The sequence below is a fragment of the Hyperolius riggenbachi genome, chromosome 4 (genome assembly GCF_040937935.1).
Source record: "Hyperolius riggenbachi isolate aHypRig1 chromosome 4, aHypRig1.pri, whole genome shotgun sequence".
NCBI classification, from domain to species: Eukaryota; Metazoa; Chordata; class Amphibia; order Anura; family Hyperoliidae; genus Hyperolius; species Hyperolius riggenbachi.
The window spans coordinates 113,519,503-113,644,276 of record NC_090649.1 but is presented as its reverse complement, the minus strand read 5'-3'; the positions used below and the strand labels follow the sequence as shown (position 1 = coordinate 113,644,276).

General features: G+C 46.9%; 1 pseudogene; it reads left to right on the top strand.

The window, feature by feature from the left end:
- The first annotated feature begins 41,489 nt into the window (after nt 1–41,489).
- On the top strand, nt 41,490–122,668 carry LOC137571055 (alpha-1,4-N-acetylglucosaminyltransferase-like; annotated as a pseudogene).
- Nucleotides 122,669–124,774: the final 2,106 nt, after the last annotated feature.

Genomic DNA, 124,774 nt, shown 5'->3' with positions numbered 1-124,774 from the left:
ACAATCAGCGGCAACGTCCATTCATAAATCAGAAAACAGTGTAGTAAAATGTAGAAAAAAAAGTGAACACTTCCTATAACGGGAGAGTGTTAAATAAAATTACACATACATGCACATACATTGATAAACAATACTAATAAAATTATTAACTTACATTGCCAAAGCCCCCCCCCCCCCAAAAAAAACACTTGTAAAAAAAAAAAAAAAAAAGTCACGTTAAAAAAATACATAAATAGTTGCCTTAGGGACTCAGCTTTTTTTATCTGTATTGTGTGAGGGGAAATTACTTTTACTTTACTACATAGGGACTTGTAATTATGGACCGGACAAAAAAAAAAAAAAAAAAAAAAAAAATAACACCTATATTTCAAAATAATATATTGTTGCCATACATTGTGATAGGGACATAATTTAAACTATTTAATAATCGGGACAACTGGGGAAATAAAATGTGTCAGTTTTATCCACAGGAGAATGTTTAATTTATTTAAAAAAACTATAATGGATGAAAACTGAGAAATTATGACTTTTTTTTCATTATTTTCTTATTTTTCCCATTAAAACGCATTTAGAATAATAATAATAAAAAAAATCTTAGCAAAATGTACTTCCCACAGAAAGTCTAATTGGTGGCAAAAAAATGAGGTATAGATCATTTTCTTGAGATAAGTAGTAATAAAGGTATTAGGGAATAAAAGGGAGGAGCACTGACAGGTGAAAATTGCTCTGGTCCGTTAGGGTAAAAACCCTCAGGGGTAAACTGGCTAAAGAGTACCCGTGGAGTTTCTTTAAATCTAAAAAAGGGACACAGAGGCATGTTCCCCTATGCAGGACATGCCTCTGTGTGCCCAGCCCGCTGCACCTTCATGCCTCCTACTCCCCATTAGCCAGCCCCCCCCCCCCCCCCCGGTTATTTACCTACATTCAGATGTCAACAAACTAATGAGGAAGGGGCATCCCACTGAAGGATAGGACCGCCTGCATAATACCCCTTCCCCGCCTATCATAGCCTTCTAACAGGCTCTCTGTTGCCTACTCCCCACCTCCTCCACATCAATCAGCCCTGTGCTCCCAGAGGAGAGCACAGGCGCTGCTTCTCCAGCATAGTGACCCCAAAGGTCACAACACTGAAAGTGATTGATTGCAGCACCTAGAAGCGGTGGGAAGAAGAGGTAATGAGGGCTACCTGATCCAGCAGTTTTTGTCAAATATACTTCTGAGGTTGGATCCACACTATAAATGCTTTTCTGAGCACTTGCTGAACGCGTGTGATTGCTGAGCGCTTGCTGAGCGCTTGTTAAAAATGACTCCCATTCACTTTTATTAAAACCACAGTAAAAATCACAGACAAATCACTGCATATATATCTTTACATGATTTTTACTGTGATTTTATTGAAAGTGAATGGGAGTGATTTTTAAAAAGCGCTCAGAAAGCGCTCAGCAATCACAAGCGCTCAGCAAGTGCTTAGAAAATCGCTTATAGTATGGATCCAGCCTGAATGAATATACTGTGTGTTAACTTTTTCTTCTCCCTTTAAGACATAGTTGCATGCTTGCATGAGAATCAGATCTTGGAATAAATCTCTAAGAAGAACAACGGATTTATATTTTTTAACAAATTAGAAAATCTTCTAGGTCCACCTATATTAGAGAGACACCAGTTAAGCTGTTTTTAAATGGTATAATACACCAACTGCTGCCTTTTGCCACATACCAAAAACACATGCCGAAACGAATGCAAAGATCATTCTCAGGAAGCATCAGCAACTCTGCAAAGCTTTAAAACATACAGCCTGCACTGTTTTCCTTTACAACACGTGTTTTCTCAATAAAATCATGGGCAGCATGGTGGCGTAGTGGTTTGCACTCTTGCTTTACAGTGTTGGGTCTCTGGTTTGAATCCCAGCCAGGACACTATCTGCTTGGAGTTTGTATGTTCTACTCATGTCTTTGAGGGTTTCCTCTGGACGCTCAGTTTTCCCCCCACATCCCAAAAACATACAGATAAGTCAATTGGCTCCCCCTAAATTGGCCGTAGACTACAATACATACACTACATGACATATGACTGTGGTAGGGATTAGATTGTGAGCCACTCTGAGGGACAGTTAAGTGACAAGACAATGTGCTGTGGAAGATTTTGTGTCTCTATAAATACTCCTGCACCTCTGCATATAAAATAAATGCACTCTTTAATAAAATTGGTCATAAAGTAGGGAAAACTGCATGTAGCAGTGCTGGTCGTAATGGAAAAAGCTACGCTTACGGATCATTACGCGTAATTTTACGCTATTACGCATTACGAAATTACGCTTACGGCATAGACAATTAATTTCGGTACATGTCTGTAATTACGCATTGCCCTTACGCAATTACGCGTAAGAATACCGTAATTCAGGTTGTTACGTTATAGGCTTACGCGTAAATTCCTACTAGCAATTAATGCGTAAGGTCATGCTGCCAAGCGGAAAAGTTGACGCATGGATCAATGTTAGGTAGCCGCCGACTTTAAGGGTTAATAGCAAAGCCCCCTTAAGTGCTAAGAGCCTCAAATTTGGAGAATATATTAAGGAGATCAGAAGGAATAAGAGGAAAAAAATGTTTTTCAAAAAGACCTTATAGTTTTTGAGAAAATCGATTTTTAAGTTTCAAGGGCAAAAATGTCTTTTAAATTCGAAAAATGTCAGGTTTTTTTGCACAGGTAACAATAGTGTTTTATTTTCATAGATTCCCCCAAGTGGGAAGAGTTTTACTTACTTCGTTCTGAGTGTGGGAAATATTGAAAAAAAAAACGACGTGGGGTCCCCCCTCCCAGACCTCTTTAACCCCTTGTCCCCCATGCAGACTGGGATAGCCAGAATGCGGAGCACCGGCCGTGTGGGGCTCCGCACCCTGACTATACCAGCCCGCATGGTCCATGGATTGGGGGGTCTCGGAAGGGGAGGGGCAGCCAAGCTTTCCCCTCCCCCTCCGAGCCCTTGTCCAATCCAAGGACAAGGGGCTCTTCTCCACCTCCGATGGGCGGTGGAGGTGGAGGCCGCGATTTCCTGGGGGCGGGGTTCATGGTGGCATCTGGGAGTCCCCTTTAAAAAGGGGTCCCCCAGATGCCCACCCCCCCTCCCAGGAGAAATGAGTATAGAGGTACTTGTACCCCTTACCCATTTCCTTTAAGAGTTAAGCGGAGCCGGCGGGGACTTAGCGTCCCTTCACCCGACAGAGCTCTGAGCTATAGCTCAGAGCTCTCGAAAGCATCTTTGTATTTGGGCTCCTTAGCAGACCAATGGGGTTCCTTCTGATTTGAAGGAACCCCATTGGTCTGCTAAGGACCAATGGGGCTCCTTGGAGCCCAAATACAAAGATGCTTTCGAGAGCTCTGAGCTATAGCTCAGAGCTCTGTCGGGTGAAGGGACGCTAAGTCCCCGCCGGCTCCGCTGCCCTCCCCGCCTCTCCCACATGTCACCTATATACATGCTGGCACCCATGGGTGCCAGCATGTATATGGGTGACAGGTGTGGGCGGAGTGGACGGCGGGAGCCGGCAGGGACTAGCGTGTATGCGGCGCCGGCGGGTGAGCGGCGAGTGACGTCGGGTGCGGTGGTGTTACAAAGTAACAAAGTTGTTACATTGTAATAACTTTGTTACATTGTAACTGATTAGTATATTTCCGAGGATATTGCATGGGAACTGGCTTTTAAAGGGACAGGTAAGTATTAATGGTTAATTAAGAATATTAAAGGACTTTTTTCGTGGTTATGTTTTTTGTTTAATTAAAATACTTTTTCTATGTGTTTGTGTGTTTATTTACTTTTAACTCTTAAAGGAAATGGGTAAGGGGTACAAGTACCTCTATACTCATTTCTCGTGGGAGGGGGGGTGGGCATCTGGGGGACCCCTTTTTAAAGGGGACTCCCAGATGCCACCATGAACCCCGCCCCCAGGAAATCGCGGCCTCCACCTCCACCGCCCATCGGAGGTGGAGAAGAGCCTCTTGTCCTTGGATTGGACAAGGGCTCGGAGGGGGAGGGGAAAGCTTGGCTGCCCCTCCCCTTCCGAGACCCCCCAATCCATGGACCATGCGGGCTGGTATAGTCAGGGTGCGGAGCCCCACACGGCCGGTGCTCCGCATTCTGGCTATCCCAGTCTGCATGGGGGACAAGGGGTTAAAGAGGTCTGGGAGGGGGGACCCCACGTCGTTTTTTTTTCAATATTTCCCACACTCAGAACGAAGTAAGTAAAACTCTTCCCACTTGGGGGAATCTATGAAAATAAAACACTATTGTTACCTGTGCAAAAAAAACTGACATTTTCCGCATTTAAAAGACATTTTTGCCCTTGAAACTTAAAAATCGATTTTCTCAAAAACTATAAGGTCTTTTTGAAAAAAAAAATTTCCTCTTATTCCCACTGATCCCCTTAATATACCCTGTGAATTTGGTGTTTCTAAATTTTAAGCAGGCTTTGCTATTAACCGTTAAAATCGGCGGGTTTTTAAATGTATATATTTTTCCTTTGAAACTTTAACATCGATTTTCTCAAAAACTATAAGGTCTTTTTGAAAAAAAATGTTTTCCTCTTATTCCTTCTGATCTCCCTAATATATTCTCCAAATTTGAGGCTCTTAGCACTTAAGGGGGCTTTGCTATTAACCCTTAAAGTCGGCGGCTTTTTTATATTATACGGGAGCGTAATATTACGCGATTACGGCAGACTGTGTAATTTCAATGGGAGTTTACTGTCTTACGCGTAATTTGTTACGCGTAAAAACGTAACCCACGGTCTACGCGTAATTAATTACACGTAATACCGTAACCTTACACGTAACGCTTACGGTGCATTTGTAGTGAATTACGATGCGTAATTACGCTAATGCGTAATTTCGGCCCAGCACTGGCATGTAGAGATATAATACCAGCCTCGTTCTAAGCTACACACCTGATCATATCCACAAATCCCAGGAATAGCTACTGGTACATTTCTGCTCCATTAGTAAGATTATGGAGGACATTGGAAAGAAATTTAGTATTAGTACCGACCTATGGAAATACTGGGAAGACAGATTACAGAGGATTGAAACCTTTTTTCAGGATGAAAGCAAAATTAAGATGGATTTCAGGGAGGAGGAATTTATTACATTCAATAGTCGGAGGTTGGAAAAACTCCTGGTCCAAGAGACCAAAAACATGTGGGAGCTATTCCTGGGATTTGTGGATATGATCAGGTGTGTAGCTTAGAACGAGGCTGGTATTATATCTCTACATGCAGTTTTACCTACTTTATGACCAATTTTATTAAAGAGTGCATTTATTTTATACTAGCTGGTCACCCGGCGTTGCCCGGGTATGTAATGGCTAGTGTTACCTCTGCCCACTTTTTATAATCCTAACACACAATTACTCAAGGATGACCTAGTTTGTGAGCTTTGCGGTCTTTGGCATCAATAATTGGCATTGAAATGAAATAAATCTAATTGGCTGTGGCTCCACTCCTTTGAAAATCAATAGGTGAATTTTGATTAGCTTTTGTAGGCTCCACCCACTTTTCTGAATATTAATCCCAGTCACCCAGTGACCAACTGTGCAAAGTTTAAGAAGCCTGCCATTGACAGAGTAAGAAAAACAAAAGTTTGCTTTCTTAAAACAGAAAGAATTTGCGATAATTCAGGTTGGAGTGAGCTTAAAATGTCTCCCAGTGCATCACTGTTGAATATATACTAATTAACCATTGTTACCCTTAAAAGCTAAACACATCTCCAGAACTGCTGGAATGCAAGGATGTGTCAGCTTGTTAATTTGTACAGAGCCATAATAATCCAACATGCATACAGACTGTTCTGGATTGTTTGATCCTCATCAGTGCATGGCATGGATTCACTTGGCTCTATGCAGTAGGGCTTGTAACACCGAGAGGTACAGACTAACCAGCTAGCTCATGGTGACCCAGAACTCATTGGAGTGTGTAATGGACTACAATGGTCCTAAAAGCCCCCTTACTGAAATGTTAAGAAAAACAAAAGTTTGCTTCCTTAAAACAGAAAGAATTTGTGATAATTCAGGTTGGAGTGAGCTTGAGATGTCTCCCAGTGCATCACTGCTGAATATATGCAAATTAACCATTATGCACTTAGAAGCTAAACACACCTCCAGTGTAACAGTGTAAGAATGGCTGCAGTTTACATTTTCCAGTGCAATTTGTATTTGTCTCTGCCCCCTATTTGGTTATGGGAATAAAAAGTATCCTATACTTTATTCCAGGTAATGTACTATGTGTGTGCCAAATTTCAGTTTACATTCTAGCAGTGAAATTTGTATTTTTCTCCACCCACTGATGTCCTAATGTTTCCCAGGTATATATTTGGCTGCTGTTGGCTGTGGCCACTTTTTCTAACCCTAACACACAATTGTCAATAGTCAATGACCAAGTTTGTGAGATTTGTGGTCTTTGGCATGAATAATTTTCATTGAAATGAAACACATCTGATTCGCTGTTTGTGGCCCCACCCCTTTTCTAAATATTTAACCCCAGTCACCCAATGATCAACTGTACCAGGTTTGAGGCTTGTGCCATTAACAGTGCAAAAATGGCAGCAATTAAATATTTGCCTTGAAAATCAATAGGTGAATTGTGATTGTTTTTTGTAGGCTCCACCCACTTTCCTGAATATTAATCCCAGTCACCCAGTGACCAACTGTGCAAAGTTTTAGAACCCTATAATTAATAGTGTAAGAATGGCTGCAGTTTCATTTTCCCAGTGAAATTTGTGTTTTTCTCCGCCCACTGATGACTTGGCATTGCCCAGGTATGTATTTGGCTGGTGTTGGCTCCGCCCACTTTTTCTAACCCTAACACAAAATTACTTAATGACCAAGATTGTGAGCTTTGCGGTCGTTGGCATCAATAATTTGCATTAAAATAAAATAAATCTGATTGGCTGTAGCTCCACCCCTTTTCTGAATTTGAACCCCAATCACCCAACGGCCAACTGTACCAGGTACAGGTGATTAACAGTGCAAGAGGCTTGTGCCATTAACAGTGCAAGAATGGCATCAATTAAATATTCCCCTTAAAGATTAATAGGTGGATTTTGATTGGCTTTTGTAGGCTCCACCCACTTTTATGAATATTAATCTCAGTCACCCAGTGACCAACTGTGCAAAGTTTGAGAACCCTACCATTAATAGTGTAAGAATGGCTGCAGTTTACATTTTCCCAGTGAAATTTGTGTTTTTCTCCGCCCACTGATGACTTGGCATTGCCCAGGTATGTATTTGGCTGGTGTTGGCTCCGCCCACTTTTTCTAACCCTAACACAAAATTACTTAATGACCAAGATTGTGAGCTTTGCGGTCGTTGGCATCAATAATTTGCATTAAAATAAAATAAATCTGATTGGCTGTAGCTCCACCCCTTTTCTGAATTTGAACCCCAATAACCCAACGGCCAACTGTACCAGGTACAGGTGATTAACAGTGCAAGAGGCTTGTGCCATTAACAGTGCAAGAATGGCATCAATTAAATATTCCCCTTAAAGATTAATAGGTGGATTTTGATTGGCTTTTGTAGGCTCCACCCACTTTTATGAATATTAATCTCAGTCACCCAGTGACCAACTGTGCAAAGTTTGAGAACCCTACCATTAATAGTGTAAGAATTGCTGCAGTTTACATTTTCTCAGTGAAATTTGTATTTGTCTCCGCCTACTGATGTGTAGGCATTGCCTGATATGTATTTGGCTGGTTTTGGCTGCGCCCACTTTTCCTAACCCTAACACACAATTACTCAATGACCAAGTTTGTGAGCTTTGCGGTCTTTGGCATCAATAACCTGCATTAAAATGAAACAAATCAGATTGGTTGTTTGGGGCTCCACCCCCTTATATAAATTTAAACCCCAGTCACGCAATGATCAACTGTGCCAGGTTTGAGGCTTGTGCCATTAACAGTGCAAGAATGGCAGCAATGAAATATTCCCCTGAAAAATCAATAGGTAATTTTTGATTGTTTTTTGTAGGCTCCACCCACTTTTTTGAATATTAATCCCAGTCACCCAGTAACCAACTGTGCAAAGTTTGAGAACCCTACCATTACCAGTGTAAGAATGGCTGCTGTTTACATTTTCCCAGTAAAATTTGTATTTGTCTCCGCCCACTTATGACCCTGCGTTGCCCGCTTATGTATTTGGCTGGTGTTGGCTGTGCCCACTTTCCTAACCCTAACACACAATTAATCAATTACTCAATTACCAAGTTTGTGAGCTTTGCAGTGTTTGGCAACAATAATTTGCATTGGAATGAAACAAATCTGATTGGCTATTTGTGGCTCCACCCCCTTTCTGAAATTGAACCCCAGTCACCCAATGATCACCTATACCAGGTTTGAGGCTTGTGCCTTTAACGGTGCAAGAATGGCAGGTTTGAGGCTTGTGCCATTAACAGTGCAAGAATGGCAGAAATATTCCCCTTGAAAATCGACCAACTGTGCAAAGTTTTGAGAATCCTACCACTAACAGTGTAAGAAAAACAAAATCTTGCTTTCTTAAAACAGAAAGAATTTGTGATAATTCAGGTTGGAGTGAGCTTAAAATGTCTCCCAGTACATCACTGTTGAATATATGCAAATTAACCATTGTTACTCTTAAAAGCTAAACACACCTCCAGAACTGCTGGAATGAAATGATGTGTCAGCTTGTTAATTTCTACAGAGCCATACTAATCCAACATGCATACAGTCTGTTTTGGATTTTTTTTTTTTTTTTTTTTTTTTTTTTTACCTCAGATTAGTCTTAATCTCTCCATAGAGACATAAATGCCCCCTAAAAGAGGAATCAGTCCAATCATCATATGGCGTTTTATTTTTGTAATCTTTTTCTTAGGTCATAAAAAATCAATATTCTCCAGAAATTAATTTTCCCCACAGTCTTTCCAGTTTAGACACATAATAACCCATTATCCTCACGGTCATATCATCCTGACGATAATCTGACAAATTATAATGATACACCTGCATCCTTCTTACAAGCCACAATGGGAAACCATACCTCCTCGCTGTTATAGCAGTATCTTCTCCAAGCATCTCTCTCACTACCATCATTATGCGTAAAGCAACATTATCCAACATACTATTCCACAACTTATTCGTCTCTTCCACCACCTTCACAATCTCTTTAGCACAACTTCTAGTCTGTATCACACAGTCCCTCTCAAGTGGCTCATAATACTGCCTATCCAGCCGCACACTGGGTATACTATGTTCCAATAACACAGTCTGATCACCTCCTTCTCTCCCAGATACAGCAACACATCGCCTGGGCTGCGGATCAGGGCTATCCGGCTGCCCAGCATCTTCCACCTGAACTTCCATCTCATCATCCGAATCTTCCAGTACAACATACGGATTAGGCGACAGGGGCACCTCTGGAGCACTCCCTACCCCCAACTTCAGCTTCTTACCCCCTCCTACTCTGCTTTCCTCCTCCTCCTTCCTCAACCTCCCCCTCCCTCCATGCCTCATCCTTGACTTCTGTTCCTCCCACCCCATCTTATCCTGCTCCTCCTTTTTATCCATCTCTGCCCCCCAATCTATGGGCTTCTGCGCCTTGGCCACACCCCCCACTCCTGAGGAACTACTACTCCCAGCCCGGCTACTCTGCACCTTCCCGCTGCCCATCCCACTGCTCACCTTACCTTTGCATACTGACTCCTCCCTCCTCTCTGGCTGACCCGCCTCCTCCCGCCGTCTCCCCCGCTCCTGGGTGACCCCCTGCCCCTCACTCACCCCCGCAATCACCTCCGCAGTCTTCCCAACACCGGACCCACTCTGCACAGCCGCTTTCTGTGCCCGGGACTCCTCCTCCTCCTCCCGCAGCACGGCTTGCACACAGGTAGCGTCACCCACCGGCTCCTCCTCCCCAGACACGTCACCTTCTGCCGGTGCAGCTCCGCTCACTCTCCCTCCACGAGTCTCCTCCTCCATTCGCTCCACAGCCCGGACACAAGAATCATCACCCACAGACTCCTCAGCCGTCACATTCCCATCTTCCGCAAACAGATCCGCCTGGCTACACGGACTCTCACCAACCACTCCCACAATCACCCCAGCCACTCCCACACCAGTCACCTCCGCAATCACAGCAGCTGTCACCTCCGCCGCACGCTCGTCACTCACCCCAGTCTCCCGGCGGCCATCCTCCTTACTGGACACATTCAACAGCCCAACATCCGCCTCCTCACCACCCAGCGTCACATCCACCACAGCCGCATCATCCAGCAACTCCTCCAGCTCCTCAATCACCCCAGCAACAGTATCCAAGGACGCCGAGAGCGGGACCACCTCACTGACGTCACCACTCTCAGCATTCACTCCAGTCACCTCCCCACACTCCACAGACACCTCCCCTTTCGCTGCAGCCCCGCTCTCCTGACCACGCCCACCACTCTCTTCAGCAGTCACGTGAGACGCCAAGCCGGCCACAGAACCTCCGCCCTCCTCTGCCACCGGCCCGGACGCCTCCATCCGCTCCTCAGCAACATTAGTAGCAACATTATCAGATACAGTATTGTCAATAACACAAACAGAGAACGGAGTCTTTTCCGCCCACCCAGCAAACAATCCTCCCACCTCCCCCTTCACAACCCCAGCATATGAGAACAGTCTGCGTCCCTTGTTCTTAGTACAGTTCCGGGCCATGTGACCCCCCACCCCGCACAGATCACACACTCGGGGTGCAGGGCACGCAGACGCCTGGTGGCCCCTCTCCTTACATATCCGGCAACACATCTTATTGGGACACTCTGATCTTATGTGCCCGTACTCAAAACACCCCCTACAGTACTTAGGCTGGCCCTGATAGTAAATGGTGCATCTCTCCCCAGCCACATGGAAGGAAGCTGGGGGGTGCACCGTGCCGCCATAGCCATCTGCATCTGGAAGCAATTTAACTTTGTATTTCAGCTTGCTCCTGTAGCAACCAAATGGGTTGTACAGCCTCTGAGCCTCGCTGACTTCAGAACAAAATCTCAAAAGAAAAGTCCTCACCACATACTCCTCCATGTAGGGGTTGTAGCAGTGTACAGTAAGTTCCTTCACTCCAGGATCAAAGCAAAGTTCCACCGACATCTTCCTCAGGATGGCATAGTCCGCTGAGAAAGCTTTAAATTTCCAGTTCTCATACACAGCAATGCAGGTTTCCTCGGAATGAAAGTAGATCCGTTACCTGGACATTGAATATCTTGAACATCACATCCGACACCACATCTCTCAGGCTGACACTCCCGATCTGGTCTCTAGCAACCTCCACCTTTATGGAGCTGCGCAAATTCCACCAGTGCGCCATGGCTTCCTCCTTCGCCTCTCTGTTTTTCCTAGGACCCCCAAAAGGAGGTCCTCTCGCTAAGCCCTTCCGACCACAACCAAGGTTTTACCCCTGATCGCAGCCAAAAGGCCGAGCGGCGATGCACAGCCTGATTCGGATTGTTTGATCCTCATCAGTGCATGGCATGGATTAATTTGGCTCTATGCAGTAGGGCTTGTAACACCGAGAGGTACAGACAAACCAGCTAGCTCATGGTGACCCAGAACTCATTGGAGTGTGTAAGGGACTACAATGGTCATAAAAGCCCCCTTACTAAGATGTTAAGAAAAACAAAAGTTTGCTTTCTTAAAACAGAAAGAATTTGCGATAATTCAGGTTGGAGTGAGCTTGAGATGTCTCCCAGTGCATCACTGCTGAATATATGCAAATTAACCATTCTACCCTTAGAAGCTAAACACACCTCCAGTGTAACAGTGTAAGAATGGCTGCAGTTTACATTTTCCAGTGCAATTTGTATTTGTCTCTTTTTGGTTATGAGAATAAAAAGTATCCTATACTTTATTCCAGGTAATGTACTATGTGTGTGCCAAATTTCATTCAAATCCGTTCAGCCGTTTTTGCGTGATCGAGTAACAAACATCCAAGCATCCAAACATCCAAACATCCGAACTTTCCCATTTATTATATTAGTAGGATGCAGAGGCGCAGGAGTTTCTTTGTATATGTTTTTGATGTATAGTTTACGGATTCTATATTAACTTGTTGCTGCCATTTCTAACCTTTATGCACTAGCGCTACAATTGTATCTAGCAATCTCTATAAATACTAAATAATAATATTAAATCAATGGCTACTGTAAATAAAAAAAAATTAAAATGCACCCCAAAACACATGATTGTGCATCAAAATATTTTTGGGGAATCGTCTGCGATTCCTGCAGATACAAGTGTGATCTCTCTCTCTGGGCTCTACAAGTTCTAACCTTCCATTTCCCCATAACTGCTTTTCCTGTTTGTGTTGCCTGTGGTAACTTGTTTTTGCTTTGTAAAGGAATTCCAGCATTTTGAAAGGCTGTCTGGGACACATTTCAATTGTAACAAATCAAGGTATCTGGTCCCCTATTCATGAAATATTGACTGCCAGGCATAAAATCAAAAATCAATTATTTATTTTTATCTGGTAAACAAGTAATAAGGATGCTAACCAGGCAACACAAAAGTAAAAAATTACTCTTACTTTTGTTGTCCATAAAAGATCATTCTCCAGTTTCCCTGGCTCTTATTTGATACATCTGCCCCACAAAGGAAGTTGCAGGGCATGCTGGGTTTTCTTTTTTTCTTCTTTACATTCCCCTCAAACCTAACTAATGTAGCCTGATTGGCAGAAGCCTTTTTTCCCCTACCACACCTCTGTTCCTCTCTGATTGGCCAATATTTCTCATGCTGAGAAGCTGCAGAGTCACACAATGACAATGCACTTTCTATTGCAGAGCTGAGTGGGAGTGTCTGAAGACTGGGAGGAGGGCGGCCAATGTAAACACAGACGGAGTAAGGGAGGAAATGATGTCAGAATTGGCATCAAGATAGACAGAGTCAAGATGGAAAATCCTAAGAGGGATTTTCTCTTTTTTTACTGTAGAATAAGTCTTTAAAGAGTAACTGTCAGGCTGCAAAAGCTAATTTAAACCTCTATTCTCCTGTGTTAAACAATTTAGAAGGAAGTCAAAAAGGCAATACTGCAGTTAAAAATCTCTCTTACTGTGATGTGTGCTGACAGCAAGGCTCTGTATTCCCAAGCCCATAAAAAGGATGAGAGGATGCATACCATACAGCAAAGCATTCTGGGGCCCTCCCCTCGGCTGCTAGTGAGAAGTAGGCTCAAGTTACAACAGCATGTCCAGCTAACAGCACTGATAAATCTCCAGGCAGAGTACACTGCAGGAGTCCGCTATTGTTCCTAGCCACATGGCTAATTAATATTCACTGCACAGTACTGTTATTCAGTACGAGCTTTTCTGTGAGTGGAATCATCAGGAAGCAGGCAGGACATGAAGACACATTTGGCTTCATAGGAGACAGACAAACATGGAACCTGCCATGAGCTGTCAGGAGCATCATTCTCTGCAAATACTATATAAAAATTATGTGAAGTACAAACGTGGACAGTGAAATGCATATGTAATGTAAGTACAGCCAATATTTAGCTACTGATATATGTGTTTATTTTCTCTGAGACCCTATACCTAACAGCTCCTCTTTAAAATCAAAATGTGAACAGTGCAATACATATGTTATGTAAGTAGAGCAATTATTTATCTACTTATATATGTGTTTTTTCTGAGATAGTATGGCTGACAGCTCCTCTTTAATTCTTTTAAAATGCAAAAAAATTGCACATTATATAATGTAATATTGATTCAACGAAGGCAGTGTTTCTCAAACCTGTACAACTGTGCATGTTTTGCAGGCAACCTCACTGATGCACAGGTGGGGTTAGGTATTTAGTGTCTCAGCTAGGTGGATTCCATGTAGCTGAGACACTAATTACCCCATCTGTGCATAGCTGAGGCTGTCTGCAAAATATGCACCGTTGGGGAGTCACAAGGACAGGTTTGAGAAACGCTGAACTAAGGGAAACTTACTTGGGGGTCCACTTTATCCTGCACGTTTGTCATCTTATCAACACCACTTGGCTAAGCTGACCCTCAGCCCAGACTTGTCTAAATTACGTCACTCTTGCACCAGACTATGGCCCTTATGCAGTTAAAATTTTCTCCTATATTTTCTCCTATTTTTATATTTTTCCACCTTATCAATAAAATACCTTTTAAGCCACCATCAAGTAAGACAACACTCAGAATACTTTTCACAGTATCTTTTACCCACTTTTTGGAACATTTTCTCCTGAGTTTTCTCCTCTGTGATATTTTCTCAACTTGTCAATAAAATGCCTTTTCAACCACCAGCAAACAAGAAAATACCCAAAATAATTTCCATAGTACTTTTTCATCTACTTTTTAGTACCCTTTAAATTGCATATTGCTGTAAAGTTATTTTAAAGAAAAGATGAAAAATGATCTCCTTGGAGAATGTAAAAAATGTAATTTATTGTTGCTATGGGTTACCACTTTAGTCACCACCTTCGTTCGGCACCATGTCACAGGAACTGCGATAATGTAACGATTGCGGAATTATTTCAGTGGTCAGCGCACAGGACGCGCGCTGACACTGCGGAAATCCTCCACAAGCGTGTAATTTGATAGAACCCAGCTTGGGTGCAATGCACCTGTAGAGGGCAATTCCCACCGGCAGATGGAGCTGTGGAGTGCAGATGAACACAACCTCTGCACGGCCAGATAGAGATGTCGCGAACCTCCGATTTTCGGTTCGCGAACCGGGTTCGCAAACTTCCGCGGAAGGTTCGGTTCGCGGAAAAGTTCGCGAACCACAATAGACTTCAATGGGGAGGCGAACTTTGAAAAATAGAAAAAATTATGCTGGCCACAAAAGTGATGGAAAAGATGTTTCAAGGGGTCTAACACCTGGAGGGGGGCATGGCAGAGTGGGATACATGCCAAAAGTCCCGGGGAAAAATCTGGATGTGGCACAAAGCAGCGTTTTAAGGGCAGGAATCACACTGAATGCTAAATTGCAGGCCTAACATGCTTTCAAACATCTTGCATGTGTATACATCAATCAGGGAGTGTAATTAGAGTACTCCTTCACACTGACACACCAAACTCACTGTGTAACGCACCGCAAACAGCTGTTTGTGTAGTGATGGCCATACTGGACTACTGCGCAACATGACGAGATTGCTCTTCCTCACTCAGTGATGTCAGGTAATGTGTGACTTCCTTCTCAACTTTCCATGGCATTGTTAAAAAGCTTGCGTTTTGTTTTTAAATTACATTTTCTACTTGCTGTGTACTTGTTCAGTACCGAGAATCCTGTGGAGGCGGGCAAGTCTGCCATTGTGACCCCGGCTAATGGCCGGGGAATGAGGGGTTTGAATCCGGTGTGGAGCTTGAGCAACGGCTACCACTACACATCCAAGGAGGGCAGCGGGCAGGCATGCACGCCCGCCCGCCCCGAGGTAGTGACCAAAAATAACAATACAGGAGGAGGACTTTCGAGGCCCTGCTGTGTATTTGAAATGAATGTACTTTAAATCCTTTAACGAGAACCAGTTATGGCGGGCAAAGATGACACCAAATTCCTTTCACGAGAATCATATGGAGGCAGGGGAGGACTGGGACCTTTTGGCCTGGGGGGACAACACAAACTAGAGGCCCATTTCACGGCATCCCCAGCCCAAAGCCATATCTTTCATGTGTGCAAATCTTCAAATTGTGATGACTAACAGCCCCAGACACACACACACACACACACACACACACACACACACACACACACACACACACACACACTATGTACCTGATGCCTAACCCCATTTCTCCGCACAATCTACCTGTCTGTGTCTGATGCCTAACCTTAAAGGAGTTATCAGGCTTTTTTTTTTTTTTATGAAAATAAGTGCTACTTACCCAGGGCTCGTCCAGCCCCAAACTCCCAGCATGTCCCTTGCCGCAGCTCTGCAGTCAGCTGTTCGCTGCCGCTGCCTCCCAGCCCCCAGCGATAATGTCAGGCCGACTGCGCCTGTGCGAGCGGCGCTGTCAATCACCGCCACATGGACCAGAGCGTACTGTGCAGACGCAGAACTACTGCGCCTGCGCAGTACACTCTGGTCCACGTGGCGGTGATTGACAGTGCTGCTCGCACAGGCGCAGTACAGGCCGACATCCAGGTCGGACTGGTGCCATCGCCGGGGACTGGGAGGCAGCGGCAGCGAATGGCTGACTGCAGAGCTGCGGCGAGGGACATGCTGGGAGCATGGGGCTGGAGGAAGCCCCGGGTAAGTAGCACTTATTTCATTAAAAATGCCTGATAACTCCTTTAAACAACCCCCCCCCCCCCCACACACACACACACACACACACACACACACACACACACACACAAACCTACCTACCTGGTGATGCCTAACCCCACTCCTGCCCACCCACCATACAAACTACTTGTCTGACACCTACCCCCCCCCCCCCCCCTTTTCAACTACCTGTTTGACAGTGCCTAACTGCCTGCCTCCCCCCTCCTCTGCCACCAATCACACCACAAGAAGAAAAAACTTTCCCCCTCAGGCCAGGGTCAGAATGGAGATGATTATCACACAAAAAACAACTCAGAGGGCACTGGCCTGGGCAGAGAATTGAATTTGACAGCAGTAGCAGGCAGGCAGCAAAGTGTGAGTAACTCAGTGACAAGAAGGGAGAAGAAGTACAGAAACAAAATTTATAAAAACCACCTTCTCCTCTGGCGACCTGGACCCGACCTCCTCTATCCTCCTGTCTCCTCAGTCCTACACCTCCTCCTCCACAGCAGCAAGCAGCTATAGGTGGCATCTCCGACTCCCAGCCCCCAGAGTGTCCGACTCCTCCAGCCAGGACAGCCAGCCAGCCACACGTAGCTGCAGCTCCAGGCCCCCAGCCCCCCCAGCACAGAAAGCTGAAGAGTGAGACAGCTCACTCCGACGACACCTCAGGCACAGCAGCACAGGGGAGGACTGTGTCCGACTCCTCCGGCCAGTCACTCGTAGCCACACCTCCAGGCCCCCAGCCCCCCCAGCACAGAAAGCTGAAGAGTGAGACAGCTCACTCCGATGACACTGCAGGCACAGCAGCACGTTGTGGGCGGCAAGGACTCCAGGCGTGGGGCGGAGTCAAGCAGGGTCAACCCACCGGGCCAGAGAGGACCTAAGCTATTTGTGTCCTTGTGCCGCTCACATCCACCGCAGGCGCAGCCACGCACAAGGGCACACGCCGGCCGCCTCAGCCCCTTCCCTGATTGGATACTTCAACTTGCCGGGAAATATCGTGCGAGGTTGTGATCCCCACTGCGAACCTGTCACCTGTGGTATGTCTGTGGCCGCTGCGTATAGCAGCGGCTGGCCCTAATTACTTAAGATTCGGGCGGCCCGGGGGGCAATTGCCCCCCGTCCCCCTGGGCCAGTCCTCCCCTGTATGGAGGTGGGCAAGTCTGCCATTTGTGACCCCGGGTAATGGCTGGGGAATGAGGGATGGAATCTGGTGTGGAGCCTGAGAAACGGCTACCACTACACATCCAAGGATGGCAGCAGGCAGGCATGCACGCCCGCCCCGAGGCAGTGACAAAAAATAACAATACAGGACTCAGGAGAACCTTTTGCGGCCCTAATTGAAATAAATTAACTTTAAATCCTTTAACGGGAATCCATTATGGAGGGCAAGTCTGCCATTGTCACCGCGGGGAATGAAGGTTGGATTCCGGCCCGAAGTGGAAGCCTGCTGAGACCCATGCTGTAGCTGCCCTGACCGTGCTTTGCAGACCAGGCATCTGTGGTCAGATGGACCCTTGAGCCAGCGGAAGACAAACCAAGTCGAAAGCATTTGCCAAGAACGTTTTACGGAGGGCAAGTTTTTTTGCCCTTTTTTTACATTTTTTGAAAATGATAGATGGTTGTATTTTTAAATTGTTTGAAAGTTTACATGGTTGTATTTTTAAATTGTTTGAAAGTTTAGATAATTGTATTTTTAAATTGTTTAAAAGTGTATCCATTCTTCCTCCCCCAGCCACGAACAATACCATGGGAACGTGGAGCAGCAGAAGCCCCCTGTGACGGCTGCCGCGGTTGTTCTCCGCGCCTTGTCTTTTGAGGGGTGCTGCTTTTCCTTAGGTGTTCTTGCCAATCATAGCTGTTTGGGCCTTCTCTCCAGGTGCCTTCGTAAAGCAGATGGCTTTGCTCCGATCTGAGACACACACGTTAAAAAATTTCCAAACTGCTGAGCCCCCCTGGGTTGATGGCGCTACGGTGGCATCAGCAGCTGAGGTTGAAGGGCATGTTGGCTGTCTGTCCATAGCGGGCGATACATGGCGCCGGACACTGCCCCCAGCTGTTTCTGAGGATGAGCTCCCTTTTGTATTGCGTTCCGGAGTTGGAGCCTGATCACGTTTACCACCACACATCCAGGCAAGGAGGGAGGCAGGCAGGCATGCACGCCCGCCCCGAGGTAGTGACCAAAAATAACAATACAGGACTCAGGAGGACCTTTTGCGGCCCTAATTGAAATGAATTAACTTTAAATCCTTTAACGGGAATCCGTTATGGAGGGCAAGTCTGCCATTGTCGCCGCGGGGAATGAAGGTTGGATTCCGGCCCGAAGTGGGAGCCTGCTGAGACCCATGCTGTAGCTGCCCTGACCATGCTTTGCAGACCAGGCATCTGTGGTCAGATGGACCCTTGAGCCAGCGGAAGTTTACATGGTTGTATTTTTAAATTGTTTACAAGTGTATCCATTCAAGTGCAAGTTATGCATTGACTGCCAGGTATAATGTGCAGTCACAGATGCAGTGAAAGGTATGCAGTGACTGCAAACAGCCATTTGTGTAGTGACGGCCGTGCTGGACTGGTGCGCACCGTGACGAGAGTGCAGGTGATGGTGGCTTTTCAGCCCATATGCTCGCCCGGCTGATGTAGCTGAATGACAGAACAGTGACTGTCCAGCTGTTCAAATTTGGTCTGACCACAATGAAGCAACGACCATATTATCTTTTGTGTGCCACCCCCACCCGAGACACTCAAATAGCCGGCGGTCATTGCTTCATTGTGATGCGCAAGCCCCTTCACCGTGGCAAGGTAATGATCACGAAGGGGGATGGGCACATGTACACGCACCAGAAAAATTAGTGTAGCGGCCGCTGCTAGCAGTGGCCTTAAAAATTCAGGAATCCGCCTAGAGTCCTGGACCCTGTTGGTAGTGGCGGAGAAGGCAGTCAAGCGGCCTGCAGGTAGAGATGCTGTGTGTGGGGACTGACTTTGTCTTCGGTCGTGCAGTAGCCCTCCGTAATCCATTCCTCATTCATTTTGATAAAGGTCAGGTACTGAACACTGTCGTGACTTAGGCGACTTCTCTTCTCAGTAACTATGCCTCCAGCTGCACTGAAGGTCCTTTCTGACAGGACGCTTGCGGCAGGGCAAGAGAGAAGTTGTATGGCAAATTGGGACAGCTCTGGCCACAGGTCAAGCCTGCGCAACCAGTAGTCCAAGGGTTCATCGTCGCTTTTCGCAGAGTCTACATCCACACTCAAGGCCAGGTAGTCGGCTACCGGTCCAGGCGTTGGTGGAGGGTGGATCCGGAAGGACTATGGCAAGGAGTTGGACTAAAGAACGTCCACATGTCCGACATCACCCTGAGATCGCTGGAGCGTCCTGTTCTTGCCTGCATGGACTTGGGAGGAGGAGGGTTACTGTCAGTGGTACCTTGATTGCGTTGTGCAGCCACATCACCCTTAAATGCATTGTAAAGCATCATCGACAGCTTGTTCTGCAAGTGCTGCATCCTTTCTGCCTTTTGTTGAGTTGCTAAGAGGTCCGCCACTTTGCGCCTGTACTGAGGGTCTAGTAGCGTGGCCACCCAGTACAGGTCATTCGTCTTGAGTTTTTTGATACGGGGGTCCCTCAACAGGCTGGACAACATGAAAGAGGACATCTGCACAAAGCTGGATGCAGACGTACTCTCCATCTCCTCTATCTCTTCCTCAGTGATGGGACGCAACTCCTCTTCCTCCCCCCAGCCACGAACAATACCACGGGAACGTGGAGCAGCAGAAGCCCCCTGTGATGGCTGCTGCGGTTGTTCTCCTTCCGCCACCTCTTCCTGCTCCACAGAAACACCTTCCTCATCATCACCATCATCAGAGTCTGACTCCTCTCCTTCCCCACACGACTCCTCTTCTTCCTCTTCCTCCCCCCTCTGTGCTGCCGCCGGTGTTGTGGAAACATCGGGTTCGTGTGTAAATGGCTCCCACGACTCCTGCTGCCCTAACTCTTCTTGTTCACGCTCCTCCACAGCTGTATCCACCACTCTACGCACGGCACGCTCCAGGAAGTAGGCGTAGGGGATCAAGTCGCTGATGGTGCCCTCATCACGACTCACCAGTTTGTTCACCTCATCAAATGGCTCCATGACCCTGCATGCATTTCGCATCAGTGTCCAGTTGTTGGGCCACATCATCCCCATCCTCCCAGATTGTGTCCTTGTACTGTAATGTTCCAGGTACTGGGTGACGGCTTTCTCCTGGTCTAGCAGGCGAGAGAACATCAGCAGGGTGGAATTCCAGCGAGTCGGGCTATCGCAAATCAGGCGTCTCACAGGCAAGTTTTTTCTATGCTGAATGTCCGCAAAGCATGCCATGGCCTTGTAAGAGCGCCTGAAATGCCCACACAACTTCCTGGCCTGCTTCAGGACGTCCTCTAAGCCAGGGTACTTGGACACAAATCTTTGCACGACCAGATTAAGCACATGTGCCATGCAGGGTATGTGTGTCAGCTTTCCCAAATTCAACGCAGCAATGAGATTGCTGCCATTGTCACACACCACGTTGCCGATCTCAAGCTTGTGCGAGGTCAGCCATTGCTCCACCTGTTTGTTAAGAGCAGCCAAGAGAGCTGCTCCAGTGTGACTCTCCGCTTTCAGGCAAGACATGTCTAACACTGCATGACACCGTCGCACCTGGCATGCAGCATAGGCCCTGGGGTGCTGGGGCTGTGGTGCTGGAGAGGAGATGGCGGCACCAGCCAAAGAGGAGGAGGAGGAGGAGGATGACGACAGCGAAGCGGTGATAGCAGGTGGAGAGGAGGTGGCTGGAGGCCTGCCTGCAAGCCGTGGAGATGTGACAAGTCGGTCCTCTGCGCAGCCATATACTCCCTGCTTGCTGCCATCGGTCACCAGGTTGGCCCAATGGGCTGTGTATGTAATGTAGTGGCCCTATTAATATTAGAGGTGACTAGACCTCTGGGATCTGTATGCCCATGCAGGCTACAGCGTTATTAGTTTATAAGAAATGACTTTATTAACCTATTATACGCTTTTTCGGTTAGCGCTGCATTGAAATACACAACCAGTCATTTGTACTTTAAATTCAAAATAATTTGGTATCCAGTGTATATATATATATATGTATCAAATTTATTTATTCAATAGTGATTAGGCAATTAAAATCAGGATAACAAAAACAGGGAAGGGATAGAGGGTAAATAAAATCAATTAGGGATATGGCAGAACTACAGAAACCTCATTGCTGGCCAGCTTACAATATCATCCAACAAACATACGCTCCACACATACTCATGCATAGCATTATTCAGAGATGTAGGTCTGCTGCGACTAGTATATTTGCCTTTAGCTCCTCCTTGGTAAGGCACTCTTCCTTATAGTGGTACTCTATAAGATGTCAAATAGCATATTTACATGCAGTCAGACAGTCCAAGGAAGCTAAGCATATTAGCATATAGTCAGTTAGTGCGTTTAGCTCATGCAGATAATATCTTCTCGTGCTAGCACATTGATGGACAATATAGTTAGTAGTTAGAAGCAGTTCACATCTCATACATTACTGTATTGCAGAGTTGCGCAGGTATCTCACCACTTCGTCTATTGTCGTGGTACCTCTCTCATACCGGTCGCTTGATCGATGCTTCAGCATAAACGTGAAGTGTTGCGGCTAAGTAGCGGTTTAGCGGACCCTCGGCAGGCTGACGTCCCAGTGTGTTTAAGCCATGGGTCTCCGCTATTGCCTCACGCTCATGTGTCTCTCACGTCTCCGGCATGTAATGGTCCAGCGTGGTGCGTAGTGGTAGGCAGGTCTGGCCAGACGTGGAGTAGTTCCGCCCACCGACGCGTTTCACGCCCCTTTGGGCGTTTCTTCAGGGTGTGACCTCACACCTTACTTTGCTCCACTTAAGTTTCACTCCGTCTCCTCCCAGCTTACTTCTGATTGGCTCTTTTTTGGATCTCACTTGCTCCAAGCCAGGGTGCATTTTTTAAGTCGTCCGCAAGATGCCAGTAGATTGTTTAGACCTTTCTGCACTAAGTCCATGCAGTTTTTACAGGAAAGATAGTTTTCATTATGTTCCAAATATCGTGTTGTGATACATTTTTCAAATTTCTCGCAGGATACAGGTAAACTCTTTATATTTTTCTTAATATTAAGGAGAAAAGATATATGCTAGGGGAATAATCCCCATTATTTTAAAAGTATGGTAATCCTGATATATTCAAGCTCTATTTTGGCAGTCAAATATCCTTCTTTATTCTCTTTATTTCTTTCTTTCATTCATATCAGATCACACATTCCTTTCATTCAAGGGATATTTTTCTTTTTAGCTTTCAACAAGGACAGTATTAGTCCATGTCTATCTATATGCTTCTAGGCGTAGGAAGGATTTTAGGTCAAGCTCTCTGTTGAGGCCATGTGGATGCAGCGTGTTCAGCTTATATATCCACATGGCCTCTTTACAATAGAGTAGATCGTCATAGTCGCCCCTCCTAGCTGAAACATTCAGCTTGTACAACCCTTTAACTTGAGTGCCCTCAAGGCTGCTCTGATGGAATTCTGCATAGTGTGTTGCCAAATAGCTTTTTTCTTCATCTTTCTCCTCAATTAAGTGCAGATGCTCCAGGACCCTCTCTTTGAACAATCTTTTCGTTTTGCCTATATATTTGAGTTTGCAAGGGCATTCTATCATATATATTACTCTCTTTGTTTGACAGTTTATATGGGATCTTATTTCAAATGTTTTGGTTCCAGTACTTGGTTCCAGTACTAGTAAACGTTTTATTGTCTTGTCTATTTAAAAATGGGCACATTTTGCACCTGCCACATCTATAGGTCCCATTGGGAACCATCCTATTTAACCAAGTGGAGTTATCTCTTGTGTATTCACTATGTACAAGTTTATCTCTCAAATTTTGGGCACGTTGTGCTGTTAATTAAGGTCTAGGGCCTATAATTTGTGCTATTTCAGGGGATGAGGTCAAGATCCCCCAATTTTTTGTCAAGATTTGTCTAAAGTCTTCCCAATGGGACCCATATCTAGACACCATCCTCACGAATTGATCAACATTTTGCTCTTCTTTTTTCTTTGAGGAGAGCTGGATTAATGAGGTTCTATTCATATTCCAAGCTCTTTTTAGTGCTCGTCTGAGTATACGATGTGAATAGCCTCTCTCTCGGAATCTTTTGTACATTTCTCGTGCCTCACCTCGAAAAAGTTCGTCTGTAGAGCAGTTGCGTCTGAGGCGCACAAACTGCCCATAAGGTATGCCTCTAATTAAAGACGATGGATGGTGGCTAGAAGCGTGTAGCAAGCTATTTCCGGCCGTTGGTTTTCAATAAGTTGAAGTTATTAACCCATCTTCCTGCACTTCCAATTTTAAGTCTAAAAAAGTCAAGGATTGGTCACTAACCGTGTAAGTCAATCTGATATTTCTATCGTTTTGGTTAAGTCTCTCCAGGAACCTATCCAGTTCTTCTCTGGTGCCTGTCCAGACCAGGAGCACGTCGTCAATGTAACGAAGCCATAGGGCGGCGTGTGCTCGGTACCCTTCATCTCTGTAGACCTCCTGGTGCTCCCATAGCCCCAAGTGGAGACAGGCATAGGCCGGAGCACACGCCGCCCCCATAGACGTGCCCCTGGTCTGCTTATAGTATGCACCATCGAAGGAGAAGCAGTTATAGCCTAATATCAACTCCAGGGCATCCATTATAAACTGGTTAGTTCAGGGTGCCTCAGAATAGAAGGCTTCTAGAAAAAAGGCAACTGCTCTGAGTCCATCTCTGTGGGGGATTGACATATATAGAGATTCCACGTCGATCCCCACCAAGAAGGACCCAGGGGGAGGGACAAAGCTATTTAGTTCACCCAACAAGCTTTTTGTGTCCAGGACATATGAGGGAAGTTTAGTCACAAGTGGCTTTAATCTTTCATCTACATATTTTCCCAATCTTTCAGTTGGACTTCCTATTCCCGCCACTATGGGTCTCCCTGGCGGCTTTAGAGGATTTTTATGAATTTTGGGAATAGTGTAGAAAGTTGGGATGTTATAAGACTCAACCTTCATGTATTCTCGCTCAGCTTCTGTAATAACCTGGTTGTGCCATGCATCATCCACCAGATCATTAATTTTCTGAACGATACATACAAATGGGTTTCCGTCTAATTTAGCATAGGTCATTCTGTCATTTAGCTGTCTTTTGACTTCGGCCACATAGTCCTCCTCATTGAGGAGGACTATGTTTCCCCCCTTGTCTCCTGTCTTGATTACTAGGTTTTTCGCCTGTTGCAATTCTGCCAGAGCCTGTCTTTCATTTTTAGTCAGATTTTGTTTGCTCGCTTTTTTTGTCCAGTCACATCTATCTAGATCTTGTTTTATCGTCTCCAGAAATACAGAGATATGTTTATTACTGGACATGGGTGGTATCTTTACTGATTTTTTACGTAATTTCGTTGGAAGGAGAGGGTAATCAGAGTCGGGATCGAGAAAAGAACTGTCATTGTCAGCAAAATCATAATGGCTTCTATTATTTTCAAGGGATGTTTCATTTTCTTCACATGATTCAGTGAGATCCAATTGAGAACCTGACCTACCCTCAGTGCTTGGCTCTTCTTCCATATTTCCCTTTTCCTGGTGCCACAGCCTCAGCAGCACGTTTCGCAGGAACAAATTTATATCTTTGTAGATTTCAAAGGAATCACCTCCTATTTTGGGGGAAAACGATAGTCCTTTATTTAAAACCGACAAATGACTATCATTTAGTTCAAAACTTGAGAGGTTAATGACTATATTAGTATTGATTATTAATGTGTTTTCTGGCTGTCTCTCTGTCAAAGTACTGAACCTTTTTCAAGGTAATGAACACTTTGCTTCCTTTAATGAACAACTAAAAAATCAAATTCAAAAAATACAAAGCAAAATTAAAAAAGACAAACAGGCTAAATTTGCTAAAGATTTGGCAAACTGGGATAGTGACGAGTCCTTGGATCCCTCCATAAGACTCTCCAAGAAAAGACAGAGAAATCAAAGATATAGAAATAGAAGATCCTCAGGAGAGGGCTCAGAGGGAGAGACAGATACCTCCATAGGTTCAGGAGCCAGTTCCAAAAGAAGTGTAACTTTTTTTAGGAGAAGACCACCCAGAAAGGCGACGGAAGGGAAGGGGGAGAGGTACCAACCGCAGAGGGAGAGGTGGCAGATACAGGAGGGGGAGAGGGATGAGAGAAGATTTCAGATACGAAGACGAGGAGAACGATCAGGAAAGAGAAAACAGACGAGAAGAGGGAGGCATGACCACACGGAGCAGAGACAGCCAGAAAACAAATTAATAATCAATACTAATATGGTCATTAACCTCTCAAGTTTTGAACTAAATGATAGTCATTTGTCGGTTTTAAATAAAGGACTATCGTTTTCCCCCAAAATAGGAGGTGATTCCTTTGAAATCTACAAAGATATAAATTTGTTCCTGCGAAAAGTGCTGCTGAGGCTGTGGCACCAGGAAAAGGGAAATATGGAAGAAGAGCCAAGCACTGAGGGTAGGTCAGGTTCTCAATTGGATGCAGATGATCAGACCTGTACCTTTGATCTCACTGAATCATGTGAGGAAAACGAAACATCCCTTGAAAATAATAGAAGCCATTATGATTTTGCTGACAATGACAGTTCTTTTCTCGATCCTGACTCTGATTCCCCTCTCCTTCCAACGAAATTATGTAAAAAATCAGTAAAGATGCCACCCATGTCCAGTAATAAACATATCTCTGTATTTCTGGAGATGATAAAACAAGATCTAGATAGATATGACTGGACAAAAAAAGCGAGCAAACAAAATCTGACTAAAAATGAAAGAAAGGCTCTGGCAGAATTGCAACAGGCGAAAAACCTAGTAATCAAGCCAGGAGACAAGGGGGGAAACATAGTCCTCCTCAATGAGGAGGACTATGTGGCCGAAGTCTAAAGACAGCTAAATGACAGAATGACCTATGCTAAATTAGACGGAAACCCATTTGTATGTATCGTTCAGAAAATTAATGATCTGGTGGATGATGCATGGCACAACCAGGTTATTACAGAAGCTGAGCGAGAATACATGAAGGTTGAATCTTATAACATCCCAACTTTCTACACTATTCCCAAAATTCATAAAAATCCTCTAAAGCCGCCAGGGAGACCCATAGTGGCGGGAATAGGAAGTCCAACTGAAAGATTGGGAAAATATGTAGATGAAAGATTAAAGCCACTTGTGACTAGTGTTGGGCGAACACCTAGATGTTCGGGTCCGCGAACGTTCGCCGAACATCGCCGCGATGTTCGGGTGTTCGCGCCGAACTCCGAACATAATGGAAGTCAATGGGGACCCGAACTTTCGTGCTTTGTAAAGCTTCCTTACATGCTACATACCCCAAATTAGCAGGGTATGTGCACCTTGGGAGTGGGTACAAGAGGAAAAGAAATATTTGAAAAAGAGCTTATAGTTTTTGAGAAAATTGATTGTAAAGTTTCAAAGGAAAAACTGTCTTTTAAATGTGGAAAATGTCATGTTTCTTTGCACAGGTAACATGCTTTTTGTCGCCATGCAGTCATAAATGTAATACAGAGAAGAGGTTCCAGGAAAAGGGACCGGTAATGCTAACCCAGCAGCAGGGCCGGATTTACAACTCTGGAGCCTGTAGGCACAGGTGTTCTGGCGCCCTTAACTCCGCCCCTCTAATCAGGCCACACCCCCATGTCACTGTCCTTAGAATCTTGCACTCTAATCACTGTCTTATGTCATCCTTAGTGACATGATACAAGGATTAGAGTGTAGGCTCCTGAGGTCAGTGATAAGATGCAGGAATTAAACTGTAAATGACTGAAAGCAGTTGCTGGCATTAGGCAGGGAGCCCCCTCTATATCCCTGTCTGTCTAGTGATTCCCCAGGCTTCCCTCCCTCCACACTTAGAGTTGTGTCTCAGTGCTGAGCTACCCTCCCTACCCAATAGGCTTTCAATACAGATGTATGATAAAAGGCAGTGGCACTCAACTCACTCAGTCCCACTGGCAGTCCTCAAGTGAGGAACCTAGGGTCTGTTTCCACTGTCATACATACAAACTTGAATGCAGGCACACATACACATACACGCACTCACTTAAACACAGGCACGCACGCACGCACACACACATACACGCACACACTTGAACACAGGCACACACACATACACACACACACACACACACACACACACACACACACACACACACACACACACACACACACACACACACACACTTGTGAAAAAAAACACATGAATGCACACTAGCTAAGGCACAATCTCCCACTCTCTGTCTGACCTTTGTACAGAAGGAGTACATGTCCAGCCACTACAGAGGAGAAACTTCAGATCTACTGCTCTCCCTTTTATTAGTCATGTATGTGTTTTGCTTCCCTCCCTGGTATCAGATGTCCCCAAAACTGCAGCTTCACTGTCTACCCCTTGGTCAGTTGTCAACAAACACCCCCCTCTGCACACAGGTTCAGCAACTGCAAAAGATAATGTGGGAGATTAGCTGTCAAGCATTAACTAGTATTACTGTTTTTGGAGCATGATGTGCATAATTGCAGCCCCTTGTAATCAGCAGGGAAAACCATGTAAATTGCACATGACCATTATCTTCAGAGTTGCTGCAACTTGAAAAACACCTGTAAAGTGGTGACATCTTAATTCCCTCTTTTCATCATAATCTATGAGGCAGATAAATGCACAGCACATGCATAGACATAACTTTGGAACTCTACAATAGTGTCTCCTTAGAAGAGACTACGTCTTCCGGTTACCTGACTTCAGTTTTGTAAATACAATGACGTGCATTCCTCAGATCAATGGTCTGTGACCTGCAGACCACAGAGAGGCACGGACATTCCAACATCTCAGAGTACAGAACTCACTTCTGCTGCATCCCCTGAGGGTGCACCCGACCTCCTCCTGGAACGCTCTGCTCATCCCCATCCAGTTGAAGCTGGAGCCGCTCTCCTGTTCCTATCCTAAAGCTCATTTACTCTGCACTCTTTACAGGAAGACTAGGAGCCAGTGCCACTGCAGAACCCGGCTTCCTGTGCTTCCTGTTTTCTATCAGCCGCACAGCACACACTTTCCTGCACGTGTCATCTCTTTGATGACAGCGCTGAACAAATCAAACCAGCCAGGAGCGCAGACGGGGAGAGGAGGCAGATGATCGGCAAGCAGCTGGGTATGTAGAGGTAGAAAGGCGCTGCTCCTGGCCATACAGATTAGAATGTTTTGGTTTTAATAAGGGGAACAACACAGCAGGTATTGTGAGCGGGACATTCAGGGACAGGACCCGCCTCTCATACTTAGCTCCGCCTGTAGGCACGTGCCTACAGTGCCTTATGGGAAATCCGGCCCTGCCCAGCAGTAGCAGCACACGTGATGGAACAGGAGCAGGCGCAGGAGGAGAAGGCCATGCTTTTTGAGACACAACAACCCAGGCCTTGCATGAGGACAAGAAGCGTGCGGATAGCATGCTTTTTACCGCCATGCAGTCATAAATGTAATAAAGATAAGAGGTTCAATAAACAGGGACCGGGCGTCAACGCTAACCCAGCAGCAGCAGACGTGATGGAACAGGAGGAGGCGCAGGAGGAGAAGGCCACACTTTCAGGTGCAACTCAGGCCTTGCATGAGGACAAAAAAATGTGTGCGCAAAGCAATGCAATGAGTAGTTTTCAGGACACAATGGGCTATTCGGAGGAGCTATTCCCACCCCCACAATCTTCTACCTGTGAAAGGTCAATGGAACAGCCACAAATGTTGTGCCCGGATTCACAACCTTTTTCTGTGGAAAATGCACCTCGCACTGAAATGCAAGGCGAGGCCGAGGATGAACATGACGTCAACAACTCAACATGACGCAAAATGGGGGCGGAACAGAAAGCTGCTTTCAATGTTTTGAAGGCCTTAATTGCCTCCGGTGGCCAGTTAGATGCATCATTCATCACACCCAAATCCCAGAGCAATGTGTGCAGGAATTTGAATCTCAGGAGGTGTACCGAGATCATCTGGACAAGTGACCAAGTGACAAGTGACAAAGTGACAAAGTGACAAAATGACAAAGTGACAAGTGACAAAGTGACAAGTGACAAAATGACAAAGTGACAAGTGACAAAGTGAGAAGTGACAAGTGACAAAGTGACAAGTGACAAAATGACAAAGTGACAAGTGACAAAGTGAGAAGTGACAAGTGACAAAGTGACAAGTGACAAAATGACAAAGTGACAAGTGACAAAGTGACCAGTGACAAAGTGACAACTGACAAAGTGACAAAATGACAAAGTGACAAAGTGACCAGTGACAAAGTGACAACTGAGAGGTTGTTCTGGGGAGCTCCACTGCACTCAGTCGCATATGAGGAGAGGTCTCGTCGGGACTGCTGATCCTCCTCAGCTTGCTCAAAGCCTTGAGGGTTCCTGAAGATCCTCTGCTTGGAGTTCGCCGGGGTTCAGCTTGGTGTCGGGGTCGGCGGCGTCCTCCTCACTCCAACGTGGCAGATCTTCTGTAGAAGGAAAAAAAAACAAACATTGTTAAAAGTCCAGTACCGCTTCTGAAGGACTCACCAAGAGATGCAGGAGCGCTTCAATCTAGCGCACCATCGCTCGCTGGGTGATGTCCCTGCCTACGCGCTGGAATTCTACGCTGCACATGTTAGCACGCTTTTGCGCAGTGCCGAGGCGCATTCCAGCAGCTAGTAGCTACCAAGCTTCTGTGGATCTGATTGGGCCACCATGTTGGATCTCTGCCAAGTCCTCCAAAATTTTGAGCAATCCACGTTGCGTGACTGAGCAGTGACAACTCTACAGTCAGCATTACAATACCACTGCTGTGTTTACTGAAGAAATCAATGTTGAAGATGGAAACCGCTGGCATGATGCAAGTGGGGGATTCTGAAGATGAAAACGATCAGCGTGATGATACCAACATCAGGCAACCTGCCTCAGGAAACGCTGGTCCCAGCTATGACAAAGAACAGGACGAGGAACAGCTGGAGTTGGAGCAGGAATTGGATGCCCCCACTGCCGAGGGACAGAGCGGTGCACGTTGGACTTCCACAATTTAGCGGGAAAGGACAGCAGAAGAGGAAGAAAGTGATGCTGGTGACGAATATGGTGCATCACAACAATCACAACGCTTACAAGAACATGAAGACAGAGGAGTCTGGCAGGACTCTCTGGCACACATGGCTCAATTCATGCTAGACTGCATTGAACGCGGCCCGCGCATTATTCACTATTCATTATTATTCATTATTCTGGAATCTGGACAACACCAATTACTGGGTTTATACCCAGTTTATACAAACACAATGTTAAAAAACTGATTGAAGAAAGTGTCAGACAGGTCAAAAATGGAACAATTCCAGCAGGCCCTTGAGGATGGAGACTTTAGAGAGGAGATTGACATCCTCCTCCTTCTCTAGCCAGTTGTACGCCGACAGACTGACTTCAGCAAACCCAGGAGGACCAGGAGGGCAGCAAAGAACACAAGCTGCTGCTAGTGCCGAAAAGGGAATGGTATTGGCAGTGTCCTTGGAGTGGGAACATTTTCTGACACCCATGCAGCAGCCCACAGAACAGCAATCGGGCAGTTCCACGTCCTCCAACACCAATCGCCTGGAGAAGATGGTCAAGGTCCAGGACTACATGTCAGATGGCGTAGCTGTGTTGAACAATCCATCTGCAGACAGGCGGTGAGTGTGACAGGCAGCACAGAAGGACCATGGCAACTCACTCATAGTACCACAGTTTGATAGTGCTGCCCAAAAAATTATATGGATCCGTGGACCCGGGCACTGCGGGCAGTACTGGGAAGTGGGAACGCAGATTTTAGTACCTAAACACACGATACAACATGTTTTCCGGGGTCGGACTCTGAGGCACATACAGATGGTCCCGATCATCATCCTCATCATACAACTCTTCTCCTGAGTCTGACCCACCCACCACCTCTGCCACCCCAACATCCCCAGACACAGACCCCTCATCGTCCTCAACATTAACTTGGGATGCTGGCCTGAGCCAGACCTCCTCCTCCACATCAGGCCCCATCATCTCCTCAATGGCAGCCCTCATTAATCGTTCTGGCGACGGACCGATGGACACAACATTCTCCTCCGGAGAGGGCTGCTGCTGACCACTGGCTGCTGGGGTGGATGTTATAGCTTGCGTGGGGCGTTGGCTGTTGCTGTTGTTGGGAGTGCTGCTCACAGCGGAGGTCTCTGAGGAACTCATGGTGAGCTCATATAGTGGTTGGCGGTGAGTGGAGTATTACTGATCCCAGCAATATACACACTGACTGGCAGAGTACGCAATGCTATATAGTCTGGCTGAGCGGTGTACACAGAGTGGCAGTACACACAATGCTATATAGTCTGGCTGAGCCGTGTACACAGAGTGGCAGTACACACAATGCTATATAGTCTGGCTGAGCGGTGTACACAGAGTGGCAGTACACAAAATGCTATATAGTCTGGCTGAGCCGTGTACACAGAGTGGCAGTACACACAATGCTATATAGTCTGGCTGAGCCATGTACACAGAGTGTCAGTAAACAATGCTATATATAGCGTGGCTGAGCGAGGTACACAGTGGCAGTACACACAATGCTATATAGTCTGGCTGAGCGGTGTACACAGAGTGTCAGTAAACAATGGTATATAGTCTGGCTGAGCGGTGTACACAGAGTGGCAGTAAACACAATGCTATATATAGCGTGGCTGAGCGAGGTGCACAGTGGCAGTACACACAATGCTATATAGTCAGGCTAAGCCGTGTACACAGAGTGTCAGAAAACACAATGCTATATATAGCGTGGCTGAGCGAGGTGCACAGTGGCAGTACACACAATGCTATATAGTCTGGCTGAGCCGTGTACACAGAGTGGCAGTAAACACAATGCTATATATAGCGTGGCTGAGCGAGGTACACAGTGGCAGTACACACAATGCTATATAGTCAGGCTAAGCCGTGTACACAGAGTGTCAGAAAACACAATGCTATATATAGCGTGGCTGAGCGAGGTGCACAGTGGCAGTACACACAATGCTATATAGCCAGGCTAAGCCGTGTACACAGAGTGTCAGAAAACACAATGCTATATATAGCGTGGCTGAGCGAGGTACACAGTGGCAGTAAACAATGCTATATATAGTGTGGCTGAGCGAGCGGTGTACTACTGTTCCCAGCAGCGACACACAATGACTGGGGGGGACCCTGGCTAGCGTGGCTGGAGAGCGAACTACCCTGCCTGCCTACCCAAAGCTAAACCCACAGACAAATGGCGGAGATATGACGTGGTTCGGGTATTTATTTACCCGAACCACGTGACCGTTCGGCCAATCAGAGCGCGTTCGGGCCCGAACCACGTGACCCGTTCGGCCAATCACAGCGCTAGCCGAACGTTCGGGGAACGTTCGGCCATGCGCTCTTAGTTCAGCCATGTGGCCGAACGGTTTGGCCGAGCACCGTCAGGTGTTCGGCCGAACTCGAACATCACCCGAACAGGGTGATGTTCTGCAGAACCCGAACAGTGGCGAACACTGTTCGCCCAACACTACTTGTGACTAAACTTCCCTCATATGTCCTGGACACAAAAAGCTAAATAGCTTTGTCCCTCCCCCTGGGTCCTTCTTGGTGGGGATCGACGTGGAATCTCTATATACGTCGATCCCCCACAGAGATGGACTCAGAGCAGTTGCCTTTTTTCTAGAAGCCTTCTATTGTGAGGCACCCTTAACTAACCAGTTTATAATGGATGCCCTGGAGTTGATATTAGGCTATAACTGCTTCTCCTTCGATGGTGCATACTATAGGCAGACCAGGGGCACGTCTATGGGGCGGCGTGTGCTCTGGCCTATGCCTGCCTCCACTTGGGGCTATAGGAACCCCAGGAGGTCTACAGAGATGAAGGGTACCGAGCACACGCCGCCCTATGGCTTCGTTACATTGACGACGTGCTCCTGGTCTGGACAGGCACCAGAGAAGAACTGGATAGGTTCCTGGAGAGACTTAACCAAAACGATAGAAATATCAGATTGACTTACAAGGTTAGTGACCAATCCTTGACTTTTTTAGACTTAAAATTGGAAGTGCAGGAAGATGGGTTAATAACTTCAACTTATTGAAAACCAACGGCCGGAAATAGCTTGCTACACGCTTCTAGCCACCATCCATCGTCTTTAATTAGAGGCATACCTTATGGGCAGTTTGTGCACCTCAGACGCAACTGCTCTACAGACGAACTTTTTCGAGGTGAGGCACGAGAAATGTACAAAAGATTCCGAGAGAGAGGCTATTCACATCGTATACTCAGACGAGCACTAAAAAGAGCTTGGAATATGAATAGAACCTCATTAATCCAGCTCTCCTCAAAGAAAAAAGAAGAGCAAAATGTTGATCAATTCGTGAGGATGGTGTCTAGATATGGGTCCTATTGGGAAGACTTTAGACAAATCTTGACAAAAAATTGGGGGATTCTTGACCTCATCCCTTGAAATAGCACAAATTATAGGCCCTAGACCTTTATTAACAGCACGACGTGCCCAAAATTTGAGAGATAAACTTGTACATAGTGAATACACAAGCGATAACTCCACTTGGTTAAATAGGATGGTTCCCAATGGGACCTATAGATGTGGCAGGTGCAAAATGTGCCCATTTTTAAATAGACAAGACAATAAAACGTTTACAAATAGTACTGGAACCAAAACATTTGAAATAAGATCCCATATAAACTGTCAAACAAAGAGAGTAATATATATGATAGAATGCCCTTGCAAACTCAAATATATAGGCAAAACGAAAAGATTGTTCAAAGAGAGGGTCCTGGAGCATCTGCACTTAATTGAGGAGAAAGATGAAGAAAAAAGCTATTTGGCAACACACTATGCAGAATTCCATCAGAGCAGCCTTGAGGGCACTCAAGTTAAAGGGTTGTACAAGCTGAATGTTTCAGCTAGGAGGGGCGACTATGACGATCTACTCTATTGTAAAGAGGCCATGTGGATATATAAGCTGAACACGCTGCATCCACATGGCCTCAACAGAGAGCTTGACCTAAAATCCTTCCTACGCCTAGAAGCATATAGATAGACATGGACTAATACTGTCCTTGTTGAAAGCTAAAAAGAAAAATATCCCTTGAATGAAAGGAATGTGTGATCTGATATGAATGAAAGAAAGAGATAAAGAGAATAAAGAAGGATATTTGACTGCCAAAATAGAGCTTGAATATATCAGGATTACCATACTTTTAAAATAATGGGGATTATTCCCCTAGCATATATCTTTTCTCCTTAATATTAAGAAAAATATAAAGAGTTTACCTGTATCCTGCGAGAAATTTGAAAAATGTATCACAGCACGATATTTGGAACATAATGAAAACTATCTTTCCTGTAAAAACTGCATGGACTTAGTGCAGAAAGGTCTAAATAATCTACTGGCATCTTGCGGACGACTTAAAAAATGCACCCTGGCTTGGAGCAAGTGAGATCCAAAAAAGAGCCAATCAGAAGTAAGCTGGGAGGAGACGGAGTGAAACTTAAGTGGAGCAAAGTAAGGCGTGAGGTCACACCATGAAGAAACGCCCAAAGGGGCGTGAAACGCGTCGGTGGGCGGAACTACTCCACGTCTGGCCAGACCTGCCTACCACCACGCACCACGCTGGACCGTTACATGCCGGAGACGTGAGAGACACATGAGCGTGAGGCAATAGCGGAGACCCATGGCTTAAACACACTGGGACGCCAGCCTGCCGAGGGTCCGCTAAACCGCTACTTAGCCGCAACACTTTACGTTTATGCTGAAGCATCGATCAAGCGACCGGTATGAGAGAGGTACCACGACAATAGACGAGGTGGTGAGATACCTGCGCAACTCTGCAATACAGTAATGTATGAGATGTGAACTGCTTCTAACTACTAACTATATTGTCCATCAATGTGCTAGCACGAGAAGATATTATCTGCATGAGCTAAACGCACTAACTGACTATATGCTAATATGCTTAGCTTCCTTGGACTGTCTGACTGCATGTAATTACGCTATTGACATCCTATAGAGTACCACTATAAGGAAGAGTGCCTTACCAAGGAGGAGCTAAAGGCAAATATACTAGTCGCAGCAGACCTACATCTCTGAATAATGCTATGCATGGAGCGTATGTTTGTTGGATGATATTGTAAGCTGGCCAGCAATGAGGTTTCTGTAGTTCCTCCATATCCCTAATTGATTTTATTTACCCTCTATCCCTTCCCTGTTTTTGTTATCCTGATTTTAATTGCCTAATCACTATTGAATAAATAAATTTGATACATTTATATATATCCACTGGATATCAAATTATTTTGAATTTAAAATGTAGTGGCCCTGCCCGTGCTTGGCAGACCAGGCATCCGTGGTCATGTGGACCCTTGACCCAACGCTGTGTGCCAGAGATGACACCACTTGCCTCTCAACTGCACAGTACAGTTTGGGTATGGCCTTTTGTGAAAAATAATTGCGGCCTGGTATCTTCCACTGGGGTGTACCAATGGCCACAAACTTACGGAAAGCCTCCGACTCAACCAGCTTGTATGGTAATAGCTAGCGAGCTAATAGTTCCGCCACGCCAGCTGTCAGACGCCGGGCAAGAGGGTGACTGGCAGACATTTGCTTCTTCCTCTCAAATACTTCCTTCACGGACAGCTAGGTACTGCTGTGGGCAGAGGAGAAGGAACCACTCAAGGGAAGAGGCGGTGTGGAGGAGGGTGGCTGTGAAGGTGCAAGAGAGAAAGTGGATGAAGACGATGCACCTGAAGGAGGAAGAGGAGCAGGAGGGTGGCTTGTCTTTTGAGGGGTGCTGCTTTTCCTCAGGTGTTCTTGCCATAGCTGTTTGTGCCTTCTCTCCAGGTGCCTTCGTAAGGCACTTGTCCCTACGTGAGAATTGGCCTTTCCACGGCTCAAATTTTGCTGGCAGAGACAACAGATGGCTTTGCTCCGATCTGAGACACACACGTTAAAAAATTTCCAAACCGCTGAACCCCCCTGGGGTGATGGCGCTAGGGTGGCATCAGCAGCTGACGTTGAAGGGCATGTGTGCTGGCTGGCCATAGCTGGCGATACATGGTGCCGGACACTGCCCCCAGCTGTTTCTGAGGACGAGCTCCCTCTGCTTCTATCATGGAGTCGTCTCCTCCTACTCCTCTCTGACTCCTCCTCTGAACTGTTCACCTGGTCATCTCCTCTACCGGGAACATATGTGGTATCCGTATAATCGTCATCATAATCCTCCTGGCCAGCTGCACTTTCCTCAGACACCTCCTCAAGTGCACCAACTTCAGGTGGTCCACCATCATCCCCATCCACACACGTTACGTCCATACTATCGCCACCTAACTCAGACGTAAGAGGGGGTGTACCTGCACCTTCTTGTTGTTGTTGCAGTAGTGGCTGGGAATCAGTGATTTCACCACCACCACCAAATAACTCCTACGAAGTGTCAAATGCAGCGGATGTGGTGCTTGTTGTAGCGCTGGTGGCTGCAGGAGATGAGGTGTTCTGTGTTAAATACTCAATCACCTCGGGGGGCGTGGCCTAGCGCTAATGGTAGACGCCAGCATTTTTCACAAGCTCCGTCTATAACATCCTAATCTACAGCCATCTGGCAGCAAGCACCTATCCAATCCTCTCCCTAAACGCCTCCAGATCAAAAACGGACACTGCTCTCCACTTGAGGACACAATTAAGAAGACCTGCTCTTTCCTGCAGCTGTGTCTTAAGCAGATTCATCAGACGGAGGTAGGCTGCATCTCTCCTTACCTTCTGCTCTCCCCGGCCCCTCCAAAACAGCGATCACCTGCCCATACAGCCCCAGGAGGGCCCAGCAGTCACACTCCACCCAAGCAGGCCATTTACTTTAATAAGAAGGCTCTCTGCCGAAGTACCGCGCCAGACCCTCACTTCCGGTCGGCCGTCTAATCAAATTGAGGCCCAGGCTTCACCCAGTGGACTAGGCCGCAATTTCCAAAAAGTTGCAGAGACACTACGGAAGGCCCCTGAGTTACCCCAGTGCCCTCACTGCACTCACCAACTGCCCTCCAGAAGCCATAAAGCCAGCTCTAAACTGGTCAGTGTTCCTTGCCTCCTTTTCACTCAGTTTCTGCAGGGCCCCACCTACTGAATACTCCAGAGCCTTACCTCCATTGCCCAATCCAGCCACCCTGAGGCTGCCTCATCCCCACTGACAGACCAGGTGCCGCTTGCAGAGAAAGTCCCTGCAAGGAGCAAGCTCCACACAAGGCTGACTACAGCCTGCACGTGGGACGCAGTCACTAATCGAGTCCCCGGCTTCTCATAACAACAAAGCCTCATTCTCAGCAATTCAAAACTGTGTGTCTCTCTGCCTCTATGGGAGATCCCCGATCCACCAGACACTCCCCTATTCTCCTTGTTCTGCTGAATCCTTCATACTGATATACTAAAGGAGACACAAGTTGTACATACAAGGACTCCTTCATTCTCAGCTATGTTCTAACTGATCTCTCACAGAGCATCTGTATACTATCCAGTAATCACTCCTGCAATTCCCTCAAACAAACATCTACCATATTTATTTTATTCTTGTCCTCAGCAAAATGGCATCCAAAGCTGTAAAATCTACTCCTACTTCTGCTCCACAGGCTGACTTTTTCAAACCAAAAGATAAGAAAAATAAAACCTCCTCCTCTGACCCGACACACAATAACGGCGAAGAATCTGAATCGGACACTGATTTAGCTAACAACAGAAACTTTTCTCTGAAAGATATCTCAGATTTACTTTCTGACCTGAAAGTCTCTCTAAGACAAGAGATTCGTTCCTCTACCCAAACCCTCTCAGCCCAACTTGATGAACTGGGGGAAAGAACACATTCTCTTGAAACACGCATGGATGAGACGGCTGATATAGTCAATACTCTGCAAGACAAAATGTTAACATATGATGAACAACTTCTTTCACAAGACTCCAAGATTGAAGACTTGGACAATAGAGGCAGGCGAGATTTCTGCGACTGAAAGCGGTTCCTGAGTCTATCCATGACATCAAGCCATACGTTTTGACATTGTTCAAAGCGCTAGTACCAGACCAGCCAGAGGAACTTTTCCGTTTTGACCGAATCCACAGAGCCCTCAAACCAGCTAAAGTTGGCGACAAACCAAGAGACATCATCTTGAAACTTCACTATGCAGAGATAAAAGAATCTATTCTACGCGCTGCACGAGAACTAGGCGCAGCAGGAATAGGCGAACACAAAATACAAATCTTTCCCGACATCTCCCCAATAACTTTGGCAAAAAGGCGTTCCCTTAAACCTATTACTACTATTCTTCAACGTAAAGCCATCCAATACAAGTGGGGCTTTCCCTTTATGCTTCAATTCAAACTGGGACAACTACGAGTACAAGTAACTTCCCTCCAAGAGGGCCTTCAACTGCTAAAACATCATAATCTGATTGACTCGCAAGACGACCCCTTTATGGACTCATCCAGTTCAAATAAAAGGCTTCACAGAGAATGGCAAACTTCACCTCACTCCAACCAACACTAAAAAGCTTAAAGATAACTTTCAGTCTCCATCTAAAATCCCCAAGGCAAATTGATCCTTATCCAAGTCTCCACCTATTGGAACTGTTCGTACTGACGAGTAATTCCCTATGTGTCTACTTGCACAGCTCCTACTTTTTTAAGCCTACTGATTTTCATTTACCTGGTGTCTTATCGCTTGTGTCACTATTCTACCTGACACACCAAACTCTCTTTTTGAAACCAAGATGAAAGATGTCTACCATCTTAGTGTTTCTATACATCTAATTGACTGAATTGCACCTCCAATTCAAACTGTTAAAGTATACAATGCTTTGTGTTACTTTTACTTGTGTTACTTTTACTTATGTCCTCAGCTCTCTCTTCTCCACAGGAAGCGGATTTGTTTTTTCGCCAACTGTGGACTAGGACGACAGCTGATGTGCAACTGTTGAGGCTAATTTTATGCCTCCATCTTAGTTCTCATATGGTTTATAACTTCCTTTTTATTACTATTTACTGCTATTTTATTTATGGTGTAACCCTTTGGTTAAATTTCTACTATGAAAGTCAACATACAATTCATTTTCAAAGCTGCCCATTAACCCCCTCATCTCTAGAAGCTCTGACACCCTGCTTAGGCTCAACTCCATCCCTTATGAGACATAAGCTCAGTGCCATTCCCATTAATTCCATGTGCCACCCCATACCTGAAACTCTATGCCATTTATCGATATATTCTTCAACCCCACTTCCATTTATCTATCATGGCTATCAAAATACTCTCCATTAATGCCCGCGGTTTAAACTCTCCATTTAAAAGGAATTGCCTTTGGAAAGAAGCCTCGCTACACAAGGCTCAGATAGTTATGGCTCAGGAAACCCATTTCGCAGAGGGCAGGACCCCCCGCTGTAACCACCCACAATATCCCCGAATTTTCCTAGCTAATTCAAAGAAAAAGAAAGCTGGAGTCCTTATAGCTTTTCATTCTTCTTTAACCGTAAACATTATAAAATATATACGAGATCCTTTAGGCAGATTTTTGATTTTAGTCTGCACTATAAATGAGGAATTATATACCCTGGTGAACATATATACTCCCAATACTGGTCAAAAGAGCTTCCTCAAATCCCTTCTCTCCAAAACTCGCGACCTCCACAAAGGCTCCCTAATCATTGGAGGAGACTTCAATGCTACCATAAACCCAAAATTAGACACCTCCCACAATGGAGAAAAAAAGAGTATCTCTATCCATAAACTTCTGATAGATGAAAACTTATATGATGCATGGAGGTCTACACCTGCAACAGAAAGAGATTACACTTTTTACTCTCATGTTCACAAATCCTTCTCGCGTATTGACCTATTCCTCACAGATAGATTAACCCTGCAAAGAATAACAAAAACCTCTATTAACACAATAACCTGGTCTGATCACGCCTCCATTTCGATTTCTCTCTCCTCTTCCGGACATAGAGCTGATCGCCCTCTTTGGAAGTTAAACTCTTCCCTACTGCATAATAAGGATCATAAAACCTCTATCCGCAATAAAATAGAGGAATATTTTCAACTCAACTCTGGTCCAGAGGTCGGGATCGATCTGTTATGGAATACGCATAAAGCAGTCATCCGAGGTTCTTTCATACAATTAGGAGCAAGGGCTAAGAAGAATAAAACAATTCAATTAGACTTGACCCTTGGGAAAATTCAAAATATCGAAAAACAAATTAAGGCTAAATACAATCCCCAACTTGAAAAGGAATTATTCTCCTTAAGACACAACCTCAGAATGATCTTATCAGACAATTACGAGTTCCAATTGAAACAACTGAAACTAAAATACTACTCTCAGAGCAATAAGGCAGGTGCTTTCCTTGCCAAACAATTACGCCACAAACAAACTAAATCCAGAATCCCTAAACTCCTCCACCCTTTTAGCAATGTTCCCCTGTACAACCCTAGAGAAATAGCTAACGCATTTAGTGATTACTACGGAGCACTATATAATCTAAAAAACGACCCTACCACCGCCCAACCTTCTGCAACACTCATTCAAAGATTCCTCGAACCCTTAAACCTTCCTAAATTAACTTCCCAACAGCAGACCTCTTTAAACAGTCCCTTTACTTTGCAGGAAATAACTTCAATCATAAAAACTCTCAAATCTGGTATATCTCCTGGCCCCGATGGCTTCTCTAATGAATATTACAAGGAATTCGGTAATATTCTTGCCCCTAAAATGTTAGAGCTTTTCTCCTCATTTGTGAGCTCTGGGATAATGCCGGAACAACAATCCCCCGCAATTATTTCGGTTATACCCAAACCAGGCAAGAGCTCCGACTCCCCAGCCAATTTCAGGCCCATCTCACTGTTAAACTCTGATACAAACATTTATGCTAAATTACTAGCCAATAGACTTTTAAATATACTTCCCCAAATAATTAACTGGGACCAAGTAGGTTTTACCAAGGGGCGCCAGGCAACTCATGCTACAAGGAGAACCATTAACTTAATCAAATTTTCGGAGCTCAGCCGAAGGCCTTCTCTGTTTCTTACCCTGGACGCAGAGAAGGCCTTTGACAGGGTACACTGGGGATTTATAAAAGAAGCTTTAATAAAATTTGGTATTAATCGGCTCTTTCTCCCTGCCATAATGGCTTTATACTCCGCCCCTTCAGCCATGGTCAATGTGTCAGGCTTCTATTCCAAAAAGTTCTTCATTACAAACGGCACTCGTCAAGGGTGCCCCCTATCACCCCTCATCTTTGTTCTTACTATCGAAACTCTAGCTGAGGCGTTAAGAGCGAATGATAATATTTTGGGGATAAATATTCAAGGCCAATCCCATAAAATAGGGCTTTTTGCTGACGATATCATCATATCCGTGACTGACCCTCTAAATTCCTTACTTCATATTGCAGATTCCCTTAACAAATTCTCGTCAGTATCTTACTATAAGGTTAATGATAGCAAGTCCTTAATGCTAGGAGTCAACATCTCTCCCTCTCTGAAACGGCAAATATCTAGTATTTGCTCCTTTCATTGGGCCACAAAGCACATCCCTTATTTAGGGATTAATCTCCCGGATACAGTAAGCAAGCTCTATCAATCTAACTTTCTTCCGCTCCTGTCCTCCATCCCCAAAGAATTGGAGACAATATCTAAATTTGAGTTCTCATGGTTTGGCAAAATAGCGGCCTTTCAAATGAAAATTCTCCCCAAAATCTTATATCTATTCAGAACAGTCCAAATCCCCTTACCTAATAAATTCTTTTCTAGTCTACATAAAATAATTGCCAACTTCCTTTGGGGGAAAAAGAAACATAGAATTGCTTACGTCAATTTATCTATCCCGAAAACCTTGGGCGGGATAGGAGTCCCATGCATGAAATCATACTACTATGCATACCTGTTAGATACATCCAAAGAATGGTCGAAGGATGCATCAAATAAAAAATGGTACCACATTGAGAAATCTACCTCCCCGAAAAATCTACTACACCTATTATCACTCCAATTACTAAAAGCTCAAACTAACAAATCCCACTATCCCACTATCCAAGCCACATTTAACGCATGGGCACACTTTTCCAAATCTCCCAAACCTCCTGGGGAAATTTCTACGCTCAAACTCCCCATAGAATCCCTCTCATTATTGACACCTAACTTGGACCTTAAGAATTGGAAAAAAGCAGGCCTATCTCTGATATCAGACTTATTCTCAACACAGAAACCAGAGCTTCTTGAATTTCCTGTCCTAAACAATAAATATTCACTTCCCTCCAGAGAGATATTTAATTACCTACGCATTAAGCATATTTTTACAGAACACAAATATAAGTTTCCAATAGCCTCTAAGCATATTGTCTCTTTACTATCTGCTTCAACGGAAACTAAAGGGGGTATATCGGTATGGTATAAGGAACTGTTAAGCTGTAGTCACAAGCAACTGCACAAATATATAAGCTCCTGGTCAACTGATCTTAACTGCCCTATAGACTATTCAGACATAGTCTCTTCCACCAAAACAATTAGTCTCTTCTCTTCGTGTATAAACCACAGAGAAACATTCCATAAAATCTTGCTCAAATGGTACTTCACTCCCAGTCGATTGTCCAATTTCTCCACCAACACCTCCCCTCTTTGCTGGCGAAACTGCAAGGACACTGGCACCCTTTTTCATCTTCTCTGGACCTGTCCTAAAATCCAACCTTTCTGGGCATCAATTGATCAGGTACTTAGTAATATTATGCAATCTCAATGTGTGATTACACCTCAACTAGCCATGCTCCACATAGGAATAATGTCTATCCCAATTAAATATAGACTAATAGTTTCACAAATATTATGTGTGGCTAGAAATATGATCACGGCTAATTGGAACTCTAATGAAATTCCCACCCTCTCCCAATTAAAAAATCAGGTAGATTTCAATCTACAAATGGAACGGTCCATCAGATCGTATAAGAAAATGAGGGAATCCCCCTACCTACTAGACATTCCTTGGGCAGACTCTCCCTAAGAATAATCTATACCTCCACTGTATAGAATAACCCCCCAGCTTTTACCTCTCCCCTTCTAATAGTGCCTTAATAAAGCTTTTCAGGAAACTACAATCCACTGCAACTAGTGCCTAGTTCTTCTAACGATCCTCTTAAGCCGAGTTACGGAATAACTATTATCCCCTATCCATCAGATACGGAGCCTAATGCTCCTAACCAGTTAAAAATTAATGTACGCCTCCCCTGGGCTTCTCACATCCCTTATTGCTACCTAGGGTACACCACCCATGTTTACTAATGCTTACCACAATGTTCATCACTTTTTTTTTTACTATTGTTCACTACTGTTCATTACCTTTTTGAATGTTTCTTGTTGTAGTTGATGTTTTCATATTCTACTTCTGCTTCCTAGTTGGAACATTTTGAGTATAAGTAATGGGTTTTGTTTTAATGTGATTTATTGTTCCTTTCCTTTTACCCATCCCACTAATCTGTGGTTTATACTTGATATGTGTCAACATGTTTATAACTTGTACCACTCTTAATAAACCAATAAATATTTACCGTAAAAAAAAAAAAAAAAAATACTCAATCACCTCCTCACGATTTTGGGAAGTGATGGCACGTGCCTTCTTCTGAGCACTGTATTTTGGGGCAGGTCCGCACGAAATCACAGCAACACCACCTCGCACAGCCACAGACCTGCCGGTGCCTGGTGGCCTTCCTCTGGGTCTGCCTCTACCTCTTCCTCTACCTGGTTTGTCCATTTTGTCCATCTCGGGGGTATGCTAGCTATATGCAGTGAGGTGGGTTCTCACTCAACACAACAGGTAGTTAGATGCAGTGAGCTGGGTTCACTCAACAGTAAAGGTACTTAAGATGCAGTGAGGTGGGTTCTCACTCAACACAACAGGTAGTTAGATGCAGCGAGGTGGCCAGGTGGGTTCACACTCAACAGAACAAGTAGTTAGATGCAGTGAACTGGGTTCACTCAACACAACGCTAGGTATATGGAGTGATGAGGTGGGTTAAGTAAACACAACAGGTACTGGGTAGTTAGATGCTTTGAGCTGGGTTCACTCAACAGTAAAGGTACTTAACATGCAGTGAGGTGGGTTCTCACTCAACACAACAGGTAGTTAGATGCAGCGAGGTGGCCAGGTGGGTTCACACTCAACACAACAGGTAGTTAGATTCAGTGAGCTGGGTTCACTCAACACAATGCTAGGTATATGCAGTGATGAGGTGGGTTAAGTAAACACAACAGATACTGGGTAGTTAGATGCAGTGAGCTGGGTGCACTCAACAGTAAAGGTACTTAAGATGCAGTGAGGTGGGTTCTCACTCAACACAACAGGTAGTTAGATGCAGCGAGGTGGCCAGGTGGGTTCACACTTAACACAACAGGTAGTTAGATGCAGTGAGCTGGGTTCACTCAACACAACGCTAGGTATATGCAGTGATGAGGTGGGTTAAGTAAACACAACAGGTACTGGGTAGTTAGATGCAGTGAGCTGGGTTCACTCAACAGTAAAGGTACTTAAGATGCAGTGAGGTGGGTTCTCACTCAACACAACAGGTAGTTAGATGCAGCGAGGTGGCCAGGTGGGTTCACACTCAACACAACAGGTAGTTAGATGCAGTGAGCTGGGTTCACTCAACACAACGCTAGGTATATGCAGTGATGAGGTGGGTTAAGTAAACACAACAGGTACTGGGTAGTTAGACGCAGTGAGCTGGGTTAAGTAAACACAACAGGTACTGGGTAGTTAGATGCAGTGAGCTGGGTTCACTCAACAGTAAAGGTACAGTGAGGTGGGTTAAGTAAACACAACAGGTACTGGGGTATATGCAGTACTGGGTAGTACAATGTGCAGCTCCCTGTCACACACACAGGTAGTCACTGAATGTGCTGGGCTGCTGGCAGTGGCAAACACGTTATCAATTAGCAAGGCTGTGCATGCAACAAAAGTGTCAGTTTGACACACAGAAAAAAAAATGTACAGGTTGAGCTCTGAAAAGAGCTGTTGCTGGGTGCTTTAAAAGCAATAATAATCAGTCAGGAGCAAGCAAAGCAGCCTAGAAGGCACACGAGTGAGTGTAATGGCCGCCGGAGGCTGCCTTATATAAGGGGGGGTGGGGCTCCAGAGCTTAGTGTAGCCTGAATGGCTACAATGTGCCTGCTGAGTGTGATGCAGAGGGTCAAAGTTGACCCTCATAGTGCATTATGGGGCAAATCAAACTTCCGCAAAAGTTCGCCTGGTGCAGGCGAACGCGAACCCCCCTAAGATCGCCTGGAACCATTCGCCGGCGAACCGTTCGCTACACCTCTAATGCCAGATGGGAATTGTACAAGTAGAAGCAATGCAGGGCAAGATAGCCCTTAAAGAGAGAGAGCACAGAGACAGAATGTATGTGTGTCCACCAATCTAGTCACCACCCAGCGACGGCGAACACACAACAACAGAACCGAAGTGGGAACGCAATTGCAAGAATGGCGATCGCCAAAAGCGACACAAGACTGAATCAGACAGAGCACAGGTGTAGCAATAAAGACATAGCAAATAACAACAATCAGAACATCAAGGAAAATAACAAACGCTAGCTAAACACGAACATCGCACTCATTCGCAACAGCGAACGCGTTTGAGACACGATCACCGCGCGTTAGGTGCCCAGTGATAAGCGTGCCACCCTAACTAACCAATGTAACACAAACACGAAATAGAGAACGCGAACGCTTGCTAGACGGTTACCTCACCGAGCCTACAGCAAGTGTTCGTACCAGACGAGACAGACAGAAGGAGCAAGTCAGATTGGATCCACTGCTCCTCCGCAAGAGCAAGTGCGATCTCAACAGACAAAACGCTTAGCTACCACCAACCGCTGGCGACAGCGCAATCGCAAGAACAAGAAATAACAGCATAGGCAGTACAAATATACACAATCCTGACTGCACTAAACAGGAATGCAAGGAGCACTCCCAAAGGGACTCTAAGCTAGCAATAATAACCAACAATGAGCAGAGGGCTGAGACTCCAGGCAAGATAGCAGGAACAAACCATCATGACCAGCAAGGAATTCTGGGAAGAAATGGTTTTTATACTGCAAGCCATCAGAGGAAACAGCTAAACAATTTGCATGACAAGTGTATGCAAATTCCTCACCAGCAGAGCAACTCTGAAACTTGCAAAGGGAAGACAGGTCTCTTTTCCAGAGATCTGTAGCATTCAGACCTAAAGAATGTTCAAGCAGCTGTCTGCCTGTGCAGACAGCAGAGCAGATCAATACAGATAACTTGACATTTGTCATAGCAGCAGCAGGCACGGAGGGATATCACAGACGTCTTCAAACTTGAAGGAGTTTATTTGACAAGATACAGACACAAGATACAGATAAAAGATACAGCAGGAATGCAGTCAGTAATATGTCTCTAAGGGTGACTCCGTAAAGCAGGAATCTGGAGTTCATCTTAAGCATTTCATGGCATCTCAAAGCAAGTCTTGCACCGGTCTTTATGTTACCTCACCCTAATGGTGCCCATACACGGTACAATAAAAATGTTAAATTTTCCTGTTTATTCAATCTAAACAATTGAGTTGAATGAAAGTCAATAATAATCTCTTTTTTTCAATCAAAAATTTCCAACGATTAACCCGTTTTTTCGAGAAAAATCTGATCGGACATGCTGGAAAATTTTTGATGATTGTGTGTTGTAATTGTATCATGTATGTTAAATTGTATGAAAAGATCTTTTAGATCCTAATTGTTTCAAAGACCATAATCTTTCATTTGCATTGTCTTCACAGCAAGATTAAAGAATAAATATTGAAGTATGTGTATGATTATTATCATTTTATTATAATTATATATTTTTTTTACTAAAGTAAAGTAAGTTTGTCCTCATCAGGGAGAGTCTACACGTACAATGCAAATGCAATTTTGGCCTTCTTCCTTCCTAGTTAATCCAGCTATTTGTAATCACTCTGTAGTAAAAAAAAAGTCCCTCAACATGAAAAAAAAAAAAAAAAAACAACACTGTGAGGTAAAACACACCTACATAGTTGCTCTGAGGTAATATTAACTTCACAATAAATAAATTGAACCACTCAGAGGAAAACTACAGCTCAATAGATGCTTTGAGCTACAACTGGCATGCGCGGTAACCGCTGTGTCAGACGCGGCGGTTTTTCCGTGTTCTGCCATGCGCGGAAAGAGCCGCCTCCCGCTGACTTATAGCGGAGGCTCTTCCGCGTTTCTTCACAAGGTCATTTTATTAGCAGAGTTAGCAGTTGAAATACACAGACATTCTCTGCGTGCAGGCAGGGTATATAAAAAAGGATAAACGGTTCATCATACAGAAGGAGTTGCCCCGTGGCAGAGAGAAGATTCCAATATATGATCCTGTTGAACCAGTGAAGGGCAACAGCTAAACAGAGTAACATGTGGGATTGCCACATCTAAACTATAAGAAAAAGAAATAAAATAAGGGAAAATAAAAATTAAAAGAGTACCTTAGGCCCCGCCAGGCCAACTTCTTCCAGGAAGGAAGAACTAAGAGAAAATTTGAAATTATGTGTCTACTACCGTAATGGGAAGGAGCTCAAAGATGCGCTATGTGGGTCCAGGGGTCCCAGATAGAGTGGTATTTGGCAACAGCCCCCCGTCTTTGGTATATAGCTTCATGGTAAGGGAGGATATTTTTTTACTGATGCAACCCATTCTGCCATTGAAGGTACTAAGGGAAGAATCTAGTGCTTTGTTAGATTTCTGCGAGCAATTTGCAAGACATAAATGACCAATTGAGTGGTGAATTTATTGTATGTATTGGGAGGAATAATATTGAGTAGGCAGATCTTGGGGTCGAGAGCCACGGAGCAGCCCATCTTATCATGGAGAAATTTTGTTACTTGTTGCCAATACAAATTTACCTCAGGACAGGACCACATCATATGAAAAAAGGAACCTTGATCCACGGCACACTTTGGGCAGAGAGAAGAATAACCTGGTTTAAATTTAGAAAGGCGCACCGGAGTTAAGTATGCTCTGTGGAGTACATAAAGGGCAAGCAACCGATACCTTAGGAATGTTGTCGAGAGCATCTTCCCAGTCCTCATCAGTTAGTTCGCCCACATATAGTTCCCATGTAGATTTTTTAAGATAGGCCCTGCGAGTGGAGACCTCAACCATTATGATATTGTAAATAGTGGATATCAGCTGAGCTGAAGAGGCACCCTTGACTATAGATAAAATTGGTGAGTCTGAAAAAGCAATCGGCAAGGTTTCAAATTGAGCCTTAATTGCATGAGTGAGTTGGAGGTAGGCGAATCTCATGTGGGAGGGGAGATTATATTGAGTTGAAAGTTGATCATACGGAATAAGGTGGCCTGAGTCTATTATTTGGCAAAGGTATAAAATACCCTGATTGATCCAGAGCCTGGCGTTTGGCAGTTTGCGTAATTCAGGAAGGCTGCGATTTTCCCATAGCGGAGTATATTTAAGTGGGTGTTCAAGGCATAAATATTTGTGGGCTGTGTCCCAAGCTTTTAAAGTTTGGACAAAAGTGGTCGGGTAGTCTTTTATGTGGTAGGAGTTTTTAGCTCCTAGAAGTATAATGGTAATGGGTTTGAGTTGTTGGAGTGCTGGGGAGACCAGCAAAAGTCCCACCAACCTGTCTTTCTGAAGAGTAAGATCAAAGTAAATGTGTGAGAGCTGAGCAGCCAGATAATATACGTGGCAGTTAGGCACTGCCAGACCACCAAGGTCTTTGGGACATTGTAGCGTTTGAAGTGGAAGTTGGTGCCTACCCTTATTCCATATGAACTGAGTGAGAAGGGTATTTAATTTAGAGAAGAGCGAGAATGGGAGATACAGGGGAGCGTTCCAGGACACATATAGAATGACTGGTAATAAAATCATTTTAAAAAGATTCGCTCTGCCAGCCACATTAATCGGCAATTTGCACCACGCCTGAAATTTAGACTGTACATATTGGACTAATGGGGTCCAATTAAGATTAATAAATTCCTGGGGGTACCTGGAAATGCGTATACCGAGGTAAGTGATCTCTGATGCCCATTGAAGAGGAGTAGAGGCCTGAGGCAGGGATGGAGGGAAGATATCTAAAGGAAGGATAGAGGACTTTGACCAGTTAATGCTAAGGCCTGAAAAAGAGCCAAATTCCTCAATCACTTGTAGGGCACGTTGAAGAGAATGATCGGGATCAGACAGATATAATAACGTCATCTGCATACAGACTGATTTTATCCACGTTCGTTCCCCGGTGAAGACCATGAATTTCCCTGTCATTTCTAATCAGAGTTGCCAGAGGTTCAAGGGCCAGATCAAAAAGGAGGGGGGAAAGGGGGAAACCCTGCATCGTGCCTCTAGCCAAAGGAAGGGCATCAGAGATCCAGCCATTATGTAACGATAGGTGTCAGCAACCAGAGAGAGAATCTGATTCTTGGCGATCTGCAGTATCCCCAAGAATACAGATATACCTGATTATTGGGGATCTGCAGAATCGCCAATAATCAAATATGTTTAACCTCTAGACACCTGAGTGTGTAAGTGTTTTGGTGCAACAGTAACCTTTGGACCACCGGGGTAGCAGGTGGTCCAATAAGTAGAGAAGACTCTACTGCAGTCAAGGACACCTGGAGAGGGAGTCCCTGACTGATAAGGAGCAGTGTCCCCTCTGAAGAGCAGGGGACCCCTGCGGAAAGGCTGGACACCCTGCGGAGGGTGACAGCCAGAAGGTCAGACAGGCCGGGTCTGCAACAGAGTATCAGATATGCAAAGTACCAAATCAGAGATCAGAAGAATAGTCAGGAAAGCTACAGGTCATAACAGATATCAGAACAAGGCCTAGTCTGAGGTGTGAAGTCCATGATCTCAACACCCTGGAACTATGCTAGAGAATAACACAGATGGTATACAGTATTCATAGTCTGGGGTGTGAGGGCCGTGATCTCAACACCCTGGAACTATGCTAGAGAATAACACAGATGGTATACAGTATTCCTAGTCTGGGGTGTGAGGGCCGTGATCTCAACACCCTGGAACTATGCTATAGAATAACACTGATGATATACAGTATTCCTAGTCTGGGGTGTGAGGGCCGTGATCTCAACACCCTGGAACTATGCTAGAGAATAACACAGATGGTATACAGTATTCCTAGTCTGGGGTGTGAGGGCCGTGATCTCAACACCCTGGAACTATGCTAGAGAATAACACAGATGATATACAGTAACTGGCTAAGTGTGGATTCCCAGGTCCTCCTGGTTCCACCACACTGGAAGATCTGACTAAGGTCTGAGTGCTAACACATAAGCATTCGCAACGCCAGACAACCAGCAACTGAACAGCAAGAGATATATATAGTAAAGCACCCCACAGCGCCGCCTAGTTCCCATCAACCAATCAATAGCCGAGCAGGAATCAGCTGACGGTCCCGATCAGCTGATCTTCCTCCTATTGGTATAAAGAGCCTGTCTAGCGGCGCGCGTAGCTCTCCATCTGTGTGCACTACTAGGTCCAGCTAACCCAGATGCATGTTGTTGCGGGGAACCCGCCGCACTGGACGCGGAATCCGCCGCTTTGCCGTCAGAACATGCGGCGGCCCCCACGCCACTCTGCCCATGGGCACTACCAGCTCCAGACAAAGCAGACGCCTGCTGACGCGGACAAACCGCCGCATCAGCCGCGGAATCAGCCGCCTTGCTGGCAGAACATGCGGCGGCTTCTCCGCTGTTTATCACAGTACCCCCCCCCCCCCCCCGAGGAGTGGACTCCGGACACCTTCCACCAGGCTTTCCAGGATGTAAATCATGGAACTCTTTCTTCAAATCCTCCGCATGCATGCGGCAATCTGGCACCCAAGATCTCTCCTCTATGCCATATCCCTTCCAGTGGACCAGATACTGCATGGAATTCTGCACCAGGCAAGAATCCAGAATCTTTTCAATCTCATACTCTGGTTGGTCATCCACCAACACAGGGGGGGGGGGGGGAGTCTACCTGTACAGCTGGTTTAAACAGGGACACATGGAATGATCTCACACCTTTCCTACTAGCTGGGAGATCAACAGCATATGTGACACTATTAATTTTCTTGGCCACTGGAAATGGTCCTATAAACTTAGGACCTAACTTGGGTGACAATTGTTTCAAGGCCAGATGACGAGTAGATACCCACACCAGATCTCCTGGGGAGAATCTCTACTCTACAGACCAATGTTTATCTGCCTGCTTCTTTTGGGTTTGGAAGGCTTTCCCTAGGTTCATGGGCGTCCGCAGAAAATTTTCCCGGGGGGGGGCAAAAAGTGGGGAGCAAAGAGCGGGGCGGGTGTGGTCATGAACCAGAATGTGGGTGTGGTCATGGGTGGAGACAAGTTTACATGAACTAAGCAATGGTGGGACATTAGATTAGGACAGTGGTGGCGAACCTTTTGGAGGTCGAGTGTCCAAACTGCAGTCACTTTACTATCACAAAGTGCCAACAGCAGTTTAAACTAAATACAAACGTTTTAACTCATACATGAACATTATGGAAAATTAAGTTGAAAATAAACTGTGAAGATAAACAATTTCATCCATCGTACTCCTGAAAAAATTATTCATTTTTTTTAGAACCTCCCAGTTTCATTTTCTGTTTTAAAAAGCGGAAAAAGTAGGTTTAATGCTATTGTCTCATATGATGATGATTCAGCTTTTTCCATAGTCTCGCAGTTAGCAATCATGTGACCCCCAACAAGACAAATTCAGCAATCATGAGCCCCCCCCATCAAGACAAATTCAGCAATCATGAGGCCCCCAACATGACCAACTCAGCAATCATGAGGCCCCCAACAAGACAAATTCAGCAATCATGAGGCCCCCAACAAGACAAATTCAGCAATCATGAGGCCCCCAACAAGACAAAATCAGCAATCTTGAGGCCCCCAACAAATCATGAGGCCCCCAACAAGACAAAGTCAGTAACCATGAGGCCCGCAACAAGACAAATTCAGCAGTCATGAGGCACATAAATAGACAGCTTTTCACATAAATAGACAGAATGCCCCCTTAATATGTAGACACCTCTCACCTGGCAGCAGTTCCCCAAAATACACTCAATCTGACAGCAGTGGTTCCCCAAAAATAGGTAGCCCCAGGTCTAGAGGTGTCCCCAGAATAGGTGGTCAGTGGTATAGATGTCCCCAGAACTGGTAGCCAGGGGTAGAGATGTCCCCAGAACAGGTAGCCAGGGGTATATGTGCCCAGTATATGTAGTCAGGGGTATATGTGCCCAGTATATGTAGTCAGGGGTATATGTGCCCAGTATATGTAGGCAGGGGTATATGTGCCCAGTATATGTAGGCAGGGGTATATGTGCCCAGTATATGTAGGCAGGGGTATATGTCCCCAGTATATGTAGGCAGGGGTATATGTCCCAGTATATGTAGGCAAGGGGATATGTCCCAGTATATGTAGCCAGGGGGATATGTCCCAGTATATGTAGCCAGGGGGATATGTCCCAGTATATGTAGGCAGGGGGTATATTTCCCAGTATATGTAGGCAGGGGGTATATGTCCCAGTATATGTAGCCAGGGGGATATGTTCCAGTATATGTAGCCAGGGGGATATGCCCCAGTATATGTAGGCAGGGGTATATGTCCCAGTATATGTAGGCAGGGGTATATGTCCCAGTATATGTAGCCAGGGGGATATGTCCCAGTATATGTAGCCAGGGGGATATGTCCCAGCATATGTAGGCAGGGGGTATATGTCCCAGTATATGTAGGCGGGGGTATATGTCCCAGTATATGTAGCCAGGGGGATATGTCCCAGTATATGTAGCCAGGGGGATATGTCCCAGTATATGTAGGCAGGGGGTATATGTCCCAGTATATGTAGGCAGGGGGTATATGTCCCAGTATATGTAGCCAGGGGGATATGTCCCAGTATATGTAGCCAGGGGGTATGTCCCAGTATATGTAGGCAGGGGTATATGTCCCAGTTTATGTAGCCAGGGGGATATGTCCCAGTATATGTAGTCAGGGGGATATGTCCCAGTATATGTAGGCAGGGGGTATACGTCCCAGTATATGTATTCAGGGGGTATATGTCCCAGTATATGTAGGCAGGGGGTATATGTCCCAGTATATGTAGCCAGGGGGTATGTCCCAGTATATGTAGGCAGGGGTATATGTCCCAGTTTATGTAGCCAGGGGGATATGTCCCAGTATATGTAGTCAGGGGGATATGTCCCAGTATATGTAGGCAGGGGGAATATGTCCCAGTATATGTATTCAGGGGGTATATGCCCCAGTATATGTAGCCAGGGGGATATGTCCCAGTATATGTAGGCAGGGGTATATGTCCCCAGAAAAAGTAGCCAGGGGGATATGTCCCAGTATATGTAGGCAGGGGGTATATGTCCCAGTATATGTAGGCAGGGGGTATATATCCCAGTATATGTAGCCAGGGGGGTATGTCCCAGTATATGTAGCCAGGGGGATATGTCCCAGTATATGTAGGCAGGGGTATATGTCCCAGTATATGTAGGCAGGGGTATATGTCCCAGTATATGTAGCCAGGGGGATATGTCCCAGTATATGTAGCCAAGGGGATATGTCCCAGTATATGTAGGCAGGGGGTATATGTCCAAGTATATGTAGGCAGGGGGTATATGTCCCAGTATATGTAGCCAGGGGGATATGTCCCAGTATATGTAGGCAGGGGTATATGTCCCCAGAAAAAGTAGCCAGGGAGATATGTCCCAGTATATGTAGGCAGGGGTATATGCCCCAGTATATGTAGGCAGGGGTATATGTCCCAGTATATGTAGGCAGGGGGTATATGTCCCAGTATATGTAGCCAGGGAGATATGTCCCCAGAAAAAGTGGCCATGTGTGCCCCAGCAGGAGGGGAGCAGCGCAGAGAAGAGGGAGAGCTATGGGCACTCACCTTAGGGGGCTCTCCCTCCCTCTCTCGCTCTCCCCTCCGGAGTCCGGAATGAAGTGTGCAGCGGCTGGGCAGCGGGCGGAACTTACCTCCTCTCGTCGCACGCGCCGGATGGATTAGCCGCTACTCTGGTCTGATCCAGACCAGAGTGCGGCACCAGAACTTCCGGCGCAGGAGCGAGACGAGGTAAGTTCCGTCCGCTGCCCAGCCGCTGCACACTTCATTCCGGAGGGGACAGCGAGGGAGAGAGAGCCTCCTAAGGTGAGGGAAGGGGGGGGAGACGTCCGCCCTTCCCCACTGTGCCCATAGCTCTCTCTCTTGTCTGCGCTGTTCCCCTCCTTCTGGCTGCACAGGCACGCGGCCAGGGGGGGCAGCGGGCGGCCAGGCTCGGGCAGATGCCCGGTTTTGCCGTATGTGCGGACGCCCATGCCTAGGTTCCTCTTAACCATTCCCCAAATCTCTTTCAGGGCCCTCTGCCAGTCTGCCAGTCCTCCAGAGCTGGAAAAGGAGTAGATGCGACTGGCAGGGGAGCAAATTTAGGTTATCTACCAGACACCACTTGGAAAGGGGAATACCCAGAAGAAGAGCTCTTCAGATTATTGTGCGCAAACTCTGCGAATGGCAAAAACTTCACCCAATCAGTCTGTGCATCAGCAACATAGCATCTGAGAAATTGTTCCAGAGATTGGTTAACTCTCTCAGTCTGGTCGTTGGTCTGAGGGTGGTAGCCTGATGAAAATGCGAGTTCCATGTCTAATTGATGGCAAAAGGCCCTCCAAAATTTTAAAACAAATTGGACTCCCCGATCTGACACTACATTTTCCGGAATGCCATGCAGCCGGAAGATGTGCTGGATGAAGAGATCAGCCAATTCCTGGGCCGAGGGGAGTCCTTTCAGAGGGACAAAGTGTGCCATCTTACTGAAACGATCAACTACCACCCAAATGACCAACTTGCCTTCAGACCGAGAGAGTTCACCCACAAAATCCATGTAAATATGAGTCCAGGGTTCATTGGGGACTGGTAAGGACTGTAACGTGCCCACGGTCGCCTGTCGAGAGGGCTTACTCCTCACACAGATCGAGCACTCTCTTACAAATTCCTTACAATCAGAAGCTAAACTAAGCCACCAGGCACATCTAGCCAGTAGATCCTGAGTTCTGGTGGCTCCAGGATGACCGGCATTCTTGTGACAATGAAAAAACTGAAGAATTTGTAAGCGAAAGGGCAGTGGCACAAACATGACCCCCTCTGGTTTCCCCTCTAGAACATCCTGTTGGTAAGGACTCAAAGTGGTTGACCAATCTTTCCAAGTCTCACTGGCTGCTAGGACTACCTTTGGAGGCAGGATAGTCTCAGGAACAGTGGACTGCACTGACTCGGGTTCAAAACACCTAGAGAGCGCATCGGCCTTGACATTCTTGCTTCCGGGAGTATATGTGATTATAAATCTAAATCTTGCAAAAAACAGGGACCACCGGGCCTGGTGAGGGCTGAGTCTCTTAGCCCCCTCGATATACTCCAAATTCTTGTGGTCTGTGTAAACCGTGATAACATGTTCTGCACCCTCCAGCCAATGTCACCATTCCTCAAAAGCTAACTTGATGGCCAGGAGCTCCCGATTGCCGATGTCATAATTTTTCTCGGCAGGTGAAAATCTGCGAGAAAAATAAGCACATGGGTGCAGCTTGCCCTGCAATCCTGACCTCTGTGACAACACTGCTCCTACCCCCACCTCCGAGGCATCAACCTCCACGATAAAAGGAAAGGTGACATCAACATGTCTAAGTATTGGGGCAGAACAAAACAGTTTCTTTAAAGTCGAGAAGGCCGTATGAGCCTCCGGTGACCAATGATGAGTATCAGCCCCTTTTTTTGGTGAGACTGTTGAGAGGAGAGATGATGGTAGAGTAGCCCTTAATAAACCTTCTGTAGTAATTGGCAAACCCTAGGAACCTCAGGAGTGCCTTCAGCCCCACGGGCTGGGGCCACTCCAGGACAGCGGAAACCTTTCCCTGGGTCCATCGAAAGACCAGAAGTGGAGATGATGTAACCCAGGAAGGCTACTGACTCTACCTCAAAGAGGAATTTCTCTAGTTTTGCATACAGCTGATTCTGTCGTAACCTCTCTAATACCCATCTGACATGCCTGCGATGTTCAGCAAGATTGGACGAAAAGATCAGTATATTGTCCAAGTATACCAGAACAAACTTCCCCAACACTTCCCTGAACACCTCATTAATTAACTCCTGGAAGACGGCCGGCGCATTACACAACCCGAAGGGCATCACCAAGTATTCGTAATGCCCATCGGGTGTGTTAAAGGCCGTCTTCTATTCGTCACCATCTCTGATGCGAACCAGATTGTATGCACCCCTGAGATCTAGCTCGGAAAAAATCTTGGCGTTGGTCACCTGTGTGAACAAATCGTCAATCAATGGTAAAGGGTAGCGTTTTTTTACAGTGATCTTATTCAGCCCTCTGTAATCAATACAAGGGCGGAGACCTCCGTCCTTTTTCTTGACAAAAAAAACCCCCTGCCCCTGCTGGTGACCGAGACGGACGCATGAACCCTTTCGCCAAGTTTTCCCTGATGTATTCCTGCATAGCTAGTTTCTCCGGCCCAGATAGGTTATAAAGATGACCCCTGGGCGGCATACAACCAGATCTCAGATCGATAGGACAATCAAAGGCACGATGAGGGGGAAGTTTGATGGCAGACTTTGGGCAAAAGACATCTGCAAATTCTGCGTATTGTCTCGGTACACCTTCAACCTGAATGTTGGCATTACCCAGGGTTACTTTCGCTAAACAATGATGATCACAATGGGACGACCAGCTTGTTAGCTGACCTGACCCCCAGTCTATCTGAGGTGAGTGAATTTGTAACCAGGGCATGCCAAGTATGACGGTAGAGGTTGCCATATGCAAGACCAGAAATTGCAGACTCTCCCCATGTAATACCCCAATCTTGATATGCACATTAGGAGTGCGGGACAAGGGGCGTTTACTCTGCAGAGGAGAGTCATCTACCGCAGTGACCAAGATAGGTTGATTCAAGGGAAGCATGGGTATACCCAATTTCTTTGCAAACTCGTAATCGATAAAATTAGCTGCTGAACCAGAATCAATAAAGGCTTCCGTGGAAGCAGTCTGACCCTCCCATATAACCGAACAAGGGAGTAACAGACGATCATTATGTAGAGGTAAAGACTGCGCGCCCAGGGTATTACCTCTGACTACACCTAGGCGGCAGCGTTTCCCGACTTCTTGGGACAATTCCGCACTATATGACCCTCCTCTGCACAGTATAGACAAAGCTGCTCAGTTTTCCTACGATTCCTCTCTGAACGAGTTAATTTGGAGTGACCAATCTGCATTGGCTCAGGTGGCGGTGAGGCAGGTGGAGAAGTGGCATAAGAGACATATCTAACCCTGTCCCTACCATGGGTTTACTTTTGGTATCGTAACCGCCGATCAACACGTACTGCTAGAGTGATTGCTTCCTCAAGTGTTTTAGGTTCAGGGTATCCCAACATCAGTCCAGAAACTGCGTCAGATAACCCCAATAAGAAACAATCCAGTAGTGCAAAAGCCCCCCACCTAGCCGACACTGACCACTTCCTGAACTCAGCCGCATAAACCTCCACTGGATCCTTGCCTTGACGCAAGGTTTTTAGTTTCCGCTCAGAGGTAGAAGCAATGTCTGGGTCGTCATAAATTATGGCCATGGACTTGAAGAACTCTTCAACTGACCTAAGTGCTTCATGCCCTGTTGGTAAATTATACGCCCAGGTTTCAGCATCCCCTGAGATCAAACACTTAATAAAAGTAATTCTCTGTGCCTCTGTCCCTGACAAATTAGGCCTCAATTCAAAATATGACATTACACGATTCTTAAAATTCTGAAAGTCAGATCTATGGCCAGAAAACTTTTCAGGTACAGACATTCTCAAGTCTGTGACTGGAGGGGATTGCACTGAATTTGCAGTCGTCTGAAGGACTTGTAGTGACCCAGATAAGGCAGAGATCTGGGCCTGCTGACCGTCCATCACTCTGATGAGATTTTCCACCGAGGTGGTGAGTGTGTCCAGACGAGTGCTAAGTGCATCCATATTGTTTTGGTCTGGCATTCTGTAACGATAGGTGTCAGCAACCAGAGAGAGAATCTGATTCTTGGCGATCTGCAGTATCCCCAAGAATACAGATATACCTGATTATTGGGGATCTGCAGAATCGCCAATAATCAAATATGTCTAACCTCTAGACACCTGAGTGTGTAAGTGTTTTGGTGCAACAGTAACCTTTGGACCACCGGCGTAGCAGGTGGTCCAATAAGCAGAGAAGACTCTACTGCAGTCAAGGACACCTGGAGAGGGAGTCCCTGACTGATAAGGAGCAGTGTCCCCTCTGAAGAGCAGGGGACCCCTGCGGAAAGGCTGGACACCCTGCGGAGGGTGACAGCCAGAAGGTCAGACAGGCCGGGTCTGCAACAGAGTATCAGATATGCAAAGTACCAAATCAGAGATCAGAAGAATAGTCAGGAAAGCTACAGGTCATAACAGATATCAGAACAAGGCCTAGTCTGAGGTGTGAGGGTCGTGATCTCAACACCCTGGAACTATGCTAGAGAATAACACAGATGATATACAGTATTCCTAGTCTGGGGTGTGAGGGCCGTGATCTCAACACCCTGGAACTATGCCAGAGAATAACACAGATGATATACAGTAACTGTGGATTCCCAGGTCCTCCTGGTTCCACCACACTGGAAGATCTGACTAAGGTCTGAGTGCTAACACATAAGCATTCGCAACGCCAGACAACCAGCAACTGAACAGCAAGAGATATATATAGTAAAGCACCCCACAGCGCCGCCCAGCTCCCATCAACCAATAAATAGCCGAGCAGGAATGAGCTGACCGTCCCGATCAGCTGATCTTCCTCCTATTGGTATAAAGAGCCTGTCTAGCGGCGCGCGTGCGCGTAGCTCTCCATCTGTGTGCACTACTAGGTCCAGCTAACCCAGACGCATGTTGTTGCCGGGAACCCGCCGCACTGGACGCGGAATCCGCCACTTTGCCGTCAGAACATGCGGCGGCCCCCACGCCACTCTGCCCATGGGCACCACCAGCTCCAGACAAACCAGACGCCTGCTGACGCAGACAAACCGCCGCATCAGACGCGGAATCAGCCGTCTTGCTGCCAGAACATGCGGCGGCTTTTCCGCTGTTTATCACACATTAATTCTTATTCGAGCATAAGGATCAGTGTACAATAGCTGTACCCAGCTTATAAATTTAGGGCCAAAGTTAAATCTTTTGAGAACCGCACCTAGGAAATCCCATTCTATAGTATCAAAAGCTTTAGCTGCATCAAGAGATACCACCACTCTGGTCCCCACTGTGTCGTGTAAGGACTGCATAGCCCGGTGTAGTCTTCTTATATTAAGGGCTGTGGATCGGCCAGGAATGAAACCAGACTGGTCAGTGTGGACCAGGGAGGTTATGACGGTGTTCAGTCTAAGGGCTAGAAGTTTTGCGAGTATTTTAAAATCTACTTGTATAAGTGAGATGGGGCGGTAAGACTCGCATTGCAACAAGTCTTTGCCAGGCTTTGGAATCAGTGTTATGAGCGCCTCACGCATTGTAGGGGGAAAAAATCCACATTCTAGGGCAGAGTTGTAAAGTTTTAGTAGTTTAGGTGCCAAAACAGATGAAAAGGATTTAAAGAATTCTGCAGGAAGCCCGTCTAAACCTGGGGCTTTAGATGATGGGAGAGCAGCTATAACATTTTCAATCTCTGTAATGGTGAGGAGGGCATCCAACAGAGCAATCTGGGGTTCAGTCAAGGAGGGAAGTGGTATTTCCTCCACATACTCTGCAATTTGGCAAGGTGATTTAGATGTGGATTTAGCGTAAAGGTCTGTATAGAACTGGGTGAACCTATCTAGGATTCCAGGGGGCGAGGTTAGAATAGTTCCATTGGGGTCTGCAATACGGATTATGATTGGAGGGGAGGTTTGCTCTTTGGATATTTTAGCCAAAAGAGAGCCACATTGTTCTCCCACTTCATATACCCTCTGCTTAGTAAATAGAATTTTCCTAAGCGCCTTGCCAGTAAGGAATTGTTCATATATATTTAGTTTAATTCTGTGGTTTCTCTGTGAGTGCTCAGTTGGATTAGAGCAAGGGTTTCAAACTCAATTTATCTGGGGGCCGCAGGAGGCAAAGTCAGGATGAGGCTGGGCCGCATAAGGAATTTCACAATCGCGGCGCATTGCCGCCTCTGCCCGCCCCTCTCACTCTTCCTTCACAGCGAGGGGCGGGGAGAGGAGGCGATTGACGTCAGGAGGGGCAGAGCTGAAGCTGAAAGCTCTGCCCCTTCCAGGAATTGGCAGCGGATTGCCCCCCGGGCGATTTGGGGGCTCTGCAGCCCTCGTTTAGCGGCGGGGATGTGGCGGATTACTTGGGAGCACTGAAACGAACTATAAGGAAGCTTTTGCCAGCGAGGGCCACAAAATATTGTATCGAGGGCCGCAAATGGCCCTCGGGCCGCGAGTTTGAGACCCCTGGATTAGAGGATAATTAATTTATGGCTTGCTCTAAATCTAAGGAAAGTTTTTGCTCTGTTTGAGCTGTTTCTATTTTAATACGTTTAATTTCAGACAAAGAGCTTAAAAGTCAACCAAATTATCGGAAATGTAGTAGATTGGGCCTGGATTTCAAAAAAGTTAGTGAGTGCAGTGGGGATTTGAACTGATTCCTGGATCTTAGTGATCCAGAATGGGCTCAGTCTCTACGTGGTGGACTGGTATGAGGAATGCCATATAAAGGGAACTACGTTAGTGGTGCTCAAATACCCCTTTTCAAAATTCGAGTTTGGTCGAATTCGAATAGTAAATTATTCGAGGTCAGTCGAATATTCGAGTCGAATAAATTTTACTATTCGATTCGACCTCGGACTTCGAGCTCACTATTCGAGTCGGTATTCGAGCTCATTATTCGAGCTGACTATTCGAATTGGCCTTAAATAGCTTCCTACACTTGTTTTGAGGGTGAATGATGCAAGAAACATCTTTTTTTCCAAGTAACAACAGCAAGTGATTATGTGGGGATGTTCCTTTAAAAAAAAAAAGGTGAAAAGAGAAGTTGTGTCCAGAATTTTGTTCAGTACTGTATATACTTCTTCTTCTTCTTCTTCTTCTTCTTCTTTATCTTCTATATCTTCTTCTTCTTCTTCTATATCTTCTTCTTCTATATCTTCTTCTTCTATATCTTTTTCTATATCTTCTTCTTCTTCTTTTATATTGTCTTCTTCTTCTTCTTCATCTTCTTCATCTTCTTTATCATCATCTTCTTCTTCTTCATCTTGTTTTTCTTCATCTTCTTCATCTTCTTCTTCTTCATCTTCTTCTTCTTCATCTTCTTCATCTTCTTCTTCATCTTCTTCATCTTCTTCTTCATCTTCTTCATCTTCTTCTTCTTCATCTTCTTCTTCTTCTCCTTCTTCATCTTCTTCTTCTTCATCTTCTTCTTCTTCATCTTCTTCTTCATCTTCTTCATCTTCTTCTTCATCTTCTTCATCTTCTTCATCTTCTTCTTCATCTTCTTCATCTTCTTCATCTTCATCTTCTTCTTCTTCTCCTTCTTCTTCTTCTTCATCTTCTTCTTCTTCATCTTCATCTTCTTCATCTTCTTCTATATCGTCTTCTTCTTCACTTATTTCTCTTTTCAAATTTTTTTTTAAAGAAATGCAGCTATTTTTGAGCGTAACAAATAGCTGGTGGCGCACGCATGTTGGAAGCGCCATTGTATGTGCTCCCTGGCAGTGGAAACACACAGACAGCAGTAGATAAATTCAGCAGCAGGAGGAGGAGGATGAGTGTGTGGCAGCAGGCAGTCAATGAGGCAGGCAGCGTGACATAATAGCCCTGGTACCTAGCGGTGATACCAGGGCTGTAAATAAACACAGCAGGCAGGAGGTCCCAGACAGCGGTCGTGCAGCCCACATCGTGTCCAATACACAACTGGGACAACACAGTTTTCAACCCGGGCACCTGAGAAAAATTAAACCTTTTTTTTTATGGTTTTTTGGTTTTGTTTGTAAAACAAATTACACAGATATATAGCTATTGTTTGACGTAATAGCTGGTGGCAGAGTGGCAGCAGAATGTAATTCTGTGTACCCTGGCAGTGGGAAACACAGACCGACAGCAGCAGCAGCAGGAGGAATGGAGGAGTAATGTGAGCAGCTATTGTTTGACGTAATAGCTGGTGGCAGACTGGCAGCAGAAGGTAATTCTGTGTACCCTGGCAGTGGGAAACACAGACAGACAGCAGCATCAGCAGGAGGAATGGAGGAGTAGTGTGAGTGTGGCAGCAGGTAGGCAGCATGACATAATAGCCCTGGTACCTAGCGGTGATACCAGGCCGTAAATAAACACAACAGGAGGTCCCAGACAGCGGTCGTGCAGCCCACATCGTGTCCAATACACAACTGGGACAACACAGTTTTCAACCCGGGCACCTCAGAAAAATTAAACCTTTTTTTTTGTAATGGTTTTGTAGTTTTGGTTTTACAACCAATTACACAGATATAGCTATTTTTTGACGTAATAGCTGGTGGCAGAGTGGCAGCAGAAGGTAAATCTGTGTACCCTGGCATTGGGAAACACAGACAAACAGCAGCAGCAGCAGGAGGAATGGAGGAGTAATTATGTGTGCAGCTATTGTTTGACGTAATAGCTGGTGGCAGACTGGCAGCAGAAGGTAATTCTGTGTACCCTGGCAGTGGGAAACACAGACAGACAGCAGCAGCAGGAGGAATGGAGGAGTAGTGTGAGTGTGGCAGCAGGCAGGCAGCGTGACATAATAGCCCTGGTACCTAGCGGTGATACCAGGCCGTAAATGATCACAACAGGAGGTCCCAGACAGCGGTCGTGCAGCCCACATCGTGTCCAATACACAACTGGGACAACACAGTTTTCAACCCGGGCACCTCAGAAAAATTAAACCTTTTTTTTTGTAATGGTTTTGTAGTTTTGGTTTTGCAACCAATTACACAGATATAGCTATTTTTTGACGTAATAGCTGGTGGCAGAGTGGCAGCAGAAGGTAAATCTGTGTACCCTGGCGTTGGGAAACACAGACAAACAGCAGCAGCAGCAGGAGGAATGGAGGAGTAATTATGTGTGCAGCTATTGTTTGACGTAATAGCTGGTGGCAGACTGGCAGCAGAAGGTAATTCTGTGTACCCTGGCAGTGGGAAACACAGACAGACAGCAGCAGCAGGAGGAGGAATGGAGGAGTAGTGTGAGTGTGGCAGCAGGCAGGCAGCGTGACATAATAGCCCTGGTACCTAGCGGTGATACCAGGCCGTAAATAAACACAACAGGAGGTCCCAGACAGCGGTCGTGCAGCCCACATCGTGTCCAATACACAACTGGGACAACACAGTTTTCAACCCGGGCACCTCAGAAAAATTAAACCTTTTTTTTTGTAATGGTTTTGTAGTTTTGGTTTAACAACCAATTACACAGATATAGCTATTTTTTGACGTAATAGCTGGTGACAGAGTGGCAGCAGAAGGTAAATCTGTGTACCCTGGCATTGGGAAACACAGACAAACAGCAGCAGCAGCAGGAGGAATGGAGGAGTAATTATGTGTGCAGCTATTGTTTGACGTAATAGCTGGTGGCAGACTGGCAGCAGAAGGTAATTCTGTGTACCCTGGCAGTGGGAAACACAGACAGACAGCAGCAGCAGGAGGAATGGAGGAGTAGTGTGAGTGTGGCAGCAAGCAGGCAGCGTGACATAATAGCCCTGGTACCTAGCGGTGATACCAGGCCGTAAATGAACACAACAGGAGGTCCCAGACAGTGGTCGTGCAGCCCACATCGTGTCCAATACACAACTGGGACAACACAGTTTTCAACCCGGGCACCTCAGAAAAATTAAACCTTTTTTTTTGTAATGGTTTTGTAGTTTTGGTTTTACAACCAATTACACAGATATAGCTATTTTTTGACGTAATAGCTGGTGGCAGAGTGGCAGCAGAAGGTAAATCTGTGTACCCTGGCGTTGGGAAACACAGACAGACAGCAGCAGCAGCAGGAGGAATGGAGGAGTAATTATGTGTGCAGCTATTGTTTGACGTAATAGCTGGTGGCAGACTGGCAGCAGAAGGTAATGCTGTGTACCCTGGCAGTGGGAAACACAGACAGACAGCAGCAGCAGGAGGAATGGAGGAGTAGTGTGAGTGTGGCAGCAGGCAGGCAGCGTGACATAATAGCCCTGGTACCTAGCGGTGATACCATGATACCAGGCCGTAAATGAACACAACAGGAGGTCCCAGACAGCGGTCGTGCAGCCCACATTGTGTCCAATACACAACTGGGACAACACAGTTTTCAACCCGGGCACCTCAGAAAAATTAAACCTTTTTTTTTTTTTTAATGGTTTTTTGGTTTTGTTTGTAAAACAAATTACACAGATATATAGCTATTGTTTGACGTAATAGCTGGTGGCAGAGTGGCAGCAGAAGGTAAATCTGTGTACCCTGGCAGTGGGAAACACAGACAGACAGCAGAAGGGCAGTACACAGCAGCCCACTGTAGGTGTAAAATGTGTGGCTGCAGGCGACGTAATAGTCAAAGTGAACCAGGCTGGCTTAGTGAGCAGGAGGTGGTAAAGGGTGGTAAGGCACATTAACGATGGTTCTTAGCCAGTTCATGTCCCCCTCTCGCCGACAACAGGGGCCAGGAACTCGCCTTCCACCCACGCCTGGTTCATCTTGAGAAACGTCAGTCTGTCCACAGACTTGTGAGACAGACGTGAGCGTTTCTCGGTGACCACACCACCAGCTGCACTGAAGCAGCGCTCGGACAGCACGCTGGAAGGGGGTCAGGACAGCACTTCCAGGGCGCACTGCGCCAGCTCGCTCCAGATCTCCAGGCGCTTGACCCAATACTCCATGGGATCAACAGGGGCATCGCTGTCAAGCCCGCTGTAGGACCCCATGTAGTCAGCCACCATGCGGGTCAGGCGCTGGCTGTGACCGGTGGAGGATGCTGCTGCATGCACCTCCTCTCTAGTCACTGCTGCCGGAGCCTCTACAGTCCTGTAGAGCTCGTGGCTGAGAGACAGCAGGTCTGTGGGGCGCTTGCTGCTGGATGCAGGCACCTGCTGCTGCCTCTGTGCTGGCTGCTGGACAGTGGGGGTGCAAGGCTGGGGGAAGGCTTCCTCCAAGCGCTCAACAAGGACCTGCTGCAAGCTCCTTATTTGTTGCGCTGGGTCTCCTCCTGCAGGCGGCAGGAACTGGCTCAACTTCCCCTTGAGGCGTGGGTCCAACATCATGCTGATCCAGATGTCCTCCCTCTGCTTCATCTGGATCACCCTGGGGTCCCTGCGCAGGCACGTCAGCATGTGCGCTGCCATTGGGAAGAGGCGGGCCATGTCTGCTGGCACATCGACGGCAGTGCTGCTGTCCTCATCCTCCTCCTCTGCCTCGTCAGCCTCATCCTCTCTCCACCCCCGCACCAACTCAGCTGCACTGTGCTGCTCCCCCTCTTCAGCAGCAAGGTCAGGGACCTCCGCCAAGTCCTCCTCCTCCTCCCCCTCAGAGGTGGACTGTGCAGCTGCTTGCCGCTCCTGCTGGTCCAAGGCTGCCGCTCCCTGTTCCAGCAAAGCATCGAGGGCCCTGTTCAGCAGACAAACCAGGGGCACCCACTCGCAGACCATAGCATGGTCCCTGCTCACCATGTTAGTGGCCTGCAGAAAGGGAGCCAGCACTAAGCACACCTGCTGCATGTGCCTCCAGTCATCATCGGGGACGATGGACGGGATGTTGCTGGTCTTGTCCCTTCTCTGAGCGGCGGAAACAGTGGCCAGGGCAAGGTACTGTTTGACAGCGTGCTTCTGTTCAACCAGACGCTCCAACATCGCCAGGGTGGAGTTCCAGCGAGTCGGAACGTCAAGGATCAGCCGATGGCGTGGCAGATCCAGCTCCTTTTGCACGTCTTCCAGGCTCGCACAGGCTGCAGCCGAGCGCCGGAAGTGACGCACAACGTTCCTTGCCGTTTCCAGCAGTTCGCCCATCCCCTGGTAGGTGCGCAAGAACTTCTGCACCACCAGGTTCAGCACGTGGGCAAGACAGGGGATGTGGGTCAGGTTTCCCCTGTCTATTGCGGCAACCAGATTGGCCCCATTGTCGGCCACCACCTCTCCGACTCTGAGGCCTCTGGGGGTCAGCCAAATCCTCTCCTGCTCCTGGAGTTTGGCCAACACATGGGTTGCCGTCAGCTTGGTCTTCCCAAGGCTGACCAAGTGCAGCAGCGCTTGGCAGTGGCGGGCCTTCACGCTGCTGCTGAGGCGGGGGGTTTGGCCAGGTGTGCCGGAGGATGGCAGAGGATCGGAGGAACCTGCTGCAGTTCCCCTGACCCTGCGGGGTGGCACCACCCACTGTGTTGCTGCTGCTGCTGTGCCCGCTGCTGCTCTCCCATCCTCACCCCCTTCCACCAAGCTGACCCAGTGGACAGTGAAGGACAGGTAGCGGCCTGTCCCGAAGCGGCTGCTCCAGGAGTCCATGGTGACGTGGACCCTTTCACCAACCGCGTGCTCCAGCCCTCGCTCCACGTTGGCCATCACAAAGCGGTGCAGTGCAGGAATGGCCTTGCGGGCAAAGAAGTGTCTGCTGGGGAGCTGCCAGTCTGGGGCTGCGCAAGCAAGCAGCGCACGAATGTCGCTCCCCTCCTGCATGAGCGTGTACGGCAGGAGTTGGGAGCACATGGCCCGTGCCAGCAAGCCGTTCAGCTGCCGCACGCGACGGCTGCTGGGAGGCAGAGCCCTAACCACCCCCTGGAAGGACTCGCTCAAAAGGCTCTGGCGTGGCCTTTTGCTGGCACGGGAATCAGCGGACACAGCAGAGGAGGCCACTGAGGACTGGCTGCCAGAACAGGCCTCAGTGTCGGCGGCAGGAGTTGCAGAGGGGGGAGGAGCAGTGCGTTTCCGCACTCCTGCTGGTGCTGCTGGAGGAGCAGGAGGGCGGGTGGCTGCTGTTGCTGCTGCAGCTGAAGGCTGTGCAGTGATGGGTGTGGTGCCACTGCCAGCACCAGATGCCTTCAGCCTCTGGAACTCCTCATGCTGGTGGAAATGTTTCGCAGCAAGGTGGTTGATGAGCGAGCTGGTGCTGAACTTTAAGGGGTCTGCACCTCTGCTCAACTTCCGCTGACAGTGGTTGCAAGTGGCGTACTTGCTGTACACAGTGGGCATGGTGAAAAATCGCCAGATTGGTGACAGAAACATCCCCCTACGGCATGGAAGCGCTGCTGCCGCCTGTCTCCCTGTGGTGGTTGGGGGGGGGGGGGGGCTTGGGTGCGGCTGGTGGTGGTACTGGCAGATGCTGCTGCTGCTGCTGCTGAGCCTGAGACACCAGCAGGCTGTGGGACCTGCCTACTGCTGCCAATGCTTGCAATGATGCGCCTCCTTGCAAGGCCCACAAGCGCATCCTCCTCCTCCTCAGAGCTGCTGAGGACGACATCCCCTGGAGGTGGTGGCACCCAGTCTCTGTCTGTCACCGGGTCATCATCATCCTCCCCCTCCTGAAACATGTCCTGCTGGGATGATGACCCCCCAAACTCCTCTCCTGATGCATGGATGGGCTGCTTGACTGTCGCCACAGTCTTGCTGTCCAATCCCTCATCCCCCAAAGTGCCCATCAGCATCTCCTCCTCCAAATCGCCAACAACAGCAGACAATACCCTGATGGTGCCTGGGGTAAAAATACTGCTGAGTGACAGGTCGCCAACTTGTGACGGTTGTCAGGAACCGGCCCGCGGCACGCCTGCGTATACGGTTCCCGACTGCGGGTTTGACCAGATTGAGAGGGGAAGCAGCCTTAGTCAAGTTAAAACAAGGCTGGGACCCCTCAGAACACCTCTCACTGCCACCACTAGCGGTTTGCTAGACACTTCCACTCTGCTGTCGAGTCCTCAGCGCGCACTCCGCGTTTTCGTATTTGGGTCAGCTTTGCGCTTAGGCCAAATACGGGAACGCCACGCACCCACACACAAACACAGTTGCAATCTTACACTGTCGTGAAGCAAAGACCCACTAACAGTCGTTCCGAACGATACTGTTAGCCACTCTGCTGTCGCTACTCGCACTGGCGTTGTTCGTACGTTGGGTCAGCTGCGCGCTTAGGCCAACGTATGACAAACGCCCCCACACACAATGCAATTACAATTTCATACGGTAGTGTTGCTCAAGCGTACAATTAGGCATGAACTTATACACGGTTACACTTCAGTCTCTTCTAGGCTATGAGTGTTAGTTTAGTACGGCAGAAGTCAAACTTATTAAATAATAATTTAATATTCTAGAAAAACATAGAACAATGCAGAACTTAATATATACAAAAAGATTACAAAAAGACAAAGTAAAAATAGTTACAAGATAAAAGTTACAAAGATAACACACACGGATATTTGCGTAAAATAAAAATGGGGATTAAAAAAAACGTTACCAACTTGAAGGTCTCAAAGTTGTCGGCAGGAGCATGCCGCTTGTTCGACCGGAAGTCGAGATCGACTCTAGCTATGCGCTAACTCCCAGAGCAGATGGTCACTAGGCATTTGCCTCTGCTTTTTATACTCTGAGCTACGCCTGGAGGCTGCAACTTACTTGGGGAGGGGAGGAACTAGGTTTTAATTAAATCTCAGACATATTCCATTTCCAGGTAAAAGTCTACTATACATCAAAGATTGTGAAGTTAGGCTTTCAACTCCAGGTGAAAACTTGATTAAGGCGTTTTCCTGTCTCCGTTCTCAGACATAAATGGGATTTCCAGAGATCCACATACATGAAAAGGGTACTATAGCACACACACAAAACAAAAGACTTCCTTCACTTCCAATCTCCCCAGGTTACAGGTGACAATTGATTAAGGCTTTCACATTGCAGCAGGATGTCCTGTGTGATAGGTGACAATTGCTCCCAAACACAATACACCTCGGAGACATTATTCAGACAACATGGTCTGACCACCTGTATAGGCTTCACAGCAACTAATTAAGGGTTTCCTAATTAGAAGCAGACAATGATAGGTAATTTTTACTTTATACGGAATTCCAGGAAGACTGGCTAACAGACAATCCCATATGATAGTCAAAAAAAAATGAAGGAAATATGTTCCTGTTATCCTTAATATCATCAGCACCTCAATATATCTCCACACCTCCGCCGTTAACTGGGTGCAAGGCAGATGATCTTCCCAGATCATCCTGCCTGCACCTACACTGTTGGTTCTGCTTGACGGGACAGCCCATCAGCATACCCATGATTGCTCCCCTTCCTATGTTGAATGGTGAAGCTATATTGTTGGAGAACTAAGCTCCATCTCAGCAGTTTTCCATTGTCCCCGGAAACCCGATGTAACCAACTAAGAGGGTTGTGGTCGGTTATGACGGTGAATACACGACCGTAGAGATAGTGCTGCAGCTTTTGTAGGGCCCATACAATTGCCAAGCACTCCTTCTCTATGGTGGCGTAAGCTACCTCCCGGGGTAGCAGCTTCCGACTTAAGTACAGAATCGGATGTTCTTCCCCAGTTTGGTTTACCTGGCTTAATACAGCACCTAGGCCAAAGGCTGAGGCGTCCGTCTGGACTACAAACCGTCGGCTGAAGTCTGGCGCTTGCAACACGGGAGGGCTGGCTAGGGCCCTCTTCAGAGCTGTGAATGACTGTTCACATTCTGGTGTCCAGAGAATCTGCTTGGGCAGCTTCTTTTTTGTGAGGTCTGTCAATGGCTTGGCGAGGGCACTGTAGTTGGGGACAAACTTTCTATAGTACCCCGCAGTCCCTTGTGGGCCCTGTGGCGCCTCTTAGTCTAATAGCAATCAGTGTGTGATGGCTCGGGTGGCAGGGATGGAGGGGCGCACTTTGGTGTCTCAGCCTTGGGTGCTGGAGGACCTTGTCCCGGCTCTGCTACCGATGCCTAACCCTTAATACCCCCTGGTGGTGCTTAACCCATGCCTGCTTGGTCATAGTGCATTGCCCTTTACCCCCGGCACCCTTTGGTCTTGTGCCCACTATATATAGCTGCAATTAGCATACCGGGTAGCCCCGGCACCCACTGTTTCTTCGGTAGCCTCAGGTGCCCAAATGCCACTTTATTGCCCTAGCCTCAGGCAGAGCCGAAACAAGGTCCTCCAGCACCCAAGGCTGAGACACCAAATTGCGCCCCCCTATCCCTTCCACCCCACACACTGACTGCTATTAGACTAAGAGGCGCTGCAGGGCCCCCACCACCCCAAATGCCTTAATCTGTAGTTATCTGGCTTGCAGTCAATGCCATGTATCCCCTTTTCTTATTTATCTCTGCTTCAAACACAATAGGGGAATGATAGCTGAATTAGTTGTGCGCCCCCCCTCCTACACTGCGCCCTGAGGCTGAAGTCTCTCTCGCCTCTGCCTCAGCCCGGCCCTGGCCTCAGGCACCCACATTTATTTTGATTGTCGCTATTTCTGGGGCGCAAATAATTGCCACAAATCACAGTCTACAGCACCCAAATTTCCCTGCATTGTTGCTAACTGCTGCATTTATCGTAAGAGCTTTGGTGTTGCCCTTTCTTACACGGCGCCGCTCGTGCCCAAATTTCCTGTTTTGCTTTCACATTGCAATCTGACTGGATTAGCTGCATGCATATTTCAGGTGTGCGATTCAGAACTACTACAGTCAGAGAGAGAGATCATCAGGACTGCCAGGCAACTAGTATTGTTTAAAAGGGAATTAATATGGCAGCCTCCATATCCCTCTCAGTTCAGGCACCCTTTAAAGAAATATCAGAAACAAGATGTTGCGCTCCTCCAAACTTATATAAAGTCTCCTGTACTGGTTCACACCACCAAAAACAGAATCAGTCTATAGGGAAAGATGTCTGCGCTCTGTACAGTACCCTGAGGTGCGTGACACAGTTCAATAGTGTCGGGCGTTTTGTCAATGTTTGTATTAATCGTTAAAAATTAGAAAATCACAAATATAAAGCTCCTAAAAAATGGGAGGAGCTAACAATACAAACACACGCCTAACTATATGAGTTCGTTTTTCAAGGTTTTACAGTACTGGTTTAAACATGTAAATAAACGTAGACCAACTTGTAAAAATATCAATTTAATATCAAATAAATATTACAATATCAAAACAATATAAAATTGCACTTTTGATTTAACACAAAACTCGTAAGGTTATTCCTACAATGAGCTGGATCATACAATTTCAGTGATACAATCAAATTGTTGTTATACGCATTTATCAATAAGCAAAAACTTAAACCAATAGCAGTCAATTCAAATACAATGCAGAGCTATGAGTCATCAAATATGGCCACCGGCCATGTCAATCAATTTATCACAGGATTCCTGGAGACAAAATGGCTGCTATCAAAATCAAAATGGCGGCTATCAAAAACAAAATGGCGGCTATCAAAATCAAAATGGATGCTATTAAAATCAAAATGGCGCAGTCAAAAATCAAAATTGCGCAGTCAAAATCAAAAATGCGCTATCCCAAAATAAAATGGCTGATGTCAGCTATACCATTCACTATGACAAATTTAGGATGACTCAGTGGATATAACGACTGGGCGTTGCCCCACAATGGATATGCAATTAACTATAAATGACAGGAATTTTCCCTCTGTCTGCACTTTAACCTCCGCTGGCCTGTGTTACTACACAGAGCAAGCGGGTAACATATATATAATTTTGGAATAAAATATCTATTGAGTCATCCTACACCTTGCTAGGCGTGGCCTGCACATACTGCGGCAAAATATCAAAATATCAATACTTGGAGGTAGCTTGAAATATCTAGCGCTTTTATCCAAAACAAGTTATGTCATTCACAGTCAGCGATTCTTGAACGATTGATTGTGTTTATCTAAAGAAAAAATTCCCACTGAATGGGTTTTATCAAATATATGGAAAGGGCAATTCCTGTGCACTGGAAGAGCCCACTCCCTTTGGCTATAAATGACTATAAACTAAGAAAGACAATTGTCAATAAATCAAAAGTTCAGATATTCGTGCTGTGATAAGCCATATGACTAAAAAGAAAAATTTATAACTGGGTTCAAGTATAGTCACCAAGATGGCCTCTGGGGCGTATTCCTTTAGGCGTGGCTGCTTGCGATCATTCAGATGGCATGGATCCCTAATGTTCTGGTCTGCTCAGATCTGCTGGTGGTCTGATGATTCCCTCTTCATGACTGACTCATCTCTTCTTATTCCCCTCACTACCTATGGTCCTGCCCAGGAGATTAAATCTTCCAACCTATCACAAGGCAGTGGGAGTGATCAGTGGGTGTTCTCTGTAACTAATTTTTAACCCAAGTGTAATCCTGGATTTCATCCTCTGGAGGTGCTGTTGGATAACTAATCGCATTTTTAAGGTGATATGTGGCAAAATTAAAGACAAAAATCATAGTGGCATATTGAAAACCACTATGGACCTCTCCTATATATAACACATTATGCATGTTAGCAGAGTTTTAACCATTAACATTATTGTTTAACATGCAACACTGGTAAACATATAGCATTTCCATACCATTCTGGATATAGTCATTCAAAGAATTTAGATATTAACACGTATACAATGCCATAACATTTTATATATTCATTCTTAATTGTTATGCAATAATACATACATGTGCTGTCTGTGTTCTGAACCTAGATGGGGAATTGTAATATGACTTTATACCTTTTTAATATGAAAATCGTTGGCAGCAAAGTCAGTATATTTTTCCTAAACCTTGTTTTTTGTGTCCAGACTTTGGAACCACAAACATTGTGAAACACAAACCCCCATTCAAGGCTTCTTATGCATTCAATGTAGCCAGGTTTGAGCCATTGTATACAGATATTAGTCCACCCTTAAACAAAACCAGTTAAGATTTATCTCTTTCATTGTTCAAGTAAGGTGAATGGGATTACCCATTGTAAATAGCACATCAGCTGACTGCCTGCTACTAATAGTTACCCTCACTTTAGAGACCCAGATTGTGCAATTCAGCATTACTTGATATATTAAAATAAGCCATATATATATTTCTAAATAATAAATGCACCTATGTTAACTAGAATCACCATATATTAAAAAGTCTTTGTCTTCTGTACCTTAGGGGAAGGAAATTAATTAGGTTTTATTTGTATTTGATCATGCGCAGTTCAGTTTATCGGAAAAACGATATTCCGCCATATGGAAATCTCGACACATCCCCCTTTTCTTTTGGAATGTTCCAGTGTGTGATCATTTCAAAAGAACAACAAGGATTATTAAACGTTTTTCGTTGCTTCATTCCCGTGGGAACGCGTTGTGAATAACCTTTGTTTTGTATTGGTAATCCAAGTATGAAAGGGAAAAATGGACTTTAAAACATCGTCTTCATCACATTGAAGTTCATGTTTCACGCTTCAAGAAAAATAAACTTGGCAAATGATACTCCGGATGTAAACAAACAGGTTTCCTCTTGTTGCAAAGGTAGCAAACAGCGATTGTAAAAGCGTTGAACTGCTTTGGCCTTTGGTTCAAACAAAAGGATTTTCCGGATCTGCTTCAAGATTTGAACAACTCACTCCTGTGAGCATCTGGTGTGCAACAGGTATCAGACTTGCATCTCCACCAACTGGACCTCGGATACATCAGCTCGTCATTTAACGACACATCGCAGGTTTAGGCTCATCTGGACCCTCTGGGATAGGAACATCTATCTGGTCATGATGAACTCCGCGGTATCCGGTAACATCATGGATGCTGGATCTGGCACCACACTTGGCTCGGCACTCTTCCCCAAGATTAGGACTGCGTAAAGGATGGCAATCGTCAGGTGGGACATCTTTGCGCCGGTATGAAATCTTTTTGTCTAGTAGATATTAAATATATCATTAGGTACACCTGTCAGGAGAAAAATAATTTGTTAGCACACATTTCCAGACTGCTCAATTCTCCGAAGCTGTGAACTAGGGTGACCTATACGTAACTGATTAATATGCACCCATTTTTCAACAAAGTCATCCCCCTTAGGGATCTTAACCTTATAAACCACAGGAGACAATTTATCGGTGATTGGATATGGACCTTTCCATGAAGGGAGGAACTTCTTTTCCTTTACCTGGTCTCTGGCAAAATTATACAGATAAACCTTATCGTCAACCTGATACTCCTTTTGTGTAGTTTTGAGGTCATAGTACGTTTTCGTACTGACTGCGGCTTTTTCGATGTTTCTTTGAGCAAATGCAAAGGCATGCTGGAGGTGTTTGCGTAAGTTCTCCACGTATTGATGTGCAGTAGTTGCATTCATCAAGTTATGATCTGTGGTTTTGTAAAGCAAATGCTGGGGTAACACCATTTTTCTACCTGTGAGCATCTCAAATGGAGAAAGTTTGGTTGCTGCGCTTGGAGTAGCTCTAATAGCCATGAGAACTAGTGGCAGCTTGACATCCCAATCTTTACCTGATTCGCTAACAAATTTTTTCAGGATATTTACAATGGATTGATTGTAACGCTCCACTCCACCACTAGAGGCTGGTCGGTAAGCTATGTGTAGCTTCCGTTTTACCCCTAGGATTTCCCACATTTTGGTCATTACTTCACTGGTGAAGTGACTTCCGCGATCGGATTCGATGCGCTGGGGAAGACCAAATCGGGAAAATATGTGGTTAATGAGCAGTGATGCGCACACACTAGAACTGCATGTTTTACTTGGTAGACATTCTACCCATTTAGTGAACAGGCATGTTACGGTTAACATATACCGGTTTCCCTTTGAAGACGTTGTTACCGGTCCAATGAAATCGATCTGGATGTCTGACCATGGCATGGCTATGCCTCTTTTCATCAGCGGTGCCCTGTGAGTGGGACCTTGTGGCTGGAATTGAGGGCATATCAAGCATCCTTGACAATATGTCCTGACATCCTGTAACATGTGTGGCCAGTAAGCGTAGTCTCTTAATAACTCATACGTTATTTTCTCTCCTCGATGACCAGCTGTCGGGGCATCATGGGCATGTTGCAACATTAGACCCCGATATGCTGCGGGTACTACCCATTGTGTAATACCGTTTTTCGAGGTACGTATTAGCAATCCATCCTGTAATGAAAATTGTGACACACCTTTCATCAGAATACGTAATTCTTCGTTGTCACTGCAGTCTTCCACGGTGATGGGATAATCCTGTGGACTTTCAATATGTTTATAAAACAAACCAATAATGGGATCCCCCTTTTGGCTTGTAATGAGATCCTCACTAGGAGAATCTTGACTCCACATTGCCACACTGGGTTGAGACTCTTTTTGGGCCTGCCCCCTAGTGGTGACATTTACTTCGATAGTTCCCATGAGATCATTGATATCGAAGATCTCACCATCAATGGCTGCTTTCTTAGCGAGGGAATCTGCTAAATCGTTCCCATCTTTATCAGCGCCAGGGTGTTTCGAATGACCCCTTACCTTTTTCCAATAAATGGTAAGACCGTGGGTATTTACAAGTTCATCAATTTTACAAAACAATTTACCATGTTTGACTGGCTTTTTGTTACTCCTTGTCATGTTGGTTCTTTTCCAACTGGGAAAATATTCCACAAAACTGTTCCGAACATATTCAGAATCTGTTATTAAATACAAACTCCTTAAGATCATGTTCGATAGCCATTTGTATAGCTTTATACACGGCAGCAAGTTCTGCGACCTGGCTACTTTTGGGACCAATTTTGTATCCCGCAGATATCTCTGGAAATATGTTATTCCATACGATACCGATACCTGCAACCAGCATCTTTTCATCACCTTCTGTGTGAAAAGAACAGCCGTCAACATATGCACATGGTAGTGATTTGCAGTACTCTTCTTCATAGGATTTATATGGAGATAAAGATTGCTCTTCCAGAAAATCGTTTTCTGGTGGCTCATCTTTATGTTCCACATGGGTGCAATCATGGAGTTCAGCTAATCCTTGAGCAACTGGGTTTTTAGTATCCTGTTTATATTTGATTTCCAATGGCCATCCCATTAGGGACATTGTCCATGCAGTTATCCTGCTGTTTGACAGGTTACCTTCTTTTATTTGATCACTTTGTAAATATTGTAGTGATTGGTGTGCAGTTTCTACAATGATCTTTTCACCTTGAATAAAACTTCTGAAATATTGTAAAGCCCACACAGTTGCTAATAATGCCTTCTCGCAATTATTAAATTTGATTTCAACTGGTGATAGTGATTTGCTGGCATAAGCAATTATTTTATTCAGTCTTTCTTGCTTTTGGAAAAGAACTGCACTTACACTCTTGTCGGTAAAACCTGTTTCAACGTAGAAGGGTTTACCACCTTCTGGATAAGCTAGGCATGGTGCCTGTATGAGTTTTGTTTTAAGCTCAGATACAGCTTGTTCATGGCACTCATTCCATTCCCATTGTACTCCTTTCTTTAGCAGCTGCAATAGCGGCTTTGTAATCTCAGCATAGTTATCTATGAACTTGCGAGAATAATTCATCATCCCCAGGAATGATCTCAGTTCCTTGAGATTTGTGGGTGACCTTGTATTTTTGATTGCTTCCACTTTCTTTTTCTGTGGATTAATTCCTTCGGCAGTAATTTCATGTCCTAGGAAATTTACCTTAGATCGGCACCATTGAGCTTTCTGTAAGGAAAGTTTAACACCTGCTTCTCTCAGTTGATTTAATACATATCTCAACTCTGAAATATGTTCCTCAAAGATTGTACTTTTGATAAGGATATCATTGACGTAAGTTAGGGTACCTCGTTCTGCTGCATCAGGCATTGCTTTGTGCATAAACACAGCAAATTCGTGTCCTGCGTTGATGTATCCGAAAGGCGTACGGGTCCACGCAAATTGTCTGTTACCGAATGTGAAGGCTAGTTTGTATTGATCCCTTTAATCCACTTTAATTGTCCAATATCCTTGTGCGCAGTCAAGGGCTGTGAATATTTTAGACCCTTGGATTTGCGCCAAGCATTGGTCAATGTATGGTACAGGCCAACCCGACATGTAGACACGTTTGTTTAACTGTCTCAAGTCTGAGCATAGACGGAACTGACCATTCGGTTTAAGAACTCCGAGTACTGGATGATTGAAGGAACTGTGTACTGGTCGGATAATACCTTTCTTTTCCAGGTTCTTAACAATTTCCGATAATGACTCATAGGCTGCTAGCGGAAGTCGATATTGTTTGATAAACACAGGGGGTGCATCTGGATCAGTCAGGATTCTTGTAACATGCAGGTTAGTTTCCCCGCAGTCATAAGAGTCCTTGGCAAACATGTCCTGGAAATCCCAGAATAGTTGCCTTAGCTGCTGTCGTTCTGATTCACTAGAACATCCATCAGCTATAGAGAGCTGTTCTTCCACCCGTTCCTGAAATTCTGGGAAAATCTCAGGTTGACCTACCTCATAAGCTTCTTCAAGCCTATTAGTTAAGTCATTTGGGGTGTAACATGCTTGATCCTCACCCTGCTGGAGTGATTGATACTCACTTTCATTGATCTCATGGTTGAAAATCAATGATGTTTCCTCGACATGACATGTACCTTCCTCGGGACTGAAAGGATAAACAGAGTGTATGCTGAACAATCCTTCAGGTGTTGAGAAATATTGTTGGTCCACTATTTGTTCTTCTGTCAAATATTCATCAGGTATTAATCCAATGACTTCATTTTGGAATCCAAAAGTATAATATTCTGAGTCAATGGCTAAGCCGATCATTGTATCCTCCTGTAACGTGATACTATGAGGGCTCATGTTTTGCGTGACCATATATAATGGTTCCTGATGAATATTTATTAGGGGAATTGGTTTTACCTTCAACCCCAATTGTTGCATCCGATTGGATAAACAAATCAATGCATCTGCATTTCTCATCTTTTGCCCCTTCTTTACTCGAATGGGTAAAAGAAATGATTTGCAACCTTCAGGGATTTTTACTTTTTCAGCGACAGTGATATCCACTGCATATGGTATTCGCTGTCCCCATCTCAGGGCTTGTTCTCTATCCTGGAATTCTTCTGGGTTTCCGGATAATTTGGACCACAGAACATTATTGATCAGATCAACCTGTATGGCAAATCGATGAATAATGTCGTTTCCTAAGTATATTTGGTACTGTGGTTCCTTTAACACACTGAAGACGTGTTTTGCAGATTTGTTTCCTAGAGACACAGATAAGATGCATTTTGCAATCACATTATGACTCTGGTTATCGTTATCCAGATCGTGGATCCATTCTTGTGTGGAAATAAATTTGATTACTTGAGGGTCTGTAACCTGCTTCAGCAGTCCTAGGCTTATGTAGCTGGCCTCAGGTTTGAGATCCAACTTGGCATATTTTACCCGAGCAATATTATTTACCTGCACGGGAACCATCACATTGTCATTGGTTTTCTCGATTTTAACCAATGCTTGTGTATGGCTGGTAGAGTTGGGCCGAACGGTTCGCCTGCGAACGGTTCCATGCGAACTTCAGTGGTTCGCGTTCGCGGCCCGCAGGCGAACCTTTGCGGAAGTTCGGTTCGCCCCATAATGCACATGGAGGGTCAACTTTGACCCTCTACATCACAGTCAGCAGGCCCAGTGTAGCCAATTAGGCTACACTAGCCCCTGGAGCCCCACCCCCCCTTATATAAGGCAGGCAGCGGCGGCCATTAAGGCCACTCGTGTGCCTGCATTAGTCAGAGTAGGGCGAGCTGCTGCAGACTGTCTCTCAGGGAAAGATTAGTTAGGCTTAGCTTGTTCCTGTCTGGCTGCATACCTGTTCTGTGAACCCACCACTGCATACCTGTGCTGTGAACCCACCACTGCATACCTGTGCTGTGAACCCACCACTGCATACCTGTTCTGTTCAGTGGACCCGCCACTGTATACCTGTTCATTGAACCCACCACTGCATACCTGTGCTGTGAACCCACCACTGCATACCTGTGCTGTGAACCCACCACTGCATACCTGTGCTGTGAACCCACCACTGCATACCTGTTCTGTTCAGTGGACCCGCCACTGTATACCTGTTCTGTTTAGTGAACCCGCCACTGCATACCTGTTCTGTTCAGTGAACCCACCGCATCAGTGCGCATACCTGTTCTGTTCAGTGGACCCGCCACTGCATACCTGTTCTGTTTAGTGAACCACCACTGTATACCTGTTCTGTTTAGTGAACCGCCACTGTATACCTGTTCTGTTTAGTGAACCCGCCGCTGCATACCTGTTCTGTTCAGTGGACCCGCCACTGCATACCTGTTCTGTTTAGTGAACCCGCCACTGCATACCTGTTCTGTTCAGTGGACCCGCCACTGTATACCTGTTCTGTTTAGTGAACCCGCCACTGCATACCTGTTCTGTTCAGTGGACCCACCGCATCAGTGCGCATACCTGTGCAGTTAAGTGAACCCGCCACTGCATACCTGTTCTGTTCAGTGAACCCACCGCATCAGTGCGCATACCTGTGCAGTTAAGTGAACCCGCCACTGCATACCTGTTCTGTTCAGTGAACCCACCGCATCAGTGCGCATACCTGTGCAGTTAAGTGAACCCGCCACTGCATACCTGTTCTGTTCAGTGGACCCGCCACTGCATACCTGTTCTGTTTAGTGAACCGCCACTGTATACCTGTTCTGTTTAGTGAACCCGCCACTGCATACCTGTTCTGTTTAGTGAACCCGCCACTGCATACCTGTTCTGTTCAGTGGACCCGCCACTGCTTACCTGTTCTGTTTAGTGAACCGCCACTGTATACCTGTTCTGTTTAGTGAACCCGCCACTGCATACCTGTTCTGTTCAGTGAACCCACCGCATCAGTGCGCATACCTGTGCAGTTAAGTGAACCCGCCACTGCATACCTGTTCTGTTCAGTGGACCCGCCACTGCATACCTGTTCTGTTTAGTGAACCGCCACTGTATACCTGTTCTGTTTAGTGAACCCGCCACTGCATACCTGTTCTGTTTAGTGAACCCGCCACTGCATACCTGTTCTGTTCAGTGGACCCGCCACTGCTTACCTGTTCTGTTTAGTGAACCGCCACTGTATACCTGTTCTGTTTAGTGAACCCGCCACTGCATACCTGTTCTGTTCAGTGAACCCACCGCATCAGTGCGCATACCTGTGCAGTTAAGTGAACCCGCCACTGCATACCTGTTCTGTTCAGTGAACCCACCGCATCAGTGCGCATACCTGTGCAGTTAAGTGAACCCGCCACTGCATACCTGTTCTGTTCAGTGAACCCACCGCATCAGTGCGCATACCTGTGCAGTTAAGTGAACCCGCCACTGCATACCTGTTCTGTTCAGTGGACCCGCCACTGCATACCTGTTCTGTGAACCCGCCACTGTATACCTGTTCTGTTCAGTGAACCCACCGCATCAGTGCGCATACCTGTGCAGTTAAGTGAACCCACCTACCTACGTGAGTGCACGCAGTGTGATATACCACTCCGTGCATACCCGATATGGACAAAACAGGTAGAGGAAGAGGTAGTGGCAGAGCCAGAGGAAGGCCACCCGGCAGGTCTGCGCGAGGTCGTGTAAATGTAATTTCGTGTGGACCTGGCCCACAGTACAGTGCTCGGAAGAAGGCACGTCCCATCACCTCCCAAGATTGTCAGGACGTGGTTGAGTATTTAGCGACACAGAACACCTCATCTTGCTCAACCACCAGTGCTACTACTAGCACCACTTCCGCTGCATTTGACACTTCGCAAGAATTATTTAGTGGTGAAATCACTGATGCACAGCCATTGTTGTTACAGCCAGATGAATTTTCACCAGCTCATATGTCTGAGTTACGCGGCAACATTATGGATGTAACGTGTAAGGAGGATGAAGGACCTACTGATGTTGGTGCATGTTTGGATTTGTCTGAGGCAAGCGAAGCTGGGCAGGATGATTACGATGATGACGATGATAGGGATCCACTGTATGTACCCAATAGAGGAGATGAAGAGGGGGACAGTTCAGAGGGGGAGTCAGAGAGTAGGAGGAGGAGAGAAGTTGCTGAAAGAAGCTGGGGCAGCTCTTCGTCAGAAACAGCTGGTGGCAGTGTCCGGCACCATGTATTGCCACCTATGTACAGCCAGCCAACTTGCCCTTCAGCATCAGCTGCTGAGGTCCCCATAGTGCCCACATCCCAGGGTGGCTCAGCGGTGTGGAAATTTTTTAATGTGTGTGCCTCAGATCGGACCAAAGCCATCTGCTCGCTCTGCCAACAAAAATTGAGCCGTGGAAAGGCCAACACTCACGTAGGGACAAGTGCCTTACGAAGGCACCTGGAGAAAAGGCACAAACAGCAATGGGATGGCCACCTGAGCAAAAGCAGCAGCAGCACACAAAAGCAAAGCCACCCTCCTTCTCCTCTTCCTCCTCCATCAGGTGCATTATCTGCTTCTGCCGCTTTCTCCCTTCCACCTTCACAGGCACCCTCCTCCACTCCGCCTCTGCCCTTGAGCGCTTCCTGCTCCTCTGCCCACAGCAGCAGTCAGGTGTCCGTGAAGGAAATGTTTGAGCGGAAGAAGCCAATTTCGGCCAGTCACCCCCTTGCCCGCCGTCTGACAGCTGGCGTGGCGGAACTGTTAGCTCGGCAGCTGTTACCATACCGGCTGGTGGACTCTGAGGCCTTCCGTAAATTTGTGGCCATCGGAACACCGCAGTGGAAGATGCCAGGCCGCACTTATTTTTCGAGAAAGGCCATACCCCAACTGCACCGTGAAGTTGAGAGGCAAGTGGTGTCATCTCTTGCGAAGAGCGTTGGGTCAAGGGTACACCTGACCACGGATGCCTGGTCTGCCAAGCACGGGCAGGGCCGCTACATTACCTACACAGCCCATTGGGTGAACCTGGTGGTGAACGATGGCAAGCAGGGCGCAGCGGACCAAATTGTGACACCTCCACGGCTTGCAGGCAGGCCTCCTGCCACCTCCTCTCCTCCTGCTACATGCTCTTCGCTGTCCTCCTCCTCCTTGGCTGAGTGGCAGTTCTCCTCTCCAGCTACACAGCCCCAGCTCCGCAGGGCCTATGCTGCATGCCAGGTACGACGGTGTCACGCCATCTTAGACATGGCTTGTCTCAAAGCGGAGAATCACACTGGAGCAGCTCTCCTGGCTGCTCTTAAGAAACAGGTGGATGAGTGGCTGACCCCGCACCACCTGGAGATAGGCAACGTGGTGTGCGACAACGGCAGCAATCTGCTTGCCGCTTTGCATATGGGGAAGCTGACACACATACCCTGCATGGCACATGTCATGAATCTAGTGGTTCAAAGATTTGTGGCAAAGTACCCTGGCTTAGCGAATGTCCTGAAGCAGGCCAGGAAGTTCTGTGGGCATTTGAGGCGGTCTTACACAGCCATGGCACGCTTTGCGGTGAGACGCCTCATTTGCGATAGCCCGACTCGCTGGAACTCGACCCTGCTCATGTTCTCCCGCCTGCTAGAACAGAAGAAAGCCGTGACCCACTACCTCTACAACTGGAGTAGAATGAAACAGTCTGGGAAGATGGGGATGTTCTGGCCCGACAACTGGACACTGATGGAGAATGCATGCAGGCTCATGCGGCCGTTTGAGGAGGTGACCAACCTGGTGAGCCGCAGTGAGGGCACCATCAGCGACTTAATTCCCTACGCTTACTTCTTGGAGCGTGCTGTGCGTAGAGTGGCGGATGAAGCTGCGAATGAGCGTGACCAGGAACCGTTACGGCAGGAACAGGTGTAACGATCCGCTCAGCTGCCTGCGCAGGCAGGCAGCCTTTTGATCATTATTCAGGTCTGCATGCTGCAGGACTCTGGAAAGAAGTCCTTCTGTCAGTTTTGCAGCTTGTGCTTGCTGAGGAATTTGCATACGTTGTCATGCAAATTGCCTGGCCACATTCATTGGAGGCGTGTACTATAAGTACTATGTGTGTCTCACAATGCTTCGCTGCTCATAGAGGTTTGTTCCTGCTGGACTCACCTGGAGTGTCAGCCACTGCTATCTTAGTATAGTTAATTCCTGGGGGTTGCTTTAGGCTCCCCTTCTAGCTCAGTCAGGTTGTATTATCTGTATTGCCTGTTCTGTCTTGTCTTGCTTGTTTGCCATTGTCCTGTCCCTATGGTGGTGGACAGGAAATGGTTCTGATCTCCGTTCTTGGAGTATAGCTGGTGCAGCGGTTGCTATCAGCTATCTCTTCTGTTCTGTCTCCTGGGATCGCGCTAGCTACTTTTTGCTAGTGCCGGGGATCCTTCTGTTCTGTCTCCTGGGATCGCGCTAGCTACTTTTTGCTAGCGCCGGGGATCCTTCTGTTCTGTCTTGTCTGTCGCGATTGCGCTGTCACCAGCGGCGGTTGATAGCGAATCGTTCTGTCTTGTTTGGATCGCACTGGCCTCTAGCGGTAGCGGCTGTGGATCCTTCTGATCTGTGTTCCTGCTCGGATCACACTTGCTCTGGCGGAAGAGCGGTGGATCCTCTCTGCCTAGTTTCTGTTTTCGTGTGTCTGTCTTGTCTGTTGCGACCGCTTGCTGAAGGCTCGGTGAGGTAACCGTTAAGCAAGCGTCGCGTCCTCTGTTTCATGTTTGTCTGTCTATGGTTAGTTAGGCGTGCTTGTCTCTGTTGTGCTTATCACGTGGAGACCGCGCATAAACCGCGTGCACTGTTGCGAATGAGTGCGGTGTTCGCGGTTAGCTAGCGTTTATTATTTTCCGTATCTCCTCATTGTATTATTTGCTGTGCCTTTGCTAACCTCGTATTCTGTTCTGTTCTGCCTTGTGTCTCGTCTGGCGATCGCACCTCTCGCGATCGCGTTCCTATTTCGTATCTGCTGTTGTGTGTGCGCGGTCGCAGGGTGGCGACTAGATTGGCGCACACACATACAACCTATCCCTTTGCTCAATCTCATTCGCAATCGCCTCTCTTGCGATTGCGTTCTGCGCTTCGTACAAATTCCTGTCTGGCGTTTGTGGAGGTACAGAGGATTGGTTCCTCTGCACTCCCCAGCGCCATCTGCCGACAGGAATTTTCCCTCTACTGGTGCTTGCACCAAAAGCTGGGTTCTAGTATCTTGACACGCTTGTGGAGGACCTCCGCAGTGTCAGCGCACATCTTTGTGCGCTGAACACGGAGATATCCCACAATCGTTACATTATGAGCAGCCCAACCCAAAACCCCAGTGTAGAGGGAATTTCTGATTTGTACGATTTTGCTGAGTATGGTTCCTGTGTCTTTAAGAGTTTCAAAATATTAAATTCAGAGACGAAAGAGGATTTTCTCTCTGAATGCGTAAAATTTTGTCTGAATCCTACTTTTCAAATTACTGATCCGTCCACGTCTGCTCTCCAATTAGCTTATGTGCTTTTGAAAGATGATCTGTTTGTATGGGCTCATGAAATCTTGCAAGACAATTCTTGGAATGATAATCTATATCAGTTTCTTACATTTACATTCTCCTACTGGTTTGAGTTGCCTTGCTTGCCACCTGCCCTGTATGAGTGTGTAGTTGCTAATGAGTCAGCTGCTCTACCTACTTCATGCAAAACCATTCAGTTTGAAAATGAATGCAGTAACTATTCCCCTGTGTCTAAACAGCAGCCACCTAAAGCAGCAAGGACTAAAAGCAGGAAAAAAAGGAAGACTTCTCAGCTGAAAAAACCGTTGCCAATAGCAATTACAAATAAAAAAATTGTTTCTGTAAAGTCTGAAATTTCTCAGTCTCAGGTTTCATTACCCCAAGAAAGGGCATTTGTGGATCCTTTGCTAGGCAGAATTATTTTCTATATTAAAGGAGTGAGAAAGTCTTTGCATGTTCCTGACCCCAACCCTTATGAGGGTTTCTTGGAAACCGAGTTGTTTGAACCCCCATTTGCTCCATGGGATATTGGAGCATTAATTGAGGAGTTCGAGATTGATTGGAAGGCGTTTTGCGATTTTTACATCGCAAAAAGCGCAGAGATTCTTTATGCTTGTCTTGATTCGGTGTACGCTTTGATTGACTCTGATGAGTGTGACGAATGTTTTGTGAATCCGGTGACTTATGTGTGGCAGACGATTTTGGATGAATTGCACACACACCAATCAATTGACTTCAATAAAGAGACATCGTTATCGGATGATTGTTCCTGCCTTTCTGGGGTAAAGCATGTGAGTCTAGATATTGTGCGACCTGACATGAATGGGTGCACTACTGTGGTTGATTCTTGTGCGAATCTTGAAAGATTCTCTCCTGATTGCGTGAAGTTTGAATCTATGCGATGTAATGCCTGTTTCTCAGATGTTCCTGCAGATTGTGATCAACATGAATGTGCCAGTTTTCTCAAAGATATGTGGGATCCCTTGTCATCTAAGAACAGATCTTTAAGATCTTCCATCTATGATCCTGCTATGGGAAAAATTCCTAAACTATGCAGCATCAAAAGTGAAATTAATATGCCTAATAAAGTTTATTCTGTTGATGTCGCTATTTCTTCTGCAGATGAGTCTCTGTCTCACCCTGTTCACACCTGTAAGGGCCCGTTGCCTGGGGACAATTGCTCCAGTGTTTCGACCCTAGATGCCTTGCAGTCTGCTCCGCAGATCGCGGAGATTTGCGCTATGGAAGCGTCAGTTTCACAACCTAAAGTGATCTTGGATTCGCAGGTTTTGCGTTCTGGCTCCTCGGATTTGACATTGTTAGCCGAATCTAAGAGTGAGACAGCGCTTCGGTTTTGCGAATCTGACTCTGAAACATCTTTGCTGGGTCCAGAGAAAGTTTCTCTGAGCCTGCCCTGTACCATGAATAACAATATGATGTCCAATCACACTGACATTTGTGAGTCCCTTTCTTGTTCTGAAGAAAGTGCTGATTCTGCACCCTGTACTCTGGATGAGTTAAGATGGCCTTGTTTAGAGTCTCCTGCAGTGTCCCTAGAGGCTCGTCTAGGTATTGCCACTATACTCACCTGTTTTTCTGCAGTTTTGGAGTTACAAGCTAGTTTGACTGCCACACAGAATTCTGGGTACAGTGAGAATGAAGTTAGAGAGTCAGTGTGTGTTCCAGTAAATATACCTGTACATTCCCCTCATGATGATGAGATCCAGTCTCAGGTTATGGTGGAACCATTCCTGGGACATCTGCCCTGTCCACAAAATAAACTTCCAGTTTTGCCCTGTAACATGGATAGTTCAGAATCCTTCCGAGAAAACTTGAAAAATGATGTTCCTGAGGTCTTGTTTGATGTTCTGGAGGTCTCAGAGTTCCTCCCAAAGGGTGCAGAACTTGTAGGAGATGTCTCCTGCCCCCCAAGTCCTTCTGAGGTGTTACCCTCTTCCGTAGGCATTGCTGCCTTGCTGGCTACCTTTTCAGCTCTGATGGAGATTCACTCATATGTAGTCAATGATGATATTGTTGTCACAGAAATTTCTGAATTTGTATCCGAGTCTTCTTGTGAAAGTACAGTGCCTGTGACCTCCACTCATGATGATTCTCTGTCCGGTACTGGTTTTGGTCTTGTCGTGCCGGACTCTGAGGTTGGCAGTTCCCCGACATGTACTGAGGTTTCTCCTGTGCTGGTGTACCCCAGTGTGCTCTGTGACCCAGAAAGCCCAAGTGTGCCTCGGTTACCAGCGTACTCAGATGCTTCCTCGGTGGAGACATGCTCTGATTTAGCCTGCCTGCTTGCATGCCCAGAAGTGGTCCCTGAAAGTCTTGATCTTGATGGGTGTCCTCGTAATTCTGAATCCGGAATTGTCATTGGTTCCATGGGGGTTCTTGGTAATTCTCCATGTGAGCCTGGTGATTGTTCTGCCCTCTTGGGATCTCTGTGGAGCTTCAAAAGGTTCTGGGAGATTCCGGGAGAGATTTTGCTTGGTCCCCTGGATAAGATCAACGGTGGCTTTTGTGTTGTAAGGGACACTTCGAACAGGTATTGTGGCAGGTTTGGTATTTTCGGACGCTCGTTGGAAGGTGGTGGGTATTGTCTGGAGGGTGTCTATGGCTTTTTCTCTGGTATTCACAGTCTTGATGGGTGTTACGCTAAGACTGGTAGTACTGATGGGCATGTTTCGGTGGCTTCTGTTTCCGATGAGGTCGGTTTCGGGTGGACTGACTCTGGAATTGGACCTTGTCGGGCTGCCCCGACCTTCATGAGTCTTCAGTTAGAGTTTTTTGGTAACGCCAGTTTTGAAAGACGTCTGGAATTCGTCCCTAGAGGGGGGGGTACTGTAACGATCCGCTCAGCTGCCTGCGCAGGCAGGCAGCCTTTTGATCATTATTCAGGTCTGCATGCTGCAGGACTCTGGAAAGAAGTCCTTCTGTCAGTTTTGCAGCTTGTGCTTGCTGAGGAATTTGCATACGTTGTCATGCAAATTGCCTGGCCACATTCATTGGAGGCGTGTACTATAAGTACTATGTGTGTCCCACAATGCTTCGCTGCTCATAGAGGTTTGTTCCTGCTGGACTCACCTGGAGTGTCAGCCACTGCTATCTTAGTATAGTTAATTCCTGGGGGTTGCTTTAGGCTCCCCTTCTAGCTCAGTCAGGTTGTATTATCTGTATTGCCTGTTCTGTCTTGTCTTGCTTGTTTGCCATTGTCCTGTCCCTATGGTGGTGGACAGGAAATGGTTCTGATCTCCGTTCTTGGAGTATAGCTGGTGCAGCGGTTGCTATCAGCTATCTCTTCTGTTCTGTCTCCTGGGATCGCGCTAGCTACTTTTTGCTAGTGCCGGGGATCCTTCTGTTCTGTCTCCTGGGATCGCGCTAGCTACTTTTTGCTAGCGCCGGGGATCCTTCTGTTCTGTCTTGTCTGTCGCGATTGCGCTGTCACCAGCGGCGGTTGATAGCGAATCGTTCTGTCTTGTTTGGATCGCACTGGCCTCTAGCGGTAGCGGCTGTGGATCCTTCTGATCTGTGTTCCTGCTCGGATCACACTTGCTCTGGCGGAAGAGCGGTGGATCCTCTCTGCCTAGTTTCTGTTTTCGTGTGTCTGTCTTGTCTGTTGCGACCGCTTGCTGAAGGCTCGGTGAGGTAACCGTTAAGCAAGCGTCGCGTCCTCTGTTTCATGTTTGTCTGTCTATGGTTAGTTAGGCGTGCTTGTCTCTGTTGTGCTTATCACGTGGAGACCGCGCATAAACCGCGTGCACTGTTGCGAATGAGTGCGGTGTTCGCGGTTAGCTAGCGTTTATTATTTTCCGTATCTCCTCATTGTATTATTTGCTGTGCCTTTGCTAACCTCGTATTCTGTTCTGTTCTGCCTTGTGTCTCGTCTGGCGATCGCACCTCTCGCGATCGCGTTCCTATTTCGTATCTGCTGTTGTGTGTGCGCGGTCGCAGGGTGGCGACTAGATTGGCGCACACACATACAACCTATCCCTTTGCTCAATCTCATTCGCAATCGCCTCTCTTGCGATTGCGTTCTGCGCTTCGTACAAATTCCTGTCTGGCGTTTGTGGAGGTACAGAGGATTGGTTCCTCTGCACTCCCCAGCGCCATCTGCCGACAGGAATTTTCCCTCTACTGGTGCTTGCACCAAAAGCTGGGTTCTAGTATCTTGACACGCTTGTGGAGGACCTCCGCAGTGTCAGCGCACATCTTTGTGCGCTGAACACGGAGATATCCCACAATCGTTACAACAGGCATGGGACCAATTTTCATCAGACCCAGCTGTTTCCTCAACACCTGCGGCAGCACAGAGGGGGGAGGAGGAGGAAGAAGAGAAGTCGTGTGCAGAAGACGAATCAGACTCAGAGGATGATGAGCAAGGTGTTTCTTTGGGGGAGGAGGAGGAGGAGGAGGGGACAGCGGCAGGAGAACAACCTCAGCAGGCATCGCAAGGGGCTTGTGCTGCTCAACCTTCCCGTGGTATTGTTCGCGGCTGGGGGGAGGAGGTTGACTTACCTGACGTCACTGAGGAAGAGCAAGAGGAGATGGAGGGTACTGGATCCGACTTTGTGCAGATGTCGTCTTTTATGCTGTCCTGCCTGTTGAGGGACCCCCGTATAAAAAACCTCAAGGGGAATGAGCTGTACTGGGTGGCCACACTACTACACCCTCGGTACAGGCACAAAGTGGCGGACCTGTTACCAACTCACCGGAAGGTGGAAAGGATGCAGCACATGCAGAACCAGCTGTCAACTATGCTTTACAATGCCTTTAAGGGTGATGTGACGGCACAACGCCAGCAAGGTACCACTGCCACTAATCCTCCTCCCGTGTCCACGCAGTCAAAGACAGGACGCTCCAGCGATCTCATGGTGATGTCGGACATGCGGACGTTCTTTAGTCCAACGCCTCGCCGTAGCCCTTCCGGATCCACCCTCCACCAACGCCTGGAACGGCAGGTAGCCGACTACCTGGCCTTAAGTGTGGATGTAGACACTGCTGTGAACAGCGATGAGGAACCCTTGAACTACTGGGTGCGCAGGCTTGACCTGTGGCCGGAGCTGTCCCAATTTGCCATCCAACTTCTCTCCTGCCCTGCCGCAAGCGTCCTCTCAGAAAGGACCTTCAGCGCAGCTGGAGGCATTGTCACAGAGAAGAGAAGTTGCCTAAGTCACAAAAGTGTTAAGTACCTCACCTTTATCAAAATGAATGAGGCATGGATCCCGGAGGGCTGCTGCCCGCCCCAAGACTAAGTCAGTCCCCGCACATACAGCATCTCTGCCTGCACGCCGTGTGACTGGCTGCCTGGCCTGCCCCAAGAAGACTAAGTCGCTCCCAGTCCCTCCACACAGCATGTCTGCCTGCAGGCCGCTTGACTACCTTCTCCGCCACCACCAACAGGGTCCGGGACTCCAGGCGGATTGCTGAATTTTTTAGGCCGCTGCTAGCAGCGGCCGCTGTAATAATTTTTCGGGTGCGTGTACATGACTGCCTAATTTTTCTGGCTGCACTGCAGGCAGCTGCAACAACAAAAGAAAAGGCATGTACATGCGCCCATTCCCCTTCGTGATCATTACCTTGCCGTGGTGAAGGGGCTTGCGTATCACAATGGAGCAATGACCGGCGCCTAGATGAGTGTCTCGGGGGGCACACCCACGATAATAAGGTCGTTGCCTCATTGTGGTCAGACCAAATTTGATCAGCTGGACAGTCACTGTTCTGTCATTCAGCTACATCAGCCAGATGACCATATGGGCTGTAAAGCCACCAAAACCTGCACTCTGGCCATGGTGCGCACCAGTAAAGCACGGCCGTCACTACACAAACAGCTGTTTGCGGTGCGTTACACGATGAGTTTGGTGTGTCAGTGTGAAGCAGTACCTTAATTACACTACCTGATTGATGTATACACATGCAAGATGTTTTAAAGCACTTTAGGCCTGTCATTTAGCATTCAATGTGATTTCTGCCCTTAAAACGCTGCTTTGCGTCAAATCCAGATTTTTCCCCGGGACTTTTGGCATGTATCCCACTCCGCCATGCCCCCCTCCAGGTGTTAGACCCCTTGAAACACCTTTTCCATCACTTTTGTGGCCAGCATAATTATTTTTTTTTTTCAAAGTTCGCATCCCCATTGAAGTCTATTGCGGTTCGCGAACTTTAACGCGAACCGAACCTTTCGCGAAAGTTCGCGAACCCGGTTCGCGAACCGAAAATCGGAGGTTCGGCCCAACTCTAATGGCTGGTTATGCCTGCCACTTCCTGACTTCCCCCTTTGAGGGCAATAGTTAATACATCATCCTCCAGAATTATTTTATCAATTTTATCCTTTTGGATATTTATGATATGGAAAGATGTATCAATATTTTGTTCGGGTTTACCGTTTTTCAGGACTGTGACTTCTGGTATCTGACTGTTTCGGAAATGGATTTCAACAGAGTTAGGCCTTTCCTCAATCATATGGCAGCTGCGTTGCGACTGTGCATTGCTGGAGCGCTCAAAATCAATTGGAGTATTGACTTGAGCCCATATTGCTTCATTAATGAAGTCAATTATGGAATTTAGTCGCTTGAGCAGATCAATTCCAATGATCAATCTATCATATGGAAGATCAACAATCAAAGTTGGATGTCTAATGACCTTTTTACCAATCTTGTATGTCAGCCAGGATGTGCCTTTCACTTGTAAGCTATTACCACCAACGCTTATCAGCGCACCGTCAAAGGCTTTTAATCTTGGCTTCCTTTGTGATGAATCCAAGATCTGCTGGTAATAGTTAAAAGACAGAATAGTGACCTGGGAACCGGTATCCAGTAAACCTGGGATCGGTCCGATACATCCATCTTGTAGATGGGTATCGATAAAATACCGGCCATCTACTTGTTCAAGATTGCAAAGAAAATTGGAATGTTTTTCCATTTGTCGCTTCAGAGAATGATCTCTCTGCAGCGTCAGGGTATTAGGAACTTGTTCCTCCTGATTCTGCCTGCAAGGCATTTGGGTTCCCATGGATTCTACCACTGGGACAATCTGAACAGAGGGTACTTCATGCTCTGGCTCAAATGACACAGTATCACACATTTGTGGTGAAATATCAAGCACATTAGACTTCCCTTCCTCGACCTGGGATAGGTCGGTACATTGCACATCATTTTCATTAACCATATCCATTTCCGTACAGTGATCTATCTCGGGTTCCTTTAGTTGGCAGAGCTGGGCCCTGCCTCCCCAGCTAAAAAATCCTCATGCTGTCTTCCTGCAGATCCCTGAGCCAACTTACCCATCATGTCACTGAGTTTGTTCACTTGATCAACAAGCTGATCAAACCTATTAGGTCGACGAGGGTTCTGGTTCCGGGGATCATTTCTGTTCCCTGCGGGTGATCCACTCCTAGGTGAGTTAGGGTATGATCTACCCCTAGGTGAATTAGGTGGGCCCTGTCTCCTTTCCCACTGCTGCCTGGGTCGGTTATCCCACCGTCTATATCCTTGGGGACGCCTGTACCCCTGGGGTTCTCTATATCCCTGGTAACCTCTGTACCCCTGGCTACCCTGGTTTCCTTGGTAACCCTGGTATCCTTGATACCTGCGATTGAACCGAGGACGATAGACCTGGTTCTCAGAACCTGAGCTATCCCTATCTGACCCTTTAGGATTTTGTGGTCTGTTTTGATTAGGGTTTTGTTGCTGTCTTTGGCCCTGCTGGATAGGTACTTTTGCAGGAGGTATTTTCTTCTGCTGGGATTTAGGTTTAGGTCCGCTTTCACTTTGGTTTCTTCTACTCTGTGCTCTGGGTACCTTTTATTGTTCCTTCCACTTACATTGGAACTCCCACTGATGTTGAACAGCAGTGTCGCTGAGGTAACCATTTTCTCTAGGGAGTTTCCGAAGTCTAACTCATTGGCCATGCTTAACTTTATTTGGGTAGGCAATGCATCGTAATATGCCTGTTTAAAATCAAGAGACTCCCAGTTAGGATTCCGATATGCTAAACTGTAAGAGTTTTTTAGCACGGAAAGGAATTCTCGGGGGCTCTGATCGGGTCGACAAGTAAGTCGATACACATCTCGTTTAGCTTCTGAGTTAGTGCGATACGGCCCAAACTCAAGCTTCACTTCGTGTGAAACTGCTTGCCATCTAATGATACCCCGCTCCTTAAATGAGGTGAAATAGTGGCGGTATCTGTCATCAAAAACCCATGGGAGAAATCTGATTCTGTCTGCTTCAGACAGATTTAAAGAGTCCATAGTGGATTCATACAACTCCATGTGGGATGCTATTTGCGCTGAACCCTTTTTAGTGAACTTTGGCACAGCAGTGTTTAAGAATTTTATGATGCTGGCCGAGCTCTGTTTTTCTTGGGGGTACTGATTATTTCCCCTATTTGAATCCCCTTTATACGTACCTTTCCCCCTTCTTGGGATAGGGCTGCATTCTCGCTTTCTTTCATCAGCCTCAAATTCATCTGAATCAATATCAGCAAGGGAGTCGTTACCTTTATGGGAATCGTCATACCTAGGGGCCCTCATTTGCATATCTCTCTCTGGAGAGGAATCCAAATGTCGATCTTTAGGGACCCTTGTACTGTCATCTATCATGGTATTCATAGTTTTACATACCGCCTCCATACGATCCAACATGCCTTGCCATTTTGGGTCATATGGAGTGAGTACTGGCGGGCAAGGGCTGGATGATCTATCGAATCTACCTGCCTGTTTGATTTTGAAGTACTGCTGTTGTAGTTCTTCAAAATCCTGTTTAAGTCTGTGATGTGCTTCACGATTTCGTTCAGCGTCTTTTTCCAGACTTTTGATCGCTGCTTCCCTGTCTGACACATCAATCATCAATTGGTCTCTATCAGCCCTCATAACCTGAATACTTGATTCCATATCATGTAACTGAGAGGTCAACGATTGGACGTTTTCCTCCGTTTCTTGCAATTGAGATCTCCACTGTACAATCTCTTTTTTTCTTGATTGTGAAAGGATATTTACTTCTAATAACTAGTGTTGGGCGAACATCTAGATGTTCGGGTTCGGGCCGAACAGGCCGAACATGGCCGCGATGTTCGGGTGTTCGACCCGAACTCCGAACATAATGGAAGTCAATGGGGACCCGAACTTTTGTGGTTTGTAAAGCCTCCTTATATGCTACATACCCCAAATTTACAGGGTATGTGCACCTTGGGAGTGGGTACAAGAGGAAAAAAAAATTTAGCAAAAAGAGCTTATAGTTTTTGAGAAAATCGATTTTAAAGTTTCAAAGGGAAAACTGTCTTTTAAATGCGGGAAATGTCTGTTTTCTTTGCACAGGTAACATGCTTTTTGTCGGCATGCAGTCATAAATGTAATACATATAAGAGGTTCCAGGAAAAGGGACCGGTAATGCTAACCCAGCAGCAGCACACGTGATGGAACAGGAGGAGGGTGGCGCAGGAGGAGAAGGCCACGCTTTGAGACACAACAACCCAGGCCTTGCATGAGGACAAGAAGCGTGCGGATAGCATGCTTTGTACCACCATGCAGTCATAAATGTAATAAAGATAAGTGGTTCAATAAACAGGGACCACGCGGCAACGCTAACCCAGCAGCAGCAGCAGCAGCAGCACACGTGATGGAACAGGAGGAGGCGCAGGAGGAGAAGGCCACGCTTTGTGAGACACAACAACCCAGGCCTTGCATGAGGACAAAAAGCGTGCGGATAGCATGCTTTGTACCGCCATGTAGTCATAAATGTAATAAAGATAAGAGGTTCAATAAACAGGGACCACGCGGCAACGCTAACCCAGCAGCAGCAGCAGCAGCAGCACACGTGATGGAACAGGAGGAGGCGCAGGAGGAGAAGGCCACGCTTTGTGAGACACAACAACCCAGGCCTTGCATGAGGACAAAAAGCGTGCGGATAGCATGCTTTGTACCGCCATGTAGTCATAAATGTAATAAAGATAAGAGGTTCAATAAACAGGGACCACGCGGCAACGGTAACCCAGCAGCAGCAGCAGCACACGTGATGGAACAGGAGGAGGCGCAGGAGGAGAAGGCCACGCTTTGTGAGACACAACAACCCAGGCCTTGCATGAGGACAAAAAGCGTGCGGATATAGCAGCAATGCTTTTTGCCGCCATGCAGTCATAAATGTAATACAGATGAGAGGTTCAATAAACAGGGACCGGAAACGCTAAACCATCCCAGATGTTCATCGGTCATGTTACTTGGTTGGGGTCCAGGAGTGTTGCGTAGTCGTTTCCAATCCAGGATTGATTCATTTTAATTTGAGTCAGACGGTCTGCATTTTCTGTGGAGAGGCGGATACGCCGATCTGTGATGATGCCTCCGGCAGCACTGAAACAGCGTTCCGACATAACGCTGGCTGCCGGGCAAGCCAGCACCTCTATTGCGTACATTGCCAGTTCGTGCCAGGTGTCTAGCTTCATGCCCGGTTTCAGGTCCAGCGGTGCCAGCCACAAATCCGTCTGTTCCTTTATTCCCCTCCAAATTTCCTCCCCTGTGTGCTGCTTATCCCCAAGGCAGATCAGCTTCAGCAACGCTTGCTGACGCATGCCAACAGCTGTGCTGCACTGCTTCCACGATCCTACTGCTGCTGGTGCTGGGTTAGCATTTCCGGATGAGGTACAGCTTTGAGATGCGTTGGAGGAGAAGGAGTCAGAGAGGTAGGTGCTGCTGTTGTTATCCAGCTGTTTGCGGCGTGGGCAACACCCGCGCCGTAGCAGGTGAGGAATCGCTGCCAGGCTCCACAAGGTTCACCCAGTGCGCGGTAAGGGAGATGTATCGACCCTGGCCGAACGCACTCGTCCAGGTGTCAGTGGTGAGGTGAACCTTGCAGGCAACGGCATTCTTCAAGCTTCGGGTTATTTAGCTGACCACGTGCTCATGCAACTCAGGCACTGCAGAGCGCGCAAAGTGGTAGCGGCTGGGAACCACGTAACGTGGGATGGCCACTGACATCATGCCCTTGAAGCTGTTTGTCTCCACCACTCGATATGGCAGCATTTCGCAGGCCAGAAGCTTGGCTATGCTGGCTGGCTGTTACTGCCACGGCCCGGGGGTCATTTGCTGGCAATTTCCTCTTGTGCTCAAACATCTCAGAAACAGACAACTCAACCGTAGCGCTGCACACCGAAGGGCTGTTGGTTGTTGTGTTTGATGAACACTGGGAGACCTCAAGAGCACTAGTCCGGAAAGTGACAGTGTCAGCATCGTCTGATGTTTGTGAATGTTGTGAACCACGCAATGGCTGGGCTACTGCTGCTGCTGAGGCGGGTCTGGTGGTGAGTCTGGTGAACCCAAGGGAGGCAGTGTTGCTGGTGGTACCCTGTCCTGCCGCGTTTGCCCACAGAGTGGGATGTTTGGATAGAATGTGGCGGCTCATGCTGGTGGTGGAGAGGTTGTTAATACTTTTCCCCCTGCTCAGGCGGGTCTTGCACACCTTGCAAATCGCCATGGTAACATCCTCAGTGCAGTCTTCAAAGAAAGCCCAGACTTTAACTGGCTGAGGACTCGGACCTCGTGCGTGATGTGCTGGTGCTGCTTAACCCACTGCTGGACGCTTGAGAGGTCATCCAAGTAATTATCTGGTCCTGTTCTTTTGGATCTGTGAGGGTTGTTGTCCTGGACAACATGGGCAGTATTGAGTGGGTTTTCTTGGGTGCTCCCCTGTGGCCTGTACGTGAACCGTCAGGGGAAACACCTCTTCCCTTGCCCCTCCCTCTTTCACCGGATTTCTTCCTCATTTCACTTATCCTTAAAGTACACGCTGACTGGCAGCAGTACAGTGGCAGTACAGAAATGCTATACAGTGGTGGGTGAGCGGTGTACCACTATTGTCAGCAGTGACACAGAGCACAATGCTATACAGTGGCGGGTGAGCGGTGTACTACTGTTCCCAGCAGACACAGAGTGGAAGTAAACACAATGCTATATAGTGTGGCTGAGCCGTGTACACAGAGTGGCATTAAACACAATGCTATATAGTCTGCTATATAGTCACCCCGAACAGGGTGATGTTCTGCAGAACCCAAACAGTGGCAAACACTGTTCGCCCAACACTACTGGGAGGGAACGCAGATTTTAGTACCTAAACACACGATACAACATGTTTTCCGGGGTCGGACTCTGAGGCACATACAGATGGTCCCGATCATCATCCTCATCATACAACTCTTCTCCTGAGTCTGACCCACCCACCACCTCTGCCACCCCAACATCCCCAGACACAGACCCCTCATCGTCCTCAACATTAACTTGGGATGCTGGCCTGAGCCAGACCTCCTCCTCCACATCAGGCCCCATCATCTCCTCAATGGCAGCCCTCATTAATCGCTCTGGCGACGGACTGATGGACACAACGTTCTCCTCCGGGGAGGGCTGCTGCTGACCACTGGCTGCTGGGGTGGATGTTATAGCTTGCGTGGGGCGTTGGCTGTTGCTGTTGTTGGGAGTGCTGCTCACAGCGGAGGTCTCTGGGGAACTCATGTTGAGCTCATATAGTGGTTGACGGTGAGTGGAGTATTACTGATCCCAGCAATATACACACTGACTGGCAGAGTACGCAATGCTATATAGTGTGGCTGAGCGGTGTACACAGAGTGGCAGTAAACACAATGCTATATAGTCTGGCTGAGCGAGCGGTGTACTACTGTTCCCAGCAGAATCAGAGTGGCAGTAAACAATGGTATATAGTCTGGCTGAGCGGTGTACACAGAGTGTCAGTAAACAATGGTATATAGTGTGGCTGAGTGGTGTACACAGAGTGTCAGTAAACAATGGTATATAGTCTGGCTGAGCGGTGTACACAGAGTGGCAGTAAACACAATGCTATATACTCTGGCTGAGCGAGCGGTGTACTACTGTTCCCAGCAGACACAGAACAGTAAACAGAATGCTATATAGTGTGGCTGAGCGAGCGGTGTACCACTATTCCCAGCAGACACAGAACAGTGAACAGAATGCTATATAGTGTGGCTGAGCGAGCGGTGTACCACTATTCCCAGCAGACACAGAACAGTGAACAGAATGCTATATAGTGTGGCTGAGCGAGCGGTGTACTACTGTTCCCAGCAGACACAGAACAGTACACAGAATGCTATATAGTGTGGCTGAACGAGCGGTGTACTACTGTTCCCAGCAGACACAGAACAGTACACAGAATGCTATATAGTGTGGCTGAACGAGCGGTGTACCACTATTCCAAGCAGACACAGAACAGTGAACAGAATGCTATATAGTGTGGCTGAGCGAGCGGTGTACCACTATTCCCAGCAGACACAGAGTGGCAGTAAACAGAATGCTATATAGTGTGGCTGAGCGAGGTACACAGAGTGGCAGTAAACAGAATGCTATATAGTGTGGCTGAGCAAGCGGTGTACTACTATTCCCAGCAGACACAGAGTGGCAGTAAACAGAATGCTATATAGTGTGGCTGAGCGAGGTACACAGAGTGGCAGTAAACAGAATGCTGAGCGAGCGGTGTACTACTATTCCCAGCAGCGACACACAATGACTGGGGGGGACCCTGGCTAGCGTGGCTGGAGCGCGAACTACCCTGCCTGCCTACCCAAAGCTAAACCCACAGACAAATGGCGGAGATATGACGTGGTTCGGGTATTTATTTACCCGAACCACGTGACAGTTCGGCCAATCAGAGCGCGTTCGGGTCCGAACCACGTGACCCGTTCGGCCAATCACAGCGCTAGCCGAACGTTCGGGGAACGTTCGGCCATGCGCTCTTAGTTCGGCCATATGGCCGAACGGTTTGGCCGAGCACCGTCAGGTGTTCGGCCGAACTCGAACATCACCCGAACAGGGTGATGTTCTGCAGAACCCGAACAGTGGCGAACACTGTTCGCCCAACACTACTAATAACCCATATAACACAGGAGGTAGGGAACCTAACAACCTTTTCTTCAGATCGGATTCTGAAGTTATTGTGGTCATACATGATAGATAATGATCAAATGTACCTTGAGACTTAAAGGAGTACTATCGATTTAAACGACTTTTTTTTTTAATACTCTATATTAGTGTACACATTACCACTAGTGCTAAGGGCACTTTATTTATTCACCCAGGTCTCTCTCTCACTATCCCTGCTTAAAAATTCATTTCTCACACAGCTCATAGTAGTTTGGGTCACCCTGAGCTGCTTGGTTACTCTGTCACACAGCTCACAAATATATTTCACTGTGTCACTCACAGCATGCAGCAGACATGAGGAGAAATAGGCTGATCTGAGGTGGTAACAGGTAACTAAATGAGCTGGAATATTGCTGGAATATAACAAGCTATAACAATAGTCTGTGTTTACACTCAGACTGGTTGCCTGCTTGAGGCGATTCACTCCAGGCTGCATCCACTTTACAAGCTGCTGAGAGGGGCAGACCACTGTCTACAATTAGCATTATTAGTATCTTTATCAGTAAAGAGAAGCAAAGATAATAAACACACATTGCTAGAATCTTTAACCCCTTACCACCATATAAACAAGATTCTTTCAGCAAGTTGATAATTAAACTATAAACTGAGGATAGCATCTCCCCTTTGCAGAGACATGGTCTAGCCCTCTGGGAGCTCAGTATTAGATACATTTGTATCCAACACTGACGCCAAAACTGACGGAGGATTTTACAGCTGAGAGGAACAGCTGTGTGGGGAATAAAATTGCTCCTAGTACTTGCCCTAATGTGTGCTACAACATACAGCATTTAAAAATAAATGCATACATCGATAGTATTCCTTTAAATATACAATCAATTTCCTGTCTGATACATTTTCTCATTTTGGCTATCCAGTCATCTACTTCCTCATTATATTTTAGCTGTATAAATATGAATTCAGTAATCTTCCGGAATAACCGTTCCATCTGGAGTCCTGAATCATTCTCTGCAGCACTCATGATTCAATAGCCAATGCAATAAAATCAGCTCAATAAAACGTTTTTACACTGTTTAAACCAGTAAGGGAAAGTAAACGAATCTCGCTGGGGCCTCCAATTCTTATGTCGGGCGTTTTGTCAATGTTTGTATTAATCGTTAAAAATTAGAAAATCACAAATATAAAGCTCCTAAAAATGGGAGGAGCTAACAATACAAACACACGCCTAACTATATGAGTTCGTTTTTCGAGGTTTTACAGTACTGGTTTAAACATGTAAATAAACGTAGACCAACTTGTAAAAATATCAATTTAATATCAAATAAATATTACAATATCAAAACAATATAAAATTGCACTTTTGATTTAACACAAAACTCGTAAGGTTATTCCTACAATGAGCTGGATCATACAATTTCAGTGATACAATCAAATTGTTGTTATACGCATTTATCAATAAGCAAAAACTTAAACCAATAGCAGTCAATTCAAATACAATGCAGAGCTATGAGTCATCAAATATGGCCACCGGCCATGTCAATCAATTTATCACAGGATTCCTGGAGACAAAATGGCTGCTATCAAAATCAAAATGGCGGCTATCAAAAACAAAATGGCGGCTATCAAAATCAAAATGGATGCTATTAAAATCAAAATGGCGCAGTCAAAAATCAAAATTGCGCAGTCAAAATCAAAAATGCGCTATCCCAAAATAAAATGGCTGATGTCAGCTATACCATTCACTATGACAAATTTAGGATGACTCAGTGGATATAACGACTGGGTGTTGCCCCACAATGGATATGCAATTAACTATAAATGACAGGAATTTTCCCTCTGTCTGCACTTTAACCTCCGCTGGCCTGTGTTACTACACAGAGCAAGCGGGTAACATATATATAATTTTGGAATAAAATATCTATTGAGTCATCCTACACCTTGCTAGGCGTGGCCTGCACATACTGCGGCAAAATATCAAAATATCAATACTTGGAGGTAGCTTGAAATATCTAGCGCTTTTATCCAAAACAAGTTATGGCATTCACAGTCAGCGATTCTTGAACAATTGATTGTGTTTATCTAAAGAAAAAATTCCCACTGAATGGGTTTTATCAAATATATGGAAAGGGCAATTCCTGTGCACTGGAAGAGCCCACTCCCTTTGGCTATAAATGACTATAAACTAAGAAAGACAATTGTCAATAAATCAAAAGTTCAGATATTCGTGCTGTGATAAGCCATATGACTAAAAAGAAAAATTTATAACTGGGTTCAAGTATAGTCACCAAGATGGCCTCTGGGGCGTATTCCTTTAGGCGTGGCTGCTTGCGATCATTCAGATGGCATGGATCCCTAATGTTCTGGTCTGCTCAGATCTGCTGGTGGTCTGATGATTCCCTCTTCATGACTGACTCATCTCTTCTTATTCCCCTCACTACCTATGGTCCTGCCCAGGAGATTAAATCTTCCAACCTATCACAAGGCAGTGGGAGTGATCAGTGGGTGTTCTCTGTAACTAATTTTTAACCCAAGTGTAATCCTGGATTTCATCCTCTGGAGGTGCTGTTGGATAACTAATCGCATTTTTAAGGTGATATGTGGCAAAATTAAAGACAAAAATCATAGTGGCATATTGAAAACCACTATGGACCTCTCCTATATATAACACATTATGCATGTTAGCAGAGTTTTAACCATTAACATTATTGTTTAACATGCAACACTGGTAAACATATAGCATTTCCATACCATTCTGGATATAGTCATTCAAAGAATTTAGATATTAACACGTATACAATGCCATAACATTTTATATATTCATTCTTAATTGTTATGCAATAATACATACATGTGCTGTCTGTGTTCTGAACCTAGATGGGGAATTGTAATATGACTTTATACCTTTTTAATATGAAAATCGTTGGCAGCAAAGTCAGTATATTTTTCCTAAACCTTGTTTTTTGTGTCCAGACTTTGGAACCACAAACATTGTGAAACACAAACCCCCATTCAAGGCTTCTTATGCATTCAATGTAGCCAGGTTTGAGCCATTGTATACAGATATTAGTCCACCCTTAAACAAAACCAGTTAAGATTTATCTCTTTCATTGTTCAAGTAAGGTGAATGGGATTACCCATTGTAAATAGCACATCAGCTGACTGCCTGCTACTAATAGCTACCCTCACTTTAGAGACCCAGATTGTGCAATTCAGCATTACTTGATATATTAAAATAAGCCATATATATATTTCTAAATAATAAATGCACCTATGTTAACTAGAATCACCATATATTAAAAAGTCTTTGTCTTCTGTACCTTAGGGGAAGGAAATTAATTAGGTTTTATTTGTATTTGATCATGCGCAGTTCAGTTTATCGGAAAAACGATATTCCGCCATATGGAAATCTCGACAATAGTTATCTAGTTCCACCATGTGCAACCAAAGGATTATTCACAATGTTCTGTAATCACAGTCCTCAGAAAGGAGATAAAAACAAATATAGGGGTAATAGTGTAGTATCCTCTAATTCTTATGCACCTCCACCTTTGTGATTGTGAACACCCCCATATGAATTAATGCTAAGCGCTCACCAGATGGTTGTGCTGCTCAGTCACAAACAGCAAATAGGGCATATCAGGTGTCATCCACATTGGACCTCTTAGTAATCAGTCATCAATTCAGCTTTGAATCGTGCCTCCGTTTGCCGTCCCTGGCTTCCGCCCAACGCGTTTTGTCATGAAGATGCGTTTTCGTTATGAAGATGAGTCTTCATGACGAAACGCGTTGGGCGGAGCCAGGGATGGCACGCGGAGGCACGATTCAAAGCTGATCCAGGATGCTGAAGTTTACTTGTTACATGCAAATTTATACTAAGGAACATGTGAGTGTAATAGCTCTTTTTATTACTATATTAAAGTCTTTTATAGCGCTTTTTATAGTGATCGACACTCACTGGCTATGGGCTTATGCTGCAAAAGTGGGACGACACTCTTCGGCTGCAGTGGAGTGTTGTGATCACGGTTGAGCTGATGGTGGAGGAATATAACTACATTAATGATACTGCACTATGGGTTGTTGTTGTTTTTTACTCAAGGAATTGATAACTGATTACTAAGAGGTCCAAAGTGGATGACACCTGATATGCCCTATTTGCTGTTTGTGACTGAGCAGCACAACATCTGCAGGGCCGGCCCGCTCATGAGGCGGGGTGAAACGTTTGCCTCAGGCGGCAAAATTCTAGAGCCGGCACCCGCCCGTCCGTGGGTGCGGGGGGGGGGGGGGGGGGGGGCCGAGCCGGAGGGGTAGCGGGCAGGATGGGGGTATTGAGCCTAGCGGAGGGGAGGAGGGTCCGACCCCCTTCTTCCTCGCCTGGGTCCCCCGATCTGCGCTCCCCTCCAGCTGTACATAGGAAGCAGCCGATGCCCAATAGTAAGAGGCACGGGCGGGGAGGACTCACCTTATCCGCGTTCCAGCGTGCGCTCCACTGACATCACTTCCTGCATCGCCGTCCACTTACAATACAGTGGGCGGCGATGCAGGAAGTGACGTCAGTGGAGCGCACGCTGGAACGCAGAAAAGGTGAGTCCTCCCCGCCCGTGCCTCTTACTATTGGGCATCGGCTGCTTCCTATGTACAGCTGGAGGGGAGCGCAGATCGGGGGACCCAGGCAAGGGAGGGGGGGTCCGACCCCCCTCCCCACCGCTAGGCCCAATACCCCTGTCCTGCCCGCTACCCCTCCGGCTCGGCGGCCCCCTAGGGGCGGCGGCAATTTTCTTCTAAATTTGCCTCAGGCGGCAAAAAGTCTAGGGCCGGCCCTGACCATCTGGTGAGCGCTTAGCATTAATTCATATGCTGGGGTTCACAATCACAAAGGTGGAGGTGCATAAAAATTAGAGGATACTACACTATTACCCCTATATTTGTTTTTATCTCCTTTCTGAGGACTGTGATTACAGAATATCGTGGATAATCCTTTGGTTGCACATGCTGGAACTGGATAACTATTGAACTGTGTCACACACCTCAGGGTACTGTACAGAACGCAGACATCTTTCCCTATAGACCCTTTAAAGAAAACCTGTAACAAGAAAAAGATCCCCTGGGGGATACTCACCTCGGGTGGGGGAAGCCTCTGGATCCTATAGAGGCTTCCCCTGTCCTCCTGTGTCACACGGCGGTCTCACTGTGCCGCACCGGCGGGGATGTAAATATTTACCTTCCCGGCTCCAGCGCAGGTGCAGTATCGGCTCTCCGCTCTGAGATAGGCGGAAATAGCAGATCGCTGTCGGTCCGCTCTACTGTGCAGACGCAAGTCTCCTGCACCTGTGTAGTAGAGCGGACCCAACGAAGATCGGCTATTTCCGCCTATCTCCGTGCTGAGAGCCGCAACAGCGCCACCGCTGGGAGCCAGAGAAGAATAATATATCAAGCCTTGTCAGGCTTGTCGAGCCAGGATTGCGGGACGCTTCGGGGGAGCCAGCGCTGGACTGCCTGCAGCTACAGGGATGGGGAAGCCTCATTGGGACCCTGAGGCTTCCCCTTCCTGAGGTAAGTACCCCCCAGGGGAATTTTTTTCTGTTACAGAGTCTCTTTAAACAGTGAGGAATATTGTTCTATCGTTAAAGTTTAATTGTTATAACAAACAACTAGCATCTAACATACTACGAAAAAAATGTGCAATTCTCTGCATCTGTTAAAGCAAAGCTGGAAGTTTTTTAACCAGGATGAGACCAATTATTGGCTAACTTAAAAGAAAAAGAGTAATTTTTTGGCTAAGCCTTCTTCAGACAGGCTAAGGCCTTGTTCACACTATTAATCGCAGATGGCCGTGCAAGCAGAACACAATGCAAGCCACCTGCTTTGTTGCTGTTGTGCTTATGAGGCCATTTAGGGTTAGGCACCACCAGGGAGGTCTTAGGGTTAGGCACCACCAGGAGGGTATTAGGGTTAGGCACCACCAGAGGAGTCTTAGGGTTAGGCACCAGCAGGGGGGTCTTAGGGTTAGGCACCACCAGGAGGGATTTAGGGTTAGGCACCACCAGAGGGGGTCTTAGGGATGGCACCACCAGTGGGAATTTAGGGTTAGGCACCACCAGGGGGGGTCCTAGGGTTAGGCACCAGCAGGGGGTCTTAGGGTTAGGCACCACCAGGAGGGATTTAGGGTTAGGCACCACCAGGGGGAATTTAGGGTTAGGCACCACCAGGGGGGGTCTTAGGGTAGGCACCACCAGGGAGGTCCACTGTCACACGCCTCTGGTGGCCGGATCGCACAATGCCTTCCAAACAGTTTCAGTAAATAGTAGGAGTGCAGCACCCTTCTTTTGCTTCCTGATGGATGTGCCTCGGTCTGTCTGCCAGCACTGCAGATATGTCAATCGTAATGAAGAATGACCGGCACCATCTGTATTATTGCTGATGGCGGTACTAGATCTATTTATACAATAAAAGAGCAATAAGAATACGGATGGTGCTGGTCATTCTTCATTACGATTTCCAATCGGTTTCAGCAAACAGACCATTCAATCTCGTGGTCGCAATTGGTGCGCAGAAACCGCTGGAACTCGACTGCAGACAGACCAAAAGGAGACGTGTGAACTACAAATCACAAAATACTAGGCTGCCACCATCTCAGTGCACATGGGACAGAGAAGGCCAATCTGCCTGATATTAATACCTGCAAATAAAACGGTTAAAACACACCCTGTTCTGACTAATAAGAACAATTTTCTGTAGTGAATCTTCAGTAAGCTAGGATTTGTTTTGTGTGGCTGAATAGTAGGTGTAGCTGAACAAATAATAAATGCAATAATTCATATATACAGAAAATCATTAAAATCAACAATTATAGAGACAATAGTAGTACAGTATAAAAATAAAAGGGGAAGAAATAAACAAATACTTAAGGTCAGGTGATAATATCACCAAGATGGTGCCATAACAGGACGCTGCAACGACAGGGCTCTGGTCCTTTTTCTCCTTTCGCCCCCTTAAAATCCCTCACCTGCTCTTTCTCCCCTTCTGGGAGGAATGGTGAAGTGGCAGGGGTCACGGGCGTGATGAATGCAGATTCCCATCCAGCCAGTGGGCCGCAGAATGCCAGCTGATCAGGCCTTGGAATGTCAGCTGATCAGCTATGTGCTTGGTCAGCTGGCTGCAGGGGATCTACTGTTCTCGAGCGGCCGATCGTGAGCCAGCCGCTTGCAGCACCATCACCACCACACAGCCTGGGGAACATAGCCAGGGAGCCAACCGAAGGAACACGGGGAAACACACAGGCCTGTTTGTGGGTGGCCAGCTGATCGGGCGCTCAGCTGATCGTGGCCACGAGCTCTGGCTGCGCAGGGTTCTGGATCTAACCTCCGCTACCTGATCTGCATTCTGCCACTGCAGAGGGAACCAGGGCATGCTGCTGATACAGCCTACGGGACCTGTCCACTCCACTGTCCACAAGAAGATCTGGATCTCTCTCCACTGCTGCCCAGATTGCAGCCAGCAGCCACTACATTTAGCCCACCCACGTGGTCCCCTACTCCCCTAGGCCTGTAGCCAGAATACCATAATTTCTGCCTGGCACCTGTGGCCACCGGAGGTTTCCAGCCCACCCACATGGTTCAGCCGCCCACCTTTCTGCACACGGTAACTGGACCACAGAGCTGCACACAGGTGGTTATAGGCACAGCTCCGCCTGCCTGGGCCACTTAAGTTAGTGTTGCTACTCCTCTGGCCTACAGCTGTTACTCAAGCTGCCCACTGCTGCATTGCTCACTCCCATCATAGGGCCATAGTATATCATCTGTGTGGACGTTAGCCACGTGGCTACGACCATAGGCCCAGGAGCTGCTTCACCCTGATGCAGGCACCACAACCTCCAGCTGACATGCTCTGCCTGCCTTTTGCTTTCTGCTGTCTGGGAGTCCTGATGTCTCTTCTGTGTCCCCTAGAGAGCCAGACCACCATCCATATCCAGGCGCTCCACAGAGGAACTTTGCTGAGGCCACCCTGGCCTGGTCCCCCGGTCGCCGCACCCTGCTCCAACAACCTGGTGCTGCCACCCTCCACCTGGTCTCCATGGGACCTGCCAGGCTTATATAATCCAGCATCTGGCAGAGGGCAGGCCCACTGATTTGGCACCTACTGGCACCTTACTACATAGTGCCTGACCAGCAGCTGCCGATCCATCACAGCCTGCCAAGTGGGACATTAAATGGGCTGGGTTGCACTGCAATCCTAGGGGGGGGGAGGTCTTATCTTCTTTCACTGCTTTCTTTCTCGTTGCCCTCGTTAGAGATGGCCCGAACGGTTTGCATGTGAATGCGAACAAGCAAACTTCGGTGGTTTGCGGTCGCGGTGAACCGCAAACTATATGCGAGTTCGATATACTTCATCATTAGGCTCAACTTTGACCCTCTACATCATAGTCAGCAGACACATGGTAGCCAATCCTGGAGCCCCCCCCCCCCCCCCTTATAAAAGGCAGGCATTTCCCTCACTCGGTGTGGCTGCAGTAATTAGAGAAGGGAGAGTTGCTGCAGAGGCATAGGGAAAGCTTAGTTAGGCTCTTGTTAGGCTTGTAAGCTTGCTCTTGCTGATACCTATTGATGAAAAGCACCCCTCAACAGCTCTTTTGAGAGCTAATGTTGTTCTTTTGATCTATGTTTTTTTTTTGTGTCCCACTGACACTTACATATACAGCCATGTCAGTCAGTCGCAGCTGGCCTTTGGCCCCTTGCTAATTCCTACTGTGCCTCTGCCAGGTCCAACACATTCCGTGCCTACCTTTGTAATACCAATCACTGCATACCTGTTCATGTTTACTGCCCCTGTGTGACTAGGGATGAGCGTAATGACCTAATTACGAATTTCCGAAATTTCGCGAAATTACTACAATTACGATTTTAACAGTAATCGGAATTTCGTAATTTTCGCAAATTACGCAAATTTTCGTAATTACGATTACGAAATTTAGTATTTTAAAGTTTGTATCCCTCTAGATGCCTAAAATGAATAGCACAGCCAGTCCTCCTCCTCCTCCTCCTCCTCCTCCTCCTCCTCCTCCTCCTCCTCCTCCTCCTCCTCTCTCTCTCTCTCTCTCTCTCTCTCTCTCTCTCTCTCTCTCTCTCTCTCTCTCTCTCAGAGATCTGTAGTATTTCAAAACCATACTCACATTCATGACATGTCCAGGGATCAAACCCAGGCCAACCACATGGAAGACAGCTATGCTCACCACCATACCACCAAACACACACTAAATAGACTGCTAACCTAAATCTTACTTGTAGACAGTCATATGAGACACATGCTGGGTGCAGGGCTTTGTGATTGGACCATGGACCATGCGATAGAGTGAGGTGCAAAAATGAAATCATGCCTAGCAGAGGATGGTTTTACAATGCTAAATGCTAGGCTGGCTGTGGTGCAATTGGTTAGTGCATCTGGCTGGTAACAGCAAGGTTACAGGTTCAATTCCATCCAGGCATGTCTTTTCCTTTTGCGTTCAACAGTTGTCCAAACAGAGCCAACAGAGCCCCAGATAGCCATGTAGAGTTAGGTCACAGCTAGCCTGGCTGTGGTGCAATTGGTTAGTGTGTCTGGCTGGTAACAGCAAGGTTACAGGTTCGATTCCATCCAGGCATGTCTTTTCCTTTTGCGTGCGCGCGCTGCGCCATTGAACCCCATGGGGTATTTTGCGTGCGTAAAACTTTACGCATGCAAAACTTTGTGCTCGGTGTTTGGACAACTGTTGAACTCAAAAGGAAAAGACATGCCTGGATGGAATCGAACCTGTAACCTTGCTGTTACCAGCCAGACACACTAACCAATTGCACCACAGCCAGGCTAGCTGTGACCTAACTCTACATGGCTATCTGGGGCTCTGTTGGCTCTGTTTGGACAACTGTTGAACGCAAAAGGAAAAGACATGCCTGGATGGAATTGAACCTGTAACCTTGCTGTTACCAGCCAGATGCACTAACCAATTGCACCACAGCCAGCCTAGCATTTAGCATTGTGAAACCATCCTCTGCTAGGCATGATTTCATTTTTGCACCTCACTCTATCGCATGGTCCATGGTCCAATCACAAAGCCCTGCACCCAGCATGTGTCTCATATGACTGTCTACAAGTAAGATTTAGGTTAGCAGTCTATTTAGTGTGTGTTTGGTGGTATGGTGGTGAGCATAGCTGTCTTCCATGTGGTTGGCCTGGGTTTGATCCCTGGACATGTCATGAATGTGAGTATGGTTTTGAAATACTACAGATCTCTGGAGAGAGAGAGAGAGAGAGGGAGAGAGAGGGAGAGAGAGGGAGAGAGGGAGAGGGAGAGGGAGAGGGAGAGAGGGGGAGAGAGAGAGAGGAGGAGGCGGCTGGCTGTGCTATTCATTTTAGGCATCTAGAGGGATACAAACCCTTACAAACGTGAAAAACTAAAATTTCGGTTGGACACACGAAATTCGTAATTATGGGAGTGAAATTTCGATTACGAAATTGTAAATTACGATTTGAAAATTAATTACGAAATTACGAATTTGGGTCGTAATGTTAAATTTCGCATTCGTAATAAAAGCAGTTCGAAATTTCGAAAATTTCAGCTCATCTCTATGTGTGACAGAAGCATGCAGTGTTATATACCAGTCACTGCACCTGTTCACGGTACCTGTGTGTGTGTGACAGCTGCACATTTGTAATACCAATCACTGCATACCTGTTCATGTTTACTGCAGCTGTGTGACAGAAGCACGCAGTGTTATATACCAGTCACTTCGCCTGTTCACGGTACCTGTGTGTGTGACAGCTGCACATTGTATTGATACCAATCACTGCATACCTGTTCAGTGCACCTACGTGACCGCACGCAGTGTTATATTATATACCAGCCACTGCACCTGTTCACGGTACCTGTGTGTGTGACAGCTGCACATTTGTAATACCAATCACTGTATACCTGTTCATGTTTACTGCACCTCCGTAACAGAAGCACGTGGTGTTATATACCAGTCACTGCACCTGTTCACGGTACCTGTGTGTGTGACAGCTGCACATTTGTAATACTAGTCACTGCATACCTGTTCAGGGTACCTGTGTGTGCGTGACAGCTGCATATTTGTAATAACAGTCCGTGCATACCTGTTCACTGCACCTGTGTGACCGCACGCTGTTTTATATACCAGTCCGTGCATACCTGTTAACTGCACCTCTCTCTCTCTCTCTCTCTCTAACTCTCTCTCTTCTTGTATCACCGAGTAGGGAATTGCAGTTTTTCAAAACAGCTTACATACCATGGCTGGGATTTGAACCCAGGTCTCAGTGTGTAGTAGGTATCTGTCTTACCCCCTAGACCACCAACCACACTACATGCTAAAGCTGGCCTAGCATTTACCATTATGATCAATCCAATAGAAAAAGTAGCATTATTAAGGATTTGTACTTTTTTAAAAGTCAGCTTACACACCATGGCTGGGATTTAAACCCAGGTCTCAGTGTGTAGTAGTAGTAGGAGGAGGAAGAGGAGGAGGAGGAGGAAAAGGAGGAGGAGGAGGAGGAGGAGGAGGGAGAGAGAGAGAGAGAGAGAAAGAGAGATTTTTTAAACATTTCTGACGGAATCCGGAATTCCGCGGAATTTCATACAAATCCGGCCGAATTTTCATAGCGACAGAATTTATCATTGACGGAATCCGTGATTTCCGGCGGAACGGAATTTGCTGGTTCCGATCATCCCTAATACCTTTCATTGCACCTGTGTGACTGCACATTGTATTAGTCAAGTCAGTGCATACCTTTCACTTCATCCCCCCCAATATGGACAAACAACAGGCAGAGCCAGAGGCAAACCCGGAGGCAGGTCTGCTCGAGGTCGTGCTGACGTGATTTTGTGCAGCCCTGGACCAAAGTACAGTGCTCAGAAGAAGGTACGTCCCATCAACTCCCAAGATTGTCAGGACGTGGTTGACTATTTAACACAGAGCACCTCATCTTCCGCAGCCACCAGCGCTACTCCAAGCACCACATCCGCTACATTTGACACTTCGCAAAAGGTATTTGGTGGGGAAGTCACTGATTCACAGCCATTATTGTTACAACAAGATGAAGGCGCTAAGCAAGTTACACCACCTCATATGTCTGAGTTAGGCGACACTATGGACGTAAGGTGTGAGGAGGAGGATGATGAAGTACCTGCTGTTGGTGCAGTTTTGGAGGTGTCTGATACAAGCGAAGCTGAGCAGGATGATTATGATGATGACAATGATACTGATGTCACATAGGTTCCCAATAGAGGAGATGAACAGCGGGACAGTTCAGAGGGGGAGTCAGAGAGGAGTAGGAGGAGACAAGTTCCTGAAAGAAGCAGGGGGAGCTCATTGTCAGAAACAGATGGTGGCAGTGTCTGGCACCATGTATCGCCATCTATGGACAACCAGCCAACATGCCCTTCAACGTCAACTGCTGACGCCACCATAGTGCCATCACCCCAGGGCTTAGCGGTATGGACATTTTTGTGTGTGTCTACCTCAGATGAGAGCAATGCCATCTGTTCTCTCTGCCACCAAAAATTGAGCCGTGGAAAGGCCAACACCCGCGTAGGGACAACTGCCTTACGAAGGCTCATGGAGAAAAGGCACAAACTGCAATGGGAAGACCACCTGAGGAAAAGCAGCACACAAAAGCAAAGCCACCCTCCTTCTCCTCTTCCTCCTTCAGGTGTATCATCTTCAGCCGCTTTCTCCCTTGCACCTTCACAATCACAGCCACCCTCCTCCACTCTGCCTCTCACCTTGAGCGGTTCCTGCTCCTCTGCCCACAGCAGCAGCCAGGTGTCCGTGAGGGCAATCTTTGAGTGGAAGAAGCCAATGTCTGCCAGTCACCCCCTTGCCCAGCGTCTGACAGCTGGCTTGGCGGAACTGTTAGCTCGCCAGCTGTTACCATACCAGCAAGTGGACTCTGAGGCCTTCTGAAAATGTGTGGCCATTGGGACACCGCAGTGGAGGATACCAGGCCGCAATTATTTCTCAAAAAAGGTGATACCCAAACTGTACCGTGAAGTTGAAAGGCAAGTGGTGTAATCTCTGGCACACAGCGTTGGGTCAAGGGTCCATCTGACCACGGATGCCTGGTCTGCCAAGTAGTCAGGACAGGTACATTACTTACACAGCCCATTGGGTCAACCTGGTGACCGCTGGCAAGCAGGGAGTAGGTGGCTGTGCAGCAAACCTAGTTGTGACACCTCCATGGCTTGCAGGCAGGCCTCCTGCCACCTCCTCTCCTTCTCCTCCTACTCCTCCTGCTACATCCTCTTTGCTGTCATCCTCCTCCTCCTCCTTGGCTGAGTGGCAGTACAACTCTACTGATGCTGCGATCTCCTCTCCAGCTACACAGCCCCAGCTCCCCAGGGCCTATGCTGCATGCCAGGTACGATGGTGTCACGTCATCTTAGACATATCTTGCCTCAAAGCGGAGAGTCACACTGGAGCAGCTCACCTGGCTGCTCTTATCAAAAAGACGTATCAGTGGCTAACCCCGCACCAACTGGAGATCAGCAACATGGTGTGTGACAATGGCAGCAATCTCATTACGGCTTTGAATTTGGGAAAATTGACACATGTACCCTGCATGGCACATGTGCTGAATCTAATAATTCAGAGATTTGTGTGTAAGTACCCAGGCTTACAGGACGACCTGAAGCAGTCCAGGAATGTGTGTAGGCATTTCAGGCGACCTTACACGGCCATGGCACGCTTGGCCGATATTCAGCAGAGAAAAAACTTGACTGTGAAGCGCTTGATTTGCGATAGCCCGACTCGCTGGAAATCAACGCTCCTGATGTTTAACCGCCTGCTACAACAGGAAAAATCCGTCAACCACTATCTCTACAACTACAGTAAAAGGACATGCTCTGGGGAGATGGGGATGTTCTGGCCGAAGTACTGGACACTCATGCGAAATGCCTGCAGCAGGCTCATGTGGCCATTTGAGGAGGTGACAAACATAGAAGGCGCCATCAGCGACTTGATCCCATACGCTTTCTTCCTGGAGTGTGCCATGCGTAGAGTGGTGGATCAAGCTGACAAGCTGTGGAGGAGCGTGAACAGGAACAGTTACAGGAACAGGAGGAAGAGTTGTGAGATCAATTATGAGCAGAACCAGATGTTTCCTCAACACCTGCGGCAGCACAGAGGGGGGAGGAGGAGGAGGAAGAGTCGTGTGGGGAAGAGGAGTCAGATGATGAGGAAGGTGGTTTTTTTGAGGAGGAGGTGGAAGAACAACCACAGCAGGCATCGCAGGGGGCTTGTGCTGCTCAACGTTCCTGTGGTATTCTTCATGGCTGGGGGAGGAGGAGAACGTACCTGACATCACTGAGGAAGAGCAAGAGGAGATGGATAGTACGTCTGCATCCAAATTTGTCCAGATGGCATCTTTCATGCTGTCCAGCCTGTTGAGGGACCCTCGTATAAAAACATGGGAATGAGCTGTGCTGGGTGGCCACGCTACTAGACCCTCGGTATAAGCACAAAGTGGAGGAGATGTTACCAACTCACCTGAAGGCAGAAAGGATGGAGCACTTGCAGAACAATATGGCAACTATGCTTTACAGTGCGTTTAAGTTTGATGTCACAGCACAATGAAATAAAGGTATCACTGCCAGTAATCCTTCTCCCATGTCCACACAGGCAAGGACAGGACGCTCCAGCGATCTCATGGTGATGTCGGACATGCAGACATTCTTTAGTCCAACGCCTCGACTTAGCCCTTCCGGATCCACCCTCCACCAACGCCTCGACCGGCAGGTAGCTGACTACCTGGCCTTAAGTCTGGATGTAGACACTATGAGCAGCGTTGAACCCCTGGAGTACTGGGTGTGCAGGCTTGACCTGTGGCGAGAGCTGTCCCAATTTGCCATCCAACTTCTGTCTTGCCCTGCCTCAAGCGTCCTGTCAGAAAGGACCTTCAGCACAGCTGGAGGCATTTTCACTGAGAAGAGAAGTCGCCTAGGTCACAAAAGTGTTCAGTACCTCACCTTTATCAAAATGAATGAGGCATGGATCCTGGAGGGCTACTGCTCGCCCGAAGACTAAGTCAGTCCCCACACAGAGCATCTCTACCTGCTCGCCGTGTGACTGCCTGCCCCAAGACTAAGTCGGTCCCCACACAGCATCTCTGCCTGCAGGCCGCTTGACTGCCTTCTCCGCCACCACCAACAGGGTCCAGGACTCCAGGCAGATTCCTGAATTTCTAAAGCCGCTGCTAGCAGCGGCCGCTATAATAATTTTTCTGGTGCGTGTACATGCCTGCCTAATTTTTCTGGCTGCAATGCGGCTGCAAAAACAAAACAAAAGGCATGTACATGTGTCTATTCCCCTTAGTGATCGTTACCTTGCCGCAGTGAAGGGGCTTGCGTATCACAATGAAGCAATGACGGCCGGATATATGAGTATCTCGGGGGGAGTACTGTATCTACTGTACCTTATGTATGCTTACTGTACCATCACCGACCCTGTTTGTGCCAAAATCAATTCCGGGTACAACTCATGTTGTACTTGGCGAAATAAATGATTCTGATTCTGATTCTAAGGGTTAGGGATAGGTAGAGGTGTGTGTGTGTGGGGGGGGGGGGGTTCTGAGGGTTATAACGACTATACATATATTATAGTAGGTTGGTACATGTTCATATGGTAAATTACAGCAGTATGAGAAATACTAGGAGGAGGTCCCTGCCCTTGCGAGTAGTGTTGGGCGAACATCTAGATGTTCGGGTTCGGGCCGAACAGGCCGAACATGGCCGCGATGTTCGGGTGTTCGACCCGAACTCCGAACATAATGGAAGTCAATGGGGACCCGAACTTTTGTGGTTTGTAAAGCCTCCTTACATGCTACATACCCCAAATTTGCAGGGTATGTGCACCTTGGGAGTGGGTACAAGAGGAAAAAAAAATTAGCAAAAAGAGCTTATAGTTTTTGAGAAAATCGATTTTAAAGTTTCAAAGGGAAAACTGTCTTTTAAATGCGGGAAATGTCTGTTTTCTTTGCACAGGTAACATGTTTTTTGTCGGCATGCAGTCATAAATGTAATACATATAAGAGGTTCCAGGAAAAGGGACCGGTAACGCTAACCCAGCAGCAGCACACGTGATGGAACAGGAGGAGGGTGGCGCAGGAGGAGAAGAAGGCCACGCTTTGTGAGACACAACAACCCCGGCCTTGCATGAGGGCAAGAAGCGTGCGGATAGCAGGCTTTGTACCGCCATGCAGTCATAAATGTAATAAAGATAAGTGGTTCAATAAACAGGGACCACGCGGCAACGCTAACCCAGCAGCAGCAGACGTGATGGAACAGGAGCAGGCGCAGGAGGAGAAGGCCACGCTTTGTGAGACACAACAACCCAGGCCTTGCATGAGGGCAAGAAGCGTGCGGATAGCAGGCTTTGTACCGCCATGCAGTCATAAATGTAATAAAGATAAGTGGTTCAATAAACAGGGACCACGCGGCAACGCTAACCCAGCAGCAGCAGACGTGATGGAACAGGAGCAGGCGCAGGAGGAGAAGGCCACGCTTTGTGAGACACAACAACCCAGGCCTTGCATGAGGGCAAGAAGCGTGCGGATAGCAGGCTTTGTACGGCCATGCAGTCATAAATGTAATAAAGATAAGTGGTTCAATAAACAGGGACCACGCGGCAACGCTAACCCAGCAGCAGCAGACGTGATGGAACAGGAGGAGGCGCAGGAGGAGAAGGCCACGCTTTGTGAGACACAACAACCCAGGCCTTGCATGAGGGCAAGAAGCGTGCGGATAGCATGCTTTGTACCGCCATGCAGTCATAAATGTAATAAAGATAAGTGGTTCAATAAACAGGGACCACGCGGCAACGCTAACCCAGCAGCAGCAGACGTGATGGAACAGGAGCAGGCGCAGGAGGAGAAGGCCACGCTTTGTGAGACACAACAACCCAGGCCTTGCATGTGGACAAAAAGCGTGCGGATATAGCAGCAATGCTTTTTGCCGCCATGCAGTCATAAATGTAATACAGATGAGAGGTTCAATAAACAGGGCCCGGAAACGCAACACCATCCCAGATGTTCATTGGTCATGTTACTTGGTTGGGGTCCTGGAGTGTTGCGTAGTCATTTCCAATCCAGGATTGATTCATTTTAATTTGAGTCAGACGGTCTGCATTGTCTGTAGAGAGGCGGATACGCCGATCTGTGACGATGCCTCCGGCAGCACTGAAACAGCGTTCCGACATAACGCTGGCTGCCGGGCAAGCCAGCACCTCTATTGCGTACATTGCCAGTTCGTGCCAGGTGTCTAGCTTCGATACCCAATAGTTGAAGGGTGCAGATGGATGGTTCGACACAGCTACGCCATCTGACATGTAGTCCTTGACCATCTTCTCCAGGCGATCGGTGTTGGAGGTGGATCTGCACGCTTGCTGTTCAGTGGGCTGCGGCTGCATGGGTGTCAGAAAATTTTCCCACTCCAAGGACACTGCCGATACCATTCCCTTTTGGGTACTAGCTGCGGCTTGCGTTGTTTGCTGCCCTCCTGGTCGTCCTGGGTTTGCGGAAGTCAGTCTGTCTGCGTACAACTGGCTAGAGGAGGGGGAGGATGTCAATCTCCTCTCTAAAGTCTCCACAAGGGCCTGCTGGTATTCTTCCATTTTGACCTGTCTGACTCTTTCTTCAAGCAGTTTTGGAACATTGTGTTTGTACCGTGGATCCAGAAGGGTATAAACCCAGTAATTGGTGTTGTCCAGAATGCGCACAATGCGTGGGTCACGTTCAATGCAGTCTAGCATGAATTGAGCCATGTGTGCCAGAGTCCTACCAGAATCCTCATCATCCTCTTGTGAGCGTTGTGATAGTTGTTGTGATGCATCATAGTCGTCACCTTCCTCCTGGTCTGCTTCTGCTGACCATTCGCGTTGAATTGTGGAAGTCCAACGTGCACCGCTCTGGCCCTCGTCAGTGGTGGCATGAAATTCCTGCTCCAACTCCAGCTGTTCCTCCTCCTCTTCTTCGTCATAGCTGCTGGGGCCAGCGTTCCCTGAGGCGGATGGCCTGATGTTGGTACCATCACGCTGATCGTTTTCTCCTTCAGATTCCCCCAGTTGCATCATGACAGCTGTTTCCTTGATTTTTAACATCGACCTCTTCAGTAAACACAGCAGTGGTATGGTAATGCTGACTGAAGAGTTGTCACTGCTCACAAGCAACGTGGATTGCTCAAAATTTTGGAGGACTTGGCAGAGGTCCAACATGTTGGCCCAATCGGATCCACAGAAGCTTGGCAGCTGGCCGGATGCGCCTCGGTACTGCGCCGTCATGTACTGGACCACTGCACTCTTCTGCTCGCAAAAGCGGGCTAGCATGTGCAGCGTAGAATTCCAGCGCGTAGGGACATCACACAGCAAGCGATGGTGGGGGAGATTGAAGCGCTCCTGCATCTTGGCGAGTGCCCCCGAAGCAGTACTGGAATTTCTACAATGTTTGGACACTCGACGCACCTTCAACAGCAGATCGGGCACGCCTGGGTATGTCCTCAGGAACCGCTGAACTACTAGGTTCATCACGTGCGCCAGGCAAGGGATGTGTGTCAGCTTAGCCAACCTTAAAGCGCGAATGAGATTACTCCCATTATCACACACAACCATGCCCGGTTTCAGGTCCAGCGGTGCCAGCCACAAATCCGTCTGTTCCTTTATTCCCCTCCAAATTTCCTCCCCTGTGTGCTGCTTATCCCCAAGGCAGATTAGCTTCAGCAACGCTTGTTGACGCATGCCAACAGCTGTGCTGCACTGCTTCCACGATCCTACTGCTGCTGGGTTAGCGTTTCCGGATGAGGTACAGCTTTGAGATGCGTTGGAGGAGAAGGAGTCAGAGAGGTAGGTGCTGCTGTTATCCAGTGGGAGGGACGGCGGTGCAGCTGTTTGTGGCGTGGGCAACACCCGTGCCGTAGCAGGTGAGGAATCGCTGCCAGGCTCCACAAGGTTCACCCAGTGCGCGGTAAGGGAGATGTATCGACCCTGGCCGAACGCACTCGTCCAGGTGTCAGTGGTGAGGTGAACCTTGCAGGCAACGGCATTCTTCAAGCTTCGGGTTATTTTGCTGACCACGTGCTCATGCAACTCAGGCACTGCAGAGCGTGCAAAGTGGTAGCGGCTGGGAACCACGTAACGTGGGATGGCCACTGACATCATGCCCTTGAAGCTGTTTGTCTCCACCAATCGATATGGCAGCATTTCGCAGGCCAGAAGCTTGGCTATGCTGGCTGTTACTGCCACGGCCCGGGGGTCATTTGCTGGCAATTTCCTCTTGCGCTCAAACATCTCCGACACAGACAACTGAACCGTAGCGCTGCACACGGAAGGGCTGTTGGTTGTTGTGTTTGATGAACACTGGGAGACCTCAAGAGCACTACTCCGGAAAGTGACAGTGTCAGCGTCGTCTGATGTTTGTGAATGTTGTGAACCACGCAATGGCTGGGCTACTGCTGCTGCTGAGGCGGGTCTGGTGAACCCAAGGGAGGCAGTGTTGTTTCTGGTACCCTGTCCTGACGCGTTTGCCCAAAGAGTGGGATGTTTGGATAGCATGTGACGGCTCATGCTGGTGGTGGAGAGGTTGTTAATATTTTTCCCCCTGCTCAGGCGGGTCTTGCACACCTTGCAAATCGCCATGGTAACATCCTCAGTGCAGTCTTCAAAGAAAGCCCAGACTTTGGAGCACCTGCCTCCTTGCTGGCGATTTCTGTTTGCTCCTCTTTTGCCTCTCACTTGAACTTCCACGCTTGTGGTGCCTGAAATTGCGCGCCGCCTACCTTGTGGCACAAGGCGAACTCGTGCAGCAGTGTGTTCTTCAACAGACTCATCTGTGCTGCTGCTACGACGGCGATGTTCTCGTTCACAAACAAAATCTGGGTCTCTGTCCACATTGTCCATACCCTCCTCTTCCATCTCCTCAAACTCGTCATATGTCATTGTGGGCCACCGCCGTGGAGTAGAGCTCCCCACAACAACCTCTGCGCAGCACACTCCAACGTCGTCTTCCAGATCTTGTCGGCCGACCTCCTGCAATTGCAACCCCTCCTGCCCAAATTGCTCTGGGATTTGGGTTTCCGAGTCCTCTTCGGACTCGCCTCGTATTTCAGTGCGCGGTGCATTTCCCACAGTTAACGGTTGTGAATCCAGGCACAACATTTCTGGCTGTTCCTCCATTGACCTTTGAAAGGTGGAAGTTTGTTGGGCTGGGAATAGCTCCTGCGAATACCCCATTGTGTCCTGAGGTAATTCATCGGACTGGTTATCTGGCAGTTGTGTGCGTGGTGTCGCTGCCGGTTGTGTCAGCTTTGTGCCCACTGGCTCCTTGTAACTGGCTGAGGACTCGGACCTCGTGCGTGATGTGCTGGTGCTGCTTAACCCACTGCTGGACGCTTGAGAGGTCATCCAAGTAATTATCTGGTCCTGTTCTTTTGGATTTGTGAGGGTTGTTGTCCTGGACAACATGGGCGGTATTGAGTGGGTTTTCTTGGGTGCTCCCCTGTGGCCTGTACGTGAACCGTCAGGGGAAACACCTCTTCCCTTGCCCCTCCCTCTTTCACCGGATTTCTTCCTCATTTCACTTATCCTTACAGTACACGCTGACTGGCAGCAGTACAGTGGCAGTACAGAAATGCTATACAGTACCACTATTCCCAGCAGCGACACAGAGCACAATGCTATACAGTGACGGGTGAGCGGTGTACCACTATTCCCAGCAGACACAGAACAGTACACAGAATGCTATATAGTGTGGCTGAACGAGCGGTGTACTACTGTTCCCAGCAGACACAGAACAGTACACAGAATGCTATATAGTGTGGCTGAGCGAGCGGTGTACCACTATTCCCAGCAGACACAGAACAGTGAACAGAATGCTATATAGTGTGGCTGAGCGAGCGGTGTACCACTATTCCCAGCAGACACAGAACAGTGAACAGAATGCTATATAGTGTGGATGAGCGAGCGGTGTACCACTATTCCCAGCAGACACAGAACAGTAAACAGAATGCTATATAGTGTGGCTGAGCGAGCGGTGTACCACTATTCCCAGCAGACACAGAACAGTGAACAGAATGCTATATAGTGTGGCTGAGCGAGCGGTGTACCACTATTCCCAGCAGACACAGAACAGTGAACAGAATGCTATATAGTGTGGCTGAGCGAGCGGTGTACCACTATTCCCAGCAGACACAGAACAGTGAACAGAATGCTATATAGTGTGGATGAGCGAGCGGTGTACCACTATTCCCAGCAGACACAGAACAGTGAACAGAATGCTATATAGTGTGGCTGAGCGAGCGGTGTACCACTATTCCCAGCAGACACAGAACAGTGAACAGAATGCTATATAGTGTGGATGAGCGAGCGGTGTACCACTATTCCCAGCAGACACAGAACAGTAAACAGAATGCTATATAGTGTGGCTGAGCGAGCGGTGTACCACTATTCCCAGCAGACACAGAACAGTGAACAGAATGCTATATAGTGTGGCTGAGCGAGCGGTGTACCACTATTCCCAGCAGACACAGAACAGTGAACAGAATGCTATATAGTGTGGCTGAGCGAGCGGTGTACTACTGTTCCCAGCAGACACAGAACAGTACACAGAATGCTATATAGTGTGGCTGAACGAGCGGTGTACTACTGTTCCCAGCAGACACAGAACAGTACACAGAATGCTATATAGTGTGGCTGAACGAGCGGTGTACCACTATTCCAAGCAGACACAGAACAGTGAACAGAATGCTATATAGTGTGGCTGAGCGAGCGGTGTACCACTATTCCCAGCAGACACAGAGTGGCAGTAAACAGAATGCTATATAGTGTGGCTGAGCGAGGTACACAGAGTGGCAGTAAACAGAATGCTATATAGTGTGGCTGAGCAAGCGGTGTACTACTATTCCCAGCAGACACAGAGTGGCAGTAAACAGAATGCTATATAGTGTGGCTGAGCGAGGTACACAGAGTGGCAGTAAACAGAATGCTGAGCGAGCGGTGTACTACTATTCCCAGCAGCGACACACAATGACTGGGGGGGACCCTGGCTAGCGTGGCTGGAGCGCGAACTACCCTGCCTGCCTACCCAAAGCTAAACCCACAGACAAATGGCGGAGATATGACGTGGTTCGGGTATTTATTTACCCGAACCACGTGACAGTTCGGCCAATCAGAGCGCGTTCGGGTCCGAACCACGTGACCCGTTCGGCCAATCACAGCGCTAGCCGAACGTTCGGGGAACGTTCGGCCATGCGCTCTTAGTTCGGCCATATGGCCGAACGGTTTGGCCGAGCACCGTCAGGTGTTCGGCCGAACTCGAACATCACCCGAACAGGGTGATGTTCTGCAGAACCCGAACAGTGGCGAACACTGTTCGCCCAACACTACTTGCGAGCTTACTCCTTAGGGAAGGAGACACAGGGGTTAATGGGTGAGGCAGTGAACCTTTGGTGCTACCTATAACATATTATATGCTTGTCTGAGTAGGAGTGTTTTCAAAGTGCATTTGAAGTTTTCCAGGCTCGGAGCATGATGAACAGGCTGTGGGAGGGAGTTCCAAAAGAAAGGGACAGTCCGTGAGAAGTCTTGGATGCGAGAGTGAGAGGAGGTGTTCAGGCTAGAGGACAAAAGGGTCTCCATTGCAGTCCACACTCATTAACGAGAATGTTAATGTGGCCATACATCAGGCGACATGGTGGCCGACCAACCATCCTATTTGATTATTATAATTGAATTGGATGAAAATTTGTGCTGCTAAGTGCATGCCCGACTCACAATGTGACCAATATCGGGACAGAAAGAAAGATACAGTAGAAGAGGAGACTTTCTATATCTATTCCAGGGACAGTGATTGGCTATGTGAACACAAGACAGCTGCAAGGGGCTGGTAGAAGACCCAGGTAAGTAAAACAGGTTTAAGTGTCCCTTTAAATAACTGTCCCTGCAATAGATATAGAAAGCCTCCCCATCTATCTTTCTTTCTGTCCTAACAGCTGTGCAACATGACACAGTGAGAAACCTCTACCAATTCCCCCTTCTTGAAGGGCTGTGGTGGGATCTATAGTGATGGCTGCCAGGGCAGGTGATGCTGCATTGTTGGATAAAGTGATTTGCTAAGTAAAGGGACATTGCAGTGTCCCCCCCCCCGCCCCGCCCAATGCTTTTCCCACTGGACCAGCCCTCTAGGTAGTTCTACCATACGTCCATGTTATGGCTACACAGCCAACCTGGGTGCAGAATTCGAGGAGAATCTTGCTAAGCGACATTGGCTCAATTTGCCTTGAGGTCGAACACCATGATCCCACTCGCTTATCTAGTCTTTGAAGTGTAAAGCTCTTTCATCCTAACACATGTTCTTTATATTAAAAGCTATACATAAATTATTTTATTATTTTTGTATTAAATTACTTTTATTTTCTATATCACTAGACAGACCCTAAGAAGGAACGATATTGGACCCATGTCAGCTCAGACGCCTGTAGGTTTGCGATGATTTGGAAATATGGTGGAATATACATGGACACTGATGTCATCTCAATCCGTCCAATACCTGAGGCTGATTTTCTAGCAGGAGAACATTCTCAGAGTACCAGCAGTGCTGTTTTTGGTCTCTCTCCACACCACAATTTGACTTGGCAATTTATGTAAAGCTTTGTTGAGAACTACAGAGGAGACATATGGGGTCACCAAGGACCAGTAGTCTTCACACGTCTAGCGACTAAATTGTGTGGTACGTCAGTATTAGAATCCAAAGAGGATACAACGTGCGTAAATATATCCTATTTTAACCCTCGGCGCTTCTACCCCATCTCATATGCTTCATGGAAAAAGTATTTTGAAGTCTGGCCGAACTTGCCAACTTTTGATAGTTCTTATGCATTACATCTTTGGAATTACATGAATTCGGAACATAAAACTATGGTACCAGGGAGCAACACATTGGTGGAACATCTGTATCAAGATTATTGCCCCACAACATATGGGCACATTTTAGAAAATGAGAAGACTCAAATCTAAAACAAGTTTGCTGGGTTAACTGAAAGTAAAATGGCGTTTATTTAAAATTACACCAAATGTACTTCTAGATGAATATATGTTAACTTTTTCTTCTCCCTTTCAAGGACGGTTAAAAAAAAGAATAGAGGCTGCCATATTTATTTCCTTTTAATCAATACAAGTTGCCTGGCAGCACTGCTGATTTACTGTATATAGCTGCAGTAGTGCTTGGAAGAACAAAGAGAAATCGAGAGCCCAATATGGTGTAATATCGTTAAGTTAATTGTGGTTTAAAGAAAAATATTTAGATATACTCACAAACATGGGTTACCCATAGGCAACCACTTCAAGTGCAGGTGGGGAGTATTAGAACCTGACCCCACTCAGGTTTTTAAGATGTCGCACTCTGTAGATAGGAAATGGGGTAGCACCTCTCCACCGAGGGTGGAAGCATACCCAGGCGCCTCTGTACACCAAGCCTTGCTGAAATAGCTGCAGTAGTGTTTGAATAACACCAGCAACAAGCATGTGGCTAATCTTGTCAGATCTGACAATAATTGCAGAAACACCTGCATATGCTTGTTCAGGGTCTAGGAGGATCAGCAAGATAGCCAGGCAACTGGTATTGTTTCAAAGGAAATAAATAGGGCAGCTTCCATGTTCCTCTTGTTCAAGGCCGGCTTTACAGCTCAGGAGCCTATAGGCGCAGAAAATCTGGTGCCCTAAACTCCGCCACTCAACACAAGCCACGCCCCAGGTTGCGCCCCCCACCCCCCCATCTCTTATGAAATAAAACCACAATAATACCAACAATATGCAGATATTATTAATGACACACACAATTTACCAAATATAGGCTAACATTACCAACAACAAGCAGACAGTTAATGGTAGATTTAGTGCTAAGCAGGTAATAACAGTTGCCGTTTGGAAAGCAGCAGGTGACAGATCACAATGGTAGATATGTACAAACCATGGTGAGATTAGAATGAAGGTGAGTATGACCCAATTGAACAAAAAGAACTTACAGCTTTAAATCCTAATAAACACACAAAATCTTTATTAATCATATACATAATATCCCCTGTTAAAAAATGTGCCACCCAGCTCCCCACTCCCTGACCCCCCCCCCCCCCCCCCGAGATGAATCGGAGACTCCCGCCCACTCCTCAAACTACCTATAAAGCTGCTATGAGGCTGGCCACAAGGTTAGTATACTCAAATGAGATTGCCACATATAGATCTATATCAATACTGGACGTCCAGTCAGCAAAAATAGGTCAGAAAAAATATGTGTACACTTCCACTTGTTTAAAGTATAGCGTAAATCACTATGCAGCCAGTCATTGGGTGAAATGGCAAGCACAATTAATGTGAGCAAGGAAGTTTGTCCAGCCAGGAAGTTGCGGTGCAAGCATAGCCAATGCTATCAATCAGCTTCTTTGTGAAATAGTCCCCAGCGTTTAGCAGGCATAAAACACACAGTCTATAGCATACCACAGCAGACTAGTAAGCGGAGACATTGTAGCACATGCAGCAGATAAAGCCATGCAATAATTCTGTTACAGTTCCAATTCCAGGATCATAGATATGCAGTTTATGCAATAACAAGTATCAATGGCTGTCCACATACATAACAACAGGTCATGCCCGTGGGGCTGCTTACGTCTCCCAAGGGAGATAATAGGTACAGATAATGGGTACAGAATTAGCAATTAGTTGGTGATTGCTGCCCCCTTTATCCTGCATGGTTAGTATGGTCAGTATAAAATGTAATCCCTGGACACAATGGTGGAAAGGGGGGAGGGGGGGGGCATGGTGGTGTCACCTCTTCCTTCCCATAAAAAACAGCAGAGCAGCAGAGCACAATTACCTACTCAAAGTCCAGGTACTCTAGTCTATTCACTGCAGCCATTCAGCAGGCAGTAATGTTTCTACATAGGCTCCCAATGTCGCATTGCATGCATTTCAAACAATGATGGAGGACTGCAGCATCATGAATGGCGGCAGTGAAGAAGAGCCAAGAGGACCTAGAGCTGAAGTTGGTATTTATTCTCCACTGAATGGGGGAGAGAGGTGGGCCCTGTTATTCCCCAGGCCCCTCTGCAGTCACAGGAATAGCAGAGGCAATGGTTACGCCATTGTCTGCCTGGGGGCTAGATGATACCTGCCCCTTATAAAGCTTTACTGTGGCCTAA